The following is a 143,160-nucleotide window of genomic DNA, read 5'->3' on the forward strand; positions in this document are numbered from 1 at the left end:
AATAGTTTATAGGTCAAACCGTTTGGACACTACAGACATCCCAAAAATGTCTCATGGTCTGACAAAACAACTCTAGCTTTGCCACCTTTCACCATAGATGCGGAAGTGCAACGTTGCCGGATGTGGTGGATTAAGACGCATCCAATGCAAAAAATAAAAAAAATAAAAAAATCTCTTGCTTAAACTGACAGATTTTGACGGTGCATCAATCGACTCTAGTGGGTTTTAATCCAATAATCCTGAATTTGTGATTCAATGAATGTAAACTAGGACACTGTAGAAACAATCTAGTGCCTGAGCACAAGCCTTCCCTGAAACCACAATCGACTTGTGACAGGAGTCTACCTGGTAGTAACATTAGCATTTCACAGAACCCAAAATGTAACCGATGTTGAAACTCCTAATACCACACATCTATCAACTTGTTGCACTGCAATCTAGCCCCAACAATAAGGACTTATGTCTATAATGGTTGTTTATCTGGCATGTGGCAGAACGGAAACCTCAACAGGCGTCAACAAGCCCAAAAAACACATCACCAACTGGAATAGCCCACAAAGGCGGCATCCCTTTGATCCATCAGCACTGAACACTTGCAACAGTGGTACTAACACCACACAAATGGGAGCTGCAATGATAAACGCTACGATGGCATGCTGCCACTTTCTCCAAGCAAATCTGAGGCAAAATGTGCTGGTTTCTTTTTGCTTTGTTCTGTTTTAATCTAGCACACTTCAAATGACAGTCTTACATGCTGCAGTATCAGAAATGGATCAAACTAAAAACAGAGGTGGACACACACACATATCAGACATGCATGTAGAGCTGCAATAGGATCATTCAGCACAGCAAAAGCCACTGCCTGTGAGAACATTAGGTCAATGGCAAAGGGATCAGATATGACATATGGGTGCATAGAGATTGTCATCATCTGGCCAGACACAAGGAGTGATTTCAAGGAAAACATACATCTCTTCGTCTAAGCCACCACATTGAAGTCCTCTAACTAACCAATGTTTTCAGATGTTGTTTAATCTGGATGCAAACTTTAGGAAGGTGCTGAGGATAGGATTGAGATTGCATAGGATTAGATGTAATCCTTTCTATAATGTCAAGGAGATGTCACCAGTAGCCATAAATTGCAATCTGACATACTGTATCTCAAAGGAAAGCCGGTCAGATAAGTCTTTGATTAATGTTAAATCTTTAATTAAATTATCATTGTGCAGTCTGAATCTGAGGGTGACGATCAGTCTTATCAAAATCAAGTCACTGCTAATTATAATCATCTTTAATCACCATAATCTTCTTCTTCTTGAACCCCATCATCACAATAAATGCTTAATATGGAAATAGAGAGCACCTGATTTCATGGCATCATGCAGACATGCCCACTTAGAATGAATGCAAAGCATCAGTCATCACCCCTCCAATCTCATGTCTAAACTACAGGAGGCTGCGTTTAGACAGGCAGCCCAATTTTGATCTTTTTTCACTAATTGGTCTTTTGACCAATCAGATAAGCTCTGAAAATGTGAAAAGATCTGATCTAATTGGTCTTTTGACCAATCAGATCAGCTCTGAAAATGTGAAAAGATCTGATATTAGTCAAAAGATCAATTAGTGGAAAAAAGATCAGAATTGGGCTGCCTGTGTGAACGCAGCCAGAGTGTGTTGGTCAATCCACGATGTCAGCACCTTTTCAAAGATGGCCCTGGACTGGGGACCAGCCGCACTGGTGACACACATACATATACACATACAGTACCAGTCAAAAGTTTGGACACACCTACTCATTAAAGTTTTTCCTATTTTGGACATTGTAGAATAATAGTGAAGATGTTAAAACTATGAAATTACACATATGGAATCACGTAGTAACCAAAGTGTCAAACAAATCTAAATATATTTTAGATTTGAGATTCTTCAAAATAGCCACCCTTTGCCTTGATGACAGCTTTGCACACTCTTGGCATTCTCTCAACCTGCGTCATGAGGTAGTCAGCTAGAATGCATTTAAATTAAAATCAAAGTTTATTGATCACATACACATAGTAGATGTGTAGTGAAATACTTGTGCTTCTAATTCCGACAGTGCAGTAATATCTAACAAATACACAACTACCTTATACACACAAATGTAAAGGGATGAATAACAATATGTACATATAAATATATGGATGAGCGATGGTCGTGCGGCATAGGCAAGACGCAATAGATGGTATAGAATACAGTGTATACTGTGCATATGAGATGAGTAATATAGGATATGTAGACATTATTAAAGTGGCGTTATTTAAAGTGACTAGTGATACCTTTCTTTTTTTACATTTACATTTTAGTCATTTAGCAGACGCTCTTATCCAGAATGACTTACAGTAGTGAATGCATACATTTCATTTTTTCATTTCATGCATTTTTTTATTTTTTATTTATTAAATCCATTAATTAAAGTGGCCAGAGATGTGAGTCTGTATGTTGGCAGCAGCCACTCTATGTTAGTGATGGCTGTCTAATAGTCTGATGGCCTTGAGATAGAAGCTGTTTTTCAGTCTCTCGGTCCCAGCTTTGATGCACCTGTACTGAGCTCACCTTCTGGATGATAGCGGGGTGAACAGGCAGTGGCTCGGGTGGTTGTTGTCCTTGATGATCTTTTTGGCCTTCCTGTGACATCGGGTGCTGTAGGTGTCCTGGAGGGCAGGTAGTTTGCCCCCGGTGATGCATTGTACAGACCGCACTACCCTCTGGAGAGCCTTGCGGTTGTGGGCGGAGCAGTTGCCGTACCAGGCGGTGATACAGCCCGACAGGATGCTCTCGATTGTGCATCTGTAAAAGTGTGAGTGTTTTAGGTGGGGGGGGGGGGGGGGGGTAATCGTCGTTGTTGGTTATCAAGCCTACCACTGTAGTGTCGTCTGCAAACTTGATTGAGTTGGAGGCGTGCATGGCCACGCAGTCATGGGTGAACAGGGAGTACATGAGAGGGCTGAGAACGCACACTGGTGGGACCCAGTGTTGAGGATCAGCGGGGTGGAGATGTTTCCTACCTTCACCACCTGGGGGCGGCCCATCAGAATGTCCAGGACCCAGTTGCACAGGGCGGGGTCAAGACCCAGGGTCTCGAGCTTCATGATGAGCTTGGAGGGTACTATGGTGTTAAATGCTGAGCTATAGTCAATGAACAGCATTTTTACATACAGTTGAAGTCGGAAGTTTACATACACTTATGTTGGCGTCATTAAAACTCATTTTTCAACCACTCAACAAATGTCTTGTTAACAAACAACAGATTTGGCAGTCAGTTAGGACATCTATTATTATCATCATCTATTATTTCACTTACAATTTCACTGTATCACAAAACAACTCTGCCTTTAAACAGCTTGGACATTACAAAATATGATGTCATCACTTTAGAAGCTTCTGATAGGCTAATTGACATCCTTTGAGTCAATTGGAGGTGTACCTGTGGATGTATTTCAAGGCCTACCTTCAAACTCAGTGCCTCTTTGCTTGACATTATGGGAAAATCAAAAGAAATCAGCCAAGACCTCAGAAAAAAATTGTAGACCTCCACAAGTCTGGTTCATCCTTGGGAGCAATTTCCAAACGCCTGAAGGTACCACGTTTATCTGTACAAACAATAGTACGCAAGTATAAATACCATGGGACCACGCAGCCGTCATACCGCTCAGGAAGGAGACGCGTTCTGTCTCCTAGAGATGAATGTGTGAAAATTGCAAATCAATCCTAGATCAACAGCAAAGGACCTTGTGAAGATGCTGGGAGCTAACATGTACAAAAGTATCTATATCCACAGTAAAATGAGTCCTATATTGACATAACCTGAATGGCTGCTCAGCAAGGAAGAAGCCACTGCTCCAAAACCGCCATAAAAAAGTCAGACTACAGTTTGCAACTGCACATGGGGACAAAGATCGTACTTTTTGGAGAAATGTCCTCTGGTCTGAGGAAACCAAAATAGAACTGTTTGGCCATAATGACCATCGTTATGTTTTGAGGAAAAATGTGGAGGCTTGCAAGCCTAAAAACACTATCCCAACTGTGAAGCACGGGGGTGGCAGCATCATGTTGTGGGGGTGCATTGCTGCAGGAGGGACTGGTGCAGTTCACAAAATAGATGGCATCATGAGGGAGGAAAATTATGTGGATATATTGAAGCAACATCTCAAGACATCAGTCAGGAAGTTAAAGCTAGGTCGCAAATGGGTCTTCCAAATGGACAATGACCCCAAGCATACTTCCAAAGTTGTGGCAAAATGGCTTAAGGACAACAATGTCAAGGTATTGGAGAGGCCATCACAAAGCCCTGACCTCAATTCTGTAGAACATTTGTGGGCAGAACTGAAAAAGCGTTTGTGAGCAAGGAGGCCTACAAACCTGACTCAGTTACACCAGCTCTGTCAGGAGGAATGGGACAAAATTCCCCCAACTTATTGTGGGAAGCTTGTGGAAGGCTACCTGAAATGTTTGACCCAAGTTAAACAATTTAAAGGCAATGCTACCAAATACTAATTGAGTGTATGTAAACTTCTGACCCACTGGGAATGCGATGAAAGAAATAAAAGCTGAAATTAATCACTCTCTACTATTATTCTGACATTTCACATTCTTAAAATAAAGTGGTGATCCCAATTGACCTAAGACAGGGAATTGTTACTAGGATTAAATGTCAGGAATTGTGAAAAACTGAGTTTAAATGTATTTGGCTAAGGTGTATGTAAACTTCCGACTTCAACTGTAGGTAAGAGGTCAGTGTGCAGTGTGGTGGTGATTGCATCATCTGTGGACCTATTGGGGCGGTAAGCAAATTGGAGTGGGTCTAGGGTCAGGTAGGGTAGGGTGGAGGTAATATGATCCTTGACTAGTCTCTCAAAGCACTTCATGATGACTGAAGTGAGTGCTATGGGGCAATAGTCATTTAGTTCAGTTACCTTAGCTCTCTTGGGGACAGGAACAATGGTGGTCATCTTGTAGCATGTGGGCATAGCAGACTGGGATAGGGATTGATTGAATATGTCCGTAAACACACCAGCCAGCTGGTCTGCGCATGCTCTGAGGAAGTGGCTAGGGATGCCGTCTGGGCCAGCAGACTTGCAAGGGTTAACATGTTTAAATGTTTTACTCACGTTGGCCATGGAGAAGGAGAGCCCACAGTCTTTGGTAGCGGGCCGTGTCAGTGGCACTTTATTGTCCTCAAAGCGAGCAAAGAAGTTGTTTAATTTGTCTGGGAGCAAGACGTCGATGTCCGCGACGGGGCTGGTTTTCTTTTTGTAATCCATGATTGACTGTAGACTCTGACACATGACTCTCGTGTTTGAGCCGTTGAATTGCAACTCTACTTTGCAGAGTTACCTCTGCTGCAAAGTTCATTAGAGATAACTGTACCTCAGATTGCAGCCCAAATAAATGCTTCAGAGTTCAAGTAACAGACATCTCAACATCAACTGTTCGGAGGAGACTGAAAAATCATGCCTTCATGGTTGAATTGCTGCAAAGAAACCACTACTAAAAAGGACACCAATTAAAAGATACTTGCTAGGGCCAAGAAACACAAACAATTGACATTAGACCAGTGGAAATCTGTCCATTGGTTTGATGAGTCCAAAAATATTTGGTTCCAACCGCCATGTCTTTGTGAGATGCAGAGTTGGTGAACGGATGATCTCCACAGGTGTGGTTCCCATCGTGAAGCATGTAGGAGGTGGTGTGAAGTGGGGGAGCTTTGCTGGTGACACGGTCTGTGATTTATTTAGAGTTCCAGCATGGCTACCACAGCATTCTGCAGCGATCTGGTTTGCGCTTAGTGGGACTATAATTTGTTTTTCAACAGGACAATGACCTAAAACACACCTCCAGCCTATGTAAGGGCTATTTGACCAAGAAGGAGAGTGATGGGGTGCTGCATCAGATGACCTGGCCTCAACCCAATTGAGATGGTTTCTGATGAGTTGGACCACAGAGTGAAGGAAAAGCAGCCAACAAGTGCTCAACATATGTGGGAACTCATTCAAGACTGTTAGAAAAGCATTCCAGGTGAAGCTGGTTGAGAGAATGCCAAGCGTGTGCAAAGCAGTCATCAAGGCAAAGGGTGGCTACTTTGAAGAATCTCAAATATGTTTTCATTTGTTTAACACTTTTTTGGTTACCACATGATTCCATAGTTTTGATGTCTTCACTATTATTCTACAATGTAGAAAACAGTAAAAATAAAGAAAAACCCTTGAATTAGTAGGTGTGTCCAAACTTTACACTGGTACTGTATGTACATACAGGTCATTCTCCCTGTAAGCATTACCTAATCTCTCTGTCACTCCTCTAACCCACTAGAGATAACGCTGTGTTTAGTCTCTGTTATTCATGAGCAGTTTTGTCAGGGAGGACAGGGCTATTGCATGAGAGATGACATGAGCTAGGGTCAGGTTTACGGAGATTACCACAGGGATAGATCCAGGGTGATTTGTCAATTGTTCCTTCGCTAAATCCCGCTAATCTTATTTTTTCCCCCCGGTCCATTTAAAGGAAAGACACAGCTGGGTTGAGAGTCCTGTTGTTCTGCTGTTTGAGAGTGGCAGTTAAAGCATCAGCATGGCTGCAATGTTGAGTGGTGGTTTTATGATTAATCATGGGAAGACGTCACCGAGTGGATCTAACATGCATCTGTTGTTCTGCTGTTTGAGAGTGGCAGTTAAAGCATCAGCATGGCTGCAATGTTGAGTGGTGGTTTTATGATTAATCATGGGAAGACATCACCGAGTGGATCTAACATGCATCTGTTGTTCTGCTGTTTGAGAGTGGCAGTTAAAGCATCAGCATGGCTGCAATGTTGAGTGGTGGTTTTATGATTAATCATGGGAAGACGTCACCGAGTGGATCTAACATGCATCTGTTGTTCTGCTGTTTGAGAGTGGCAGTTAAAGCATCAGCATGGCTGCAATGTTGAGTGGTGGTTTTATGATTAATCATGGGAAGACGTCACCGAGTGGATCTAACATGCATCTGTTGTTCTGCTGTTTGAGAGTGGCAGTTAAAGCATCAGCATGGCTGCAATGTTGAGTGGTGGTTTTATGATTAATCATGGGAAGACGTCACCGAGTGGATCTAACATGCATCTGTTGTTCTGCTGTTTGAGAGTGGCAGTTAAAGCATCAGCATGGCTGCAATGTTGAGTGGTGGTTTTATGATTAATCATGGGAAGACATCACCGAGTGGATCTAACATGCATCTGTTGTTCTGCTGTTTGAGAGTGGCAGTTAAAGCATCAGCATGGCTGCAATGTTGAGTGGTGGTTTTATGATTAATCATGGGAAGACGTCACCGAGTGGATCTAACATGCATCTGTTGTTCTGCTGTTTGAGAGTGGCAGTTAAAGCATCAGCATGGCTGCAATGTTGAGTGGTGGTTTTATGATTAATCATGGGAAGACGTCACCGAGTGGATCTAACATGCATCTGTTGTTCTGCTGTTTGAGAGTGGCAGTTAAAGCATCAGCATGGCTGCAATGTTGAGTGGTGGTTTTATGATTAATCATGGGAAGACGTCACCGAGTGGATCTAACATGCATCTGTTGTTCTGCTGTTTGAGAGTGGCAGTTAAAGCATCAGCATGGCTGCAATGTTGAGTGGTGGTTTTATGATTAATCATGGGAAGACGTCACCGAGTGGATCTAACATGCATCTGTTGTTCTGCTGTTTGAGAGTGGCAGTTAAAGCATCAGCATGGCTGCAATGTTGAGTGGTGGTTTTATGATTAATCATGGGAAGACGTCACCGAGTGGATCTAACATGCATCTGTTGTTCTGCTGTTTGAGAGTGGCAGTTAAAGCATCAGCATGGCTGCAATGTTGAGTGGTGGTTTTATGATTAATCATGGGAAGACATCACCGAGTGGATCTAACATGCATCTGTTGTTCTGCTGTTTGAGAGTGGCAGTTAAAGCATCAGCATGGCTGCAATGTTGAGTGGTGGTTTTATGATTAATCATGGGAAGACGTCACCGAGTGGATCTAACATGCATCTGTTGTTCTGCTGTTTGAGAGTGGCAGTTAAAGCATCAGCATGGCTGCAATGTTGAGTGGTGGTTTTATGATTAATCATGGGAAGACGTCACCGAGTGGATCTAACATGCATCTGTTGTTCTGCTGTTTGAGAGTGGCAGTTAAAGCATCAGCATGGCTGCAATGTTGAGTGGTGGTTTTATGATTAATCATGGGAAGACGTCACCGAGTGGATCTAACATGCATCTGTTGTTCTGCTGTTTGAGAGTGGCAGTTAAAGCATCAGCATGGCTGCAATGTTGAGTGGTGGTTTTATGATTAATCATGGGAAGACGTCACCGAGTGGATCTAACATGCATCTGTTGTTCTGCTGTTTGAGAGTGGCAGTTAAAGCATCAGCATGGCTGCAATGTTGAGTGGTGGTTTTATGATTAATCATGGGAAGACGTCACCGAGTGGATCTAACATGCATCTGTTGTTCTGCTGTTTGAGAGTGGCAGTTAAAGCATCAGCATGGCTGCAATGTTGAGTGGTGGTTTTATGATTAATCATGGGAAGACGTCACCGAGTGGATCTAACATGCATCTGTTGTTCTGCTGTTTGAGAGTGGCAGTTAAAGCATCAGCATGGCTGCAATGTTGAGTGGTGGTTTTATGATTAATCATGGGAAGACGTCACCGAGTGGATCTAACATGCATCTTTGTATATTACTGCTCTCTGGAAAATATGAAACTACTTCAGTGTATTCAAGTCGCCTGTCTCCTACAGGCACAAATAGCATATCCCCAAGACATGATATTGATATGCCTCTAACTTTCATAATTCACAATTAATTCATAATCATGGTAGCATCCACATTAATGTAGAAGTGTTTCGAAACATTATATTCTTATTTATAATTAAAGGTGACTCCAAAATGACAATATTTCCGGCCTATTTGTTTTGCAGGGATTTGAATTGGATCCAAATGGACTCAAAATGATTCAAATCAGGAATCCAATTACAGTGTGGATGTGGGGGGTTAATTCTGAACAGCAAAATTGAAATTACATTCAGTACTGAGTGAAGAGTTATCCCCTCTCAGTCTCATGAGTCTATTACTGAACTGTCAAAACAGCCATCCGGCTAGAGAGGGACGGAGGCATGCAGCTGCAGAAGACTATCACATCCCAGACAGACATGACACCCACAGGCAGAGTGATGACAGGATGTCACATAAACACAGCCCTAACGTCAACTCTAACCACACCCTAACTCTCAATCCACATTAACTTCTGTTTGATAGCAGTCAGTGATTGAAAAGCAAGAAGAGTCATGCTCCATGTCAGGCATGTTGATGCTTGTATTCTCATCTCTGCATCTGAAGTGAAGATTTTCTGAAAGTTTTGTCTCAGAGATTGTGCCTCATAACATATGAAGCAAAACAATATTACATTTCTCTCTGGGAAACAGTAAAGAAGCTGGGCCAAGACTTCTAGATGAGTCATATGGAGCAAACAATGTCAAAGTGAAATTATGCTGATTTATGGTGCAGGAAGGCCCACATCAGTATGTATTGCGCAAACGGAACAAACATAGTCTGGTCTATAGAGCGCGGAGGAAACATTGCTGCAATCTTAGTGTTACCTTAGTGGGCATAATGTATTCCAAACTCACGTGTCAGACATCCTGGGGCAGCCATTGATAAATTCCTTTCAAGTAAGCTTAAAGACAGATGTGTTAACTCCTGGGGTTACTATCAAAGCTTTAGCTCATTGGGATAAGCCCCCAAAAACCTGACTAGACGTTCATTACTTCGCTCTCTAGTCGGAACGATGCTATGACATAATGTGGATACCGCAGAGACGACGTGAGATATGGCTCGAAAAACGTACTTCAAGCCTGTGATGGGAGATGGCGCTGTACCCCTAATTATCCCATAATGAGATAAATGATAAAAATCTTCTCGATTTAAATACTTTTATTAAACTGCCATTTTCGTCAGCATGCTAGACTAGCTAATGCTAAAACAACCCTTTGCGTTCCATGAAAATGCGACTCCTAGGGTTGGAGCGAGTGTTGTCGAATTCAATGGGTTGCTTTAGCATTAGCTCACCTAGCATTAGCTCACCTAGCATTAGCTCACCTAGCATTAGCTCACCCTCTCCGATTCTTACCCTTTACTATACAGCGGATGATACCAATCTGACCTCAGGCGCATGGACAACATCATCCTACTCTCGCAAAAATACCTGATGATCCACTGTGATCTTACTCCCGAACTGATGTAAACCAAAAGTCTACATGATAAAATAAATCATGTTATATCACCTTGTACCAATTAATCTGAATAGAGACCCACAGTGGAGATGTCATAATATACATAAAACCTAGCGGCCAAACAGGGAAATGGCTCCAATCGTTTTTCCACCATTAATTTTAGAAACACTTAAAATAAGGGCTTTGTTTCGTGGTGGCTTGCCCTGGTGTGACATTTAATAGCCATGTAAATCTCTCCCGGAAAAGGTTACTTTTATCAATACATTCAGCTCCATTTACTCTCAGATACAAATAAATGCTAATTAGCATCAAAATAGACATCATGCAAGACTACAAATCCCTTCAAGCTCCTGCACATCATCTCTAGCTGGCACCTTTGCTAACAGGTATTGTATCAATTTTAAGCTTGCACTAGACAGTTCACAGAATTGTCCATTTAAAGAAATGTAGCCATTTTCTTAGGTCATTAATCCAGAGATTATTTCCTTTGCCTCGATTCGGCAGTCTCGTCCAGATCATCATGGCATTTGTACTTCTTTATGATAGCCACATTAGCAGCTAATTAAAAATTTTCATTTTGGGGGGTAAATACAGGCGAATATATTGATAAGTCACCTTGTCTATAGGGACTTACACGGTTATCAAAACGTCATGCCAGGTTAAGCCTACACAAAACACAGCCATTATTTAAAGTGCCTCTAAAAACTCCTATGGGAAAAATGAATGGTGGAAAACAATTGGACTAATTCCCTTTTTGACAGCTAGGTTTTATGGGTATTATGACTCATACTGTGGTACTCTATAGCAAGAAACAGGTTTTTCAATATAAACTTGGGCTGTGTTTACACATGCAGCCCAATTCTGATCTTTTGCCAATAATTTGTCTTTTGACAGATCAGATCCGATTCTTTGCCAATAATTGGGCAAAAGATCAGAATTAGTCTGCCTGTGTAAACGCAGCCTTGGATGCTGTAGGTTATCAACACCTTACCTGGCTGAAAATCAGCACCCTGTAGATGTGAGTGTCGGCATGTCAGAGCTCCATATCATCCATATTTGTGACCAAATAATGTACAAAAAGGCATACACAAACAAACACTGAGAGGCTACATGAATCTACAATCCAGAGGAGGCTGGTTGGAGGTGCTATAGGACTGTGCCCGCCCTCCTACAGCTCCTCCCACCAGCCTCCTCTGCAATCACCTGCAGTCAATAATTACTTGCATCTGAGAGCAATCACTTTATCAGGCCTCACTGCTGCCACCTAGGGATGGGGTATGGTAGTGGAACATGGACTTTATAATTGTGACCTAAATATACATATTCCAACACAATAAACCCCAAAAAATCATATCACATTGTACCATTTCATCTGAATGGCAAGAGACAGGTAACTGAATAGCAACTTTAATGTATGAAAATCTTACCTGGCAGAAAATCAGTGTCCTCTGCAGATGTTGGTGTCAGAGCTCCATATGATCCATATTTGTGACCACAATGTATAAAGAGTCAAATGCAAAAGGCATATGCCTTGGAGGTGGTATAGGAGGACTGGTTGAGAGTCCCATAGGGCGGTGCACAATTTGTCCTATGGGTTTGGCCGGCGTAGGCTGTCATTGTAAATAAGAATTTGTTCTTAACTGATTTGCCTAGTTAAATTAAGGTACAATTTTTAAAAAGGTGTGTGTTGGTTGGTATGACACAGCTACATATTATCCAATAGGAGTGCCCTCTGGTGGTGATTCCACACAGCTTATCCAATGTGTGCCCTCTGGTGGTGAAACCCACAGCTACATATTATCCAATAGAAGGAGTGCCCTCAGGTGGTGAAACCCTCTGATATGGTGAGGAAAATGAAGACATCAATTATTTATATTCTATTTCACTTTCTCCAAGACAACCCCTAGTCCTGACCTTAGCTATGTTGTATGCAGCCTTTTGGGTCAAGCCAGGCATTATCACAACTGACACAATGTCAAGGTCTTGATGAATCAGCTGATAGTCCTGAACTGGAGCAAAAATCCACGCTTTATTTGATCCTCTCCTAAAACACTATGGCTGCACTTAGACAGGCAGCCCAATTCTGATCTTTTTTGCACTAATTGGTCTTTTGACCAATCACATCAGCTCTTAAGGTGAATGCACCGATTTGTAAGTCGCTTTGGATTTGTAAGTCGCTCTGGATAAGAGCGTCTGCTAAATGACTTAAATGTAAATGTTAAAAAGATCTGTGATTGGTCAACTTGTGTAAAAAAATATCAGAATTTGTCATTTCTTCTGTACCAAAGTCCCATTTATTGTGATGGAATAGTAGCCTGTGTTTACACAGGCAACCCAATTCTGTTCTTTCAATTAATGGTATTTTGACCAATCAGATTACTCTAAAAATGCAGCCCTACCATCATACTTCTGAACCTTGTGGTTGCTAGACTCATTAAACCAACGACAGATGTCAGTTACAGATTCATGGAAGTTCTTAGCGCTCCATACCAAAATGTTAGTACACATTTTTTTCTACAACAATCCATCCCATTACAGAGTTAAGAAGCTTGACACATCCATGATGGACAGATGAGGCTTAGCCTAATAGGCTGTCAGGACGATTCATTCATCATTAAACTGAGGGATAGACCTGAAGGGGGTATACTAGAAGTATTAAAAGAAAGCCCAATAACAGGTGGTGACAGCTGTGGAGCATGCTTTTTGATTGCTACTCATCATAATCATGCTAAAAGTCATTAAAGCAACATATGATTTGAAACATGTTTATTTTAATAGATCTTTTTGGGGGAACAACCAAGGATGTAAAAAAGAAAACCAACAGCGAAAGTAGTGCCTTTCACTGATCTTTTTTCTTTCTTTAAAAAAATAGTCTGCCTTTTCCCCCTTGTTCACAAACCGGAAAAAAAACAAAGAATAAAAAATAAAACAAAACCGAGACACTTGGAAGGCCATTACATTTCTTGACAATTATAAATATAGTGGTCGGAACAGGGGTTTGAAACAGCTTACATGTAAAGAGCGTACGGTTACGACAGTATCGACACTCGGCACTGCCTGTATCAAGTTTATTTGTAAAAAAAACAGGATCCTTCTGACCATTATCAATTCAAAGTGTTTATGACAAGTCTATATGTACATTCAGACAGCTCTACCAGTCTCTGAGTGTGGCATGTCCATTCTCCCCTCTAATCATGATTGTCTGTTCAGGGGGAGTAGTTGTGTGAGTATGTGTAATCTGAGTAGTAATCTTGTCCCCCTCCCCTCCCCTTCGGGTAACCCCAGGAGGGTCCGCAGGGTCCACCTCCATCCGGCCGTTCGGGTCCCATTCCCGGCCTGGGCCAGGGGCCTCTCTGTGGGCCTCCTCTCCCTCTGTACCCCCCTAACGACCCGGGACCCATACCCCCTCGTCCCATGCCGCCGCGTCCCATACCCATCTGTCCAGGCATGGCACCTAAACAGCCGTAGCCACCACCTCTGAGTGGCTGGACATTGGCCTCTCCACCTCGACTGCCTCCAGTCCCTCCATGGATGGGCAGCATGGGCCTAGCTATTGAGCCCCCCCTGGTGGCCACAGAGGGAACAGCCATACCCGCGCCAAGGCTTTCTACACTGTTCCCTGGAGTCCTGCCCCCCTGACTTCCAGGGGTACTGCCACCAGGAGTGCCTGTCCTCTCCCTCTCCCCACCTTGGGTGAGGCCGCTATGGGAGACAGAGCCAGGCCTGGCCCCTCCCTGGCTGTTAGGGGTTCCTCCTCCTAACCCCCATGGGCACTCCCCGGGCCCACTGAGTCTCCTGTCCCCCTGCTGGGTGGGGGTCCCGTTAGCGCTGGAGCTGACCGCTGCCGGGTAGCTAAGCTGGACCATGTCGCTCTGAGTGTAGTCCAGGCCTAAGGAGGCTGTGGTGGCAACAGTAGGGTCAGAGTATGTTAGTGCAGTAGAGAGAGAAGAGGAAGAGGCCACTATGGCTGTGCTAGGCAGAGTACTAGTGTTGCTGACTGTGGAGATAGATGCTCCAACACCAACCCCAGCCGCGCCACTAACAGAGCCAGGCAGGCTAAACGACTGGGTCAGAGTCCCACCCATCTTGAGATGTGGAGGAGGCGGGGGAGGCTGGGGGATGTCTGGTAGGGTGAGGGGAGCCTGGCTGGTCAGAGTGGACCCTGGGGCTGTAGTAGGTACTGCGGCTGGGTTTCTGTAGTCCTGTTCTTGGGTGGTGCTGCAGGGCGAGGCGGGGTAGGCTGGGGAGGCTGTGTAGCCGGAGGAGCCAGAGTAGGACACCCACTGTGTAGACGGACACAGGAAGCTCTGGTGGGGGTTGACAGAAAACCCTCCTGGCGATGTGCTGCCTATGTCCGCCCTACCAATCTGGTTGGAGGCTTTGAACTGGGAGATGGCAGATTTGAGAGCAGCGAAGTTGGACAGGTTGGGGGTTCTGCTGGAATAGGAGAGGGAGGAGGGGGTGTGTCGGCCAGGGGTGTTGAGCTGGTCGGGGAGAGGGGGGCGGAACTCGTCTGACTCTGGTAAGGGGGGCTGCTGGGTTGAGTCCCCCATACCCCCTGCTGCTACCCCCTCCTGGGATTGGGCAGGATGCTCTACGATCACCTGGTTGTGGGTGTCGTCATCAGAGTCCAGCGACATATCCTCCTCTTCTATACACTTATCATGCACTACTGAGAGAGGAAGAGACGAGGAGGAAAGGAAGAGACGAGCAAGCGAGGGAGTAGAGGGGAAGCGAGGAAGAGGAGAGGGAGAAGGAGAGGGGGGGAGAAGAGGAGAGTAGATAAAGAAGGGACAGGGGAAAAGATTGATGTATTCAAAACTGACAATTTGACCATAACATTTACATTTTTACATTGTCATTTAGCAGACGCTCTTATCCAGAGCGACTTACATTTCATTTCATGCATTTTTTTTTTGTACTGGCCCCCCGTGGGAATCGAACCCACAACCCTGGCGTTGCACACACCATGCTGGTGTTGCAAACACCATGCTCTACCAACTGAGCCACAGGGAAGACGTAAAACATTTGGACCTCACATCAAGGAAAGAGATCCAATTGATAGTACTTGAACAGGGCCAAAGAGCAATGTAATTGTGAAGTTGTTGTTGACATCACCCACCAGTGGAGGGCGGTGTGGGCAGCTGTTTCTGATCTCTGGAGCCAATCAGGCTGTGGAAACTGGTCATGATGTCATCAATGCTGGCGATCACTATGCCGTTCCTGGAGTACTGCATGAACATCTCAAAGCGCCTCTCTGGAGGGACAAACAAGACAGGGCGGTTCAGTTAATACACATACTGGCACATAATGTACCACCGAGGGTTAGGAGACGATGTGTCACGATAATGATGCTGTGGTACCTGTGAGGAAGATAAAGTGGCGGTGCTGGGTGTGGTTAGCCTGGAGCTTGACCAGGCAGTCCAGATCAGGGGCCTGGCGTGATTGGGCGTCACACTCATGGTAAGGCAAGAACTCCACCAGGTGCTTCTTCTGATAGGCTGTCAGCAGGTTGAGGAGAGCCACGGCATCACTGTTCAACCTATAAGAGGAGAGAGGAGGTGGGACTGTCTGTTACTAAAAGTCTGAATAGGTAAGACAAAAAGCACACAAAAAAAGTTTTGGATGAAAGCATGATAATATGATTATAATGTGTGTTTTGTTTTTCAGCCTTGACACCGCACTTCAAAAAGAAAGTTCTGCAGGCTCTAGTTTTGTCTAATCTTGATTATTGTCCAGTCGTGTGGTCCAGTGCTGCAAGGAAAGACCTAGTTAAGCTGCAGCTGGCCCACACTTATCCCACCAGGGGTGTTTTCACAGTCCCCAAATCCGGAACAAATTCAAGAAAGCGTACAGTATTATATAGAGCCCTTATTGCATGGAACTTCCTTCCATCTCATATTGCTCAAATAAACAGCAAACCTGGTTTCAAAAAACAGATAAAGCAACACCTCGCGGCACTACGCCTCTCCCCTATTTGACCTAGATAGTTTGTGTGTATGCATTGATATGTAGGCTACGTGTGCCTTTTTCAAAAATGTATGTAGTTCTGTCCTTGAGCCGTTCTTGTCGAATGATGTTCTTTCTGTATTACGTCATTCTGTATTATGTTTCATGTTTTGTGTAGACTCAAGGAAGAGTAGCTTCTGCAACAGCTGATGGAGATCCTTATAAAATACCAAACGTAAAACAGTCACTACTACTACTTTGGACTTCCCAGAGACCTTCCTAATTGGTTGACTTGGTAGTCCTATAGGATGGAGGTAGTTACTGAATGGATTGAGAGAGGTCAATGTCTCAGGTCATGCTGAATAGTAGTAGTAGAGATAGTTACTGACCTGCCCAGCTCTTTGAGTTTCTTCTGGGACTTATTGTGGATCTTCCACTGCCAGGGGTTCTCTGGAGAGCTCTGCTCCTCTAGGAACCGCAGGAACGCCTGCAACCGGTCTGCACAGGGAACACAATAACACAACACCAGTCTGTACAGGGAACACAACACACACTGATCCCATCAAATCAATGACCAGTCATGAGTTCAGTCTTTTCCCTTTCCATCTGTAGTCAATATATTACCACTTCCCTAACCAGAATGTAATGGCACAGCTACATGGTACATAAAACAATGATTGAATTGTAAGGGGAAAAAAACAATTGGCCAAATACTGTTTTCAATTAGAATATAGATGCATCTCATTAACAAACACAATCCCCAGTCACTGTGGAATTTATCCAACTGTATAGAAAGAAGGGTGACCGAAAAAAACTGCATAACTGGTAATATTCACATGTGGATCCCACACATCACAATGACTGTTGATGACAGGTGAGACTGCTTCAGCAGACTCACCGTGTGTTATGAAGTCTGGGTTGAGGACAAACTCGTCAGACACTATGAATCCTCCAGAGACAAAGAGCTCGTTGTAAGTGTGGTTCTTCACATCGTCCAGACTGTCAACTCCTGCAAAGCTCACCGTGGACAGCTTCTTCAATGACACCAGAGCTGGGATCTGACAGGGGGAACATGGTTCAGAATCAACCTTTAAATAAGACACATAGAGCATTAAATTCATCCTTAACATCGAAATTAACATTTGTGTGAGACAGAGGTGATGACTGTCTAGACTAGTTGCCATGAAGATCATGTCATCCAGCTCTGTCTATATATTCAATTAAAACGACACTTTACACTATATATACACAAAAGTAGATGGACACCCCTTCAAATATGTTGAATTGGCTATTTCAGCCACACACGTTGCTGACAGGTGTATAAAACTGAGCACACAGCCATGCCATCTCCATAGACGAGCTTTGGCAGTAGAATGGCCTTACTGAAGAGGTCAGTGACGTTCAACGTGGAACCGTCATAGGATGCCACCTTTCCAACAAGTCAGTTGATCAAATTTCTGCCCTGCTAGAGCTGCCCCGGTCAACTGTAAGTGCTGTTATTGTGAAGTGGAAACGTTTCAAAGCAACAACGGCTCACCCACGAATTGGTAGGCCACAGAAGCTCACAGAACGGGACCGCCAACTGCTGAAGCGCGTAAAAAAACCTGCCCTCGGTTGCAACACTCACCACCAAGTTCCAAACTGCCTCTGGATGCAATGTCAGAACAATAACTGTTCGTTGGGAGCTTCATGAAATGGGTTTCAATGGCCGAGCAGCCGCACACAAGCCTAAGATCACCAAGCTCAATGTCAAGCGTCGGCTGGAGTGGTGTAAAGCTCGCCGTCATTGGACTCTGGAGCAGTAGAAACGCGTTCTCTGGAGTGACGAATCACACTTCACTATCTGGCAGTCCGACGGGCTAATCTGAGAATGCTACGTGCCCGAATGCATAGTGCCAACTGTAAAGTTTGGTAGAGGAGGAATAATGGTCTGGGGCTGTTTTTCATGGTTCGGGCTAGGCCGCTTAGTTCCAGCGAAGGGAAATCTTAATGCTACAGTATACAATGACATTCTAGACGATTCTGTTTCCAACTTTGTGGCAGCAGTTTGTGAAGGCCCTTTCCTGTTTCAGCATGACAATACCCCCATGCACAAAGCGAGGTCCATATTGAAATGGTTTGCCAAGATCGATGTGGAAGAACTTGACTGGCCTGCACAGAGCCCTGACCTCAACCTTATTGAAGACTTTTGGGATGAATTGCAATGCCGACTGCGAGCCAGGCCTTATCGCCCAACGTCAGTGCCTGAACTCACTAATGCTCGTGGCTGAATGGAAGCAAGTCCCCGCATTAAAATGTTCTAACATCTAGTTGAAAGCCTTCCCAGAAGAGTGGAGGCTGTTATAGCAGCAAAGGGGGGACAAACTCCATATTAATGCCCATGATTTTGGGACGAGATGTTTGATGAGCAGCTGTCCACATACTTTCGGTCATGTAGTGTATCTGTGCACCATCCAGGTTTTTGGTGGATCTAAAAATCAACAGGTCCAATTAGAATTCCACTATTTCCCGGGGGCTGAGGAGAATTCTCCCTATGCAGACAACATTCTGTCTGGTGCCGTGGCGATATTGACTCATCCTAGCAGCCAGCCAGGATGGTAATGTTACCTTGTTGACGTGGGCTGAGATGTCCTCGTTCTGAATGACGATGAGCAACTTATCCAGACTGCTGTTATTCTCCAGGAACATCTGGGGGTTACACTCTGTGTTGCCCAGGCTCAGCAAGTACTCCTGTCACAGGGATGAGACAGAAAGAGGGAGTTTAAAAACAGGAGCAGAAGTCAGCAACACACCACACAAAACCAAATTAACAAGGAGCAGACAGATGAGGGGATGAGGAAGAGATAATAGTGGTGCAATATTATCTCAGTAGTGTACTACAATTTATTATGGCAGAGAATGCAGACAGCCATAAAGTGTTCTTGTTGCAGTAAAAAAAGTGTGAAGTGTGACTCTCCTCGTCCTCCAGAGGACAACGTCAGTTTAACATGTTTTCAGATCAACAACACGAGGGAACACTGATTGTCCCGTCACAGTGCAGATAATTACAGCTGATAATGCAGTGCCTGTGTCAGAGAAAGCTTGGATAGAGGTATTGGTGAAGTGTTAACGCAATCAGTAAGAATGAGTCTCTTCTTACGTGGGGCAAACATTGACATGAGTGTTGATCATAACTGATGCCTATAGTACCTTGATCTCCACACAGATGTCACTCTCCTCCTCCTCTCCAGAGTGGATGTAGAACCTGACCGTGTTCCTCTGCACGTCCTTGAAGATCTCCACCAGGCTGCTGAACACCTCAGGCTTCAGCTGGCCCATCAGTAGTCCAGCGGCTGACGCCGGAGTCAGGGGAGAGGGGGCTGTGATGGCATCTTGTTTAGGCCGTTTTGGGGTGGAGTCTGAGGAGTCCATTGAGGCCTGGGAGGGAGAGTAGACCCCTCTCTTTGAAGCAGATGGTTCTGACTTCCTCTCTGTGGAGGGCTTCTGTGCTGCAGAGGGGTTCTTGTGTGTCTGTTTGAACGGGACCGGTTTGGGCCGGTTCTGGGAAGAAGAGGAGCTCTTAGCCTGAGGGGGCTGTGCTTTGGTTTTGGGGACAGGCTTGGCGGTGGGGGACGTGATGAGGACAGGGGCAGGAGAGTGGACGAGGGCAGGCGGGGGTGGAAGGTGATGCATGGAAGGAAGGGGAGGGATGGAGGAGAGGGAATGGGGCGGGGGAGGGAAAGAGGAAATAGGATGGGTAGTGGCGGAGGGAGCATGGAGGGTAGAACGAGCCCCAGGTGTTTTAGCAGAGTCTGTGCGGCGAGGTTTGGGCACTAGTCGGCCCATTCTCTCACACAGGGTGTTGACGTGGCCCTGAACAGGGACAGACACAACATAGGGAGCCACAAAGTCTGAGAACGAGCTGTTGGGCTGCCAGGTGTTGCGTGGGGACAGCTGTGGGGGCAGCTGGGAGTTGTAGTAGATCTTCTGGTTGTCCATGAGGCCCTGGATGGAGTTGGAGAGGCAGTGGAGCTCCTGGCTTACGATAGTGTCCAGAGTGCTGGACGGCCTGGCTACCCTCTCCAGGGAAACACCCCTGGCTGGCTTCTCCACCTTGCTTTCCCCCTCTAGGGAGGTGTACCTGGTTCCCCCTTCCAGAAAAGCTCCCCTCAGAGCCATCTCCCTCTCCAAGGAAGCCCCCTTGGCTCCCCTCTCTATTGAGGCTTCCTTTGTTACCCTCTCCCGCTCCACAGAGACACCTCTCAGACCTCTCTCACCCCCCTCCAGACCTCCCCTCTGCTCAAAGTTGCCGTCGTTCTGAGATTCAAAGAAGGGGATAGGTTTGTCTGTGTGAGAGGCCAGTTCCCAGGTGAGTGATGGGTTGTCTGAGGTGTGTGGCTGTTGTCCTGGAGAGTCAGGGCTAAAGGGGCTGGTCAGACTGCACACAGTCTGCTCCTAAACACACAACAACATGGTCAGTCACATCACAAACACCAGTCCATACTTCATTTTTTTCTCCCACACACGCATCTCACCTCAAAGAAGTCCTGTCGGGCCTGCTCCACTCGCCCTTCAATCGGAGCTCCAGTCAGGGGGTTCTCCGTGGTGGCCGAGCCCGTGGAGGGCTCCACGTGGTCAGGTAGGTCAGCGGGGGCCGCGGCAGCGCCTTGAACCATGGCCTTGTTGAGGGTGGAGAGCAGGATCTTGAGCAGGCGCTGTGTCTCGTTGGCTGAGGAGGCTTGGGAAGTGTTTCCCCTGTCCCTCAGGTCAGTGTCATAGATCCCCATGCTCTCCATTACTGCTGCCAGGTTGTAGTTCTCTACCTCCTCCCCCTGGGCTACTGGGAGGACAGAGACAGTGGGGCTAAGAGGGATGTAGCCTTGCTTACCATGTTTATAAGGTAGGCTTTTACAAAACACACACCGTAAGGATATTATTTATGAAAAAGGCCTAGTTTTAAAATGGCAATATTCTCTTTGGTTGGCATTAACTTGCTCAGTCCATACTACTCCCTACCAAACTGTCTCCCTCCCACTTGCTCTTTCCCTTATTCTTCCAGTCTTTCCCACAGACTCACGCCTCTCCCACACAGAAACCAGTCTCACCTCTACTGGGCTCTCCATTGCTGAAGTGGGCTCCTCGTAGGTATTTAGACATGGCCCCTGATTCGTCCTCCTCTAGTTTCCTTTTCAGGCCGTGGGGGCCCTCCCAGGCCCCCTCGTCACCCCCATCGGCCCTCTCCTTCCCTCCTGGCTCCTTCACCAGGGCCTTATGCAGCTGGATCAGCTTCAGCAACTCTTTCATCTTGTCCTTATCGTACTCACTCTGGGCCAACCTGGACCTCTGGGGCGGGGCCCCTGTCCCTGCTGCGGCCCCGTTAGAATGGGTCTGGGACGGCCCCCCTCTCCTCCTGCTGCTCTCTGGTCTCTCTAGAGGTTGCCTCTCCACCCTCTCTGGTCTGTCTGACCCCCCTGACCCCCCCCAGTCTGACACAGGGCTGTAGTCCGGGACAGTTGGAGCTGGGGCAGGCGGGGGCTGGTTGATCCTGTCCATCATGTCCCTGGCCTTGACAATGGGAAGGACGTAGGCCGAGGAGAGGCCGTGGAGGTAGGAACGCAGCAGGCCCTCCATGTTGGATTTGGGGCGGGGCGCGGGGTGCACGTTGCCTCTCTCGTCCAGGTTCTGTTGGTACTCTGGGAGGAGGAAGGCCCGGCCGCTGTCCCTCCTGGTCAGGTAGTCTAGGGCCTGGCGCTCCACCACGGTGCTGAGGTGCTTGTTATCGGGGGTGGAGCGCATCTTGAGCAAGGCGTAGTGCAGGGCTGGAATGAAGGGGTCCATGGAGGCCAGGAGGGGGGGCAGGGGCTCAGCTGACAGGGGCTCCTGCTCTGACAGTCTGGGCGCTGGGGGAGGCAGACATAAGTATACATACTGCTCATAAAGGCTGTTCCTGACATTCAATATGTAACTGTGGTTTGAGGAAGGACATTTTAGAATACTTACTGAACTTGGCGACTCCCCTGGACTCCTGAAAGACAAATAGTGCCTGCAGGCTCTTCTCAACCCTCCCCCGACGTTCTAGAATACACAAAACAACTCCTCAGTATTAACCCACACGAAGAACATGTCAGATCAATGGAAAGAGTCAGAGAGACCTGAGATAAGGAGAGACAGAGGACGTACCGTTGGGATTGAACATCTGAGTAGATGACAAGAGGAAGAGAAAGCCTTTATCAACTAAAGGCTTCACCAGCACCTACACAGGAGGAGGAGACGTTAACATTCAATACATCTAAACAAACATTTTCATACAGTGCAGCTGTGCAACAACAGAAATTCACACTTAAAACAGGGACAATCATTTCATATGTGGCATGGGCATTAGCTCTACCTTTAAACAAATATGGAAACCAAATGACAACCAGTCTTCAAGACATGCCCATTTCTAGGGAACTCACCAGTTAGCTGACCTACATATCAAACATTATGGGGGACCATTATGACAACCCATGTGAAAGCCTGGGTGTGTAATATAATGATCCACGATACATCTCCTCCCTACCCCGTCTAGTGTTGCTGTGTAATCATTAAACACTATTCATTAAAACATCCTGCAGAGGGACGGTCAGGGAGTGACTCACCATCCGCTCTCTCTCCAGTTTATGTATGAGTCCTGAGAGAGTGCTGCTGGTCGCTTTACCCTTCCCATCCACCACCTCAAACAGGCTGCAGTAGATCCCACACTTCAGCACTGAAACACACAGCTCGGTCAGAACAAGTTCCACTCTAAAGTTTAAAAAATAACCACACAGTGATTCCGGGTGAAAGGTCCTACATTGTTGTTAGAGTAATATTATGCGAGGGCTTGCAAATCTGACCAATCACCGCATAAAACTCAAATCGTCGCAACATTACCGCATATAACTGTCCATTCGCCTCACTAGAAAAAGAGGGTTCGCAATTTTAAGCAATCACTGTACCTTTAGCACATAAAATGGCTCAATCAAAGAACAGGTCAACAAGCTTTTTTCCTCAGCAGCGCATGTGACAAATTGGACAAAATTATTGCAAATTGCCATTCAAGATGTCAGAATTAACACAGTAAAAGCAAGCATCACACAAACACTGCGAAATCTTGGAGGGACTGTTAAGTGTTGTCATGTAATTCTATAGCATCTATGGACTGTTGTCTTGGTCAGAGTATAGATTAACCAGACTAGAACTAAGGCTGGAGAGGAGGAGGATAGAGGAATATAGAATGAGGAGAGGATTAGAAGGAGAGGAGAATAGAGGAGAGGATTAGAAGGAGAGGAGAATAGAGGAGAGGATTAGAAGGAGAGGAGAATAGAGGAGAGGATTAGAAGGAGAGGAGAATAGAGGAGAGGATTAGAAGGAGAGGAGAATAGAGGAGAGGATTAGAAGGAGGAGAATAGAGGAGAGGATTAGAAGGAGAGGAGAATAGAGGAGAGGATTAGAAGGAGAGGAGAATAGAGGAGAGGATTAGAAGGAGAGGAGAATAGAGGAGAGGATTAGAAGGAGAGGAGAATAGAGGAGAGGATTGGAAGGAGAGGAGAATAGAGGAGAGGATTAGAAGGAGAGGAGAATAGAGGAGAGGATTAGAAGGAGAATAGAGGAGAGGATTAGAAGGAGAGGAGAATAGAGGAGAGGAGAATAGAGGAGAGGATTGGAAGGAGGAGAATAGAGGAGAGGATTAGAAGGAGAATAGAGGAGAGGATTAGAAGGAGAGGAGAATAGAGGAGAGGATTAGAAGGAGAGGAGAATAGAGGAGAGGATTAGAAGGAGAGGAGAATAGAGGAGAGGATTAGAAGGAGAGGAGAATAGAGGAGAGGATTGGAAGGAGAGGAGAATAGAGGAGAGGATTAGAAGGAGAGGAGAATAGAGGAGAGGATTAGGAGGAGAGGAGAATAGAGGAGAGGATTAGAAGGAGAGGAGAATAGAGGAGAGGATTAGAAGGAGAGGAGAATAGAGGAGAGGATTAGAAGGAGAGGAGAATAGAGGAGAGGATTGGAAGGAGAGGAGAATAGAGGAGAGGATTAGAAGGAGAATAGAGGAGAGGATTAGAAGGAGAGGAGAATAGAGGAGAGGATTAGGAGGAGAGGAGAATAGAGGAGAGGAGAATAGAGGAGAGGATTAGAAGGAGAGGAGAATAGAGGAGAGGATTGGAAGGAGAGGAGAATAGAGGAGAGGATTAGAAGGAGAATAGAGGAGAGGATTAGAAGGAGAATAGAGGAGAGGATTAGAAGGAGAATAGAGGAGAGGATTAGAAGGAGAGGAGAATAGAGGAGAGGATTAGAAGGAGAGGAGAATAGAGGAGAGGATTAGAAGGAGAGGAGAATAGAGGAGAGGATTAGAAGGAGAGGAGAATAGAGGAGAGGATTAGAAGGAGAGGAGAATAGAGGAGAGGATTAGAAGGAGAGGAGAATAGAGGAGAGGATTAGAAGGAGAGGAGAACAGAGGAGAGGATTAGAAGGAGAGGAGAATAGAGGAGAGGATTAGAAGGAGAGGAGAATAGAGGAGAGGATTAGAAGGAGAATAGAGGAGAGGATTAGAAGGAGAGGAGAACAGAGGAGAGGATTAGAAGGAGAGGAGAACAGAGGAGAGGATTAGAAGGAGAGGAGAATAGAGGAGAGGATTAGAAGGAGAGGAGAATAGAGGAGAGGATTAGAAGGAGAGGAGAATAGAGGAGAGGATTAGAAGGAGAACAGAACAGAGGAGAGGATTAGAAGGAGAGGAGAATAGAGGAGAGGATTAGAAGGAGAGGAGAATAGAGGAGAGGATTAGAAGGAGAGGAGAATAGAGGAGAGGATTAGAAGGAGAGGAGAATAGAGGAAGAGAGCAGAAGTAGAGTAGAGGAGTAGAGCGGTTCGGACCTTCTCGGGTTCTGCTGTAGGTGTCCCAGGAGAACAGAACAGAGGGGATCTTCCTCTTCACCTGGTCCAGCTGCATCCCCATACTCATCTCCAACTTCTCCGTTCTGCAGAGGGCACACACACACGTCAATCAACTTATTACAGTACTCATAACATCGTTATTAACTATGAATTACTGCTGATATCCATGTTTTAGGTATGGACAACAAATACGTGTTTTAGGTAGGTTTTAATTCCTTGGCGTACATATCCCTGACAAACTGAAATGGTCCACCCACACAGACACTGTGGTGAAGGCGGCGCAACAGCGCCTCTTCAACCTCAGGAGGCTGAAGAAATTTGTCTTGGCACCTAAAACTTTTACAGATGCACAATGTAGAGCATCCTGTCGGGTTGTATCACCGCCTGGTATGGCAACTGCACCGCCCGCAACTGCAGGGCTCTCCAGAGGGTGGTGCGGTCTGCCCAACGCATCACCGGGGACAAACTACCTGCCCTCCAGGACACCTACACCACCCGATGTCACAGGAAGGCCAAAAAGATAATCAAGGACAACAACCACCCAAGCCACAGCCTGCTCACCCCGCTATCATCCAGAAGACCAGGTCAGTACAGGTGCATCAAATTGGGACCAAGACTGAAAAACAGTTTCTATCACAAGGCCATCAAACTGTTAAATAGCCATCACTAGGCGGCTTCCACCCTGTTACGTAACCCTGCACCTTAGAGGCTGCTGCCCTATATACATAGACTTGGAATCACTGGCCACTTTAATAATGGATACACATTTCATTGCTTTACTCATCTCTTATGTATATACTGTATTCTATTCTACTCTATTTTAGTCTATGCCACTCCGACATGGCTCATCCTAATATTTATATATTACTTAATTCCATTATTTTACTTTTAGGTTTGTGTGTATTGTTAGATATTACTACACTGTTGGAGCTAGAAACACAAGCACTTCGCTACATCCGCAATAACATATGTGACCAATAAAATTAGATTTGATAACAAATACATGTGTTTTAGGTATGGACAACAAATACATGCGTTTTAGGTATGGAGAATAAAGAGGATTCTCACAGTTTGAACGGGAGGAAGTGGCGTGTAGAGGAGCGTAGAGACACCTGGCACAACTCCTGTCCCTTGTTCACCAGCGGCCCACTCCACACAGTGTAGCTACTCCTCCCTGACAGGCAAATCAATCGTTATTTAAAGTGCATTCAAAACACTTCACAATTGCAATAGGAACAATGGCCCCAGTCAACAGTCACAAGTCAAAAAAGGGCACAATATGCCAAACTTCCAAGGTAGCTATCAAACTACATTCTACAAATACTTTTGCCTCCATTTTTAATACAAATGTCCTTACAAATAGACTAAAGCAGAGCGATAAGGTGAAGAAGCAGAAACAGGAGTGTACCTTTGCTTCCTCCTTCACAGACAGTGCTGTTGAACCTGTGTGCAGCCATAGGTGCAGCAGCAGACTCCTTGCCTTTGTACTGGAAAGACACCACGGCGTAGGGACACACATGCCTGGGCCGCGGCTTGATCTCATCAAAAGCAAACTCATAGAAGTACTGCTGCGTGAGTTCAAAGGCTCTGTAGGACAGCAACGAGGTGACCCGCGTGGCGTTCTTGGAGATGTGACAGTCAAACTTGGGTGTGGGGTCCAGGACACTCTTAGGCATGTTCTCAAAGATGCTCTTCAGCCGGCCCTGAAGGGACAAACACACTCACTGGGTCAAAGATTATAGAAACTGGTGTTGCACTCAACGATGGTAATTCTAGGCTGTTGAAAAGTAAGCAACTACATTCTAGGTGTTCGTAATAAAATATATATATATATATATAGTTTAAGTTGGGTCCATAATGAGTGTGATAGATGCATTTACCCTCATGACTTTAAATATGACGATGTCTCCACAAGTGCCTGCTTCAAATGGGTTCATTTGAAGCAAATCAGAGAATTTGGACAGATAAACACCTGAAATGACAAAACAAAAAGGCAAGGCAAGTCAAGAACAAACTAAGGAGGCAAAAACCATGCATAGACAACTTTAACTTTTGACTAACAAAAATCAAAATAGCTATGTGTGGGTTTATAGTTTATGACTGAAGTTTGAGGGATTGTGATAAACATTTCCACCATACTCAGCTGTTGCTAGGCCATGTATTAGGTATCTTCTTATGTAATGGTATCTGGTAGACATTCTAAGCTGTCTGGCAGTGGATAAAGCTACTCTTACAGTAATGAGGCATACAGATTATCCTCTATTAGAGAGAGTCAATTAAACCTTAACGTTCAAAAGCAGATCCATTTCTAACAGGGTTGTCACAAAACCAGTAACGCGAAACTCAGAGGTATCATGGAAAGGAAACAAAACATTAAGTGGACTACAATTCCTGAGGAAAACAGTCCTAATGTTGGAAACAAAAACAGCCGCATGTTGACTTCCAGAATAACGTTTAGCACACAATATGTTACATACAGAAGGTTTTTAAAGGACCAACGAGTTTAGTCTGCTTTGTGTTTTCCTTTTTGCCATGGAAAAATAAGGTATGGTGACAACCACATGTCTAACTGACATACCCCCAACATCTAGAACAGTTAGACAAGTGCATTACAGAGAAAAGCCTTCCTTCTGGACATTTGCAAACTCTCCCTAAAAACAATATCATACATGACATTCAACTACACACACACACACTCACCCATAGCAGGATTTCCTAGTGTAGTGATCCTGGAGTGTCCCACAGACAGACCCTTCTCACATATCCATGGGAGCTGGAAAAAGAACATCACATCATCATACCAACAAAAAATAAAATACAACTGTGCTTTTCAAATGACAATCAGGAGCCCAGCAGCCAAACTCAAATTGTAGGCCGAATGCATAATCCAATTGTAAAGATCCAACATTAGATCAGAGTACTAGATCACGGCGCTATACCACACCCCCTGGTGAAGCAGGCAGGCCCTTAGGCTCACCTTGGACTTGTCTGGGAACAGGAAGCAGTAGGACTCCACCAGCTCTGGGTCTGTACGGCCCTCCTGCTTCAGCTCCCTCCTCTTCTCAATGAACTGGCACACACACAAACAGGAGAAAATATGGCATCATGAGAAACAATGCAAGCACAACAATATAAAGGGTGGGTCAATTTCAGTGAGGTATGAAGTGTGTATTTGTTGTTGGTCGTGAAAAACTATCAACTAGTGTTTTGTGCCAGTCTGGGGAGAATATCAGCAGTGGGTATGCGTTTTATTTTATTTTAACATTAGGAAGTGAAGATTTGATTTAAGTGATAGCAAATGGGAATTCTTATAACAGACCTCTGGGCCATGCTGTTGACAACAGCCTGAGGCGGACTGATCAGCTGATGGCCTGTCTTATTGTTTATTTTATTTATTTGTTGTGGCCCACTGGGCTTCTGTATAGTTTGGTGTACCATGTGGTTGGTTTGTGTTAAATATGATTGGGGGGGGGGGTCTCAAAAAAAAACTTTAAAAGTTGGGGGTATGATAATAATGTGGTTGAGCTTGGTGATGCTACCTCTTTCTCTAGTAGCTCATTGTGAATGAGCCTGGCCTTGCAGTAGGAGAATGTCCCTCTGGACGATGCATCCAGGTAGAAGGAGGAGAGGATCTTCACAAGGCCCTCAAATTCCCGGGAGTCAGGGGCCAGAAACTGGTACAGGCCTACCGAGGAGCAGGGATGACAAACAGAGAATTAGTATCATTCAGGGATGTGATTGGCACAAATTGGACTGCGTTCACACAGGCAGCCCAATTCCCCAATCACTAATTGGTCTTTTGACCAGTCAGATCAGCTCTAAAAAAATATCTGATGTGAAAAGATCTGGTATGACTGGTCAAAAGAACAATTAGAGGAAAAATTCTCAGAATTGTGTGCCTGTGTAAACACAGCCATAGAACAGGGGCTGGATTACATTGTTTATTTGTATGCACTGTTCATTTAAAAAACTCAACAGGCTACATGATGGGTATCTGATCAGTTTATTTCAAGATAAAAGGGGCAAAGTTCTCTGTACACTTTGTGCTAAATTATGATGATGCAATATGTCCAACCAAGTCTCATCCACCAGTCTATTTTCCAAATGCAGTGACATCACACTAAGGAACAGGAACATCTAAAAAAAATAATAATAATAGCACATGCATTCTGAAAATGTGTAGGCATACTATTTAGTCAGAATGCATGACACATATCCGTCAAGCCAAAGGCCAGAATCTAGAGACAATATTATCAAACTAAACTTGATGTAGCTATGCACATGATAGCAACTTGTATGATGGATTGTATTTTGCATGCAGGCTGTGCATCATAATTCGGCATCTCCCCAATTATGAAAACAAAACACACCAACCTGTGAATATAGTGGGCACCATTGGTATAGAATGGATGCGCTTTCTGATGACAATCCAAGCAAATCTTATGTAAGAGCCAAGACCAGCACAGCAAATATTCTAAAGAATGAACTAACCTAGCTAATACTAAAACAGCTCTTGGCAGCTTCTCCCAGTCTGGCTATTCCTGGATGACTGACCAATGGTTTCACTGTATAGCTAGTTACATGTATTCTACCCCCAAATACTCCAACTGGGGTCTGGACTTGTCTACTATAATCTGTATCAAATCAATGAAGATATGGGATGATGACTATCTCTGGAGCTTCATGGAAGGGCCATGGTAACCAGTCTAGGCCTAGATCCTAGAAGATGGGTGTGGTGTGTACAACCCAAGGGACTTTACTACTATGTTCATTTTCCACAAGCTTTCAAAATCGTCAGCTGAATACCATCATCAAAACTAATTTCACTCTCCACAATCCTCCATGTAGACCCAAGTAATATGGAGGCTTGATGGGCAGCATCTCTTCATGTGCTTCTTCTCTTCTCGCGCCTGAGCCAAAACTTACCTGCAATGCTGACCGAGATGAGTACGGGAACCGATTTTACCTTTACCAAGGCAATAGTTTATTTGTACGCAATAAACTAACGTTAACTATCCTCTGAAGATGGATCACATTAATCCATGTCAATAGCTAATCTAAATTCTGACGGTAGGGAACGCGGGTTTGCAACATGCAGCACTTGAATTATGAAACACAGGGCAGCCTCTGTTGGAAATAGCTAGCTAGTACTAGAGAAAGGGCACAACCTTTCCGTTCCTTGATCTTCCTCGGGATCTGAAAATTTCTCCTTGGCAACTCTTCAGCCTGTCTCTGGCCGGGTAAAGGTGAATTATCGGAGCTTCTCGCGGCCGTCTGCCCGCTCCTCCGCCGCTCAGAGGCTTCTTGTTCGGGCATTACACCGTCTTCACATCCAGTCTGATCGCCATTTTGGTTGGATGTGGCCGAGATGGCGGCTGACAACGAATTTGTCTTGCTATCGCAGCTCTCCAAGTCGAGCTCACCGGTCTTCAGACACTCTATGTCAGTTTTTCTCTCCACTTCAGGGTTCAGGGCCATTTTTCGGGCACCGTTAGCGTCTTTCGCGGGCAATGTAGTTGGTTACTGCGCCACTTAACTGACACACTCTACTCCTCACCCTGCCTCCGCCATTGTGAATATGACGTATGCCTTCTTCTCCACCACAGCAAAGCGCTGGCGTCAATCTGTTTACATTCAAGCAAAGCCGCGCCTCCTACAGGCCCTTGAGTCGAATAACTTCCTTTGAGACCGTTATTATACCTCAGTGTTTGAGACAGCAGCTGGCTGAACTGGTGTCTGTCTGTCTACCTCGGGGGGTTTTCCACTAAGGCCTGGCCTACTACAGAAATCTTGACAAAAGAAAATGTCAAATTAAACCGTTTCCGTCTCTAAAGTTATGATTTTATACCGTCTGTGACACATGATAACTTATTGGCATTTGTTTGAATCAGAGTAATATCCATAAATAGTATAGGCCCAATAACACCATGACCTATCCACTTTCAGTCAGACATTTGATATACAGACTGGTGGTATGACTGGGAAATGCTTATTGCGTTTTGGCTGGCCTATTTAATTGAGACCATGCATCCAGAATGACATCTGACAAATGAAAGTCTGCTATTAGAAAAAAATCTTATTTCCTCAGATTTGTATGCCTTCTCCAATGATGGCATAGGATGTGTGCACAACAGGTGACATGGATTTCAATGTTAGTAGATGAAAATAGAATAATGTTTCTGAACCCATTTCTAAGACTTCTGTTCAAATGTTTAATGACAAAATACAATTATTATAGATCACAGATAAAAATAGGACATTACAGATAATCCCTAAATGTGTAATTCCTTACAAATTCAATAATTATACAAAAATATCATTTTAACCTAACAAGCTTATCCCAGTTGGTTCAGTGACCCACAATGCTCAACCTAGGAGCAACACACATTGTGCTGCCTATGACATAACATGCATTCAGAGTAGGAAAAAAGGGAGAGAATATTGCTTGTTTGTTGATCCTCGAGTAGGAACTAAAGAGACACACACTTACAAAAGTAAACAAGGTCCAGACAAACTGATAAGGAACTGGAACTTTCTTAGAGAGTGCCATTATGTTATGATCAATCAGGGCTGCCCCTGCTGTAGATGTCGTACTCTTTGTATCGGAGGTAGTCCTTAAGCCTGGTGGGGAGAGGCATGAAGCTGATGAAGGCTGGGGATCGCAGACGCAGACGGCTCAGGCAGTCCCGGATACGCAGCCGACACAGGTGCTTCAGGCTGCGCACATTCTCTGAGGGGGCATTAGGGTCATGCTTTATTTACCTGGAATTTACTTAGATATTTGGTCAAATGGTAGTTACATAATAATTATTGTGAAAAGGAATCTGTGCAGTGCAGTTCCATTATAGTACCTTGGATATGGCATATCTCAGGCCACTGTTTCTGTGTCTTCAGGCATTCCTTGAGTTTGACACAGAGGGTGACGTGGTCTGTGTAGTCTAGCATGATGCGCACTACCTGTGCCGAGATGTGTTTCAGCCACTTGACTGTTATCACCTCACAGAACTACAGACAGAAAAAAGGAGACAGAGAGAGAGTTTGTAATAACCACATTTACAATGACCACATAATGTTTGTTTTCCTTCTTAGCACTAGTTGTCTAACCACCATGTCTTTGGTGACCGAGGTCGTCCAGGGTGCGTAGTCATGGGAACTGTCTCCATAGGGACAGTCAAAGCAGCGCTGTACGTCGTATCCATGGTTGAGAAGCATCCTCAGCATGACCTCATCTTTCAGCGCATACTGCAGTGCTGATGGGAAGTGTGTTGTGTTGACACGAGAATAGTAGCTGGCGTTAGCACCATACCTGATTGATTGACAAGACCAACAAAATCCATTAGGCCTACATTAACAGTACACAGTAATCAAAAATACATACTACAGGCTAATTCCTCTCACTCACATAACATATTTTACTGTAAAGTATACTGCTCAAAAAAATAAAGGGAACACTTAAACAACACATCCTAGATCTGAATGAAAGAAATAATCTTATTAAATACTTTTTTCTTTACATAGTTGAATGTGCTGACAACAAAATCACACAAAAATAATCAATGGAAATCCAATTTATCAACCCATGGAGGTCTGGATTTGGAGTCACACTCAAAAGTAAAGTGGAAAACCACACTACAGGCTGATCCAACTTTGATGTAATGTCCTTAAAACAAGTCAAAATGAGGCTCAGTAGTGTGTGTGGCCTCCACGTGCCTGTATGACCTCCCTACAACGCCTGGGCATGCTCCTGATGAGGTGGCGGATGGTCTCCTGAGGGATCTCCTCCCAGACCTGGACTAAAGCATCCGCCAACTCCTGGACAGTCTGTAGTGCAACGTGGCATGGTGGATGGAGCGAGACATGATGTCCCAGATGTGCTCAATTGGATTCAGGTCTGGGGAACGGGCGGGCCAGTCCATAGCATCAATGCCTTCCTCTTGCAGGAACTGCTGACACACTCCAGCCACATGAGGTCTAGCATTGTCTTGCATTAGGAGGAACCCAGGGCCAACCGCACCAGCATATGGTCTCACAAGGTTTCTGAGGATCTCATCTCGGTACCTAATGGCAGTCAGGCTACCTCTGGCGAGCACATGGAGTGCTGTGCGGCCCCCCAAAGAAATGCCACCCCACACCATGACTGACCCACCGCCAAACCGGTCATGCTGGAGGATGTTGCAGGCAGCAGAACGTTCTCCACGGCGTCTCCAGACTCTGTCACGTCTGTCACGTGCTCAGTGTGAACCTGCTTTCATCTGTGAAGAGCACAGGGCGCCAGTGGCGAATTTGCCAATCTTGGTGTTCTCTGGCAAATGCCAAACGTCCTGCACGGTGTTGGGCTGTAAGCACAACCCCCACCTGTGGACGTCGGGCCCTCATACCACCCTCATGGAGTCTGTTTCTGACCGTTTGAGCAGACACATGCACATTTCTGGCCTGCTGGAGGTCATTTTGCAGGGCTCTGGCAGTGCTTCTCCTGCTCCTCCTTGCACAAAGGCAGAGGTAGCGGTCCTGCTGCTGGGTTGTTGCCCTCCTACGGCCTCCTCCACATCTCCTGATGTACTGGCCTGTCTCCTGGTAGCGCCTCCATGCTCTGAACACTACGCTGACAGACACAGCAAACCTTCTTGCCACAGCTCGCATTGATGTGCCATCCTGGATGAGCTGCAGTACCTGAGCCACTTGTGTGGGTTGTAGACTCCGTCTCATGCTACCACTAGAGTGAAAGCACCGCCAGCATTCAAAAGTGACCAAAACATCAGCCAGGAAGCATAGGAACTGAGAAGTGGTCTGTGGTCCCCACCTGCAGAACCACTCCTTTATTGGGGGTGTCTTGCTAATTGCCTATAATTTCCACCTGTTGTCTATTCCATTTGCACAACAGCATGTGAAATGTATTGTCAATCAGTGTTGCTTCCTAAGTGGACAGTTTGATTTCACAGAAGTGTGATTGACTTGGAGTTACATTGTGTTGTTTAAGTGTTCCCTTTATTTTTTTGAGCAGTGTATATTGAGATTTTGAAATGCACTTTCTTTTCTAAAGTTTGATTTGACTTGAGTTTGATTCCTACCTCAGCAGAGTGTTTATAAGCTCATAGTTGCCCAGCCGCAGAGCCACCTGTAGACAGTTGGTAGGGTCCTGGTTGACCATGGCCTCAGCCTCCAGCAGCAGACGGGTGGACTGGACATCGTTGTTCCATACAGCAAAGTAAAGAGCCGACCTGCGTTCGTCATCGTATTTATTGCGCACGCGTGGGTGCAGCATGAAGTTGGGGTCGTAGCCTACATTGAGAAGGACCTCCAGGCACTGGGTGTGTCCCCCAGCAGCAGCAGAGTGGAGGGGACTCATACCACTCTTCTTCACTGCCTCCATCTTTGTTGCTGAGATCAACCGTTCCAACACCCTGAGGAGAGAGAGGAGAAGACCTTTGAAAATCTGTACCTCCTAACAGCAGAAAAATAAATAAATATAAAAGGGGTATATAAAGTAAAGATCTTTCTCCACTCACAACAGATGCCCGTGGTATGCAGCACGGTGGATGGGTAGGTGCCCACTGTGGTTGGGCATGTCGGGGTCTGCGCCATAGTCCAGCAGCAGAGAGATGATGTCAGGATTACCTGATGCAACCGCCTCAAACAGCACAGAGCCCTCTGTCTGAGACTGCACGCTGGCTCCTGACAGAGTGACAGAGAGAGCGAGAGAGGAGACAGAAAGTGAATCACTCCATATGGTCCAAACACACACACACAGACACACACACCTTGCTGTAGCAGGACCTCCACTACGTTAAGGTGCCCTGTCTCTGCAGCCAGTGCCAGTGGGGTCAGCTTGTCAACATCCCTTGCGTTTGGGTCGGCCCCGGACTGCAGTAGCAGGTTAACAAAATTGTCCAGACCCAGGAGGGATGCCTCATGGAGGGCAGTCCGCTCCAGATCTCCTGTTTGGTCCACCTTGGCATTGCAGCGAAGCAGGAGCGAGGCACAGTCATATTGGTCATTTACTATAGCTGTAGGAAATAGGTGACAGAGCAGGAAGAATGGCAGAAGGTTAAAGTTGTGCTCCATAAACAAAAATCAAAATCTACAAAAATCTAAGATATATTTTGAATACCTGCCACGAGTGGAGATTCCTCGTCATCGTTCTGGAGGTCTGGACAGCATCCGTTCTGAAGCAGGAACGTAGCGTTTTCCCTCAGGCCACACACTACAGCCAGGAAGAGAGGTGTCTCTCCTTTCAGAGTCCGGCACTGCTCTGCACCCTGGGAGGAAGCTGGACACATGGACCTGTATATTACTACCTAGATTTGACCAGGAAAGTCCCTTGAGATATGTCTCTAAACCAGTACCTGAGAAGATGATCTCCAGTATACTTTTCTTCTCCTGCACTGCGGCTTCATGTAACGGGATCCATCCTCTGTCGTCTACTCTGGACATGGCTCCTGGTTGCTCAGCTAGCCTTATTAGGGCCTCCTCATTACCTAACAGAACAGGAAGACAGGTACGGGGTAAATCTCAATAGTCTGACATGGCTACCTCTCCTGTCCTTTTCATTCGGTTGAACTGATATGTGAGAACTGGACAGGTGAAAGACATTTTCACTTTCTGAAATGAGATGAGGCAAGAAAAGGAATTATATTTAGACTATTGAGATGCATCCGAAGACCAGAACTGTTATTCATCGCTGGGCCCTCCAGTATCCTGCACTGGAACAGCGCCAAAGTCAATAGACTAGCTGTAACCTCTATGGCAGTGCTGTCATATCCCTCCATCTTATTCCACCTCTGACTCAACTCCACACACACCATACAGGGGCCAGACAATCTATGAGACCGGAAAAGAGATGATCGCACATAGCAGAAGTCATTAAGGAGTTAAGATAAGGAAAAAGCCATGCTCACCTTCCTTTATCACTGTAAAGATCTCATCAGGATCACCTTCAGGGCCTGCAGGATCACTGGGTGAAATATATGTATAAACACGGAATCACTTGGATATTCCACAGCTAACCCATGTGGTATACATTTTGCCATTTGAGAGGTCTTACTTAGGGAGTGAGCCTTTGTGCTTGTTGTATTTCAGAAGGCTCTGTTCAATCATGTACTGTGTGACCTCGTCCTCTTCTGGTTGGTCAAAAACATATCCTGCCTCTGTCTCTGAGTTCATCTGTCACTCCAGGAAGGGTCAACTCACCAGGAAACTACTAACTTGAGCTGGGGAGACATTATGTTAAGAACCTTCATTCTCATTCTCTGTTGAACTACTGTTATTTTAAATGGGCAACATGTTACCTACCAGGGCAGGGACCATACACATGAGCAGCCAGCAGCCTCAAATACCAACGGGACCTCGGCAGACATTTCATAGACAACAGTAAAACTGGAGAGCATTGCAGCCATGTTGCACACTGTAATTTCTGTGAGTTTGTGCTGACTAACATTTCACATACATAGAAAACAAGATAATACATTGATACATTACAGTATATTTACATGCTTAATGGTTGTGTTCTGCTTGAAATAGCTGGCCCAGTTCTCTGCAATGGCATAACTTTGATGATGACAGTATAGTATAATAAAGGCTAAACAAGGCATGGGTTGGTGTATTATATGTGTGGCTGTAGTGTTGGGTATTAAACATTGAAAACTACATCAGCCTTTATAGGGAATTGTGGATAAAACCTTCAGGATTAAAAAAGCTATTATTCAACAGTTATCAAGCCACTTACTGTAAGTTGAGCATGCAATGGCCACTCCAAGTTCAACAATTACATGGCACCATATCACACCATTTGAGATGAACAATGGCATTCAGGCACCACACCATTCCATCCTTAAACCTCCCAGAGGATTATGTCTTTTGTTTTCTGTTTACCTTCAGTCAACAGGCTGTTTCTCCAATGGCCTCACAATCTTCAGTGGGTCAATCACACTAAGCTTCCAAAGCATGTCTATGTATATCTCCCCAGCTATTTATGTCTGATCACGGGACCTTCCCACCCTGCACCTGGCTCTGACCCATTGAGCACACTGCAGCTCAACTGATTGACACAAACACACGCACGCCCACACACACACACCTCCCAGTAGCCATAGGCATGTATCACATACTGTAGGTCTGTTATGGTCCTAATCAGGTGTTGTGTGTATGTATTCCCACTCTACAGACCTAAACAAAACCAACAGCCACACAAGTTACATCAAAGATATTTTTTATATGGTTAAAGTGAATAGAGAATCCACCAGGGAGCGAAGTCTCGGTGTAATGACAAAGTTAAATAGTGTGTCCTTCCCTACTCCTCAGTGTCCTCAGTCATCCAGCTGGCAGAGCATGGCCACGCCTCTCTTGATCCAGTGCTGAGGGCGCTTGCTGGTGGGCAGCATCATGGTGATGACAAAGTTGGTAGAGTGGCCTGTGGTGGACAGGGTGCCCTTCCTCTCGCTGGTCTTATACAGCGGACACACATACAGGGTCTGGGGAAGATCACTGCCTTTCTTCTCCGCTGGAGAGAGAGAGGGAGAGAGAGAGAGAGAGAGAGAGAGAGAGAGAGAGAGAGAGAGAGAGAGAATATAACAGAGGGAAGTCAGAGAGAGAGAGAGAATAACAGAGGGGAGTCAGAGAGGAAGAGAAGTGCATAGAGAATGAGAGACAAACTTACTTGGTTTGATCCAGATGATGGGGACTGTATCAAAAAGAACCTTGGGATGCTGCTCAGCCAGGACTCCACTGTGAGTGGGAGAGATCAGTCTCAGTTCACTGCACTCTCTGGTATCATTTAAAAAATAGCCTTGTTTGAGAGAGTCTTCTACCTATTCTTGTCCCAGCGAGCGCCGTCTAGAAACAGACCGTGGATGTAGACCCCGTCCTCAGGAGAGGAGTTGGAGGTGTCGATGGGAAGAACCTGTTACCAATGAGAGGGAAGGAAAAGACTAATCAAAACAGACAAACAAGAGGAAGAGGGGCATTTTTAAGTAATAACTTGTTTACAACAATGCCTCCAAAAAACAAAGTCTCTTCTAATTCAGCTGTTTGCGTGACCTGGAAGTGGAAGCAGAGCAGGTCGATGGGGATGGAGTATTTCCTGGCGTAGTTCTGCATGGCCCCGGTCAGGAAGGCCTGGGTGAAGAAGAACCCAGACAGCCAGAAGACATGGGGCTTGTTGCTCTCATACCAGTCCTGCAGGGGGGGGCAAAGAGAACACATTAGTAAACAAAACCAAAGTATTTCCTCTTCATGAGAAAATGGAATACATGTCGATGATGGATTTAAAAACAATACTGAGGCTAATGGACTGACCTGCAGGAACTTGAGCTTGGCAAGGAAGTCTGTGATGTAGCTGCCCAGGGGTTTGAGGCTGGGGTAGGAGCGTTTAGCCCACTTCTCTGGCAGCTTGCCCACCATCAGGCTGCCTGACAGGGCCTCCAGCTCAGCATCCATCACCACCAGGCCCTTGATGGCCTTCAGCAGGTTCTGCAGGCTCACACGGATCGTAACTGCCAACCTGGAAGACAAGACAGTGATATGATCCTATTGTGGGTTTTGGTAATTTACATTAAGATCTACATCGGAATTGATTTGTTTTTCTGAGGTGTGTTTTTTGGGGTGTGTGATGAGATGACATACGTGTTGTAGCGCTCCATCTCCTGCACCAGTACAGTGTTCATGCTCTCTTCATACAGAACAGGGTACTTCAACAGAGCAGTCTCGATGTCAAAGTTAGCTGGAAGCTACAAGAAACAGGCAACAAGTGACCTAACTGACCACCTGCTCTGATTCTCAGTACCTTAGCACACATGCACTCACTCATGCACACACCCATACATATACAGTATATTCATGCTACACATACATCACAACTGCTGCTACAAGACTCTTGTTATACTGCTCAGTTTATACACTGCCCCCTCCCCTTCACCAATACACGTGGAAATATTGGGCTATAAATTGTGCATTCCTGTATTATACTTTTGCTAAAATGTTTATTCTATTCTACTGAGTCATTTACTTTATGTTTGTATTCTTTTATTTTATTATTTCTAATTGTTGTTGCATTGTCTAGAAGGAACCTGCAAATAAGCATTTCGTTGGACGATGTATACCATGCGTATCCCGTTCATACAACTAATAAAACTTGAAACAAACTTAAAATCATTGATTCAGATGACAAATATATCGGGGGGAAAAGGCAGTACATTTCAGCAGTACAAGGACTGGTTTGGCTTTACCTTGGTGAGGATGTCATTGGCTATGTCGAAGAGGGTGTTGTCTCCCCCGGAGCTGGCTCCTCCTTTGGCCCCTCCTCCCTGGGTGAGGAGCAGGGAGTCAAACAGCTGCTTGGTCTGCTGCAGGTCCTTGGAGATGTCCACGTTCTCATGCATCCCAAACACTTCCGGGTGCTGGAGGAACGGAAGGTTCTGAAGACATCAACACAAGATGGAAAACATGATGGAATGCATGAATGTGAGCCATGCGGCGTCCTGCAAGGTTCCATTCTGGGTCCAATTCTCTTCACTTTGAACATGGTAATGTTATCAGACAGAATGGTATTGATTCTGATAGCTATACTGACAACACACAGCTGTACACCTGATGAATTAATGTCTCATTCCTTCCCTGTCTAACTCCTGCTCACCCGTATGAACTCGATGTAGTCCTCGTAGTTGGACTTTGGCGGGGCGTAATACTTTCCGCTGGGGGAGAAGGTGTAGCGGGGGTTCTCGATGATGTCCTTGTTGTAGAAGTCAGCCAGGATGGTCATCAGGAGCCTCCTGTCCCAATCGTCAGTCACACGGCCCCCATAGTTACACTCCCCTGTCAGATAGGTGATGGCCTCCATCGGCACCTGATCGTACTCCCGAACAAACAGCTGGAGGAGGAGGAACACAAACAACAGGGTGAGAGAGGGGAACCACACAATCTGCAATCACATATATTTATATTCAACAACCACATTAAGACCACAGTCTTTTAAAAATTACAATCTCTCTCAAATACTCCAGTCCTGAGTTGATGTGTATTACTACCTGTAGTTGTCTGATACTGATGCGCAGATCAGACTCATTGAACCCATAGGGGATGTTCCAGCCCAGAGGACCAAACTTCTTCCTCTCCTGAACCAGAGCGTGGAAGAAGCAAACGCTATACAGCAGCTTCTCCCACACCTAGAAACAACCAGAGGAACAATCAGCGCAGCGTTTGTGTGTGTGTGTGTAATAAAATAAATAATAATAATAATAATATTTGTTATGTATAGGTGGCCCCGGGAATCAAAAACACTATCCTGGCATTACTCTACCAACTGAGCTACAAGAGGACTATGTGTGTGTGAACCATGTCACCACTCACCAGTTCTTTGTCCGTGCAGGCGTTGAAGAAGTCCTGGTCTGAGATGGGGTCTGACACGTAGGACTGCAGCAGGTTGAGCCTGAGACCTGTGGGCGGCTCGTTGGTCATCTTCACCCCATTCTGCAGGATGGTCACTGGGAACTGACACAGGGAAGAGGGTTATGAATCCACATCATGGATGCCGGTCATCCTATTGTATACTGGTTGACCAGGCTGGATGCAGTTTTGTACCCTACCTTGGGCGAGGGGTAGCTGGTGAGCCACAGTCGGAAGTCTGGGTGGCAGGTCTCTGGGCTAAAGTCCTCACAGATCTTCTCCAGGGTGGACATCCAGGAGACGGCCAAGTGGCAGTTCTGCAGGCACACCCAGGTGCCCTCTTTCATGGCCGAGCGGATCATCTTGGCAGCGATGGGGCCCTGGCCCTGGCCCAGGGAGATGGACTGGAACTTGGTGCCGCCCATGTTCTTGTCGTTGGCAAACTTCAGCAGGCCTGGAAGAGAGGGGCGGGGCGGAGCCATTTTCCGTATCAAACAAAAGCAGTAGCAGGTTTGAGGTCTGTGTATGAGATCAGTCGGGTACTACTTACTGGCCATGGGGTCAGCTCCAGGAGATAGCACAAACACCAGAGGGATGGTGGAGTTGGAGTCTGTGTAGCTCTTACTCAGGTCAAAGGGAGGCGGCTCCACAAACTTCTTCCCAAGTTTGTCAGTCACATAGTTTGTGATGGCCGGCACAATCTGGAAACATAAGGAGTAGCATACAACAGTAAGCATACATGCAAACATATGATATGTCCGCACACACACACCTATATCTACATTCAGCATCCTCTGTATTGATTTTCGAGTGTCCTCTTTGCATTGACTTTAGGTGGATAGCAAAAGTAAATAGGGATTGGCTAATTTCTCTCTCTAACCTTGTCTGGCCTGAGACAGCGGTAAATGATCATCTTCTGCAGGTCATTGAGGCAGTCACACCAGGGCTTAGGCAGATTGGTGTTATAGGGCTCTTTGCTATCATAGATGACCAAGAACTTATCTGGGATCTTGATGAAGCTCTCCCTATGAGAATCACAGAGAAGGGCCACATATTCCATATTTGAGTATTAGCAGAAACAAAATACTGAATAAATCTCTAATCCCCCAAAACAAAAAGAGGCAAGCTCAGCAGTTTGTCTATGTCATACTTGAGTCCCTGGAGGTTGGGCAGGTGGCTGGCCCGGCAGATCTCGTCCCAGCTTTTGTCCTGCAGCCAGTGGGGGTCTGGGTTGGGGACGTTGTTCTGCAGACCCACCCCTCCAGTCAGCAGGAACATAAAGTCACCATATTCTATTTCCTTCTTCGCTCTGAGAAACCCCCCTCCGAAAAACAGACACTTGTCAGACACAAACAATCACGTGTATCCCACCTTATCTTAAATAGCATGTTTAAAGACAATTTTATTTCAACAAATAAATGACTTCACTCATTTCACAAAAATCCATCTTAAATGTTTGACCTAGTACTGATCCTCAGTGTGTGGTATGGACTTACAGGAGGAGGTTGGAGCAGAGGAGGAATGAGAAGAGCAGTTTGTCCTTCTCAAACAGGGAGCGACACACGTTACAGTACAGGTTGAAGGTGAAGTGGTCGATGAGGTACCTCAGCCTTTTCTCCAGGATCTTGGACTTGTTACTGAAACACAGATGCCATGTGTTACCTCGGACACAAAGGAGCTTCGGTCTAACTGTACATCATATTCATTAACCAGTGACTCATGAGGTCTAAACCCTTGTTATCTGTGTAGGAGCATGTTTCTCACCTGTCCTGTATGGAGTTGATGTAGAGGTTAACGAACCAGCTGAGGGAGTACTGATACATGGGGTCTATGTTGGCCAGGTCAGCGATGCTGAAGAACAGGATGGAGGAGTGCTTGGCGATGGCTCTGTAGCCCTCCCTAGACTCTGCTATCTTGACCTCTGTCTTCTCAGCAATCTGTGGGTTGGGAGATGGGGTAGAAGTTAGACCATCTCATTCTAATTGGCTTTCAACACATTTTGACTGAGTTCTTCCAGTGTGGTCCAGACCTGCTGTTTCTTGGAGATCTCGTTGGACATGATCTTGGCTGAGTCGAGGACCTGGATGGCGCTCTCATCCTCCAGGATGTTCCCCTCGGATGACAGTGTCTCCAGGATCTTGTCCTCGATCTCCTTCAGGACCTTCTTATTGGATGCAGACTGCAGAATCAGGGCGTTCCGCTCCTCCTCCAACTCCGGCCTGCAGAGAGAGACATGATGAGGTCAGGGGTTAGTCGTCTAGATTTATATCTTCATCATATACAGTCACAGTACGATTGGTCATAAACAGATCAATGCTTTTTGTGCAGTCTGTGCTGTATCTGGTATCCTTGCACATGATATGATATTCATCAGAGCGTGCCGTCCTGTTCAGGTTAAGAGTTTATGTTATAACTTCATTACTGGAAAATGATCCACTATAAATAACAATAGATCTGCACAGCATAGCGAGTAGTGTAGTGTGTGTTGCTACACACACCTCTCCTTGGCGACCACAATGCCCAGCAGCTGGTCCTCAAGGCCCTCAGGGGTGATCATGAAGTTGAGCAGAGACACCTTGGTGGCCAGCTCCGGAAGGTAGTGGGGGTTCCGCAGCTTAGTTGTAATGTAGAACCGGAAGTCACATGAGTACTCGATTACACTCTCCCCCAGCCGGATACAGTCCATGCCCCCTGGATGACACAAACAAATAGTCTGTGATGAAATGACACCAGTATGTGACGATAAATCCTTGCATATGATATGATGTTCATCAGAGCGTGCCGTCCTGTTCGGTACCTTGTTTAAAGGTCTGTTTGAGCAGCAGGGGCTCCAGCGATGGGTCCAGCTCCTCCCCTACGTTCTCCAGCAGCAGAGGGGTCCCGAACTGGATGCAGTTCTCCAGGGTTCTCATGTAGTCTCCGTCCGTCAGCTTGATCACGCTCAGGTTGTTGTCCTTCTCAGAGTTCTTCACCCACTTGTTGGCCTGGCCCTGGGGGTCGATCATCAGGGGCCACCGGCGGGAGTTGCTGACGATGACCCCGTTGTCTATGGAGAAGCTGTCAGTGGGCAGGCCTGAGATGTTCCACGCCCGGATCTTTATGGGGTCTCCCAGGGTCTTACTCAGGGAGAAATCATCTGATGACGGAATGTTCTTAGACTGGAGGGTAGGAATAAATAACGAGATTAAGATTGGTGACAATAAATTGGTGTAGAGCTGAGGTGCTGCTGTATGTGCCTGTACCTTGCAGAGCTTGGTCCATATCTTGGCACAGTTCTGTCTGAAGGCAGCAGTGAAGGCTCCAAGGTAGGCGATGACGCCAGCTGAGATGAGCACATCACCGGTCAGGTTATCATAGGTGTTCTGAAGGTCATCTGCTGCTTTGGACCACCTGTAGAGGGAAAGCACACAGTGCCTCAGGACACAGCAAAGACCTCAAGTACTAATGGCCTACACAAACCATTTGAAACAATCAATTTATTTAATAATCTCTATCATCCAGAGCACCTGGTCTTCTCTCCTCCTAGGCCTCCGATGAGTTTCTCGGCTCTCTCCAGTTTTCGGGCACACAGGTCCACCTGGAACTCCAGCTGGGCCTTCTCCTCAGTCTTCTCCTCAAAGGTCTTCTGCAGCAGGGCCAGACGGTCCTCCACCTCCTTCAGCTCAGCTCTCTTCTGGTTCAGCAGGGACATGGTGGTGGCCAGAGACAGCTGAGCCTCGGCCAGGCCGGCCTTCTTAGGGGCCACTACCTTGGCCACTCTGTCGTAGATCTCCATGGCAGTGACCCACTTGCACAGGCCCTCGGCGGCAGAGGAGGCCTTGGCCACTTTGGTGGGATCAAAGTCAGGATTAGTCATGTACTCACTGCGGATCTTTTGCATCACAGGGACCTAGCCGGGAAAAGAGAAGAGAGTCAATTAAAAAGTATATAGATTTACATTGATACTTCAGTTTAAATGCAATTCAACACATGTGTTTTTTCACAGGGACTCACAGGGATGTTGTCCTTGTCGTACTCTTTCAGGTCTCGTAGGAAATTCATGTCTCCAAGAAGCTTTTTGCTCGGACCCCAGTAGTCAAGAATCTATTCAAATGGTAAGAAAACATAATTAAACATATAAGCAAACACATTTTATTTAATAAATGAAAAAAGAGGCAGAGCAGTTTCTGACCTTCTGTCCAGTCCCAGCAGGATCAACAATTTTATCAGGTTTCAGCTCTTTCATCACACACACGGCCGCCATCACCAGCTTTACCCCCGACGGAGGGCTCTTCATCGACTTCACGATGGTCACGTCAGAGGGCTGAGAGGGAAGAGAGATTAGATAAGATCATACTTTGTCTGTTTGCTTTGTGCAAGTCTCCTTTCAATCCCCTTTGGTAAGACTGTGCAGGGCAGGCTGATCTCTGCTTGATCAGAATCCCAAGAGTGTTGGACCAGTAACTGAAAGGTCAATGGTTCGAATCCTGAGCAGGCAAGGTGGAAAAATCTGCCGTTCTGCCCTTGAGCATGGCACTTAACCCCCAACAATAACTGTTCCCCGGACGCCGATGATGCTGATGTCGATTAAGACAAGCCCCCCCCCCCCCGCACTTCTCTGATTCAGAGGGGTTGGGTTAAATGCAGAAGACACATTTCGGTTGAATGCAATCAGTTGTGCAACTGACAAGGTATCCCCTTTCCCTTCCCTACCTTCAGGGTGTCCAGGGCTGAGAGGGCCATCTCCAGGGCAGGTATGGCCTCTGCCAGGTCGCTCTCACACTCGTTCTTCAGGGCCTGGGCCTCGTTGGCCTTCAGAGTGGCAGCCTCCTCGTCCACACGCACCACCTTACTCTTGGCCTCCACCTGCACTGACTCTACCGCTAACACCTTCATCATCTTGGTGTTGTCTATCTTGGCCTGCTCCAGTTTAGGCTGCAAGTCCACCAGCTCCTTCTTCATCTCACTCACCTACACAACAGATATGAGGGACAGAGCTAAGGCTGAGCAGAGTGTAATACAAAGGGGTGAATGCAGACACATCAAAGGTTCAAGAACACTTGATTCAAGTTGCCTTAGGTCTCAAGTCACAGTACATAATGAGGCAACAAACCATGACACACACAATCCACATAGATCCCTACATTCATGTTGTAGCAAGATAAAAACAATCGGTTTGATGTACCTGAGACTCAGCGAAGGCCAGTTTGTCCAGGCCGTTGGTGTACCTCTTCTTGGCCTTCATGACCATGTCTCTCTTCTGGGTGAGCAGCTGACGGAACGCAGCGATCAACTCCAGGTAGGAGGTGGGTGTCACGTAGTTATGGCGACCCAGCTCCGAAAGGAACCTGGGAACAACAACATCCTCAGCTATCGTGCGATAAATATGTAATAAATCTGTCCTTGATTTTAGTCTGTTTTGATAAAGTCATTCAAATGGAATTGCTGTGTTTCTTTTGTCATCAATAACTTCTGTAGCATGAGAAGAGAATATCTGATATCTGTGTTAAATTAGATGGAAAGGAAGAGCTGTATGTACTTGTGAGAGAGCTGGATGGCGGAGGTGTGGAAGGTCTTGCAGATGGGCATGACCTCCTGTCTCTCATGCTCACTCATCTCCAACGACTCCAGGAACTTGTTGGCTACGCGCTCCAGCGCCTCCTCTGGCCAGGGCTGGGAGATGCAATTCAGAGAGGAGGTGAGGGAAGTTGATAAGCAAAAGATTGTTGATATTACTTCATGGTTAGTATACAGTGTAAGCCATCAGATTCAGTAGGTTTTGTACTGCCTCTGTACCTGGAACCAGTTGATGGTGCAGCAGTTGATGAGGGAGGGGAACTGGCGTAGTCGGTTGCGGAAGGCCTCTCCTATAGGACTGAAGGCCACTATGATGTGCAAGTTTTCCCTGCAGCGCGACACAAAGTAGGCAAACAGGGCCAGGGGGCTGAACTCCACACTCTTATTGCCAGCCTGGGCGATAGGCCGCACCGCCTGGGGAGAGAGAGGGAGCAGGCAGAGGCTGCAATGATTATTCCTCTCAATCACAACACTCACTGTGAATGCTTCTGCTTAGATAATGTGATGATATAAAAAAAGGGCAGTAACCCCAGCAACTCCACCCCCAACCATAGCCTAACTCTAATAAGCCAAAGCCTATTATCCATCTTACTGGTCTGTGAAAACCTACCTCCATGATTTCCGCCTTCTCGTCTGTGGCGAACAGGTTGGGCACCTCTCCTGTGTTCAGGACACTGTCCACATCCTCCAGGAAGGCCTCCTCCTTGATCTGAGAGTCAGTTAGCAGGAATACCGTCTTCTGACCCTTCACCCCTGCACTCTTCAGCAGGAACTGCAGCACAGGAAAAAGCAAACAATCAGAAAAATGATATGGAACACACACAACAAATATACCAGCCCAAGTCCTCTAGTGACAACTCTTCAATTATCTGTAGACTGTTGCCATTACAGTCCAACCTGGCCTGGAATAATCTCTATGTTAATAGTCTAAAGTCTCACCTTGAGGTCGTCCCTCCACTCGTTCAGGCCGTAGCTCTTGGAGATCTCTGGCTGGAACAGGGTCATCTTGGCCATGGAGGTGGCAAGGCGGGTGATGGATTGGCGCCCGCTGCCCCCCACCCCCACCAGCAGGGCATTGCCCCCAGGCTGCTTCAGCACACGGCTGATACGAGACAGGTGCTCCAGCACGTAGCTAAACGCAAATGGACAAAAACAGAGTCATACTCAGTTTTCCAGTGAGTGTGGCTAACCTCTCATGCTGTGCTGCTTATAATAACCCAAACCCTGGAGCTTGACGTTAAAGGCCTTTACCGAAAGATGACAAGGTTCATGCGGTTCTTGTGTGTCTGGTTATACTCATCCAGACAGAGCTCCACCACCTGGCCGAAGCTCTCCATGGAGGGCACCTCAGAGTACAGACGATCATTGTCCTCCAGGTCAGGGTTCATGTAGTCCCCAAACAGCAGGTTACGCATGTCCTCCTCACGCGGCTAGCGACAGGGAACACAGGAACCTCATCACCACAACTAAACAACAGTAAACAAACCACCATCAAAAACAACATCTCCTGTACTTACTGCCTTGTTGCTTGGAGCCTTCAGGTGGTCAAACACCTGCTCAAAGTTCTCCTTGAAGTGGTCCCTGACGATGTCGTTCATTAGGAGGTAGAGCCAGGCGCGGTCCTGGTCATCCACCAGACGGTCGTAGTAGACGCGGAACACCTCGTGGACAAAGAGGCGGATCATGGTGCGTTTGTTCTCCAGGGACTCCTTCTTGAGGAGAAGGCAACCCTGCACCACGCGGCTAAAATCGCGCAGGTTGAATGTGTAGTGGGACTTGGCTGGTGTGGGGAGCAGGTTGTCCATGGCCTTCTTGTAGACCTTTTGAGAGACGTGGGCGAAGCATTAGGCAAGAAGAGAAACGGAAAGTGAAATAACTTGATTTTACATGATTTAAAAAGAGTCAGAATGAAGTGTAAAGAGCAACAATCACACCTTTTTACTCTCGTATATGATTAAATCTAGTGGGTTTTATGCTTGTGGAAATAAAATAACTATCAATGTAATCTCCTGAACCTTCTCACCTCCATAGTGGCGGCCACTATCTGATTGCCCACGGTGAAGTAGTCTGGGGGGAACTCGTTGTTGCGGAGGTAGAAGGCCACCACGTTGGAGAAGATGCGCACCATGGTGTCGTCACTGAAGGCGTTGATGCTGGTGATGTTGAAGTGCCGCAGGAAGCGAGGCGTCACCGCGTTCCTCCCGCCACCAGGAGGCCCCATAGCTGAGATCAGCTGCAGGTCCACCAGGGTGATCTTAGTGGTGTCCTTCAGGTCATACCTGGGAAGACAGTGAAAGTAAACTTTAGAGACATGATAAGTTCCAGGTATGTCACTGATCATTATAGATATGATGGCATTGTAATGTAGTAGTCTCTAACCAGTTGCCATGGTCAAAGTATTGGCGTAGGAGTTCCACGGGAGGCTGTGCCCCAAACTGCTCCAGGGCAGGCATGTTCATGTCATCTACAAATATGACACACTTCTTTCCCATGGGGGGGCCAAACACCCCCTTCCTCCTCTTGTCCAGCCTGGACATGATGATGTTCTACAAACAGTGGAAGAATATACTGTATAAACATTGAGCTCCAAAAGTATTGGGACAGTGCCACATATTATTATTTGGGGGATTTGAAATGACATAATGACTATGAGGTTAAATTGCAGACTGTCAGCTTTAATTTGAGGGTATTTTCATCCACATCGGGGGATTCAGAAGCATTGGGCCAAATTCACTGATATGTGTATTAAAGTAGTAAAAAGTTAAGTAGGTGGTCTCATATTCATAGCACCACTGCTAGATTAAGCTTGTGACTCTACAAATTTGTTGGATGGATTTGCTGTTTGTTTTGGTTGTGGTTCAGATAATGTTTTGTCCAGTAGAAATGAATGGTAAATAATGTATTGTGTTATTTTGGAGTCACTTTTACTGTAAATACGAGTAGAATATGTTTGTAAATGCTTCTACATTAATGTGGATGCAACCATTATTACAGATAATCCTGAATAAATTGTAAATAATAATGAGTGAGAAAGTTAGACGCACAAATATCATACCCCCTCCAAAATGCTAACTTCCCATTATTGTAATAGTGAGAGGTTAGCATGTCCTGGGGGTATGATAGGTGCGTCTGTAAAGTTCTCACTCATCATTATTCACGATTCATTCAGGATTATCTGTAATCATGACAGCGTCCACATTAATGTAGGACTAAATACTTAACTTTTACTACTTTAATACACAAGTATTTTAATACACATAATTTGTCCCAATAATTTGGGGTCCCTATACACAAAATGTGTGGTACTTTCTAAACGGTTCACCTGATATGGATGCAAATACCCTAAAATTATAGCTGACAGTCTGCACTTTAACCTTATACATACATACACACATACATACATACACACACACTACCGGTCAAAAGCTTTAGAACACCTAATCATTCAAGGGTATTTCTTTATTTTTACTATTTTCTACATTGTAGAATAATAGTGAAGACATCAAACCTATGAAATAACACATATGGAATCATTTAGTAACCAAAAAAGTGTTCAACAAATCAAAATATATTTTCTAATTTAGATTCTTCAAGTAGCCACCCTTTGCCTTGATGACAGCTTTGCACACTCTTGGCATTCTGTCAACCAGCTTCATGAGGTTGTCACCTGGAACAAATTTCAATTAAAGGTGTGCCTTCTTAAAAGTTAATATGTGGAATTTCTTTCCTTCTTAATGTGTTTGAGCCAATCAGTAGTGTTGTTAAGACGTTGGGGAAGTGTACAGAAGATGGCCCTATTTGGTAAAAGACCAAGTCTATATTATTTCAAGAACAGCTCAAATAAGCAAAAAGAAATGGCAGTCCATCATTACTTTAAGACATTAAGGTCAGTCAATGCGGAACATTTCTAGAACTTTTAAAGTGCAGTCGCAAAAACCCTTAAGCACTATGATGAAACTGGCTCTCATGAGGACCGCCACAGGAATGGAAGACCCAGAGTTACCTTTGCTGCAGAGGATAAGTTCATTAGAGTTACCAGTGTCAGAAATTGCAGCCCAAATAAATGCTTCACAGAGTTCAAGTAACAGACACATCTCAACATCAATTGTTCAGAGGAGACTGTGTGAATCAGGGCTTCGTGGTCAAATTGCTGCAAAGAAACCACTGCTAAAGGACACCAATAAGAAGAGACTTGCTTGGGCCAAGAAAAACGAGCAATGGACATTAGACCGGTGGAAATGTGTCCTTTGGTCTGGAGTCCAAATAGGAGATTTTTGATTCCAACCGCGATGTGTTTGAGAGACGTGGTGTGGGTGAATGGATGATCTCTACATGTGTATATCCCACCGTAAAGCATGGAGGAGGTGTTATGGTGTGGGGGTGCTTTGCTGGTGACACTGTCTGTGATTTATTTAGAATTCAAGGCACAATTAACCAGCATGACTACCACAGTATTCTGCAGCAACACGCCATCCCATCTGGTTGGGCTTAGTGGGACTATCATTTGTTTTTCAACAGGACAATGACCCAACACACCTCCAGGCTGTGGAAGGGCAATTTGACCAAGAAGGAGAGTGATGGAGTGTTACATCAGATGACCTGGCCTCCACAATCACCCAACCTCAACCAAATTGAGATGGTTTGGGATGAATTGGACCACAGAGTAAAGGAAAAGCAGCCAACAAGTGCTCAGCATATGTGGGAACTCCTTCAAGACTGTTGGAAAAGCCTTCTTCCTGAAGCTGGTTGACAGAATGCCAAGAGTGTGCAAAGTTGTCATCAAGGTAAAGGGTGGCTATTTGAAGAATCTCAAATATAAAATATATTTTCATTTGTTTAACACTTTTTTTGTTACTACATGATTACATAAGTGTTATTTCATAGTTGTGATGTCTTCACTATTGTTCTACAATGTAGAAAATAGTCAAAATAAAAAAAAATACTTGAATTAGTAGGTGTGTCCAAACCTTTGACTGGCACTGTATATACACACACTACCGGTCAAATGTTTTAGAATGCAGAATGCTGTTGTAGCCATGCTGGTTAAGTGTGCCTTGAATTCTAAAATACATCACAGACAGTGTCACCAGCAAAGCACCCCCACACCATCACACCTCCATGCTTTACGGTGGGAAATACACATGCGGAGATCAACCGTTCACCCACACCGCGTCTCACAAAGACACGGCGGTTAGAACCAAAAATCTCAAATTTGGACTCCAGACCAAAGGACACATTTCCACCGATCTAAAGAAGGCCAGCATCCCAGAGTCACCTCTTTACTGTTGACGTTGAGACTGGTGTTTTGCGGGTACAATTTAATTAAGCTGCCAGTTGAGGACTCGTGAGGCATCTGTTTCTCAAACTAGACACTCTAATGTACTTGTCTTCTTGCTCTGTTGTGCACCGGGGCCTCCCACTCCTCTTTCTATTCTGGTTAGAGCCAGTTTGCGCTGTTCTGTGAAGGGAGCAGTACACAGCGTTGTATGAGATCTTCAGTTTATTGGCAATTTCTTGCATGGAATAGCCTTCATTTCTCAGAACAAGAATAGACTGACGAGTTTCAAAAGAAAGTTATTTGTTTCTGGCCATATTGAGCCTGTAATCGAACCCACAAATGCTGATGCTCCAGATACTCAACTAGTCTAAAGAAGGCCAGTTTTATTGCATCTTTAATTAGCATAACAGTTTTCAGCTGTGCTAACATAATTGCAAAAGGGTTTTCTAATGATCAATTAGCCTTTTATGATAAATGATAAACTCGGATTAGCTAACACAATGTGCAATTGGAACACAGGAATGATGGTTGCTGATAATGGGCCTCTGTACGCCTATGTAAATATTCCATAAAAAAATCTGCCGTTTCCAGCTACAATAGTCATTTACAACATTAACAATGTCTACACTGTATTTCTGATCAATTTGATGTTATTTTAACGGACAAAAAAAATTGTTTTTCTGTGAAATGAATTGAGTATCCAGTGATCAGACGTGATCAACATACTGTATGACAGAGATCATGTTTCATACAGATCTGCTATCTTAATTTGATCACTCTGTTGTCGCAGACAATGTTCCTGCATAGCAGGAAATGCAAATTGTAGTGTATTCAATGTTTAAAAAGGCTTTTAAAGTTTGTAATTTCCACTTAAAAAAATGTCAGACTTGATTTGCCCTAACAAAAAATGTATCAAACCCTTAAAAAAAAAAAAAAAAATCCATTAATTATAATCCACATAATCATTCACATTGCCTGTTGCTGCAGGATTATTTTCCTGCTGCGAGAAACAGGGTCAAATTAAGATAGCGCATCTGTAGCTCTTCATTATTCACCTGGCTCTGGTTAGCGCTGGTGCGTGCTGAGAAGTTGATGAAGAAAGGCAGGTAGCGGTCCTTGTCCAGGTTGTTCATGAGTTTCTCCTTCACGTACACAGACTTCCCCGTCCCAGTGGGCCCCACAAACAGCAACGGCCTTCACAGAGACAGACATATGATCAGTGGCTGTTTTACAATATAACGCATCAACTGAATATTATGAACTTTGAAACCACAATGCAAGTGCTTAAACACAAATTATTCTGGGTGTGTTGATGCACGCTTACACTCTATATTCGATGCAGAGGTCCATGAGGTAGGTGTATCGGACCGTGTCTATGGTGGGGACGATGATATCCTGCACTTTGGTGTTCTTGTCCCCCAGATTGATGTTCTTGATCGAGTCAGTCCAGTGCACCCAGCGACCTTTCCCTTTAAACTGTGAAAAAAAATATATGTATTTTCATAGAAACTGAAAAATACTGTTTTACACTGCAGAAGCCTTATTGACCAGTGGAATGTTACAGACCTCGTAGTAATAGTCGTAGACCAGACCCTTCTCATCGTGGGGACATTCCCATTTGGACACAGAAGCGGGGATGGGGTGGTTGTCTGCCTTCCCTAAGATGATGTCTCTGAGGTACTCATCAAACCTCTTCCTGCTGTCCGTATCACAGCTGCCCCCCACCGACCACACCAGGGAGAAGGCAAAGGCTGCCTGCCACAGAAAGAGAGATGGAGTTGAGCTGAGTATGTTGATTTCTGTCATTTCAATTCAGTATAGCCACGCACAGCAGTACTTTGTTTAATCTCTTACCATGACCCACGTCCGTATGTTTTTGTTACCCGTGTCCTCCTTCAAAGGTTGGGTGAGCAGCATTTCAAAGAGCCGAATCAGGGACACCACTGTGTTGCTGTTGCTGGTGGGGACAACCTCCTAGAACATATGAAAGCAATCAGACATGTTATAGAGCTTGTAAACTATTTAAAAAAAATAATATATATATATATACAGTGGGGCGAACAAGTATTTGATACACTGCCGATTTTGCAGGTTTTCCTACTGACAAAGCATGTAGAGGTCTGTAATTTTTAACATAGGTACACTTCAACTGTGAGAGACGGAATCTAAAACAAAAATCCAGAAAATCACATTGTATGATTTTTAAGTAATTCATTTGCATTTTATTGCATGACATATGTATTTGATCACCTACCAACCAGTAAGAATTCCGGCTCTCACAGACCTGTTTGTTTTTCTTTAAGAAGCCCTCCTGTTCTCCACTCATTACCTGTATTAACTGCACCTGTTTGAACTCGTTACCTGTATAATAGACACCTGTCCACACACTCAATCAAACAGACTCCAACCTCTCCACAATGGCCAAGACCAGAGAGCTGTGTAAGGACATCAGGGATACAATTGTAGACCTGCACAAGGCTGGAATGGGCTTTCAGGACAATAGGCAAGCAGCTTGGTGAGAAGGCAACAACTGTTGGCGCAATTATTAGAAAATGGAAGAAGTTCAAGATGACGGTCAATCACCCTCGGTCTGGGGCTCCATGCAAGATCTCACCTCGTGAGGCATCAACGATCATGAGGAAGGTGAGGGATCAGCCCAGAACTACACAGCAGGACCTGGTCAATGACCTGAAGAGAGCTGGGACCACAGTCTCAAAGAAAACCATTAGTAACACACTACGCCGTCATGGATTAAAATCCTGCAGCGCACGCAAGGTCCCCCTGCTCAAGCCAGCGCATGTCCAGGCCCGTCTGAAGTTTGCCAATCTGGATGATCCAGAGGAGGAATGGGAGAAGGTCATGTGGTCTGATGAGACAAAAATAGAGCTTTTTGGTCTAAACTCCACTCGCCGTGTTTGGAGGAAGAAGAAGGATGAGTACAACCCCAAGAACACCATCCCAACCGTGAAGCATGGAGGTGGAAACATCATTCTTTGGGGATGCTTTTCTGCAAAGGGGACAGAACGACTGCACCGTATTGAGGGGAGGATGGATGGGGCCATGTATCGCGAGATCTTGGCCAACAACCTCCTTCCCTCAGTAAGAGCATTGAAGATGGGTCGTGGCTGGGTCTTCCAGCATGACAACGACCCTAAACACACAGCCAGGGCAACTAAGGAGTGGCTCCGTAAGAAGCATCTCAAGGTCCTGGAGTGGCCTAGCCAGTCTCCAGACCTGAACCCAATAGAAAATCTTTGGAGGGAGCTGAAAGTCCGTATTGCCCAGCGACAGCCCCGAAACCTGAAGGATCTGGAGAAGATCTGTATGGAGGAGTGGGCCAAAATCCCTGCTGCAGTGTGTGTAAACCTGGTCAAGAACTACAGGAAACGTATGATCTCTGTAATTGCAAACAAAGGTTTCTGTACCAAATATTAAGTTCTGCTTTTGTGATGTATCAAATACTTATGTCATGCAATAAAATGCAAATGAATTACTTAAAAATCATACAATGTGATTTTTCTGGATTTTTGTTTTAGATTCCGTCTCTCACAGTTGAAGTGTACCTATGATAAAATTACAGACCTCTACATGCTTTGTAAGTAGGAAAACCAGGAAAATCGGCAGTGTATCAAATACTTGTTCTCCCCACTGTATGTATGTGTGTGTGTGTATATATATATATATATATATATATATACACACACACTGTGGTGCAGGGCAATAGCCGATATACAGGATAACTCCAATTGATGCTTCTGGACTTAAAGCTTGTGGTCCACTCACCCTGCATTGTTTGCGTAGCATCCTGAGGGAGGGGGGCAGGAGCCAGTGGAAGAGCTCCATGAGCAGGCCTGTGTTTTCTGGAGCCTGCAGGGGCTCTGGCAGGGTGTTGATCCAGGAGGTCACCAGGGGTTCCCAGCCCAGCTGAGAAGGCTCCATGTAGATCATACCACACCTGCTCACTGTCGCCGGCTGGGGAGGGGAGGGATAGATATACAGATTACAGATTCGTGAAACATACTGTTGTTGGACAAGAGAAGAAGTCTACCTGTACCTGCAAGTGTGTTGATGGCTTGTTGACTTACAGAGGCCTGAGACAGGTCCATGGCTTCAAAGATTAGACTCATCTGATTGGACATCTGGATGATCTCTCCACTCATCAAGCACAGCTGTGGGAGAGAAGGAAGCATACAGCAAGTAGTTACAGCTGCTTTATGCATCCACCTGGTATGTCATTAAGGCATTATATTGGATGATATTTGTTGTGGACTCATATTCTTGCCTTCTTGTTGTCGTCGAGCACAGTGTTCATGCTCTCAATCCACAGTGTGTCTATAGGCCCGTCGAACACCACCCACTTACGGTCCGGGGTCTCCGACGACGCAAACTCACGAAACGTGTTGGCCACAATCCCATCTGCCCACTGAGCAACACCAACAGAGACAGGGAGAGAGAAAAGAAAAAACTCAAACACAATGTAAGATACAATCTAAAAAGCAAAACCATTGGTGTAAAGAAATAAAAATAACACGATTGATATTGAAAGATAGTCTGAATATATGATTGTAATGATGTTAGAGAGATATGAATATTCCAGGGTTGAGTCGCACCTCGTGGGAGACTGGGTCAAACTCTCCAAAAAGCTGTCCCATGGTGATGGCCTTGGGGTTGACCGTACGGTAGAGGACCCTCTCCTCCTCATTGTAACCCCTGTCGTTCATCAGGGTCAGGGTGTCGGCCAGAACGTGGAGGACTTTGGTCTTACCAGCAAACGGCTCTCCTACCAGCATAAATCTGAGATACACACCAGTAGGGGCAATGCAAAAATTATTCAAAACAATATTCCACTTAACATTATCTTCTATCATCATCGATCATTTAACATGTATTTATCATTCATATATCTTAAACTCTGCATTGTTGGAAAAGGACCCGTAAGTAAGCATTTCACTGTTTACGAAGCATGCTGTTTACGAAGCATGCTGTTTACGAAGCATGCTGTTTACGAAGCATGCTGTTTACCAAGCATGCTGTTTACCAAGCATGCTGTTTACCAAGCATGCTGATTACGAAGCATGCTGTTTACCAAGCATGCTGTTTACGAAGCATGCTGTTTACCAAGCATGCTGTTTACGAAGCATGCTGATTACGAAGCATGCTGTTTACGAAGCATGCTGTTTACGAAGCATGCTGTTTACCAAGCATGCTGTTTACCAAGCATGCTGTTTACCAAGCATGCTGTTTACCAAGCATGCTGATTACGAAGCATGCTGTTTACGAAGCATGCTGTTTACCAAGCATGCTGTTTACCAAGCATGCTGTTTACCAAGCATGCTGTTTACCAAGCATGCTGTTTACCAAGCATGCTGTTTACCAAGCATGCTGTTAACCAAGCATGCTGTTTACCAAGCATGCTGATTACCAAGCATGCTGATTACGAAGCATGCTGTTTACGAAGCATGCTGTTTACGAAGCATGCTGTTTACCAAGCATGCTGTTTACCAAGCATGCTGTTTACCAAGCATGCTGTTTACCAAGCATGCTGATTACGAAGCATGCTGTTTACGAAGCATGCTGTTTACCAAGCATGCTGTTTACCAAGCATGCTGTTTACCAAGCATGCTGTTTACCAAGCATGCTGTTTACCAAGCATGCTGATTACGAAGCATGCTGTTTACGAAGCATGCTGTTTACGAAGCATGCTGTTTACCAAGCATGCTGTTTACCAAGCATGCTGTTTACCAAGCATGCTGTTTACGAAGCATGCTGTTTACGAAGCATGCTGTTTACGAAGCATGCTGTTTACGAAGCATGCTGTTTACGAAGCATGCGACAAATAAAATGGGATTTGAACGTAGGTACCGGTGAAGCCATGTCAGTTCTTTAAAATGACAGTGAATCAGGAGGATGTCACTACTTGACACCAACAAACACCCCATAATATCTGGCCCCCTGCCCTTCCTAAATCATGGCATTGAACAGTTCAGCAGACTTTTAGCCCTCCATAACTGGCTACGAGACTATCGTAGCTCTGTGGGTGTAACAATTATTGACAATTTTCATACCTTCTGGAAACAAAGCTTGTTTTATAAGGACTATGGGATCCACCCAAATCATTTGGATCCTTTCACAGCATTATAATTCTGCGTTGAGACAATGACTTCTCAATGACCCAAGCCCAGCTCAGTTAATCCCTACCATTGTGTCGCTGAGTTGTGATAATGCTTCAGCAAATGTACATTTTACAAGGGGCGTTGGTAGACATAATGTAAGTAACCTAATTTATGTCCCTCTGCCCTGAATGCCTCTGCTGATCACACAGATAGGCACATGATTACTGCATACACTATGAACCAGTGATACTGTTAGCACTGAGGCGGTGTGCCCTAGTAGGAAGTCCACTGTGTGCAGCTCACCCTGCACTAACATAAGTAACATGAGCATGTCAACCTCTGCTAAGTTTCCCAGTAAAGCAATAAAAACGATCAAGTATTACAGAAAAGTGCTCAAAATAGCCCACATTAACATATGTAGCTTAAGAAACAAGGTTCATGAAATCCATAATTTGCTAGTAACAGATTACATTTATATTCAGACAATCTCTGAAACTCACTTAGATAATACATTTGATGATACAGTGGTAGCAATACATAAGATCTACAGAAAATACAGAAATGCCAAAGGTGGATGTGTGGCTGTTTATATTCAGAACCGCATTCCTGTAAAGCTTAGAGAGGATCTCATGTTAAATACTGTTGAAGTAATATGGCTACAGGTTCATCTGCCTCACCTAAAGCCCATTCTGGTGGGAAGCTGCTATAGACCACCAAGTGTTAACAATCAGTATCTGGATAATATGTGTGAAATGCATGTGATATCAACAGAGAGGTATATTTTCTGGGTGATTTAAATATCGACTGGCTTTCATCAGGCTGCCCACTCAAGAGAAAACTTTAAACTGTAACCAGTGCCTGCAACCTGGTTCAGGTTATCAGTCAACCTGCCAGGGTAGTTACAAACAGCACAGGAATGAAATCATCAACATGTATTGATCACATCTTTACTAATGCTGCAGAAATTTGCTTTAAAGCGGTATTCAAATCCATAGGACGTAGTGATCACAATATAGTAGCCATATCTAGGAAAACAAAAGTTCCAAAGGCTGGGCCTAATATAGTGTATAAGAGGTCATACAATAAGTTTTGCAGTGATTCCTATGTTGTTGATGTAAAGAATATTTGTTGGTCCGTGGGATGTAATGAGGAGCAACCAGACACTGCACTTGACACATTTATGAAATTGCTTCTCCCAGTTACCAATAAGTATGCACCCATTAAGAAAATCACTGTAAAAATGGTTAAATCCCTGTGGATTGAAGAGGAATTGAAAAATTGTATGGTTGAGAGGGATGAGACTAAAGGAATGGCAAAAAATTCTTGCTGCACAACCGATTGGCAAACGTACTGCAAATTGAGAAAGCATGTGACTATACTGAAAAAAAGAAGAAACGACACTATGAAACAAAGATAAATGACAAAGAATTATAGCTTTAGAGCACCTTAAATCCACAAGGTCTGCCATGAGAGGTGACTGTATAGTTCCCTTAAGGAAAAGCACCTTTAGTAAATCTGCTTTCTCTGTGAGAGCTTCCCATGTCTGGAATACACTGCCATCAGACACACATAACTGCACCACATATCACACTTTCACAAAATGCATGAAGACATGGCTAAAGGTCAATCAGATTTGTGAACATAATCCCTAGCTGTGTATTGCCGCTTTCCATGTTGTCTGTAGCTTGTGAGGTGTGGAACCACTCTGTTGCTTTTATGGATTTTGTCTTGTTGCTTTTTGTTCTATGTTGCTCTGTCTGTATGCTACATCTTGCTTCTCCTATGTTGCTCTGTTTGTATGCTATGTCTTGCTTGTCCTATGTTGCTCTACGTGTGCTCACTGTTCAATGATTGTCTATATTGTAATTGTTTTTAATAACCTGCCCAGGGACTGCGGTTGAAAATGAGCCGGCTGGCTAAAACCGGCACTTTTACTGAAACGTTGATTAATGTGCACTGTCCCGGTAAAAATAGAATAAACTCAAACTCAAATGAAATTTTGGTCAAAACGGCAAATTTAGCTCCATCATTCATTAAATCAGACGGCTCATTCATCACAAAATCCAGTGATATTGCCAACTACTTTAATGATTTTTTCATTGGCAAGATTATCAAACTTAGGCATGCCAGCAACAAACGCTGACACTGCACATCCCAAGTGGCGCAGCAGTCTAAGGCACTGCATCTCATTGCTAGAGGCGTCACTACAGACCCTGGTTCGATTCCAGGCTGTATCACAACCAGCTGTGATTGGGAGTCCCATAGGGCGGCGCACAATTGGCCCAGTGTCATCCAGGTTAGGTGTTTGGCCGGGTTAGACCGCCATTGTAAATAAGAATTTGTTCTTAACTGACTTGCCTAGTTAAATAAGGTTAAATAAAAATAAAATGTATATCTGACCAAATTATGAAAGACAAGCATTATGATGTAGAATTACATAAAGTGAGGGTGGAAGAGGTGAAAAATGACAAGCCACCAGGGTCTGACAACTTACTGAGTATAATAGCAGACGATATTGCCATATCTTCAATTTAAGCCTACTAGAAAGTGTGTGCCCTCAGGTCTGGAGGGAAGCAAAAGTCATTCCACTAGCTAAGAATAGTAAAGCCCCCTCTTACTAACCCTTAGTAAACTTTTGTAAAACATTTTGTTTGACCAGAAACAATGCTATTTTACAGTAAACAAATTGACAACAGAATTTCAGCATGCTTATAGGGAAGGACATTCAACAGGCACAGCACTTACACCAATGACTGATGATTGGCTGAGAGAAATTGATGATAAAAAGATTGTGGGGGCTGTTTTGTTAGACTTCAGTGCAGCTTTTAACATTATCGATCATAGTCTGCTGCTGGAAAAACGTATGTGTTATGGCTTTACACCCCCTGCTATAATGTGGATAAAGAGTTACTTGTCTAACAGAACACAGAGGGTTTCTTTAATGGAAGCCTCTCCAACATAATCCAGGTAGAATCAGGAATTCCCCAGGACAGCTGTCAAGGCCCCTTACTTTTTAAAATCTTTACTAATGACATGCCACTGGCGTGAGTAAAGCCAGTGTGTCTATGTATGCGGATGACTCAACACTATACACGTCAGTTACTATAGCGACTGAAATGACTGCAACACATAACAATGAGCTGCAGTTAGTTTCAGAATGGGTGGCAAGGAATAAGTTAGTCCTAAATATTAAAAAAATTAAATGCATTGTATTTGGGACAAATCATTCACTAAACCCTAAACCTCAACAAAATCTTGTAATGAATAATGTGGCAATTGAGCAAGTTGAGGAGACTAAACAGCTTGGAGTAACCCTGGATTGTAAATCGTCAAGGTCAAAACATAATGATACAACAGTAGCTAAGATGGGGAGAAGTCTGTGCATAATAAAGCGCGGCTCTGCCTTCTTAACAGCACTATCAACAAGGCAGGTCCTACAAGCCCTAGTTTTGTCGCAGAGAGCTAACATTAATCATATGCATGTTAATCTCTCCTGGCTCAAAGTTGAGGAGATATTGACTTTATCACTACTTGTATTTGTGAGAGGCATTGACATCTTAAATGCACCGAGCTGTCTGTTTGAACTACTGGCACACAGCTCGGACACCCATGCATACCCCACAAGCCATGCCACCAGAGGTCTCTTCACAGTCTCCAAGTCCAGAACAGACTATGGGAGGCGCACAGTACTACATAGAGTCATGACTACATGGAACTCTATTCCACATCAAGTAACTCATGCAAGCAGTAAAATTTGATTTAAAAACAGATAAAAATACGCCTTATGGAATAGCGGGGACTGTGAAACAACACAAACATAGGCAAAGACACCTGCATAGACACACATGATAACACACACTGCCTTGGCAGCAGCTAATGGGGATCCATAATAAATACAAATACCTATGAGATGCAACTTAGATTGAGTTTCAGTTCAGAAAGAAAATAAAAGGATGCTGCTTGAAAAAATGTACCCATGACGGACTATCATCATCTCATAGGTCTGTATGATCTTCTCCTTGAAGACCTCAGCTGGCTGAACGTTGTGGTTCTTACAGCACTCCTCAGCACAAGCCAGAAACAGCTGGGAAACACATGACAGACGGCAGACATTTAAATATGCAATGCACATACAGTATCAACATCTTCTATCAACACAGAGTACATAAAAACAAGCAAGGAAAATCTCAACCTGATAGTCTGCCACAGGGAGAGAGATACCGGGGAACAGGTCACTGGTGATTCCATTGAAAAGGGGGATGTCATGAGAGAGAAACTTGGGCTCATTCACATCCTTGATGGACCTCAGGAGCTGGTAGTGCCGAAAACATAGAACATTCAACGTAAGCGACTACCCTTACATAGCCCTTATTTTTTAACTATACCATGTACCATACACTGCTTAAAAAAATAAAGGGAACACTTAAACAACACAATGTAACTCCAAGTCAATCACACTTCTGTGAAATCAAACTGTCCACTTAGGAAGCAACACTGATTGACAATACATTTCACATGCTGTTGTGCAAATGGAATAGAAAACAGGTGGAAATTATAGGCAATTAGCAAGACACCCCCAATAAAGGAGTGGTTCTGCAGGTGGGGACCACAGACCACTTCTCAGTTCCTATGCTTCCTGGTTGATGTTTTGGTCACTTTTGAATGCTGGCGGTGCTTTCATTCTAGAGGTAGCATGAGACGGAGTCTACAACCCACACAAGTGGCTCAGGTAGTGCAGCTCATCCAGGATGGCACATCAATGTGAGCTGTGGCAAGAAGGTTTGCTGTGTCTGTCAGCGTAGTGTCCAGAGCATGGAGGCGCTACCAGGAGACAGGCCAGTACATCAGGAGACGTGGAGGAGGCCGTAGGAGGGCAACAACCCAGCAGCAGGACCGCTACCTCCGCCTTTGTGCAAGGAGGAGCAGGAGAAGCACTGCCAGAGCCCTGCAAAATGACCTCCAGCAGGCCACAAATGTGCATGTGTCTGCTCAAACAGTCAGAAACAGACTCCATGAGGGTGGTATGAGGGCCCAACGTCCACAGGTGGGGGTTGTGCTTACAGCCCATGCAGGACGTTTGGCATTTGCCAGAGAACACCAAGATTGGCAAAATCGCCACTGGCGCCCTGTGCTCTTCACAGATGAAAGCAGGTTCACACTGAGCACGTGACAGACGTGACAGAGTCTGGAGACGCCGTGGAGAACGTTCTGCTGCCTGTAACATCCTCCAGCATGACCGGTTTGGCGGTGGGTCAGTCATGGTGTGGGGTGGCATTTCTTTGGGGGGCCGCACAGCCCTCCATGTGCTCGCCAGAGGTAGCCTGACTGCCATTAGGTACCGAGATGAGATCCTCAGACCCCTTGTGAGACCATATGCTGGTGCGGTTGGCCCTGGGTTCCTCCTAATGCAAGACAATGCTAGACCTCATGTGGCTGGAGTGTGTCAGCAGTTCCTGCAAGAGGAAGGCATTGATGGACTGGCCTGCCCGTTCCCCAGACCTGAATCCAATTGAGCACATCTGGGACATAATGTCTCGCTCCATCCACTAACGCCACGTTGCACCACAGACTGTCCAGGAGTTGGCGGATGCTTTAGTCCAGGTCTGGGAGGAGATCCCTCAGGAGACCATCCGCCACCTCATCAAAAGCATGCCCAGGCGTTGTAGGGAGGTCATACAGGCACGTGGAGGCCACACACACTACTAAGCCTCATTTTGACTTGTTTTAAGGACATTACATCAAAGTTGGATCAGCCTGTAGTGTGGTTTTCCACTTTCATTTTGAGTGTGACTACATATCCAGACCTCCATGGGTTGATAAATTGGATTTCCATTGATTATTTTTGTGTGATTTTGTTGTCAGCACATTCAACTATGTAAAGAAAAAAGTATTTAATAAAATTATTTATTTCATTCAGATCTAGGATGTGTTGTTTAAGTGTTCCCTTTATTTTTTTGAGCAGTATATATATATGTTTATGTATGTATATGTATGTTTATATATATGTGGGTATGTGTATGTATGTATATAAATATATTTACCAAAATAATATATGGGGGATTGGAAGTGATGCAGACAATTACATTGATGGAAGCTACAATCTATCTGCAATATTAAAGCTGATCTACTCCGTTAAAATATATATATATTGCTTATATATATATATATATATTGCTTATATATATATATATATATATATATATATATATATATATAAGCAATAAGGCACGAGAGGGTGTGGTATATGGCCAATATACCACGGCTAAGGGCTGTTCTTACGCACGATGCATTGCGGAGTGCCTGGACACAGCCCTTAGCCGTGGTATATAGGCCATATACCACAAACCCCCGAGGTGCCTTATTGCTGTTATAAACTGGTTAGCAACGTAATTATAGCAGTAAAAATAAATGTTTGTCATACCCGTGCTATACAGTCTGATATACCACGGCTGTCAGCCAATCAGCATTCAGGCTCCAACCACCCAGTTTATAAATATATATAATTTATACATAATAACATATCAATATAAGCCAACTTTTCTAGACACACCAGTATGTCCTCATTCTCGTCTGGGAACTTGAGTTTGAGGTTCCCTGCGGCCACCAGTACAGCTTTGACGGCCCTCATGCCGTAGTCGTAGTGGAACTGGGAGGAAAGCTGCTCAGAGCAGAGTCTGTAGGTCATCACAATCTTTACTGACAGGGGCTTGGCGTTCAGGAAGCCATAGGAGTACAGGGAGATCTCTGCTATCAGGGCGTAGTTAGGCACCATCATGGCCACAGTTCTGAACAACACCTGTTGTGGATGAATAGGGGTGAAATACTGTTGAATCAACATGGAGAGTTTTTAAATCAATCTATTGCATAAGATAAAGAGTGTATCCTCCTCTGTACCTTGAGATTGTCTGGGAGCTCTGAGCGTCCAGCATAGCCCGGGTTCATGGTGATGGCCACGAAGCAGTTAGGGTTGAGTTTGAGCACGGTGCCCTCAAAATCAAAGTACTCCAGCTTCAACTCGATGGCCCTCTGGATGCACAGGACTTGCTGGGCCACCACAGACAGTACCTCTAGCTCAATGCGGTTAAATTCATCAAAACAGGCCCAGGCACCTGACGACGCAAGGCCTTTGAAGAACTGAGAGACAGGAAGACAGAGATGAAGGTGCACTATCGCCAGCTATAATAAAGACCACACGTGTAGTAAACAGGGATTGGACATTGATTGACATTCGCTGTTATTCCCAGCTTCAGTTACCTTCCCCATAGCCAGGTAGTCCAGGCCGTCAGAGCAGTTGAAGACCACACATTGCACGGCCAGGGCTTTGGCCAAGTCCTTGGTGGTCTCCGTCTTCCCCGTCCCTGCCGGACCCTCGGGTGCTCCCCCAAGACTCAGGTAGAACGCCCCAATCTAAGACATAAAGTAAAAATCTGAAATGTTAGTCTAAAGTTTGGGAGTGACCTGAGTGAGATATCTTTCAGACTACATGTTTCTCGGGGTGGTTTACCAGTGTGCGGTAGCATCTGTCTGTCAGTGGCGTGATGACCAGTCGAGGGGAGTTTCCCAGGTACTCGTAGGCGTACTTGACGTCACAGTTGATGATGCGTACACGCACATTCTCGTTGACCCAGTAGTAGCGCAGTTGAGCCAACCACTGGAAGTCTGTTTCGTGGGACACACCTGTCATAGAATAACAGGAAATTAGGGCCGGGACGACACCAATATCGCAACACTCGTTAGTATCGTGGCAAGGAAACAAAACACATTAGCGGATTTCATTTCTTTAGGAAAACAGCCCTAATGTTGGAAACAAACATTGTCATCCAGTCACATTTGTTTATTTTCCAAGCTATATCACACAAATTGTTACATACAGCAGGTTTTTGAAGGACCAAAGAGTTTGGTCTGCTTCGCAATAAATTTTTTTGGCATGGAAAAAATATTTCGATATTGGCATCTGTCTTCACAGCCCTAAGGAAAATATGACATCATATTTGTTCATTTATTTATTTGTTTGGATCCCCATTAGCTTTAGCAGAAGAAGCAGCTACTCTTCCTGGGGTCCACAAAAAACACAAAACATGACAAGTAACGAAACACTGATACACTGATAGACAGTCACACATTTAAAATACAATGAACGAACAATACAACAAAAATATATATATGTGTTAGAGTGTCTGTGTGTGCCCTCTCACAGTCCCCGATGTTTCATGAGTTGTTGTTTAATCAATTTTGTAAAGGTAATTTAGCTGTTTGCTTGAGTAATTGGAGATGGAAGGGAGTTCCATACGATCATGACTCTGTATAAAACTGTGTGTTGCCGTGAATTCGTTTTGGACTTGGAGACTGTGAAGAGACCCCTGGTGGCATGTCTTGTGAGGTATGTATGGGTGTCTGAGCTGAATGTTATTGATAATGCAGACAATCTGGAATTTGTCACAGTAATATTTATCATTAAAACTAGAAGATAAGCAGTTAATCTCTCGTCAACCCTCAACCAGGAAAGACTGGCATGCATGTTGTTGATGTTAGTTCTGTATGTGCAGTTAAGGGCAAGGCGTGCTGCTCTGTTTTGAGCAAGCTGTAGCTTTGCTAGGTCTTTCTTTAGCCCTATTCGCACAGGACTAGTATTACTAGAGAACGTTGGTTATGTATTTATTACCCCAGAATGTCCTTTATTCCAGAGGACGATTCGGACGGGATTAGTTTTTTCCCCAAACTGGCCCCTGTAATTCTTTCTTTTTTTTCTATAAATTGCCAGTTAAGACCGAAGCCTGGAGTTTTTTTCTAGGCATGAAGATACTGTATTTCAACAAGTCCAGGCGATGAGAGACTACACTGATAACTCGAGCTTGGTTCCCAAGTTTCTAAACCATACCAAACAATCTTTGGTATACTGTAGTGTTGCCATAATATTTGAATTGAAGAAGTGTGATCATAATCATTAGGATATTTTAGCGATCCGCAGTAGAAGAAATCCTAAATGCCCCCCAGCCTTCAGATGTGAACTAAACAGCTCACTTGCAGTTGATATGTGTTTTTAGGCTATGGATGAGAAAGTGAACTTGTCATTTCCAAACATTTAGCTCAGTTGTATGCTGCTTTGCGATCTATTAACGTCAAGGGTTTCATTAAATAAGAGCAATATTTTTTTATGATGCATTTGGCGATTTTTTTGTTCCGGATTCCAAATTGAGCAGCAGCTGCTGAAAAATTGAGCTCCTACAAATATTGAAATTTACATGGTTTTTAGAGTGAAGTACTTCGGGAAAAAGCAAAAGAAAACTGCAAGACTGAAAAGGAGAAAAAACAAGCAACAAACAAAGAAGATAGGCTTTTGAAAAAAGTTACTATTTTTCATAAAATTGTAGTTATCTTAGCTAGCTGAATTGTTTACCAGTTGCTAAGCAGTTGCTAGGGACTCTTTTGGAAGAAGCTAGCTAGCTAACGAAGAATAACAAAGAATATCTAGTTAACAGAAGAAAAGAAAGAGAAAATCAGGACAGAAGAAAAAGGATATCAAAGTGAAACAGTTCTCTAAAGACACAAGAGACAATAATACAAGAAACAACACTTCTGTAGCTTGTCAACTATGTGTCTGTCTATCCCTGTTCTCTCCCCTCTGCACAGGTCATACAAACGCTTCACACCGCGTGGCCGCTGCCACTCTAACCTGGTGGTCCCAGCGCGCACGACCCACGTGGAGTTCCAGGTCTCCGGCAGCCTCTGGAACTGCCGGTCTGCGGCCAACAAGGCTGAGTTCATCTCAGCCTATGCTACCCTCCAGTCCCTAGACTTCCTGGCGCTGACGGAAACATGGATTACCACAGATAACACTGCTACTCCTACTGCTCTCTCCTCGTCTGCTCACGTATTCTCGCATACCCCTAGAGCATCGAGCCAGCGGGGTGGTGGCACTGGAATCCTCATCTCTCCCAAGTGGACATTCTCTCTTTCTCCCCTGACCCATCTGTCTATCTCCTCATTTGAATTCCATGCTGTCACAGTTACCAGCCCTTTCAAGCTTAACATCCTTATCATTTATCGCCCTCCAGGTTCCCTTGGAGAGTTCATCAATGAGCTTGACGCCTTGATAAGATCCTTTCCTGAGGATGGCTCACCTCTCACAGTTCTGGGTGACTTTAACCTCCCCACGTCTACCTTTGACTCATTCCTCTCTGCCTCCTTCTTTCCACTCCTCTCCTCTTTTGACCTCACCCTCTCACCTTCCCCCCCTACTCACAAGGCAGGCAATACGCTTGACCTATCTTTACTAGATGCTGTTCTTCCACTAATCTCATTGCAACTCCCCTCCAAATCTCCGACCACTACCTTGTATCCTTTTCCCTCTCGCTCTCATCCAACACTTCTCACTCTGCCCCTACTCGGATGGTATTGCGCCGTCCCAACCTTCGCTCTCTCTCTCCCGCTACTCTCTCCTCTTCCATCCTATCATCTCTTCCCTCTGCTCAAACCTTCTCCAACCTATCTCCTGATTCTGCCTCCTCAACCCTCCTCTCCTCCCTTCTGCATCCTTTGATTTTCTCTGTCCCCTATCCTCCAGGCCGGCTCGGTCCTCCCCTCCTGCTCCGTGGCTCGACGACTCACTGCGAGCTCACAGAACAGGGCTCCGGGCAGCTGAGCGGAAATGGAGGAAAACTCGCCTCCCTGCGGACCTGGCATCCTTTCACTAACTCCTCTCTACATTCTCCTCTTCTGTCTCTGCTGCTAAAGCCACTTTCTACCACTCTAAATTCCAAGCATTCCAGCTGCCTCTAACCCTAGGAAGCTCTTTGCTACCTTCTCCTCCCTCCTGAATCCTCCTCCCCCTCCCCCCCCCTCCTCCCTCTCTGCGGATGACTTCGTCAACCATTTTGAAAAGAAGGTTGACGATATCCGATCCTCGTTTGCTAAGTCAAACGACACCGCTGGTCCTGCTCACACTGCCCTACCCTGTGCTTTGACCTCTTTCTCCCCTCTCTCTCCAGATGAAATCTCGCGTCTTGTGACGGCCGGCCGCCCAACAACCTGCCCACTTGACCCTATCCCCTCCTCTCTTCTCCAGACCATTTCCGGAGACCTTCTCCCCTACCTCACCTCGCTCATCAACTCATCCTTGACCGCTGGCTACGTCCCTTCCGTCTTCAAGAGAGCGAGAGTTGCACCCCTTCTGAAAAAACCTACACTCGATCCCTCCCATGTCAACAACTACAGACCAGTATCCCTTCTTTCTTTTCTCTCCAAAACTCTTGAATGTGCCGTCCTTGGCCAGCTCTCCTGCTATCTCTCTCAGAATTACCTTCTTGATCCTAATCAGTCAGGTTTCAAGACTGGGCATTCAACTGAGACTGCTCTTCTCTGTGTCACGGAGGCTCTCCGCACTGCTAAAGCTAACTCTCTCTCCTCTGCTCTCATCCTTCTAGACCTATCTGCTGCCTTTGATACTGTGAACCATCAGATCCTCCTCTCCACCCTCTCCGAGTTGGGCATCTCCGGCGCGGCCCACGCTTGGATTGCGTCCTACCTGACAGGTCGCTCCTACCAGGTGGCGTGGCGAGAATCTGTCTCCGCACCACACGCTCTCACCACTGGTGTCCCCCAGGGCTCTGTTCTAGGCCCTCTCCTATTCTCGCTATACACCAAGTCACTTGGCTCTGTCATATCCTCACATGGTCTCTCCTATCATTGCTATGCAGACGACACACAATTAATCTTCTCCTTTCCCCCTTCTGATAACCAGGCGGCGAATCGCATCTCTGCATGTCTGGCAGACATATCAGTGTGGATGACGGATCACCACCTCAAGCTGAACCTCGGCAAGACGGAGCTGCTCTTCCTCCCGGGGAAGGACTGCCCGTTCCATGATCTCGCCATCATGGTTGAAAACTCCCTTGTGTCCTCCTCCCAGAGTGCTAAGAACCTTGGCGTGATCCTGGACAACACCCTGTCGTTCTCCACTAACATCAAGGCGGTGACCCGATCCTGTAGGTTCATGCTCTACAACATTCGCAGAGTACGACCCTGCCTCACACAGGAAGCGACGCAGGTCCTAATCCAGGCACTTGTCATCTCCCGTCTGGATTACTGCAACTCGCTGTTGGCTGGGCTCCCTGCCTGTGCCATTAAACCCCTACAACTCATCCAGAACGCCGCAGCCCGTCTGGTGTTCAACCTTCCCAAGTTCTCTCACGTCACCCCGCTCCTCCGCTCTCTCCACTGGCTTCCAGTTGAAGCTCACATTCGCTACAAGACCATGGTGCTTGCCTACGGAGCTGTGAGGGGAACGGCACCTCCATACCTTCAGGCTCTGATCAGGCCCTACACCCAAACAAGGGCACTGCGTTCATCCACCTCTGGCCTGATGGCCCCCCTACCTCTGAGGAAGCACGGTTCCCGCTCAGCCCAGTCCAAACTGTTCGCTGCTCTGGCACCCCAATGGTGGAACAAGCTCCCTCACGACGCCAGGACAGCGGAGTCAATCACCACCTTCCGGAGACACCTGAAACCCCACCTCTTTAAGGAATACCTGGGATAGGATAAAGTAATCCTTCTAACCCCCCCCTTAAAAGATTTAGATGCACTATTGTAAAGTGGTTGTTCCACTGGATATCATAAGGTGAATGCACCAATTTGTAAGTCGCTCTGGATAAGAGCGTCTGCTAAATGACTTAAATGTAAATGTAATGTAATGTAAATGGCGATGTTCAATTAATTCACACAAAACTTATAAACAAAAGCATTCACTGTGAAAGTTGATACATCTAGGCCCTTCATATATAGGCTATGTGCAGCACTTTGTTAAATTTATCGAATCACTTATTGTTTTCTTGCTCAAACCGCGAGCAACACCTGTCAAACTCAGACATTTCTCTCAAAACACAGGGATTTCGATTAGCACGGGACTAGTATTATACGAGGAGTTTGCAAAAAACAGTAGGTTATTTCTAGCTGGAATTGTTACTCTCCTGCCATGTAAAAATGACTGACACGGCAGATTCAGATGGGGACTAAAATGTATTGGTGGTTTGTGCTCGTGCACATAATTACATCCCCAAGTAAAAGTAAAACTAATCCCGTCTGAATAGGGGATTTGCTGCACCTTATTACCGGACAGTAATCAAGATGGGAAAAGACCAGAGCCTGAACAATTAGTACAGTTGATTTTTGTGACAAAAACGCAGAACAAAATCTTCACAACAACTTTATCAATATGAGTTGACAATGATAATTGACCATCCAATGTTATACGTAGGAGTTTCGCTTCCTCAACATGCTCAGTGGTCACACCTATCATGTAACAACAAGTAAAGGTTTAGGTTTTAGAGAATGTTTTGAACCAAATACAATGCTTTTAGTTTTAGATATATTTAAGACCAGTTTATTATTAATAACCCATTCTGACACTGACTGAAACTCCTTATTTAGAATTTCAGTGAGCTCTCTGGCTTTGGGTGCTGACATGTAGAGTGGGGATTAACCGCATACATAGTCATTCTAGCTTCTTGTAAAAACAATGATAAAAGTAACGGCCTAAGGCAACTGCTCTGAGGGACACCGCACTGTACATATCTGATATCAGTTCCATTTCCTTTCATGGTGTATATTATAACAGCATTGTACCATATAAAAATTTACTAAAGCCTACTGAACATTACCTTTGTCTATCAGGTCCATCACCACATCCCTGGCGTGGACATCGATGGTGACCAGAGCCCCTAGCGTGGTGCGAGTCTGCTTGGGCAGCTTGCCTCTTACCAGCTCCACTATGTCTTTCAGCTGGCTCTGTAACTGCTGGTAGTAATTCTTCAGACCCTAAAGAGAAATGCATTTCTTAGTGTGTTGACTATCACACAAATCTCCTCAACTAAGTGGCAGTGTTTCCCTAGGATTTCTTTCAGCAGTGAAGGCAAGGGGGGGGGGGGGTTGCATTGTTACTAGCGTTAGCGCATTGACATGCTAGCTGTTTTCATAGACTTCCAGTCATTGAGCCAATGACTATGCATTTAAAAGCGCATCTCGGCAGAAATATATATATTAGGTCACCACTGCTAAATGAATATAGAGGAAACACTGAAGTGGCCGTTTGAATTTCATGAGCGTATGACATAGATACAGTTGAAGTCGGAAGTTTACATACACCTAAGCCACATACATTTAAACTCAGGTTTTTCACAATTCCTGACATTTAATCCTAGTAAAAATTCCCTGTCTTAGGTCAGTTAGGATCCACAAGCTTCCCACAATAAGTTGGGTGAACTTTGGCCCATTCCTCCTGACAGAGCTGGTGCAACTGAGTCAGGTTTGTAGGCCTCTTTGCTCGCACACACTTTTTCAGTTCTGCCCACAGATTTTCTATAGGATTGAGGTCAGGGCTTTGTGATGGCCACTCCAATACCTTGACTTTGTTGTCCTTAAGCCATTTTGCCACAACTTTGGATGTATGCTTGGGGTCATGGTCCATTTGGAAGACCCATTTGCGATCAAGCTTTAACTTCCTGACTGTCTTGAGATGTTGCTTCAATATATCCACATAACTTTCCTCCCTCATGATGCCATCTATTTTGTGAAGTGCACCAGTCCATCCCGCAGTAAAGCAACCCCACAACATGATGCTGCAATTCCCGTGCTTCACGGTTGGGATAGTGTTCTTCGACTTGCAAGCCTCCCCCTTTTTCCTCCAAACATAACGATGGTCATTATGGCCAAACAGTTCTATTTTTGTTTCATCAGACCAGAGGACATTTCTCCAAAAAGTACGATCTTTGTCCCCATGTGCAGTTGCAAACTGTAGTCTGGCTTTTTTTCAGCGGTTTTGGAGCAGTGGCTTCTTCCTTGCTGAGCGGCCTTTCAGGTTATGTCAATATAGGACTCGTTTTACTGTGGATATAGATACTTTTGTACTTGTTTCCTCCAGCATCTTCACAAGGTCCTTTGCTGTTGTTCTGGGATTGATTTGTACTTTTTGCACCAATATACTTACGTACTATTGTTTGTACAGATGAACGTGGTACCTTCAGGCATTTGGAAATTGCTCCCAAGGATGAACCAGACTTGTGGAGGTCTACAATGTATTTTCTGAGGTCTTGGCTGATTTCTTTTGATTTTCCCATGATGTCAAGCAAAGAGGCACTGAGTTTGAAGGTAGGCCTTGAAATACATCCACAGGTACATCTCCAATTGACTCAAATGATGACAATTAGCCTATTACAAGCTTTTAAAGCCATGACATCATTTTCTGGAATGTTTTAAGCTGTTTAAAGGCATTGGAATTGTGATACAGTGAATTATAAGTGAAGAAATCTGTCTGTAAACAATTGTTAGAAAAATTACTTGTGTCATTTAGCGGAACTCCTGTCCATAACATGTTTTAACAAGAAATTTGTGGAGTGGTTGAAAAACGAGTTTCAATGACTCCAACCTAAGTATATGTAAACTTCCGACTTCAACTGTATATTTGGTAATGGTCATCATGGTAGAGATGACAGTGATGCGTGTCCTGGTGCCCCTACCTGAGCTCCTCCTCCGATGGCCTCATGGACCTCCAGGGTCCAGAAGATCTGAGAGGTGCAGAGCACCACCTGGCCAGGCCAATCCCTGACCCACTGACTCCTAGAGGTCTCACCGTAGGCCTACACACACAGGAGGGAGGATGTAATCTCTCTTGGTAAGAACATCTTAGTTTGGCATCATATTGTTTTCTAGCAAATATACAGTAATAGTAGAATATCCGATTACACTATACGCTTTTGTACTGTGTCCCATCATACCATAGTTTATATACATATGGTAGTGGTGGAGTAATCTCACCACTCTGGAGCGGGCAACCACGTCCCTGACGGAGCGCAGCATGATGTCCTCCACCTGCACCAGCCACTTCTCCACGGCTCCCCGTGCCTCTGAGGTGGAGATCAGTTGGATGAGCTGCACACGCTCCGCCTCACTGCTGTACATGGCCTGGAGGGATGGGTGGATGAATAGATAAATTGATTAATGGATGGAGAAAAACTTCACTGCTTTTCTAGTAAATTAAGTTAACATGATCTGCTTCCACTGATCGATCTACTTGCCTGGATGTCCAGGTTAGGGAGGAAGTCCAGCTTGGCGATGCCCTCAAAACACTTCTTCAGATGGGGCTGCACGCGCAACGGGTCCTTGGTCTCTGACAGAATCTCCAGCATCTCATCATTGGACAGGAAGAAAAAGCTGGAGGTGGAGGAATGGGAGGGAGATGGAGGAATGGGAGAGAGGTGGAGGAATGGGAGAGAGGTGGAGGAATGGGAGAGAGGTGGAGGAATGGGAGAGAGGTGGAGGAATGGGAGGAATGGGAGGGAGGTGGAGGAATGGGAGAGAGGTGGAGGAATGGGAGAGAGGTGGAGGAATGGGAGGAATGGGAGGGAGGTGGAGGAATGGGAGAGAGGTGGAGGAATGGGAGAGAGGTGGAGGAATGGGAGGAATGGGAGGGAGGTGGAGGAATGGGAGAGAGGTAGAGGAATGGGAGAGAGGTGGAGGAATGGGAGAGAGGTGGAGGAATGGGAGGAATGGGAGGGAGGTGGAGGAATGGGAGAGAGGTGGAGGAATGGGAGAGAGGTGGAGGAATGGGAGGAATGGGAGGGAGGTGGAGGAATGGGAGAGAGGTAGAGGAATGGGAGAGAGGTGGAGGAATGGGAGAGAGGTGGAGGAATGGGAGGGAGGTGAAGGAATGGGAGAGAGGTGGAGGAATGGGAGGAATGGGAGGGAGGTGAAGGAATGGGAGAGAGGTGGAGGAATGGGAGAGAGGTGGAGGAATGGGAGGAATGGGAGGGAGGTGGAGGAATGGGAGAGAGGTGGAGTAATGGAAGGGAGGTGAAGGAATGGGAGGGAGGTGAAGGAATTAAATCTGAATTCTTGCACAACTAGAGACAAACATTTCAAAATACTGTACATTTCATTACCGAGGGAAGAAGAGTCGCTTCTTCTCCAGGTAGGCGTTCAGTCCCTTCATGATTTTATCCAGAAGGTTGTTGGAATCTTGGAGTCGTTCAAGCAGGCCAGGCAACGAGGTCGCTGACAATATCTGCACAAATTCAAAATAGCTATGTACATTCAAAGACATCCCTTATAAAGACCCGTTTATCCTCCCCATACTGGCACCTGTGAGGCCACCTAAAAGCTGTCCTACCTTGGGGTCCTTGACGCAGTGCCTCATGACCTCCTTCCAGTGCTTGTCGACGGTCTGGAAGAGCCGCCCCTCCTCAGGCATCTGCTGCATGATGTCCTCGGAGGAGAAGATGGGCTCCAGATAGAGCCACTGGGCCTGCACTTTCAGCCACTCGTCTATGGTTTCCTGAATACGGATCAGACGCTCCTCCCACACCTGACACACAAAGAGGATCAGAGTAGGACCAAATCGCCCTTGGATGCTGTTCTTGGGTCAGCTTAGCGTTTTCTCCAATAATGGTTAAGGTTAGGATTTGGGGAAGAGCACCTACAGGAAGCATTTATCCAGGGTGAGAAAGAGAGAGGGAGGACAAGAAGTGTTGCTTTGACATAAAGCCCACCTTGATCTCACTCTCGAAGGGCTTGATGAAGGGTGAGCCCCTCATGGTCTGGGTCTTCACAATCTGGTCGTCCAGCATGGTCTGGATCTCGTCCACAGCGGTGAGGATGGACACCCCAGACTCCCTGTAGGGGTGGTGGTGGAAGGAGACTCCATCCCAAACCTCCACCATGGTCTGCATGGCCTTCTCCAGAGAGAATTCCTGTAGGAGAAATTAAGATATTCATCAGCCCTTTAAGTAGGCTTTTCACACTAGAGCTTTTCAGTTCAGAGCATCCTTAGCTGTGGGCTATCCCATGTCACACAAGTCTATCTCATTAAATGATCCCCATTTTCTCACCTTGCTGGCAGCAGCACTGATGGTCTCAAACTGCTCAAGGTACGGGGTGAGGTTCTGCTTGAGCACTTTCCGCAGGGTGGTGCCAGAGTCAGGTGTGAGGTCATAGTCCACAATGTCAGATATCTGAACCCAGTGGCGAGCCCTGATACCTGGGTTACACAGAATGGACACCGTGGGGATGTGCTCCTGGGAACAAAAACACATTAGCAGTAGAAGTCAAGTCATTAGGTCATACATCTACAGTATATCTATGGTCTATAACAGTGATATTCAAACTTTTTCAGCAGGGACCCAATTTCTTCCGGCAGAATTTCTGGGGACCTCATTTTTGGCCAAATAATTTCTTGCGACACCACCCCAAATCTAATGATACAACCTTAAAAATCTGTAAATTTCCATTTTTGCATCAATAAATAACCTTAAATTCATTGCACTTATATCTCATCAAAATGAAAAGAAACCAATAAATACATTTACTCAACATTTTTTTTCTTTTTTCTTATTCAAATTATCATTCTCAAAAACGTTTGTACATTGCAACATACAATAATCTATACTCTTAATTTTAGTTCTTAGAAAATGTAGTTTTAATTTTGGCGACCCCACCGCAGTGACGCCGACTTTGAATACCACTGATCTATAGTCTAAAAATCCATTATAACCCCACAAACAACTGACCAACACTAAACAAAAGTTCTCACAGGGTAATTGTTTCCACGTAGTTACCTTGAAGTCCTTGACCTGCTCCATGACTGTGGAGCAGATGAGTGCAGTGGGGCGCTCCTGCTTCCCCGGGTCCTCCTCCCCGGGCCTCCTCTTTACCCCTCCTCCCGCCATCTGCTCTGCCTTCTTCTGCTTTTGCTGGAAGAACTTGAGCATCTTGTATATCTCCCTGAAGAACTCGTCCACCTCCACCTCCATGCTCTCTCCATTCAGGTCCAAGAAGGAGCCGTCCATCCACCTGAACATGTCAGACAGGGACATGAAGCAGCCAAACATTGTTTTCGGACCTACGGCATATTACATGACATAGAGATGGTGACAACAACCTAAACAGCCCACAGACCTCTTCTCAGTGCGCTGCCACTTCAGCACCAGGCCAAAGAGCTTCTGGTAGGGCTCGATGCTCTCCTTGATGACTTCCACCACGGGATAAGATGACAGGTCCCATTTGTACAGGGTCTCTTCTTTGTTGATGAAGTCGATGGCCTCCTCGGCATCCTGAAGCCTTTTCTGGACTGTCCTTACATCAGTCACATACTGATCAAAAGGTAAAGATCAGTCTAAATGGGCTGATATGTTAATCAACTTAACAAACACTTTCCAGAGCGCTTGTGCTGTTACCTGCTGCATCATGTCCAGCTCGGAGCACTCTGCAAACTCCTCCATTCTGCGTCCTAGCTTCTCTAGCTCCAGCATCAGCCTCTCTCTACGGCTCAGCAGCTCCTGCTCTCCTTTCTGCTTGGCCTTCAACATCACCTGGAGAAGGACACAGCACAAGATTGGTCTTTCTTCATAAAGCAATAATGGTAGTGGAAGGGCTTAATTACCCCCTTCACTGACATGCAACATGTTTTTGCTTTATCCAGAATGAAGGAGTATGTTACCTCATCATTGAGATCGAACACAGGGTATATATTTTGTGGCCAGATGAGGACTGTAGAGTTCAACTCAAGGTCTTCTGGGTCAAAGATGTGGACGTCCAACAGGTAGTTCAGTCTGTGGTGGGTCTCCTGCCAGAAGATAAAAGGGTACAGAGGCTCATGATGAGTCTCACACATTTACACAGTAGTTGCACAGTAGTTACACAGTAGTTATTGCAAGTCAATTAGCCTAGTGGTTAGAGCGTTGGGCCTAGTAACCGGAAGGTTGCTGGATCAAATCCCAAAGCTGACAAGGTAAAAATCTATCGTTCTGCCCCTGAGCAAGGCAGTTAACCCACTGTTCCCCAGGCGCCGATGACGTGGATGCTGATTAAGGTAGCCCCTCGCATCTCTCTGATTCAGTGGGGTTGGGTTAAATGCAGAAGACACATTTCAGTTGAATGCATTCAGTTGGACAACTGACTATCCCCCTTTCCCAATGATGCACTACATGAGTATTAAGACAGGATTAGGCCCTTGTTCATCAACTACTTACCATTATTTTGGCATTGAGCTCCTCAATGCCCTTTGTCTTGGCATGACCAATGTAAGCTATCATGTCAGTCATGTCCTCCGTGGTCTCAGGAACCTTCAGGGCTTTCTCCTTGATGTTCTCAAACTCCTGGCAGATCCTTGGCAGAGGCACAGAGGAGGAAGATTTGCACTGAATATGACAATTATTTACTGTATTTATAAATGGTGGATCAATCTGTGATCTTACTGCAGACTGTGCTCTCTGTGGTTGGTGATTAGTTTCTCCAGGAGTATCTGAGCAAAGGTCTTAGCCGTCTTGGCCAGCCCTTGTTTCAGCTCCTCACAGTCCAGACGCACCATGGCAAAGTGGGCTATCGCCGGCAGACTGACAATCTCCTTAGACAGGACACAGAACTCTTCCACTTTCTGTGGAACAAGACACAGACACACATATTACATTCATACCATATACTACTCCAGATACAAAATGTGTAGCTATCAAACCTGACCTCTGTCTTGCTCTCCCTTACCTCAGTATACTCATCAAAAGAGTGTTCCTCCTCAACGAACCTGTCCACTATACCCTGTGCTGTCCCATTGACCAGCCAATCATAGTTGTCAACTGTAAAGAAGCAACGAGGGTTTAGGACAGATAAATCTTCACAATATTCACTTTCATTCAACCAAGTAGCTGGGCTATTCAGTTCTCTTGAATTGATATATATTAGAATGTTAGTTTCTCACCATAGTTCTGGAAGTGTTTATAAGGCTCCTCCAGGTTCTTACGTATGGCAGACCGTATGGTGGTCTGAGCCCATAGCAGGACATGGTCCGCCAGTCTGGCATCAATTACAGAGCTGTTGGCCTCAGCCAGCCAAGACTGGACCGTCTGGACTTTCTGTGAAGCCACATCAGAGATAGGAGTGACTTGTCACCAACAAGATGAAAAGCCAAATATGGACTATGATCAAATATGTATTTATTCACACTGATTATGAAGCATATTAATTTGTGTGACAAAAAATATCCTGACACACACGTGAGATTCATACCTGCATGGTGTTGGTGATCAGGTTCAGAATTTCTAAAACAGATTCCTCAAGGTCCTGGAAGCTGGGATAGAATTCCATCTTCTCATCATCAAAAGTCAGATCCATGCGGAAGAGAGGCAACTGGTAGACATTGCACGGATCGAATAAGCTGACAAAGTCTTCCACGCTTCTCTCCACTAAGGATCTTAACTGTGGGAAAACGCAACCAAAAACAGAACATCAAGATATGCTGGACTTGCTCCTAAAAACACCAGCACTGATCAAAACCTCACCTTCTCACCTGGTTGGAGATAAGTGTGGAAACACAGTTGTAGAAAGAGTCCAGTTTCTCGGGTCTGACCCCCTGCAGCATGTCCCTGCTGGTCAGCAGGTGGATGACCTTGGGAAACCAGGTGTTCATGATGCGCTCCTCAATCCTCTCACACTCCACTGCCAATTTGTGCTTCAGGCTCTCGCAGGCTACAGGTCCCGTGGACCTTACCACAACACAAAAGAAAAATACATAATAAAAACATACGTGAAGACAGAAATGTAAGAAAATCAGGTGTTTATTCTTATACTTGTGGTGCTGTGATAGAACAATTTTACCTGCAGTCAGTAAGATCAACCAATAGCAGATGTGAAAATGCACCATAGCCGATGTCCAGGATTATCCTCATCACTGGATGAAGAATGTGTAAATTCTCCTTTATCTCCTTGCGACTTCTCACAAAGCTGTCATGCCATGGTCTGGAGAAATCAAGAGCTCTGCAAACAAATATTAAGTATAATTGACAAAATATGATTAATCAAAAATTCAATCAATAAATGGCACATTATTTGCCACAATATGCCAATCCGTCTCTGTGGTGTATTGATTAGTTATGAACATGCTGGGTGTGTATTGTTGAGACACTCACTTTGCTGATGGAGTTCTATGTCTTGCCAGAACTGTCCCTTTCATCTGTGGCTTCTGGAGCACAGTATTCACTAAAGGGGACAGATTGTAAATACTGATGTGAGACACAATCTACGACATGATATGGCTAAAAACAAAATAATATAACGCTGCTATTCAAGGCGATATGGGCTACAAAACTCTATGGCATCACCAGTGGCTCGGTGTTTGTAAAAAAAATGGCAGAGACCACACCAAATGAATGTCTATGTAAACATATTTTTTGGGGCTAGTGATCTTGCAATTGCAAAGACATTTTTCCATGTCAATGCCTTTTTTCATCTTCATCCATATGACTCAGCTCACTGATACAGAGTGTATTCTAGAAATGACCGAAATGCTTTTAAATCAACACTTTTGGAGAGCAATGAACTAAAATGGTACCAACTGATAAACAAACCCGAAAGGAACAAACTACGCACCTACTGCTTTTTAAAAACTTTAGGGACATAACCCCAGGGCTGGCTCTAGCCTTTTGGGGGCTTTAAGCGAGATCTGGTTGGGGGGCCCCTTCACCAAGCGGAAAAACATTTTAGTGGCCCCCCTCGTGACGGAAGAGAGAAAAATGTACATTTTCAAGTGAATGTCCTGCAATTCTACACATTTTGCCATGGGGCGTAGATAAGATATTGCAGTTTTAATGCAGGTTTTCTACAGTTCTACACATTTTTCCAAGGGGCAGAGAGAAATTTTTGCTATTTTAAAGCAAATTTCCTGCAATTCTACACATTTTGCCATTGGGTGGAAATACATTTTTGCAGTTTTAAAGGTAATTTCCTGCAATTCCAATATTGAAGCTCTTTTGCAAAATGTAGATGTGGCCCCTCTCACTATTGAGACACAAACACTCCCTTAGATAAATGTGTACAGTATGTACTTTTTGTAACCATGGTTCCATTGAAACAGAAGTTCATGTCTTGCTTTACTGTGGGCTATACAGTGACATTAGGGATGATCTGTTATGTCAGCTATCCAGCCAAAATTATCATTTTAACAGTCTAGATGAAAATAATAAATTGTGTCCACTTTTATCAGGTAACAATGTAAATGCCTGCGCCAAAGCCTGCAACCTTATCCTTCAACTGAGATGTTTCTATATAAGTGCCTAACTGTCCCTTTATTCTACTGTATTTTTTGTTTTTTTGGTTTATGCATACATGTGTATGTATAGATGATGTAATGTAATATAGATTACGCCTGTACCATGTTTGACAATGAATTGTCTTTTAGTGTTTCAAAACTCAATTAGATTGATCCACAATGTAGTTAAAAAAATATCTGTATTTGGAATTATTATATAATTATGGAGTGGCACTTCAAAAAAAAATGTCTCAAGTGTAAACACACAGAGATAGACATGAATACACACACCTGTGTGTTTGACCATCCCGCTGAGGAAGTTTTCGCTGACCTCCCTACATAGGTCCTGCAGCAGCTCATCTCTCCCGGGGCCCACACGCAGCTGGGGAGGAATGCGGGTCAGCATGGCATCTAGCCACTGCTGCTGGATGGGCACCACAGGACTGCCCTCCACACACTCCTTCAGGAACATGTAGTTCAACTGCAGGTGTGGCCACAATGGAGCGACAATGCGGAAATAGGAAAATTGGTTGATACTTTTGATTTTTAACACAAATAACTAGGAGCATAGTATTTTGTTGGCATCTCACAAAAAACAAAAGACCCAATTTTCAGAGACCAGAAGGGACTTAACAAAACAAAAAGCAGCCAACTTACTCTACGCCTTCGGTCTTCACTGCTCATCTGTGAAATAAAGAGGTGACAACTGAGAAATTCTGACACGTGAATTACCTGCAGCGAAACTTAAAATGTATGCAGTAAATTGACATGCATTAGCATAACAGGTGTCTGTAAGAGACCCGCCTGAGAAACTCAATAAGAAAGCATTATATCTCACAGAAGGGGGGAACTCTGGCTCAGGGGATGTGGGAGCCACTGGTCTTAAATCCTTAGCGTTCTTGTATGCCTGCATTGCACTAGCAACCCTACAAGAGTAAAGAACACAATATGAATACTACAGCAACCAAAAACAACTTGCATTTGACTCATTGTACTTGAAAGAGGGGATGACAATCATGTGTATTGTCATCCTAAATATCTCAGAACTATAGCAGTTAAGTGACTTTATGGCTTGACATTTAATAACAAAAAGTTCAAGGGACATACAGGATCTTATGCAGCTGCTGTTGCTGCTGTTTACTTCTCCTGTGCTTCAGCAGCTTCCTCTGCACAGTCATCTCGTCCTCTGCAGCCCCCTCCTGCAAACGTGTGCTTGGGATGGGTGGCAGGACAGAGTACTGGTTCAGGCCATCTCCCATGGGGGGCTTGAACACCCCTGCGGAGGTAGGCATCTCAGGTACTACTGAAGGAAGACACTAACAACATTGCAAAATCTTTAGCCTGTTGAACCATCAGTTAACATTGCATTTTAGTTGCAAACACAGCCAATGCATTTCTTCTGCCATAATCGTTTTATATATATAAAAAAAAGTCTAAAGTAATTTATTAAGTCAATAAGCACTTGCCTTGCTTGCTTATGCTAATGTTAACTGTGTACCTTCGAAGTTTAAGTCGTTGGTGTGGCTAGCTAGCCATGCTAGTTTGAAGTATCGATGAGTCATTCGTTAAATGTACATTCATAACTATAGTCGAGAGATTATTTCAAGTGAAATGTAAAAAAATTGCAAGGTTTGCATGCAATGTGTATAACTTACCTCTGCTCTCTTTTGTTAATACTTGTTTGCAACTCCTGTCTATGCAGAATTCAGTTGCTTGAAAGTGGAGGAAAACAAGTATGTTGCTATAGAAACTGTAAACAACCATATGGATACCCCTGCTGGAGGCACAGCACACTGCTGCTGATTGCAGAATGCACATTTTCTCAATGTGTGGCATTATCTATCATGCATTTCAATTTATGCATGTGGAGACATTTAGGTGCATAAAGAATACTTTGCAACAGTACCATTATCCCACCATGTGTTTGTTTTGTATGACTGTTTTCTTTTTGATGTGTGCATTTCTGTAATTCTGGGCTGATCTGTAAAAGACCTTGGTCTCATTATGACTCCCTGATAAAATAAAGGTTCAATAATTAGATATTTTTTAAATCACAAATTTAACCACGCAATTAGTGTCTATCCAGTTCAGCTTCCTTTATATGTGTCTACTCAATTTGATGCAAAACTATAAAGCCTATAGAATATATTAAAGTCTAAGGCATATCATTTTTTTTGTATTCATATCCCCATAAACACCTAGAAAAATGGACAGACACATCAAAACTCATTTTCCACTTTTTATTGTTTGAGTGTATACATTCTATGATCGAGGTCTTTCTTTCTTGCCTTTGTAAAGGGCCAGTAGTGAGACATTAGCTACTTTGACCACCTTGAAGCGGACACCAGGAATATCACCAACGGCGTGCCCCTTCCGACCAAATCCTGCCACCAACACCTCATCGTTTTCCTGATGAGAGGGGAAGAGGATTTGAAAACAGTGGTTATGATGAAATGCCTGACAATTAACAATTATGAGCAGGTAGTCCAAAGATGACAGAATCCAAAGATCAGATGACAAATTTATAATAAAACTAAATCAAAAGTATATATGGATGATCTTGAGTAAATAAAATGTACCTTTGATGAGTCATGTGAAATAGAGAGCTGTGGTTAGAAATAGAAAAGTCTATGCAGGTAGACATCTTACCTCAATGAAGTTCAAACAGCCATCATTGGGGACGAAAGCTGTGATCTTCTTGCCATTTTTGATGAGTTGCACCCTGACACACTTCCTGATGGCAGAGTTGGGCTGCTTAGCTTCAACACCCCTAGGGAGAAGGAGAGATGGTTTTGAGCTAGCTAATTGTGGAAGCCAAAACATACAGTATGTGGTAATAGGCTAAATTACAGTGTTGTCTTACACTTTCTCAAGCACAATGCCTTTGGCATGAGATGCCCCTCCGAATGGGTTGGCCTTCAGGGCAGTGCCCAGGTGAGCCTTCTTATACTGCTTGTCATGCCATCTCTGCTCCCTGCGATGGTTACGCAGTTTCCTGGCTGTACGCAGACCCCGGCACTTGCCTGGAGAAAGAGGAAAGGCAAAATGGACAGTATGAAGTATTATGCCAAATGACTACCCTAGACTGACTGACAGCTAATAAAATGATCAATGCATGCTTCTTCTACAGGTCATGTCAGCGCCAGTGTGGGAATTGGCTATGTAGAACAGCAGTGGTAGGTAGTGACTAGAATGGCCATGGATTCCAACAACCGGCTTGAGTTTAAAGATAGCAGGTGCTAGTATCAATATAATACATCATAAGTATACAATTGAACCATATTTCTTCAGTCATGCACAATAAGTAAGGACGGGAATATCTAGTGGTCTGTGAATGTAAGGACTGCATCATTATCTGGCGTGCTCACAGCATCGCAGAGGTGAGGAGAGAAAGCAGCTGCCAAGAAGAGGCCAGATAAGCCAACGAACACCCTGCAACATTATGTATCCTACATGGACACTGAAGGGGAGTTTTGTTAAGGTAGCTAGCTAGTTGACATCTCTAACCCACTAGATATCAATTTTCATATCAGAAATGTATTTCTCACATGTGGCAGCTAGCTACATGTGGCTGGTGCTGCCGACTTTTCGTATGGTATAATACACGACAATCATCTCTACATGGTGTGATGACATACTATCATATTGTGACTACTGTCAATACAGTTTTTGTGTGTTAGATCAATCAAATAAACGTATTATTCCAATTATTGGGGACTCACCCATTGCTTCAGTGTCCGAGCACTGAAAAAAAGCCGCACGCACGATTCTTACCACGTGACCTTAGCGTCATCGCAGTCTCTAACCAATCATTTTGGGGGAATCAATGAAATCCCGTGAGTCTCGTGAGCTTTCCTGTGTGACGCTGTTGATTGCTACCGCTGAATAGTAGCAGCAAAATATCAGGTACAGTATTTAAAATAATATATTTGCTTTTCCAAAATACAGTTGACTCGTACGAATAGATATTCACGTTACTAAACTAACCCTGTACATATTTCTATCTTGTACAATTTCTGTGAGGGCAAATAGACGGCGTTGTTTTGCTTGATAGCGGCTGAGTTTAAGGCTTCAATGTTGTGGTTTTCATCGAAGGCCGCAGTAATTGAGCTTCCGGCTTATACCAAATGACACTCACATAGCTATCCCCTACGTTATTTACGAATACTTTATTTGCGTTAAGATGACGTCCATGGCAATCTCATACAACAATTTTACAGCATGGTCGTTATTCTACATTTTCTAACCATGCTTTCATGTGCTATATGATAAGGCATGTTGAACCTATAATAATTAAGTGTACTGTACAACTGACACACCCACTATTTCAATCCATAGTAGTTAACTGCAGTGTTCAACATTCAGCCTTTAGTTTTAGCCAAATTACAATAAACATGGCAATCATGGGGGGGACATGTTTTTTGTAGAACAATTCATGATGAGTTATAGTGAAAAGCCGGAGGACATAACGAGAGAAGAGTGGATGGAGAAGCTCAACAATGTCCACATTCAGAGGGCCGACATGAACAGGCTCATCATGAACTACTTGGTGACAGGTATAGAAACCATACACACAGACATACAATGAAAAACCTGGTAACAGAAAGATGTTAGTTTTCCTGATCTAAACAGAGAATTGTATATCTTTGGTTTGAACAGAGGGGTTTAAGGAGGCAGCTGAGAAGTTCCGTATGGAGTCTGGGATCGAGCCCAGTGTGGACCTGGATTCTCTGGACGAGAGGATAAAGATCCGGGAGATGATCCTGAAGGGACAGATACAGGAGGCCATCGCACTCATCAACAGCATGCACCCAGAACTGCTCGATACAAACCGCTACCTGTACTTTCACCTACAGGTAAAAAGCAGATTGCCTCTACTGTTATAATTCTTCTGTCAGTCTTATTTTGTTTGCTGTTTTCTTCATTCATTGCCGTCTGTTCCTCTCTATCCTTTTTGTCTCCTTATTCCCCCCCACTGTTTTTTGTCCATATTCCTTTTCCTCCCCTGACCGTCCCTGCATACTGCTCTTACCCTCTGCAGCAGCAGCACCTGATTGAGCTGATCCGTCTGAGAGAGACTGAGGCAGCACTAGAGTTTGCTCAGTCCCAGCTGGCAGAGCAGGGGGAGGAGAGTAGAGAGTGTCTGACAGAGATGGAGAGAACCTTGGCCCTGCTGGCCTTCGACAACCCTGAGGAGTCACCCTTCGGAGACCTCCTCAACACAATGCAGAGGCAGAAGGTGTGTTTATTCTCACTTATCATAATCCAGAAATAGATAATAATGTGCATATTGCAAGTTTCTACTACTATTTCAGTATTTGGTCAGTACATGAACTTTGGTTTTGACTAGATGGGATAGTGTTTTTTTCTGATTTGACTTTTCGTAGTAGCTTAGGAGAATTAAGTTAAGGTTAGGAAAAGAGTTAGGGTTAGCTAAAATGCTCAAAAATTAAACATTTGACATTACTTTGACAAAAGCTGTATCCCTTCTAGCCATAACTTTTGACCTATAACTGATGCTGATTTAATATACCTCCTGTCCACTGTGTGCTTCCTGAAGGTGTGGAGTGAAGTGAACCAGTCTGTGCTGGACTACGAAAACAGAGAGTCTACGCCCAAACTGGCCAAGCTCCTCAAACTGCTCCTGTGGGCTCAGAACGAACTTGACCAAAAGAAAGTCAAGTACCCCAAAATGACAGACCTCAGCAAGGGCACAATCGAGGACCCAAAGTGAGAGGACACCAGGCTGTGTATGCTGGTGTAAACTAATTGGACTCCCCTCCTACCTATTTATACTCTGACAGAGACTGACTGAAACAATATTTTTTCTTTCTTTTTGTGGGTTGCTTTTTGCGAGACTTTGATAACATGGACTGTACACACTGCATAGTTTGTATTTTAAAGTGACTTGCTGCCTGAAACGTCAATGTCTGAAATATAAATCCTTGTATTTTAATGAAGTAAAATTATAAGACATGTCTGCAGTAGATAGTTGTATATGAACATTTCCTTTTTGCAGATTTCACAGTTACACTATTTTTTTCTGTCTACTGGCAGGGAAAGTTAGCCATCTTTGCATATGGATGGTGTGTTAAAGCCTAAATTAGGCTCTTGGGACTATAACGTGTTAACTAATAAACAAATGAATGAGGTTGTGCTGTTGGGGTAGAACAATTGGTTCCCATTGCTGTGGTCCGCTGTCTCAATTACAGTACATTTTGTTTAAAGTCGCTCTGGATAAGAGCGTCTGCTAAATGACGTAAATGTATTGTAAATGTAAATGTTTTTCTCAACAACAAAAAACATTTCAGTTTCTCATGAATTGTAGAGTAGGGGCCAAAGCTGGGTACTGACTGAATGCTTCTAAGCTGCCAGTACCCTATAATGTCAGGGTTTTGTTGCAACCTTAGCTTTCATCCTGTGTTATCTTGAACCAACAAGATTATAATGTGAATACATTCAGAGACATAAATTCATTTAATGTTGACAGTTTTGCAACTGGATTATTTACATTATGGAATAAAATACTATTTTGGAACACTTGATATGCTTTGGTTGTTCATTATGTTTGCACCAAAAAATACGTGATGATATTGTTTGTGTTAGTCAGTCTCGTCAGTATGCCATTTAACCGATAGCTTACTTTCTCAGAGGGTGGAAAATGTTTAGACACCAACGTGTGCAGGAATCTCACTTTTTTCATCTGATTGCAGGTTATTATATAACCGTGGCGACTGCCGATGCTTGGTAGTTGATACCTCATCCAGCCTAGGGCAGAGGAACCAACTCTGTGAATACGTTATGCAGCATCACTGGCTGTCCTATGAGCAAGGATGACAACGTCAAACATGAGTTGAGAAATTCAAGATTATTTGGCCATTATAGACTAACATTCTGTGGTATCCTAGGCCTGGGACATTAGTTGTTTTTTCTCCTTTTTTTGCTGTGCAATCCGATCGGGTATCATTCAGGGTAGAATATAATGTCAAGAATATTGCACAGTCATGATGAAGCGCTAGAACCGGATGGCCATGCCGCGGGTAAAGACTGGGAATTTTCACTCTGACCAAATTCATGCTGTTTTTTGAAAAAGACTGAGTCGCTTCTTTAATGCTGCTTCCGATGTAACCTACTGTTGGCAGGAAGAACTGCGTGGCTGAAAAAAATACTGACACGTGGATTTATCGTCAAACTCAAGGCGATCCGTCTCTAATCACCCGTGGACTTTTTATCATACGGCAGTAACATTATGGATTGGCCTACACGGTAATCGAAAGGAAATGATACATCGGTATCATCGCGAACATCGAACAAGCGTTTATTTGTCGACTTTCTTCACTCATTCCATAGCCTACTGCGCTGAATTGTGAAGTGAAGGAGACAGTAAATCAAATCGTATACCTCTTTCGTTGAATGGCAATTCTGCAAAAACATGGAAAGAACTCTAGTCCAGATTTGGTCTGCCTCAAAGAAAAAACCCCAGACAAAACCGGGGTCGCTGGAGGTCATCAGAAGAAGTGGAGTGAACCGAATACGTACTGGCCAAGGTGAGTTTACGAAGATTTTTCAGTATCCAATCTCACGTTTCCCCCCACAGTCTAGAAGTGTTATTTTCAACGTAAAACTGCCATAATGAAATGACAGAGCCTTTCTTATATGTTTTTAACCACACATAATAGAATAATATGAGAGATTGTTAGTTCCTTATTTTGCAAATGCCATACAAGTTTACAATGATTCGTGCTCCTCTGTAGTTTACTGAAATGTGTTGGCATTGGCAAATTTACATTTTCAGAAAATGTTTCTCTCCATTGATTTCAGCAAACATAAAAACTACCACTCATACACATGTAGCTTTGTTTTTGATACTCTGTTGCTACTTTTGAGTCCAAATGTAACACTTCTACGAGGGACATTCCCAAATAAATACTTTACTTTCTTATTAATCGGATGCCTGTCAACTGGTGGTCTCAATATTATTTTAAAGCTAACGTTACTGAGCTGCACACACACACAGCTTTGTGGAATTTAAAAGCTTCTAGGTCTAGGAAGTATGATAGTCAGGCATTCATAGAATTTGAATAAAGGCATGATAGCCTAATCTTTGCTTTGGCTTGCCAACTAAGAATTCAGTCAGATTCACTCTAATAATTATCATATCATGAGATTTAGGCCTAACCTATCTAGTTAACACAATTTAGCGCAGTCAAATGTAGACGTTTAAAGTTCTGTGAAAACGCGTAGTTGGTTTAGTTTAAGTTCCAATTTGCCATGGTTTTACTGAGAATATCACACCTACTCTTGCTCACACCCACACATATTGTCACTTACACACACCAAACACATTAATGTACCCCTCACACACATCCCTGTCCTCTGCTAGTCACACTTATGTCCTCTGTCCCCGCTATGCAGACCCCTGGCGCGGGTATGGACGGTGGTGCTACTGCTGGGGACCTGTCTGCTGTACTGTGCCCGGGTGGCCATGCCCATCTGTGCCGTCAGCATGGCGGAGAAGTTCAACTGGACCAAGAGGGATCAGGGCATGGTGCTGGGTAGCTTCTTCTGGGGCTACTGCTTCACACAGGTCCTCGGAGGCTACGTCAGCGACAGGTGGGCAACAAGAGGAGAGGAGATGATTATACTGTATTACCTGTTTGCACAACCCGCAGCTGCTCTCACTACATACAATATCTACAATAAAAAGTGTTCATTGCATTACATTTATTCACTTTTAAACACAGATGGACAATGGGGTCCTATGAGACCTGCAATCTGAGAATTAAATAGCCTAATACTTTGTCTGTTACACATCTGTTTGGGATTTTCGAGTGAACAAAAATTAGAGCAGATGTTGGTAATATCAATTAAAAGTCTATTTGCTTCATTACAATAATTCAGGGAGAACCCCTCCAGAGCAGAAGCAACAAAAACATAATGTAGCAGGCCTCTTGGAGACAGGCCCTTTATATTCTAATCAGCCGGTACCAAATGTTCTCTAAACATCAAGCTGAGAGGCTGGTACGAAGTCAAAGCAATATACAGTGACTTTGCCATCTACTACAGAGTCACAGTGTTCATAATGTCATCAATACAATAATAATCAGTGTGTCCTGGGTCCTTGTACCTTCAGTAGCTCTGGCGTCAATCACTATCAAACAACATGAGAACAATCCAGAACATTTAGTATCAAGTCGAGTGACCATCAACCTGTAAACGAATGTGTCACAAATAGAAAACTGAAATAATTTGTATTCCAGAAAGGGAAAACATAAATATGCTAAGCATTGTGTTAATCTTAACTGAAAATGAACTTTATTCATCTTAAAGGAGCATCATATAATATCTTTGCATTCCAAGTTCAGAAATGCCCTTTATATAATGTATATGCAGTAATAATGGAATGATAGTGTTTCACAATAAATAAAATAAAAATATATATATTTAGTGCATTTTGCAAGTATTCAGGCCCCTTGATATTTTCCACATTTTGTTACATTACAGCCTTATTCTAAAATTAAATCGTTTTTTTCCCTCATCAATCTACACACAATAACCCATAATGACAAAGCAAAAACAGGTTTAGACATTTTTGCACATTTATAATAAAAAAATATAACATTTACATAAGTATTCAGACCCTTTACTCAGTACTTTGTTGAAGCACATTTGGCAGCGATTACAGCCTTGAGTCTTCTTGGGTATGATGCTACAAGCTTGGCACACCTGTATTTGGATAGTTTCTCCCATTCTTCTCTGCAGATCCTCTCAAGCTCTGGCAGGTTGGATGGGGAGCTTCACTGCACAGCTATTTTCAGGTCCCTCCAGAGATGTTTGATCGGGTTCAAGTCCGGGCTCTCGCTGGGCCGCTCAAGGACATTCAGAGACTTGTCCAGAATCCGCTCTTGGCTGTGTGCTTAGGGTCATTGTCCTGTTGTAAGGTGAACTTTCACCCCAGTCTGAGGTACTGAGTGCTCTGCAGCAAGTTTTCATCAAGGATCTCTGTACTTTGCTCCGTTCATCTTTGCCTCGACCATGACTAGTCTCCCAGTCCCTGCCACTGAAAAACATCCCCACAGCATGATGCTGCCACCACCATGCTTCACCGTAAAGATGGTGCCAGCTTTCATGCATACGTGATGCTTGGCATTCAGACCAAAGAGCAATCTTGGTTTCATCAGACCAGACAAATCTTGTTTCTCATGGTCTGAGAGTCCTTTAGGTGCCTTTTGGCAAACTCCAATTAGGCTGTCTGTGCCTTTTACTGAGGAATGGCTTCCGTCTGGCTGTTCTACCATAAAAGCCTGATTGGTGGAGTGCTGCAGAGATGGTTGTCCTTCTGGAATGTTCTTCCATCTCCACAGAGGACCTCTGGAGCTCTGTCCGTGACCATCTGGTTCTTGGTCACATCCCTGACCAAGGCCCTTCTCCCCCGATTGCTCAGTTTGGCCAGCTCAAGAAAGAGTAGTTGTCGTTGCAAACATCATTCTTAAATGGAAGGAGGCCACTGTGTTCTTGGGGACCTTCAATGCTGCAGACATTTTTTGGTACCCTTCCCCATATCTGTGCCTCAACACAATCCTGTCTCAGAGCTCTACGGACAATTCCTTTGACCTCATGGCTTGGTTTTTTCTCTAACATGCATTTTCAGCTGTTGGACCTTTTTATATAGACAGGTGTGTGCCATTCCAAATCATGTCTAATCATTTCAATTTACCACAGGTGGACTCCATTCAAGTTGTAGAAACATCTCAAGGATCAATGGAAACAGGATGCACCTCATAGCACAGGGTCTGAATACTTATGTAAATAAGGTGTTTTTGTTTTTAAAAATACATTTGCAAAAATTTCAAAACCTTTTTTGATTTCATTATGTGTTATTGTGTGTAGATTGAGAATTTTTAATTAATTTTAGAATAAGGCTGTAACGTAACAAAGTGGAAAAAGGGAAGGAGTCTGAATACTTTCCAAATGCACTTTATGTATGTTATGTATGTATATTTATATGTAGCTCCTTTAAATATTCCTATTACAATTTACATCTTACAGCTGCTCCATCAGGACAATACAGCCAATAAAACAAGGCATTTTATATGAATCATATTCACTTTAAAAAACACCCTATTACAATGCTATTACCCATTAGCCTTAAAAGCAAAAGAACAGAGGGATGGTGATAGACTGTCATGGTACAGAGATTCTACTGCACAAGCTATAAGGCCCTCAAACTCTTTTCATTTTCATTGTTCCTCTCCTAATAAGGGACTGATTTAGACCTGAGACACCAGGTGGGTGCAATTCAGGTAGAACAGAACCAGCAGGCTCCGGACCTCGTAGGGTAAGAGTTGAATACCCCTGCTGTAGAGTATGAACGGAATGTCGTTTGGCAATATTTGAGGTTGAGTGGAATTTGAAGGGCAGTATGTGACTGTTAGTATGATAGTGTCTCTGTTGTTTGAGGAGGACCCAGCACTTGTGCCGATGACTAGGTGGTGAAAAGGGTGCGGTTCTCTTGGTTACAGGAATGACGTTACTGGTTAGTTGTGTTTTCTTTGTATGCCGCTCCCATTCAAAGCGGATCAAGTCATCCAGTCAGTACTTTCTTAATTACCCTGCCTAACAGTTGTTTCCTGGTTAGAAATATTAGTACCAAGACATGTAAATGGACTACAGACTGAATTATCAGTGTAAAACGTGTTTGTTAAATCATTCTCTCCATCTCTTCACATGGCAGGAGAAGCTCAATGTCATGTCACATGTCAACAGAAATAAGTCATCGGAGAGTTCCAAGTTCAGAAGCCTCTGCTTTCAACCCCCCAAAATCAATGAAGTGAAACAGTATTTTGACTAAACTCTACTAGAGCAGTGCATATTTGGTCTAAACACCTTTGGCAGAAACCTGATGCTATTATCAAATCACTACTTTCAGATGTTAGAGGAAGGAACCAGGAAATGTGGAGCTATTAATTGGAATTATGAACTGGGTTCTGGGTTTGAGGCCTGAATTCTGATTGGCTGAAAGCCATGGTATATCAGACCGTATACCACGGGTATGACAAAACATTTATTTTTACTGCTCTAATTACGTTGGTAACCAGTTTGTAATAGCAGTAAGGCACCTCGGGGGTTTGTGGTATATTGGTCATATACCACAACCCTTTGCCTTGTTGCTTAAAAGTAGCCTCCTTTTTCTTGTCTTTTCCTCAACTGCATTGTTCTGACAACACAGGAGAGGTGAAAGCCTCTTGTTGGAAACAACTGGATAACCTGGTTTCATATACACTGAACCAAAATATAAACACAACATGTGTAGTGTTGTTCCCATGTTTCATGAGCTGAAATAAAAGATTCCAGAAATTTTCAATACGCACAAAAAGCTAATTTTTCTCAGATTTTGTGCACAAATGTGTTTATATCCCTGTTAGTGAGCATTTCTCCGTTGCCAAGATAATCAATCCATCTGACAGGTGTGGCATATCAAGAAGCTGATTAAACATCATGATCATTACACAGGTGCACCTTGTGCTGGTGACAATAAAAGGCTACTCTAAAACGTGCAGTTTTGTCATACAGCACGATGCCACAGATGTCTCAAGTTTTGAGGGAGTGTGCAATTGGCATGCTGACAGCAGGAAGGTTCACCAGAGCTGTTGCAGGAGAAGTACATTTCTCTACCATAAGCCACCTCCAACGTCGTTTTAGAGAATTTGGCAGTACGTCCAACCGGCCTCACAACCGCAGACCACGTTTATGGTGCCGTATGGGTGAGCGGTTTGTTGATGTCAACGTTTTGAAAAGAGTGTCCTATGGTGGGGTTATGTTATGGGCAGGCATAAGCTACGGACAAGGAACACAATTGAACTTTATCTATGGCAATTTGAATGCTCAAAAATACCGTAACGAGATCCTGAGGCCCATTGTTTTTAAGGTATCTGTGACCAACAGATGTATATCTGTATTTCCAGTCATGTAAAATCCATAGATTAGGGCCTAATTAATTTATTTCAATTGACTGATTTCCTCATATGAACTGTAACTCAATAAATTCATGAAATTGTTGCATGTTGTGTTTTTTATATTTTTGTTTAGTGTATATCCATGTTTTTAAGAATAGTTGAAATGAAAAAAGGTGGATGAGGAAATACATGTTGAGATGCATAGGCCTATACATATCTTCCCTCAAGGTTGAATTGTTATCATGGGGTTATAGTACTGTGTCTGTCCCTCAGAGTAACTGTCAACATTATCTTTGTTTCATCATTCTCTTCCCCTCAGGGTTGAAGGAGGGGGTTAGTAGTGCAGTAGTAATGTTTTAGAACTCCATCTCTTCCCCTCAGGGTTGAAGGAGGGGGTTAGTAGTGCAGTAGTAATGTTTTATAACTCCATCTCTTCCCCTCAGGGTTGAAGGAGGGGGTTAGTAGTGCAGTAGTAATGTTTTATAACTCCATCTCTTCCCCTCAGGGTTGAAGGAGGGGGTTAGTAGTGCAGTAGTAATGTTTTAGAACTCCATCTCTTCCCCTCAGGGTTGAAGGAGGGGGTTAGTAGTGCAGTAGTAATGTTTTAGAACTCCATCTCTTCCCCTCAGGGTTGAAGGAGGGGGTTAGTAGTGCAGTAGTAATGTTTTAGAACTCCATCTCTTCCCCTCAGGGTTGAAGGAGGGGGTTAGTAGTGCAGTAGTAATGTTTTATAACTCCATCTCTTCCCCTCAGGGTTGAAGGAGGGGGTTAGTAGTGCAGTAGTAATGATAATGTTTTATAACTCCATCTCTTCCACTCAGGGTTGAAGTAGTGCAGTAGTAATGATAATGTTTTATAACTCCATCTCTTCCCCTCAGGGTTGAAGGAGGGGGTTAGTAGTGCAGTAGTAATGTTTTAGAACTCCATCTCTTCCCCTCAGGGTTGAAGGAGGGGGTTAGTAGTGCAGTAGTAATGATAATGTTTTATAACTCCATCTCGTCCCCTCAGGGTTGAAGTAGTGCAGTAGTAATGATAATGTTTTATAACTCCATCTTGTCCCCTCAGGGTTGAAGTAGTGCAGTAGTAATGATAATGTTTTATAACTCCATCTTGTCCCCTCAGGGTTGAAGTAGTGCAGTAGTAATGATAATGTTTTATAACTCCATCTTGTCCCCTCAGGGTTGAAGTAGTGCAGTAGTAATGATAATGTTTTATAACTCCATCTTGTCCCCTCAGGGTTGAAGTAGTGCAGTAGTAATGATAATGTTTTATAACTCCATCTTGTCCCCTCAGGGTTGGAAACGTATTGTAATACTGTAGTAATAACCATGTTATGACTTTCTTTCAGGGCTAGAGGTGAGACTGTATAATTGTAACAGTAACAATAGTGTTATATTACTGGAGTGTGTCTATAGTAACAGTATTATTCCATCTGTGTCCCTCAGGGTTGGAGGTGAGAAGGTGCTCCTCCTCTCTGCGGCGGCCTGGGGGGCGATGACAGCCTTCACGCCCGTCCTGGCCCACTTCTGCTCTCAGCCCATCTTCTCCATGACGCTGGCCCGCTTCCTTATGGGGCTGCTGCAAGGTCAGGGGTCACTGGGCACTGGGGGCTAATGAAAAGCTAGGCTGCATCTCAAATCACTCCTTTATGTATTCCTAAATAGCGCACTAATTATGACTAGAGACACATAGGGAAACTAGGATTATGACTGGAGACACATAGGGAAACTGGGGTTATGACTGGAGACACATAGGGAAACTGGGATTATGACTGGAGACACATAGGGAAACTGGGAATATGACTGGAGACACATAGGGAAACTGGGAATATGACTGGAGACACATAGGGAAACTGGGAATATGACTGGAGACACATAGGGAAACTGGGATTTTGACTGGTGACACATAGGGAAACTAGGATTATGACTGGAGACACATAGGGAAACTGGGATTATGACTGGAGACACATAGGGAAACTGGGGTTATGACTGGAGACACATAGGGAAACTGGGATTATGACTGGAGACACATAGGGAAACTGGGATTATGACTGGAGACACATAGGGAAACTGGGATTATGACTGGAGACACATAGGGAAACTGGGATTATGACTGGAGACACATAGGGAAACTGGGATTATGACTGGAGACACATAGGGAAACTGGGATTATGACTGGAGACACATAGGGAAACTGGGATTATGACTGGAGACACATAGGGGAACTGGGAATATGACTTGAGACACATAGGGAAACTGGGATTATGACTTGAGACACATAGGGAAACTGGGAATATGATTTGAGACACATAGGGAAACTGGGAATATGACTTGAGACACATAGGGAAACTGGGAATATGACTGGAGACCCACAGGGAAACTGGGAATATAACTGGAGACACATAGGGAAACTGGGTAAATATGACTGGAGACACATAGGGAAACTGGGATTATGACTAGAGACACATAGGGAAACTGGGAATATGACTTGAGACACATAGGGAAACTGGGATTATGATTTGAGACACATAGGGAAACTGGGAATATGACTGGAGACACATAGGGAAACTGGGACTATGACTGGAGACACATAGGGAAACTGGGAATATGACTGGAGACACATAGGGAAACTGGGATTATGACTTGAGACACATAGGGAAACTGGGATTATGACTTGAGACACATAGGGAAACTGGGAATATGACTTGAGACACATAGGGAAACTGGGAATATGATTTGAGACACATAGGGAAACTGGGAATATGACTTGAGACACATAGGGAAACTGGGAATATGACTTGAGACACATAGGGAAACTGGGAATATGACTTGAGACACATAGGGAAACTGGGAATATGACTTGAGACACATAGGGAAACTGGGAATATGACTTGAGACACATAGGGAAACTGGGAATATGACTTGAGACACATAGGGAAACTGGGAATATGACTTGAGACACATAGGGAAACTGGGAATATGACTTGAGACACATAGGGAAACTGGGAATATGACTTGAGACACATAGGGAAACTGGGAATATGACTTGAGACACATAGGGAAACTGGGTATATGACTTGAGACACATAGGGAAACTGGGAATATGACTTGAGACACATAGGGAAACTGGGAATATGACTGGAGACACATAGGGAAACTGGGAATATGACTGGAGACACATAGGGAAACTGGGAATATGACTTGAGACACATAGGGAAACTGGGAATATGACTTGAGACACATAGGGAAACTGGGAATATGACTTGAGACACATAGGGAAACTGGGAATATGACTTGAGACACAGGGAAACTGGGAATATGACTTGAGACACATAATGAAACTGGGAATATGACTTGAGACACATAATGAAACTGGGAATATGACTTGAGACACATAATGAAACTGGGAATATGACTTGAGACACATAGGGAAACTGGGATTATGACTTGAGACACATAGGGAAACTGGGATTATGACTTGAGACACATAGGGAAACTGGGATTATGACTTGAGACACATAGGGAAACTGGGAATATGACTTGAGACACATAGGGAAACTGGGAATATGACTTGAGACACATAGGGAAACTGGGAATATGACTTGAGACACATAGGGAAACTGGGTATATGACTTGAGACACATAGGGAAACTGGGAATATGACTTGAGACACATAGGGAAACTGGGAATATGACTTGAGACACATAGGGAAACTGGGAATATGACTTGAGACACATAGGGAAACTGGGAATATGACTTGAGACACATAGGGAAACTGGGAATATGACTTGAGACACATAGGGAAACTGGGTATATGACTTGAGACACATAGGGAAACTGGGAATATGACTTGAGACACATAGGGAAACTGGGAATATGACTGGAGACACATAGGGAAACTGGGAATATGACTGGAGACACATAGGGAAACTGGGAATATGACTTGAGACACATAGGGAAACTGGGAATATGACTTGAGACACATAGGGAAACTGGGAATATGACTTGAGACACATAGGGAAACTGGGAATATGACTTGAGACACAGGGAAACTGGGAATATGACTTGAGACACATAATGAAACTGGGAATATGACTTGAGACACATAATGAAACTGGGAATATGACTTGAGACACATAGGGAAACTGGGATTATGACTTGAGACACATAGGGAAACTGGGATTATGACTTGAGACACATAGGGAAACTGGGATTATGACTTGAGACACATAGGGAAACTGGGAATATGACTTGAGACACATAGGGAAACTGGGAATATGACTTGAGACACATAGGGAAACTGGGAATATGACTTGAGACACATAGGGAAACTGGGAATATGACTTGAGACACATAGGGAGACTGGGAATATGACTTGAGACACATAGGGAGACTGGGAATATGACTTTAGACACATAGGGAAACTGGGTATATGACTTGAGACACATAGGGAAACTGGGAATATGACTTGAGACACATAGGGAAACTGGGAATATGACTGGAGACACATAGGGAAACTGGGATTATGACTGGAGACACATAGGGAAACTGGGAATATGACTTGAGACACATAGGGAAACTGGGAATATGACTTGAGACACATAGGGAAACTGGGAATATGACTTGAGACACATAGGGAAACTGGGAATATGACTTGAGACACATAGGGAAACTGGGTATATGACTTGAGACACATAGGGAAACTGGGAATATGACTTGAGACACATAGGGAAACTGGGATTATGACTGGAGACACATAGGGAAAGCCTGACTAACCGGTGTCTATATGTAGCCTCGCTACTTTTATAGTTTCGCTACTGTATATAGCCTGTCTTTTTACTGTTGTTTTATTTCTTTACTTACCTATTGTTCACCTAACACCTTTTTTGCACTATTGGTTAGAGCCTGTGAGTAAACATTTCACTGCGCACGTGACAAATAAACTTTGATTTGATTTGAAACTGGCATTATGACTAGGGACACATAGGGAAACTGGGATTATGACTAGGGACACATAGGGAAACTGGGATTATGACTAGGGACACATAGGGAAACTGGGATTATGACTAGGCACACATAGGGAAACTGGGATTATGACTAGGCACACATAGGGAAACTGGGATTGTAACTGGTGAACAGAGTCATTGAATGTGTGTATGTGTACCTCTAGGTGTCCACTACCCGTCTCTGGCCAGCCTGTGTTCTCAGAAGGTGGTGGAGAGTGAGAGAGGATTCCTCATGAGCACTGTGGGCAGTGGCTCCTACCTGGGGTGAGTCTAGCTCTGCAGCTCTTCCTGTTTAGACGCTGATCTAAGGTCTGTTTTGCGTTTCCCCCACTAAGGGTTTAGGATGGGTTTGGGGGAAGGTAAACTTGTCCTAGATCTGTGCCTTTGGGCAGATTCTACTGCTGTTGTTAAGGTCATGTGCTATGGATGCCAGGGTCAGACATTTATCATTGGAGTTGGGGAGGGATGACAACATGTCATTTTGGGCTGCTCATAAACAGCTCATCAGGGGGCCACAGACGTCTCCAGTCAGGAGTTCTCCACAGATGTTCTTGTTTTGCAATTGTAGTAGTAAACCATAAATGCACAATGAGGTGTGCAGCTAAAGCTCTTTGAACAACCTTCAGTGTGTGTGACCATGCTGTTGTCTCCTGCAGAACACTGGTGATTGGGGGGGCTGGTTCCCTCATGCTGGACCTGTATGGTTGGGAGAGCGTGTTCTATGTGTCAGGCATGCTCTCTGTCCTCTGGGCGTACTGCATGTGGAAATACCTGCTCAAAGGGGAAGGTAAGGTGTGTGTGTGTGTGTGTATGTGTGTGTGTGCTTTATTTATTTCACCTTTATTTAACCAGGTAGGCCAGTTGAGAACAACAACTCATTTACAACTGCGACCTGGCCAAGATAAAGCAAAGCAGTGCGACAAAAAACAACAACACAGAGTTACACATAAACAAACGTACAGTCAATAACACAATAGAAAAATCTATGTACAGTGTGTGCAAATGGAGTAAGGAGGTAAGGCAATAAATAGGCCAATAGTAGTGAAGTAATTACAATTTAGCAAATTAACACTGGAGTGATAGATGTGCAGATGATGATGTGCAAGTAGAAATACTGGTGTGCAAAAAAAGTAAATAAAAACTATGGGGATGAGGTAGTTGGATGGGGTATCTACAGATGGGCTGTGTACAGCTGCAGCGATCGGTAAGCTGCTCAGATAGCTGATACTTAAAGTTAGTGAGGGAGATATAAGTCTCCAACATCAGCGATTTTTGCAATTCGTTCCAGTCATTGGCAGCAGAGACCTGGAAGGAAAGGCGGCGGAAGAAGGTGTTGGCTTTGGGGATGACCAGTGAGCTATACCTGCTGGAGCGCGTGCTACGGGTGGGTGTTGTTATGGTGACCAGTGAGCTGAGATAAGGCAGAGCTTTACCTAGCAAAGACATACAGTCGTGGCCAAAAGCTTTTAATAATGACACATATTAATTTTCACAAAGTCTGCTGCCTTAGTTTGTATGATGGCAATTTGCATATAATCCAGAATGTTATGAAGAGTGATCAGATGAATTGCAATTAATTGCAAAGTCCCTCTTTGCCATTCAAAGGCACTGAATCCCCCAAAAACATTTACACTGCATTTCAGCCCTGCCACAAAAAGACCAGCTGACATCCTGTCAGTGATTCTTTCGTTAACACAGGTGTGAGTGTTGACGAGGACAAGGCTGGAGATCACTCTGTCATGCTGGTTGAGTTCGAATAACAGACTGGAAGCTTCAAAAGGAGGGTGGTGCTTGGAATCATTGTTCTTCCTCTGTCAACCATGGTTACCTGCAAGGAAACACGTGCAGTCATCATTGCCTTGCACAAAAAGGGCTTCACAGGCAAGGATATTGCTGCCAGTAAGATTGCACCTAAATCAACCATTTATTGGATCATCAAGAACTTCAAGGAGAGCGGTTCAATTGTTGTGAAGAAGGCTTCAGGGCGCCCAAGAAAGTCCAGCAAGCGCCAGGACCATCTCCTAAAGTTGATTTGGCTGCGGGATCGGGGCACCACCAGTACAGAGCTTGCTCAGGAATGGCAGCAGGCAGGTGTGAGTGCATCGGCACGCACAGTGAGGCGAAGACTTTTGGAGGATGGCCTGGTGTCAAGAAGGGCAGCAAAGAAGCCGCTTCTCTCCAGGAAAAACATCAGGGACAGACTGATATTCTGCAAAAGGTACAGGGATTGGACTGCTGAGGACTGGGGTAAAGTCATTTTCTCTGCTGAATCCCCTTTCCGATTGTTTGGGGCATCCGGAAAAAAGCATGCCCGGAGAAGACAAGGTGAGCGCTACCATCAGTCCTGTGTCATGCCAACAGTAAAGCATCCTGAGACCATTCATGTGTGGGGTTGCTTCTCAGCGAAGGGAGTGGGCTCACTCACAATTCTGCCTAAGAACACAGCCATGAATAAAGAATGGTATCAACACATCCTCCAAGAGCAACTTCTCCCAACCATCCAGGAACAGTTTGGTGACGAACAATGCCTTTTCCAGCATGATGGAGCACCTTGCCATAAGGCAAAAGTGATAACTAAGTGTCTCGGGGAACAAAACATCGACAAATTCTGACAAACTCCAAGCATTGATTATGCAAGAATGTGCTGTCATCAGTCAGGATGTGGCCCAGAAGTTAATTGACAGCATGCCAGGATGGATTGCAGAGGTCTTGAAAAAGAAGGGTCAACACTGCAAATATTGACTCTTTGCATCAACTTCATGTAATTGTCAATAAAAGCCTTTGACACTTATGAAATGCTTGTAATTATACTTCAGAATTCCATAGTAACATCTGCCAAAAATATCTAAAGACACTGAGGCAGCAGACTTTGTGAAAATTAATATTTGTGTCATTCTCAAAACTATTGGCCACGACTGTAGATGACCTGGAGCCAGTGGGTCTGGCGATGAATATGTAGCGAGGGCCAGCCGACGAGAGCATACATGTCGCAGTGGTGGGTGGTATATGGGGCTTTGGTGACAAAACGGATGGCTCTGTGATAGACTGCATCCAGTTTGCTGAGTAGAGTGTTGGAGGCTATTTTGTAAATGGCATAACCGTCCAGAGTAGTGAGGCTAGTCGTGCGGGCGGGGGCGAGCAGCAATCGGTTGAAGTGCATGCATTTAGTTTTACTAGCATTTAAGAGCAGTTGGAGGCCACAGAAGGAGTGTTGTATGGGATTGAAGCTCGTTTGGAGGTTTGTTAACAGTGTCCAAAGAAGGGCCAGATGTATACAGAATTGTGTCGTCTGTGTAGAGGTGGATCAAGGAATCACCCGCAGCAAGAGCGACATCATTGATATATACAGAGAAAAGAGTCGGCCCGAGAATTGAACCCTGTGGTACCCCCATAGAGACTGCCAGAGGTCCGGACAACAGGCCCTCCGATTTGACATACTGAACTCTGTCTGAGAAGTAGTTGGTGAACCAGGCGAGGCAGTCATTTGAGAAACCAAGGCTGTTGAGTCTGCTGATAAGAATGTGGTGATTGACAGAGTCGAAAGCCTTGGCCAGGTTGATGAAGACGGCTGCACAGTACTGTCTTTTATCAATGGTGGTTATGATATCGTTTAGTACCTTGAGCGTGGCTGAGGTGCGCCCGTGACCAGCTCGGAAACCGGATTGCACAGCGGAGAAGGTACGGTGGGATTTGAAATGGTCAGTGATCTGTTTGTTAACTTGGCCTTTGAAGACTTTAGAAAGGCAGGGCAGGATGGATATAGGTCTGTAACAGTTTGGGTCTAGAGTGTCACCCCCTTTGAAGAGGGGGATGACCGCGGCAGCTTTCCAATCTTTAGGAATCTCAGACGATACAAAAAAGAGGTTGAACAGACTAGTAATAGGGGTTGCAACAATTTCAGTGGATAATTTTCGAAAGAGAGGGTCCAGATTGTCTAGCCCAGCTGGTTTGTACGGGTCCAGGTTTTGCAGCTCTTTCTGAACATCTGCTACCTGTATTTGGGTGAAGCTGGGGAGGCTTGGGCAAGTCGCTGCGGGGGGTGCGGAGCTGTTTTCTGGGGTTGGGGTTGCCAGGAGGAAAGCATGGCCAGCCGTAGAGACATGCTTATTGAAATGATCGGGGATTTATTGGTGGTGACCGTGTTTCCTTGCCTCAGTGCAGTGGGCAGCTAGGAGGTGGTGCTCTTATTCTCCATGGACTTTCCAGTGTCCCAGAACATTTTGGAGTTAGAGCTACAGGATGCACATTTCTGTTTGATAAAGCTAGCCTTTGCTTTCCTAACTGACTGTGTGTATTGGTTCCTGACTTCGCTGAAAAGTTGCATATCGCGGGGACAGTTCGATGCTAGTGCAGTACCCCACAGGATGTTTTTTGTGCTGGTCGAGGGCAGTCAGGTCTGGAGTGAACCAAGGGCTACATCTTTTCTGAGTTCTGCATTTTCTGAAAGGGGCATGTTTATTTAAGATGGTGAGGAAATTAGAACAACTAGGCATCCTCTACTGACAGGATGAGGTCAATATCCTTCCAGAATTCCTGGGCCAGGTCGATTAGAAAGGCCTGCTCGCATTAGTGTTTTAGGGAGCGTTTGACAGTGATGAGGGGTGGTCGTTTGACCGCGGACCCATAACGGATGCAGGCAGTGATCGCTGAGATCCTGATTGAAAACAGCGGAGGTGTATTTGGAGGGCAAGTTGGTCAGGATAATATCTATAAGGGTGCCCATGTTTACAGATTTAGGGTTGTACCTGGTGGGTTCCTTGATAATTTGTGTGAGATTGAGGGCATCTAGTTTACATTGTAGGACGGCCGGGGTGTTAAGCATATCCCAGTTTAGGTCACCTAACAGAACGAACTCTGAAGATAGATGGGGGCAATCAATTCACATATGGTGTCCAGGGCACAGCTGGGAGCTAAGGGGGGTCTATAACAGGCGGTAATAGTGAGAGATTTATTTCTGGAGAGATTAATTTTTAAAATTAGAAGCTTGAACTGTTTGGGCATAGACCTGGGAAGTATGACAGAACTTTGCAGGCTATCTCTGCAGTAGATTGCAACTCCTCCCCCTTTGGTAGTTCTATCTTGACAGAAAATGTTGTAGTTGGGGATGGAAGCCAGGATTCAGACACAGCAAGGACATCAGGGTTGGCCGAGTGTGCTGAAGCAGTGAGTAAAACAAACTTCGGGAGGAGGCTTCTGATGTTAACATTCATGAAACCAAGGCTTTTACAGTTACAGAAGTCAATAAATGAGAGCACCTGGGGAGACACAGGGCCTGGGTTAACCTCTACATCACCCGAGGAGGAGTAAGATGAGGGTACGGCTATAGGCTATCAAAACTGGTCATCTAGTGCGTTGGGGACAGAGAATAAAAGGAGCAGATTTCGGGGCATGATAGAATAGATTCAGGGCATAATGTACAGATGGGTATGGTAGGGTGCGGGTACAGTGGAGGTAAACCTAGGCATTGGGTGACGATAAGAGAGGTTGCATCTCTGGTGGCACTAGTTATGCTGGGTGAGGTCACTGCATGTGTGGGAGGTGGAACAAAAGAGGTATCTGAGGCATGTTGAGTGGGGCTAAAGGTTCTGCAGTAAAATAAAACAACAGTATACAAGGCATATTGACATTAGAGAGACATAAAGCGAGGCATAAAGCAATCACAGGTGTGAATTGGGAGAGCTAGCTAAGACAACAACGGGTAAGACAAGAACAGCTAAGACAACAACAACAACCGGTAAAATGGCGATGAATGGGCAGAGAGGGTCAGTTAACTGCTCACAGGGCCTGAGTTTGAGGCTGGGGACAAGTAGTGGTGAAGTAGTGGAGAAAAGCAGTCCAATAAGCTCAGGGTTGATATATCGCGCTGTGCAGACTGGCGGGTATTATCCAGGCTAAAAGCGGCTGGTGTCTGAGCTAATGGTAAAGACCGCTAGCAGTGGCTAACAATGACTAAATAGCTAGTAGCTAATTAGCTGGTTAGCATCTGATGGCTAGCTTCTGATGGAGGTTCTAGCTATGAGGTCTAAAGATAGCAGATCCGTATCACAATTGGGTGAGGCGGGTTGCCGGAAGGTATGTTTAATTTAAAAATGGAAAAAGAGATTGAAAAATATTGAAATGTATACAAAAAAGACAGACAAATTTACACGGGACAATGATAAAACACATCTGCCCTGCTACGCCGTCTTGGATTAACCAAGATGGCGTGTGTGTGTGTGTGTGTGTGGGGTGTGTGTTTATGTATCTGTGTGATGATGAGAATATGCAAATCTAACTGAAAGTTAACAAATGCTCAATTTCACAGCTAGACTATTTTCTGCAAGTGGTGATATTTGATGTCACTCAAATCAAATTGTATTTGTCACATGCTTTGTAAACAACATATGTAGAACAACACTGAAATGCATATGGTCCCTTCCCAACAATGCAGAGGAAAAATATAGAAAAAAATCATAACACATGGATAAATACACAATGAATAAAGATGCTATATACAGGGTTAGCCATCTGACCTAATCACTGTTATGAACTACCTCTAAGTATCACATTGAGCTCAGAATTTCCTCTTTCTCGCTCTCTCTTTGTGTGTCTCTTTCTCTCTCGCTCTCTCTCTCTTTCTCTCGCTTTCTCTGTCTGTTTTTGTCTGTTTGTTTGTTCCAGGTCCTATCATCACATTGGAGTCACTGGGTAGTGGAGGGCCCCAGTCCAAACTGTCCAGGAGACACTGGCTGCGCCTCTTCAAACAACCTGCTGTCTGGTGAGATAAGGCCCACACTCAATGGGCCATCTGTGTGTGTCCCAGGCCCTGTGGTTCTGGGTGAGGGTGTGTAATGTGTGTGTGTGACCCAGGACCTGTGGTTCTGGGTGAGGGTGTGTAATGTGTGTGTGTGTGTGTGTGACCCAGGCCCTGTGGTTCTGGGTGAGGGTGTGTAATGTGTGTGTGTGACCCAGGCCCTGTGGTTCTGGGTGAGGGTGTGTAATGTGTGTGTGTGTGTGACCCAGGCCCTGTGGTTCTGGGTGAGGGTGTGTAATGTGTGTGTGTGACCCAGGCCCTGTGGTTCTGGGTGAGGGTGTGTAATGTGTGTGTGTGACCCAGGCCCTGTGGTTCTGGGTGAGGGTGAGTAAAGTGTGTGTGTGTGTGTGTGTGTGTGAATGGACAGTCTAAACAGCTGACTGCCTGCAGTCTTGAATGAGGTGGAGATATAATAACATCCAAGCCTGTACCTAACTGACTGAAATAGAGGTCAAGTCCATTGATTCAGTTCTGTAGTCTCTCTCCTCTCTGATCAGCTCAGTTCCCTGCAGATGTTCCCATCTCAAAGGCTTCATTCATATCCTCTGTGCCTCTCTATTGGCTGTTATTTATAGAACCATATAGCAGGCCATGCAACTGATCCGCCCTGTGTACAATGACAGGAATTGTCAGGCTCATTGGTTTCATTTCCTGTAATGGCTCAAAGTTAAACGAACAACTAAACAGAAGAGCAAATGTCGCTGACTATGTGGGTGAGGGTTGGTGTGAGTGTGGATTAATATCACGGACCGACACTGTTAAGTTCATGAATGAGTAAAGGTCAGTGGAGAGAGCCATTTAATAGATTTTTTTATTTTATTTTATTTAACCTTTATTTAGCTAGGCAAGTCAGTTAAGAACAAATTATTATTTACAATGACGGCCTACCCTGGCCAAACCCTCCTCTAACCCGGACGACGCCCGGCCAATTGTGCTCCGCCCTATGGGACTTCCGATCACGGCCCGTTGTGATACAGCCCGGGATCGAACCCGGGTCTGTAGTGATGCCTCTAGCACTACGATGCTGTGCCTTATACCGTTGCGGCACTCAGGATGCCATTTTAACAGTCTGATAAAATATATAATATCAACAGTCTGATTAAATATATATAATATCAACAGTCTGATAAAATATATAATATCAACAGCCTGATAAAATATATATAATATCAACAGTCTGATAAAATATATAATATCAACAGCCTGATAAAATATATAATATCAACAGTCTGATAAAATATACTGCTCAAAAAAATAAAGGGAACACTTAAACAACACATCCTAGACCTGAATGAAATAAATAATCTTATTAAATACTTTTTTCTTTACATAGTTGAATGTGCTGACAACAAAATCACACAAAAATAATCAATGGAAATCGAAAAAAAAAATGTATGAAATGTATTCACTACTGTAAGTCGCTCTGGATAAGAGCGTCTGCTAAATGACTCAAATGTAAAATGAAATCCAATTTATCAACCCATGGAGGTCTGGATTTGGAGTCACACTCAAAATGAAAGTGGAAAACCACACTACAGGCTGATCCAACTTTGATGTAATGTCCTTAAAACAAGTCAAAATGAGGCTTAGTAGTGTGTGTGGCCTCCACGTGCCTGTATGACCTCCCTACAACGCCTGGGCATGCTCCTGATGAGGTGGCGGATGGTCTCCTGAGGGATCTCCTCCCAGACCTGGACTAAAGCATCCGCCAACTCCTGGACAGTCTGTGGTGCAACGTGGCGTTGGTGGATGGAGCGAGACATGATGTCCCAGATGTGCTCAATTGGATTCAGGTCTGGGGAACGGGCGGGCCAGTCCATAGCATCAATGCCTTCCTCTTGCAGGAACTGCTGACACACTCCAGCCACATGAGGTCTAGCATTGTCTTGCATTAGGAGGAACCCAGGGCCAACCGCACCAGCATATGGTCTCACAAGGGGTCTGAGGATCTCATCTCAGTACCTAATGGCAGTCAGGCTACCTCTGGCGAGCACATGGAGGGCTGTGCGGCCCCCCAAAGAAATGCCACCCCACACCATGACTGACCCACCGCCAAACCGGTCATGCTGGAGGATGTTGCAGGCAGCAGAACGTTCTCCACGGCGTCTCCAGACTCTGTCACGTCTGTCACGTGCTCAGTGTGAACCTGCTTTCATCTGTGAAGAGCACAGGGCGCCAGTGGCAAATTTGCCAATCTTGGTGTTCTCTGGCAAATGCCAAACGTCCTGCACGGTGTTGGGCTGTAAGCACAACCCCCACCTGTGGACGTCGGGCCCTCATACCACCCTCATGGAGTCTGTTTCTGACCGTTTGAGCAGACACATGCACATTTGTGGCCTGCTGGAGGTCATTTTGCAGGGCTCTGACAGTGCTTCTCCTGCTCCTCCTTGCACAAAGGCAGAGGTAGCGGTCCTGCTGCTGGGTTGTTGCCCTCCTACGGCCTTCTCCACATCTCCTGATGTACTGGCCTGTCTCCTGGTAGCGCCTCCATGCTCTGGACACTACGCTGACAGACACAGCAAACCTTCTTGCCACAGCTCGCATTGATGTGCCATCCTGGATGAGCTGCACTACCTGAGCCACTTGTGTGGGTTGTAGACTCCGTCTCATGCTACCACTAGAGTGAAAGCACAGCCAGCATTCAAAAGTGACCAAAACATCAGCCAGGAAGCATAGGAACTGAGAAGTGGTCTGTGGTCCCCACCTGCAGAACCACTCCTTTATTGGGGGTGTCCTGCTAATTGCCTATAATTTCCACCTGTTGTCTATTCCATTTGCACAACAGCATGTGAAATGTATTGTCAATCAGTGTTGCTTCCTAAGTGGACAGTTTGATTTCGCAGAAGTGTGATTGACTTGGAGTTACATTGTGTTGTTTAAGTGTTCCCTTTATTTTTTTGAGCAGTGTATATAATATCAACAGCCTGATAAAATATATAATATCAACAGTCTGATAAAATATATAATATCAACAGTCTGATAAAATATATATAATATCAACAGTCTGATAAAATATATATAATATCAACAGTCTGATAAAATATATATAATATCAACAGTCTGATAATATATATAATATCAACAGCCTGATAAAATATATAATATCAACAGCCTGATAAAATATATAATATCAACAGTCTGATAAAATATATAATATCAACAGCCTGATAATATATATGTAATATCAACAGCCTGATAATATATATGTAATATCAACAGCCTGATAAAATATATGTAATATCAACATCCTGATAAAATATATAATATCAACAGCCTGATAAAATATATAATATCAACAGCCTGATAAAATATATATAATATCAACAGCCTGATAAAATATATATAATATCAACAGCCTGATAAAATATATATAATATCAACAGCCTGATAAAATATATATAATATCAACAGCCTGATAAAATATATATAATATCAACAGTCTGATAAAATATATAATATCAACAGTCTGATAAAATATATAATATCAACAGTCTGATAAAATATATAATATCAACAGTCTGATAAAATATATATAATATCAACAGTCTGATAAAATATATAATATCAACAGTCTGATAAAATATATATATATATCAACATTCTGATAAAATATATAATATCAACAGTCTGATAAAATATATATATATATATATATATATATATATATATATATATATATATATATATATATAATATCAACAGTCTGATAAAATATATAATATCAACAGTCTGATAAAATATATATAATATCAACAGTCTGATAAAATATATATAATATCAACAGCCTGATAATATATATAATATCAACAGTCTGATAAAATATATAATATCAACAGCCTGATAAAATATATGTAATATCAACAGCCTGATAAAATATATATCAACAGCCTGATAAAATATATATAATATCAACAGCCTGATAAAATATATATAATATCAACAGCCTGATAAAATATATAATATCAACAGCCTGATAAAATATATATAATATCAACAGCCTGATAAAATATATATATATAATATCAACAGCCTGATAAAATATATATATATATATAATATCAACAGCCTGATAAAATATATAATATGAACAGTCTGATATTGCTTGATTTTATGTTGAACAGGCACATTAATTAAACTGTGGTGGGGGCCTATACATGAGTCATTATAGCCTGTAATGACTCATGTATACACTGAGTGTACAAAACATTAGGAACACCTTCCTAATGAATTGTAGCCCCTTTTGCCCTCAGAACAGCCTCAATTTGTTGGGGCATGGACTCTACAAGGTGTCAAGCATTCCACAGGGATGCTGGCCCATGTTGACTCCAATGCTTCCCGCAGTTGTATCAAGTTGGCTGGATGTCTTTTGGGTGGTGGACCATTCTTGATACAAACAGGAAACTGTTCAGTGTGAAAAACTCAGCAGCGTTGCAGTTCTTGACACAAACCGGATGCACCTACTACCATACCCTGTTCAAAGGCACTTCAAAATGTTGTCTTGCCCATTCCCTCTCTAAATGGCACACATACACAATCCATGTCTCAATTGTCTCAAGGCTTAAAAATCCTTCTTTAACCCGTCTCCTCCCCTTCATCTACACTGATTGAAGTGGATTTAACAAGAGACATCATTAAGGGATCATAGAGTTCACCTGGATTCACCTGGTCAGTCTATGTAATGGAAAGATTGTACACTCAATGTAGCACCTTGTATATTGGGGCTTTAAAATGGTGTAGCCTATGAGTCATAGAAGTGGTACACTAACTTATTTATATATTTTAGTTCTCTTTCTCTTTTGTGATTATCCTCCCTTCAGTGCTGTGATTATTACGCACCTTTGCACGGCGAGCACCTTCTTCACCTTGTTATCATGGCTACCAACGTACTTCAAGGACACCTTCCCTGACGCCAAGGTAACTTAACAACCCCCTATCCTACCCCTCTCACTCCTCTCCCAATCCAACCCCTCAGAAGACAAAACACAACTTGAAATTCCATATTTCAGTTCAAGGCTGGAATGACAGAGAACAAACATGCTTAAGTGTACATAGAAAATGACTCGAAGCTCGTCCGACCCTGCATCTGACAGACCTGTGTAATACCAATAGAGGGTGCTGTAGACATGAAGATGTGAAACCCTGCTAGCGAAGGAACTAAGATATTCCCTCATGTCATCAACACCATCAAGTAATTACAAGAAAACCATTTCAAAAGAAATTGTAGAAAAAAAATATGTAAACCAAGTTGGGCCTTTTGTCTCTAAATATTATTGATATTCCTATAATAACTTAAACCAATTGTCTTAATGTCATTCTCTGAGCTGTTATCAATGTTGTTGGTGTTAAATGTGATGGTGTTCTCCCCTCAGGGTTGGGTGTTTAACGTTATCCCGTGGTTTGTGGCCATCCCCTCTTCACTCTTCAGTGGCTGTCTCTCTGACCACCTCATCAGCAAAGGTACAGATCGGAATGCTGGTCTGACATCAGGAAACAAAATAAAAGCTTCATTGTTTTGGTACCCTTATATGATGGTCAAGGGTTTTATCTACATCTTTGTCCCATGTCATTGATTCTGTCTCTCTCTAGGTTATGACACTGCTGCTGTGAGGAAGCTTATGCAGGTACTGTAGTAGTTTGTTCCAGATTCAGTGCACAAATTACCATTGCAAGTTAACTTCGGATTTGCCTGAAGGACCCGTTTAATGAAATTGGTGTGTGTGTGTCCTGGTCAGTTCTTCTCCATGGGTGTGTCCAGTGTGTTTACCCTCCTACTGTGTGGCACCACCACCTTCCCCATGGCTGTGGCCTTTGTCTCTGTCACAATGGGTCTCACCACCTTCAGCCACAGGTACTGATGCCCGTCCCCAAATACACCCCTAGCCTCTAGACCGCTACCCCCCTAGGCCTAGGGCCTGACTACAGTGAATTCGGAAAGTGTTAAGACCCCTTGACTTTTTCCACAGCCTTATTCTAAAAAAAAAAATATTCATCAATCTACACACAATAACCCATAATGACAAAGCAAAAACAGATTTAGAGACATTTTAAGTTTATTAAAAATAAAAATGGAAATGTCACATTTACATATGTATTCAGACCCTTTACTCAGTACTTTGTTGAAGCACCTTTGGCAGCGATTACAGCCTCGAGTCTTCTTGGGTATGACGCTACAAGCTTGGCACACCTGTATTTGGGGGAGTTTCTCCCATTTCTTCTCTGCAGATCCTCTCAAGCTCTGTCAGGTTGGATGGGGAGCGTTGCTGCACAGCTACTTTCAGGTCTCTCCAGAGATGTTTGATCGGGTTCAAATCCAGGCTCTGGCTTGTCCACTCAAGGACTTTCAAAGACTTGCCCCGAAGCCACTCCTGTGTTGTCTTCGCTGTGTGCTTAGGGTCGTTGTCCTGTTGGAAGTTGAACCTCAGCCCCAGTCTGAGGTCCTGAGCGTTCTGGAGCAGGTTTTCATCAAGGATCTTTCTGTACTTTGCTCCGTTCATCTTTCCCTCGAACCTGACTAGTCTCCCATTCCCTGCTGCTGAAAAACAGGGATGGTGCCAGGTTTCCTCCAGACGTGACGCTTGGCGTTCAGGCCAAAGAGTTCAAGCTTGGTTTCTCATGGTCTGAGAGTCTTTAGGTGCCTTTTGGCTAACTTCAAGCGGGCTATCATGTGCCTTTTACTAAGGAGTGGCTTCCGTCTGGCCACTCTACCATAAAGCTGCAGAGATGGTTGTCCTTCTGGAAGGTTCTCCCATCACCAACTCTGGAGGTCTGTCAGAGTGACCATCAGGTTCTTGGTCACCTCCCTGACAAAGACCCTTCTCCCCTGATTGCTCAGTTTGGCCGGGCGCCCAGCTCTAGGGAGAGTCTTGGTGGTTCCGAACATCTTACATTTAAGAATGATGGAGGCCACTGTGTTTTTGGGGATCTTCAATGTCGGCAGAAATGTTTTGGTACACTTCCCCAGATCTATGCCTCGACACAATCCTGTCTCAGAGCTCTATGGACAATTCATTCGACCTCATGGCTTGGTTTTTGCTCTGACATGCACTGTCAACTTTGGGACCTTATATAGACAGGTGTGTGTCTTTCCAAATCATGTCCAAGCAATTGAATTTACTACAGATGGACTCCATTCAAGTTGTAGAAATATATCAAGGATGATCAATGGAAACAGGATGCACCTGAGCTCATTTTCGAGTCTCGTAGTTAAGGGTCTGAATACTAATGTAAATAAGGTATTTCTGGGTTGTTTTTTTAATACATTTGCAAAATGTTCTAAAAACCTGTTTTCACTTTGTCATTGGGTTATTGTGTGTAGATTTGAGGGGGGGGAATAATTTAATCCATTTTAGAATAAGTCTGTAATGTAACAAAATGTGGAAAAGTCTGAATACTTTCTGAATGCACTGTATATATTAACCCTTAAAGATGCAATATGCAGACACCACTCTGCAATTTTCTGGTTAAAATTCTAATAGTTTACATAATTTCAGTTTGTGTGACAAAAAAAGCAGTCATGTAGAGAATTATTGTACCATCTCAACTGCTGTGAAATATATTTTCCATAACCAAAAATATGGTATTTTCAGCTGTTTGAAGCTGGTGTACAAAACCAAAAGTAAAAGACACAAAAATGTTACTTCAGAATGGGCGGCATAGAAATACCGCACATAGAACATATCTACCGCTTCTTATACTTGCTTTCAATGCGAATGACAGATCTATAACTCACATTTCTATGTGAATTTGGTCAGGTTGCCCAAAAAGTGACACAATGCCGTTTTAAGGATGTGACTGATAAATCTAGGATGTAGATAATAACACGGGATAGATCATATGAACATAAACATCCCTGTGGTTTAACAGCCACTATGTAGTTCCACTTATCTTTTTATGACTCTGGTCTGTCACATTTATAAGTTATGACTCAATATGAAGCGATACCTGAAGTAATTCATGTAACATACAGATTGGTAGTCTGTATAGCACCTTATATAGCCCCTTATCGACTGTTGTGTCTGGATTCCAGCGGTGTGTCTGTGAACGTTCAGGACCTGGCTCCGTCCTGTGCTGGGGCTCTGTTTGGTATGATACACCAGTAACTACTTCATCAACCTCTCAACAGATTTCACATTTCTGTATTCCTTGTAATGAATATTACAGTCCTGTCAGATATTACAAATTTGTCATCTATTTTTCATTGCAGGTGTTATGAATACCTGCGGAGCTTTTTCAGGTAAGCATCTGTACCGAGGGACTATAAACTAAAGCTGAAGCCTCTGATGAATCTTTCACCAGCAGTTACAGAACTAGTTAGTTTACCCTTTCATTAACTTCTGATACAAATAATTAATCTGGTTGTTCTGAAGGCAAAACCTTGGGTTGTGTCTCTAACCAGTCGCATTGCCTCTGCATATTTCATACTGGAATGAAAAGAGTTTGTCAGAACTCATTGAGGGAATAGAGCATGACAGTTATGGCTTCAGTTAGGTTTTTGACATTTCAATCGATTTACTTCTACCTCATACAGCTGGGAATGGGAGGCTGAACTCTTTGTACCTGACTGCGGTTTAATGTGCTAAGTTGGTATGCCTTTGTCAGAAATTGCTCAGTGTGTCTGTGTGTATTGTGTTTGTTGTATTTTCCCTGCGTATCTAAGTGTGTGTGTGTATGTGTGTGTGTGTGTGTGGGTTTCTCCAGGTGTGCTGATGGTTTATTTCTCGGGGTATCTGATCGAGGCTACAGGGTCGTGGGCATCTGTCTTTGCCCTCATCACTGTGGTGAACCTGGTGGGCCTGGTCACCTTCCTGGCCTTCGCTGAGGCTCGCCGGGTCGACATCGACTCTTCCAAGGGCCGCTACCACAACATCCACATCTAAGTACAAACGTTGGGATATGGGAACCACAGCTTGCTACCACAACAACCACCTATGAAACTGAGGGGCCAAAACGGGACCAGGGTCCGCACTATCCACATCTGAGTCCCTAAGATAGGACCAGAAACCATATCTGTCTACCACAGAATGCACACCGGAGTCTTAACTATGGGATGAGAGGAGAGAGAACCTTGGCCTATTAAACGTCTCCAAACATCCACATCAGAATTTGAGGAAGCGATAACAGAATGAGTCAGCCCCAGAACTGTTTGAAAGGCAGCATGTCAGGTCACCGTGCTACAACATTTTATTCATATTGTTTAAATAACCTTTCTAGTCAAGTGTTTGAATGTTTGATCTTCAGCCGTCGTTGGGCTAGGATTGTGGAGTAGTAGTCATGGAAACTGGTTCCACACCCAGGTCTGTGTCTATGTTGGAGGAACACAAGGAGAATGACAGATGTTTGAGTTGGTTTAGTCAGTTTGACAGTTTTAGACGGAGCAGGATGTGTGTTTGTGGTTGAGGAGAGAGGCTTTGCTTTGGTGAGACTATGGGGAATGTAGACTGACAAGAAAAGGTTGTTGGGGGGGGGGGGGGGGGTGTATTAGTAGGTGAGACTCAGTCCCTCCCCCAGCCTCAGACATGACTGTGTGAGTGACATCTAATTAGAAGGGGACTAATCACCCATAATCCCACTCTGATGTACTGTACAATTGACCTGCCATTGTCTTCATATCCATGGTTACATGCTCGTCATCTTGTCAGCGTGCCTCACTGCATTATGTTTAATCTCAAGCTTTACAGAGAGACTGTAGCCTCAACATACACTTAGCTAGAAGGATTTGTTTTTATTAAATTAAGAAGACCTAAGGTTATTATTCTTATGAACATAATTGCATGACATGTTCAAATGCGAATACCTCAATCATATAGAATTTTTTTTTTCTTTAATTTATATTATGACTTACAGTATATATCAATTATGTTGTCAATGAAGAATGTATGTAGAAAGAGACTCAGTTGAGATTTTGTAATATTTGCGGTGAGTTTGGGCACTTAAAGGAGACTTGGTTGTTGCAGTTCCCCACAGCTGATGAGGCAATCAACTGTCATGCAGTAGACGGTTCCCTGTTTGTTATGGTTACTTCATAGTCTAGGCAGGATGTGACGTCATTGGTGAGGAAATCCAACTGTAACAAGAAGTGAATGTATTACCGTGTATAGCTTTCTCAGCCACGGGGATACTGACACAGTAGGCTTCTAGTAGCTACTCAGTCTGAATCAAAATACATGTACAGTTGAAGTCGAAATTTTACATACGCCTTAGCCAACTACATTTAAACTCAATTTTTCACAATTCCTGACGTTTAATCCTAGTAAAAAATTCCCCGTCTTAGGTCGGTTAGGATCACCACTTTATTTTAAGAATGTGAAATGTCAGAATAATAGTGTAGAGTGATTTATTTCAGCTTTTATTTCTTTCATCGCATTCCCAGTGGGTCAGAAGTTTACATACACTGAATTAGTATTTGGTAGCATTGCCTTTAAATTGTTTAATTTGGGTCAAACATTTTGGGTAGCCTTCCTCAAGCTTCCCACAACAGGTTGGGTGAATTTTGTCCCATTCCTCCTGACAGAGCTGGTGTAACGGAGTCAGGTTTGTAGGCCTCCTTGCTCACACACGCTTTTTCAGTTCTGCCCACAAATGTTCTATATGATTGAGGTCAGGGCTTTGTGATGGCCACTCCAATATCTTGACTTCATTGTCCTTAAGCCATTTTGCCACAACTTTGGATGTATGCTTGGGGTCATTGTCCATTTGGAAGACCTATTTGCGACCAAGCTTTAACTTCCTGACTGATGTCTTGATGTTGCTTCAATATATCCACATCATTTTCCTTTCCTCATGATGCCATCTATTTTGTGAAGTACACCAGTCCCTCCTGCAGCAATGCACCCCCACAACATGATGCTGCAATCCCCGTGCTCCACGGTTGGGATGGTGTTCTTCAGCCCCTTTTCCTCCAAACATAACGATGGTCATTATGGCCAAACAGTTCTATTTTTGTTTCATCAGACCAGAGGACATTTCTCCAAAAAGTACGATCTTTGTCCCCATGTGCAGTTGCAAACCGTAGTCTGGCTTTTTAATGGTGGTTTTGGAGCAGTGGCTTCTTCCTTGCTGAGTGGTCTTTCAGGTTATGTCGAAATAGGACTCGTTTTACTGTAGATATAGATAATTTTGTACCTGTTTCCCCCAGCACCTTCACAAGGTCCTTTGCTGTTGTTCTGGGATTGATTTGCCCTTTTCGCACCAAAGTACGTTCATCTCTAGGAGACCTGTATGATGGCTGTGTGGTCCCATGGTGTTTATACTTGTGTACTATTGTTTGTACAGATGAATGTGGTACCTTCAGGCATTTGGAAATAGCTTCCAAGGATGAACCAGACTTGTGGAGGTCTACAATTTATTTTCTGAAGTCTTGGCTGATTTCTTTTGATTTTCCCATGATGTCAAGTAAAGAGGCACTGAGTTTGAAGGTAGGCCTTGAAATACACCCACAGGTACACCTCCAATAGGCTAATTGACATCATTTGAGTCAATCAGAAGCTTCTAAAGCCATGACATTTTCTGGAATTTTCCAAGCTGTTTAAAGGCACAGTCAACTTAGTGTATGTAAACTTTTGACCCACTGGAATTGTGATATAAGTGAAATAATCTGTCTGTAAACAATTGTTGGAAAATGTACTTGTGTCATGCACAAAGTAGATGTCCTAACCGACTTGCCAAAACTATAGTTTGTTAACAAGAAATGTGTGAAGTGGTTGAAAAACGAGTTTTAATGACTCCAACCTAAGTGTATGTAAACTTCTGATTTCAACTGTATTTATGATTCAAGATGGAGGAATTTGTGGTTAGTACATGGGGACCATCTTTATGCACCTTTGCATTTGTTTCAAAGTCACTTATCAATTGTTGTAATGTAAGTGAAGGCAATTATTTCACTGATATTGTTTCATATCACAAAATGTTTTACCAATTGCTGATCATTCGCTGAATGAATAAGAAAAAGTCTTAAGTTCATCTACTCTTTTCTTACCCAATCCAGTATAATGATTTGAATCATCTGTCTTCTTCTTCTTCTAGTTGATTATGAGTGGGCACATAGGCTCTAAAACTAAACCCATACACAGTTGTCTGAAGGCAGAATGTCTTTAAAAAGTCATGTGTACAACGCCTGGGTGATGTTGGCATTGACCTCAGTGGGATTTGTAGTCTGGGGTATACTTGGAGATCCGATCAGTAAAGTCCACTGATGCCAGAATAAAGGATCCTGGGCAGCTGAATTCTGGGAAACTACGGCCTTGATTACAGTCCGGTCACGATAAGGTCAAACAGGATGGCGTCAAATCAGAGTTCTGTTTTAGAACTTTTGATAGAAATGTTCTTGTTACTGAAAGCATAATCAGTGTTTACCTGTAGATGCATATATGAAGTAAACTTACATGTATAACTTTATACCTTCGGGCTTAGCATACAAAAGGTAACGCCCATATTAGTGACAGGTTACTGTACAAAAGCTCTGCCATTCTTTCTCTGTCTGACCAATTTGTGGTCTGTTGGTTGACTTTTTGGTAGACTAAATACCCAACATTTTAGAGTACAGAAGCTGGCTGAGACAACCTTATTCTAAAGCTCTTTTCATTTAAAATGCCTTAGCTGATGATTGTTTTTTAATGCCTTCATTGCTTGTCTGATTTTTGTAAAATCAGAATTGATGTCCATCCAGTAGGAATTCAGTAAAATCAGTGAGTGAATTGAAATTCTAATACAAAAACAGAAAAATGGCATCTCGATCAGGATTTTTTATTTTCTTGAAATGGATTTTAGATAGTGAAATGATCCCAACCCACTCTCATATGCCGTACTTTGTTTTGCTTCTGTGTCATTTTCTAAAATCCAGTAACACAACGCAGCTGTGTAGTTCTGCCCAGAGACTTAGAATTAGAACCATAGATTTCTGACTTCATGCTTCCGCCTACCAACATGTCACCAAGCTCTATGGCTTCCTGCAAAAGCGAGCTAACGATTATTTTTGATAAGATAATGTAAGATATGTATTTTAATTATATATTTAAAAAAAGATTGCAACATGTTTATGCAAAAGAAATGCAGTATTCTATTGCTTCAAAAATCTGTATTTGTAAGCTTATTTTATTGAACTTGAAATAAATAACTATTTTGTCAACTGTAGTGAGTTGTTTGACCATTCTTTCCTTTAGTTGAGTGATGTGGTTTGTTTGACATGTACTTTCACCTGCTACCACACAGGGGCAGCACTGTGCTTAGAATCAGACACAAAGTAGCTCATTGGAAAAAGGCAGCACAGTTATTGTTTTGCTTTACTTTAGAAAGAAGAAATACCAGTGTGTGTGTTTATGTATTTCTTTAAGATTGCACAGACTCGTTCCTCCCCAATCAGATTTTTCTTTCCTTTTTGTTGTATCATGGCCACTCCAAAGATGTTTCAGAAGGATTCTACTTTCTTTTCTGTTTTTTGTACTTTCTTACTTACCATACTTGTTGTAGAAACTGTACATGCACACAACGTTGTGATAACTGATGAGCAATAATAAAACAACAGGAAAGCAACATGTACCTTATAGTGGGCACCATGTGCTCTCAAACAACCATCACCAGATCTCTGTGCCTCAGCTGTGGAGTGGCTACTGGTGCAGGCAGGTCTCTCCCATTCACACTCCCCTTCCCTCTCTTCAGGCCCAGCCTCAGCCAGGCTGGCGGTATGTATGGGGTGGCACCATATGGCAGGACGCTGTGTGCCATGTTGGTTAGCTGGCACAGCCCCACGTGTGAACGGCCAGACGCCAGTCAACCCAACCCAACAACACCACTCTCAAGGGACCAAAGGCTCAGGTTACTATGGAGACCGGTGGCTTGTGGCCGTCACAGGGGCAATGGATGGTGGGGTGGTGTGGGGGGAGGAGTCAGAGACCAAGGATTGGATGGTTGTGGATGAAGCCATTGAGTTCTGTAGTTAGAAGTCGATAGGCAACATAGAATTCATCATTTTATGATGGCTGGAGCAGGGAGTTGCAGGTTTTTAGGCAATGTAGTTGTTATAAATGTATAAAAATATTACACTGTTGATGATTTGATTTTCTTTTACACCTACAACACAATCTGAAGACTGTAGACTACAGGTGCCATATGGAAGGCAAACAGGAAATGCACTTTACACCATGCCTCAAATAGTCTAAAGACAGTTACCTTTTCTTGTCTCCTTTCCTCTGAGACCTCTGATCTAACTGGACTTGACAGTCTGTAGTTATGAAGGGTGGGGACAGGGGAGGGCGAAACACAGTCGTCAATTTAATATGGATAGACTCAAATTGTCTCGAAATGGCAGAGGTCAAGCAGCTTACTCAGATATAATCATGACAAGTGGCCCACAAGAGGATCCTCCCCCACATCTTCTGGCCTTCAGTGGGCCCTGTTAAAGTACTTACTAGCCTATAGGAGGGTCTCGCTAGAGTAACCTATTATAGGAGGGTCTCGCTAGAGTAACCTATTATAGGAGGGTCTCGCTAGAGTAACCTACTATAGGAGGGTCTCGCTAGAGTAACCTACTATAGGAGGGTCTCGCTAGAGTAACCTACTATAGGAGGGTCTCGCTAGAGTAACCTACTATTGGAGGGTCTCGCTAGAGTAACCTATTATAGGAGGGTCTCGCTAGAGTAACCTATTATAGGAGGGTCTCGCTAGAGTAACCTATTATAGGAGGGTCTCGCTAGAGTAACCTATTATAGGAGGGTCTCGCTAGAGTAACCTATTATAGGAGGGTCTCGCTAGAGTAACCTATTATAGGAGGGTCTCGCTAGAGTAACCTATTATAGGAGGGTCTCGCTAGAGTAACCTACTATAGGAGGGTCTCGCTAGAGTAACCTATTATAGGAGGGTCTCGCTAGAGTAACCTATTATAGGAGGGTCTCGCTAGAGTAACCTACTATAGGAGGGTCTCTCTAGAGTAACCTATTATAGGAGGGTCTCGCTAGAGTAACCTACTATAGGAGGGTCTCGCTAGAGTAACCTACTATAGGAGGGTCTCGCTAGAGTAACCTACTATAGGAGGGTCTCGCTAGAGTAACCTATTATAGGAGGGTCTCGCTAGAGTAACCTACTATAGGAGGGTCTCGCTAGAGTAACCTACTATAGGAGGGTCTCTATAGAGTAACCTATTATAGGAGGGTCTCGCTAGAGTAACCTATTATAGGAGGGTCTCGCTAGTGTAACCTATTATAGGAGGGTCTCGCTAGAGTAACCTATTATAGGAGGGTCTCGCTAGAGTAACCTACTATAGGAGGGTCTCGCTAGTGTAACCTATTATAGGAGGGTCTCGCTAGAGTAACCTACTATAGGAGGGTCTCTATAGAGTAACCTAGTATAGGAGGGTCTCGCTAGAGTAACCTATTATAGGAGGGTCTCGCTAGAGTAACCTATTATAGGAGGGTCTCGCTAGTGTAACCTATTATAGGAGGGTCTCGCTAGAGTAACCTACTATAGGAGGGTCTCTATAGAGTAACCTATTATAGGAGGGTCTCGCTAGTGTAACCTATTATAGGAGGGTCTCGCTAGAGTAACCTATTATAGGAGGGTCTCGCTAGAGTAACCTATTATAGGAGGGTCTCTATAGAGTAACCTATTATAGGAGGGTCTCGCTAGAGTAACCTATTATAGGAGGGTCTCGCTAGAGTAACCTATTATAGGAGGGTCTCGCTAGAGTAACCTATTATAGGAGGGTCTCGCTAGTGTAACCTATTATAGGAGGGTCTCGCTAGAGTAACCTACTATAGGAGGGTCTCTATAGAGTAACCTATTATAGGAGGGTCTCGCTAGTGTAACCTATTATAGGAGGGTCTCGCTAGAGTAACCTATTATAGGAGGGTCTCGCTAGAGTAACCTATTATAGGAGGGTCTCGCTAGAGTAACCTACTATAGGAGGGTCTCGCTAGAGTAACCTACTATAGGAGGGTCTCGCTAGAGTAACCTACTATAGGAGGGTCTCGCTAGAGTAACCTATTATAGGAGGGTCTCGCTAGAGTAACCTATTATAGGAGGGTCTCGCTAGTGTAACCTATTATAGGAGGGTCTCGCTAGAGTAACCTATTATAGGAGGGTCTCGCTAGAGTAACCTACTATAGGAGGGTCTCGCTAGTGTAACCTATTATAGGAGGGTCTCGCTAGAGTAACCTACTATAGGAGGGTCTCTATAGAGTAACCTAGTATAGGAGGGTCTCGCTAGAGTAACCTATTATAGGAGGGTCTCGCTAGAGTAACCTATTATAGGAGGGTCTCGCTAGTGTAACCTATTATAGGAGGGTCTCGCTAGAGTAACCTACTATAGGAGGGTCTCTATAGAGTAACCTATTATAGGAGGGTCTCGCTAGTGTAACCTATTATAGGAGGGTCTCGCTAGAGTAACCTATTATAGGAGGGTCTCGCTAGAGTAACCTATTATAGGAGGGTCTCTATAGAGTAACCTATTATAGGAGGGTCTCGCTAGAGTAACCTATTATAGGAGGGTCTCGCTAGAGTAACCTATTATAGGAGGGTCTCGCTAGAGTAACCTATTATAGGAGGGTCTCGCTAGTGTAACCTATTATAGGAGGGTCTCGCTAGAGTAACCTATTATAGGAGGGTCTCGCTAGAGTAACCTATTATTGGAGGGTCTCGCTAGAGTAACCTATTATAGGAGGGTCTCGCTAGAGTAACCTATTATAGGAGGGTCTCGCTAGAGTAACCTATTATAGGAGGGCCTCGCTAGTGTAACCTACTATTGGAGGGTCTCGCTAGTGTAACCTATTATTGGAGGGTCTCGCTAGAGTAACCTATTATAGGAGGGTCTCGCTAGAGTAACCTACTATAGGAGGGTCTCGCTAGAGTAACCTACTATAGGAGGGTCTCGCTAGAGTAACCTACTATAGGAGGGTCTCGCTAGTGTAACCTATTATAGGAGGGTCTCTATAGAGTAACCTATTATAGGAGGGTCTCGCTAGAGTAACCTATTATAGGAGGGTCTCGCTAGAGTAACCTATTATAGGAGGGTCTCGCTAGAGTAACCTATTATAGGAGGGTCTCGCTAGAGTAACCTATTATAGGAGGGTCTCGCTAGTGTAACCTATTATAGGAGGGTCTCGCTAGAGTAACCTACTATAGGAGGGTCTCGCTAGAGTAACCTACTATAGGAGGGTCTCACTAGAGTAACCTATTATAGGAGGGTCTCGCTAGTGTAACCTACTATTGGAGGGTCTCGCTAGAGTAACCTATTATAGGAGGGTCTCGCTAGAGTAACCTATTATAGGAGGGTCTCGCTAGAGTAACCTACTAAAGGAAGGCCTCATCACAGAGCCAGAGATACTTGTAAATGAAATAGCCCCATTAATTCGTAATTAACATCAAGTTAATGACAATGTCACCGTGTCGCCGTTTCATCGGATGTCCTGCCTTCGTGGTGGAGGGCCTATTCTACTGTATCCCCCTCTCTACCAATCTCTCTCACTCTCACTCCCTCTCCTGATCCCCTGTTTGGAATGCTAATTAGCAGAAGGCCAGTTAGCATCTTTGAAAGGAATAGGGAGTATATTAGGACTAACTAATGACATAAAGACCTAGTTAATGACCGAGCACTGTGTTGTGGAGGATTACTCATTCACTGGTAACAGAGCAGAAGGTCTTCGACGTCCAGAAGTCATCTGAGGCTCTTTGTTTTGGAAGGCCATTGACATGGTTTAACACTAATTGCGTTGCGCCTGTTAGCCTGGAGTTAGGGATTTCCTTCATTTTAGACATTGCAGCCTGATAGAACAGAAACATTACCGGGATAGCCTATGTCAGAAATAATGTGCTTTCAGCACAGCGAGAAAGGGTTTATGAAGTGATACCTAGTCAAATGTCTTCTTGGTTGGCACAGTAGGCTATGCATTGTGTTGGTGAGTACATGAATAGGCTACAAAGATGCACAGCAAGATGTTTTACGTATCCTCTTGATCTCGTTACTGGGTTATTTGATTGAATAAGGCCTTTAATTTACTCTCTACTGTCCCTGTGAAGGGAGATGAAACATGAAGTTCACACTGAACACAGTGGTGTCTCTCTCTCTCTCTCTCTCTCTCTCTCTCTCTCTCTCTCTCTCGCTCCCTCTCTGAACACAGTGGTGTCCCTCTCTCTCTCGCTCTTTCTCTCTTTCTCTCGCTCTCTCTCTGAACACAGTGGTGTCCCTCTCTCTCTTTCGCTCTCTCTCTCTGAACACAGTGGTGTCCCTCTCTCTCTCTCTCACTCTCTCTGAACACAGTGGTGTCCCTCTCTCTTTCGCTCTCTCTCTCTGAACACAGTGGTGTCCCTCTCTCTCTCTCTCTCTCTCTGAACACAGTGGTGTCCCTCTCTCTCTCTCTCTCTCTCTCTCTCTCTCTCTGAACACAGTGGTGTCCCTCTCTCTCTCTCTCTCTCTCTCTCTGAACACAGTGGTGTCCCTCTCTCTCTCTCTCTCTCTCTCTCGCTCAACACAGTGGTGTCCCTCTCTCTCTCTCTCTCTGAACACAGTGGTGTCCCTCTCTCTCTCTCTCTCTCTCTCTCTCTCTCTCTCTCTCTCTCTCTCTCTCTCTGAACACAGGGGTCTCTCTCTCTCTCTCTCTCTCTCTCTCTCTCTGAACACAGGGGTGTCCCTGTCCCTTTCTCTCCCTCTCCCTCTCTCTCCCTCTCCCTCTCTCTCTCTCTCTCTCTCAGTGGTGGTCGATGTCGTTTAAGATTAGGGAGGACAATTAATTTGTATGAGCATTGCCTTATTTCTATAACAGCATATTGGATGACTGTCATTCATATGCCATTCACCCAGCTCAATATAACTTTGATAGGTTTAGGCTACTACATGATATTCAAATTGTCCCAATACCCATCATAAGGTTACTACAACGTATGTACACAGGTTCGAGAGACAAATTGATGTAATCACGGTGACAGACAGTGACACATTCAATACCGCCTTGCACACTTTTCCCTGATCTAGGGTGTAATCATTAGCTCAAACAGTTGCAAACGAGAGTTTCTATTTGACAAATGAATGTATGTTTAGCCCCATTTCGTTCCGTTTGAGAAATGTTTTTAACAGAATCGGCTAAATGAATACACCCCTGATCACATGCACACACAGTTCACTTTCAAAGCAGCTACATACGAACAGCATGATCACTTTGCTCGTTGTATAATTCCCTCTTGTATCTACGTGCACTCCTTTTCCCTTTTCCCTACAACAGCTACAATCATAACCGCTAACCGCTACACACAGCCTACATCGTTGTCACCATATTAGCTAACGTCATAGTCAACATATCTACTAGAACTAATGCATTAGTAAACCCGCTACAGTCATGCAGTACAGTATACAGCAAGCAGCTTAGCTGTTACACCGGCAGGCCAAGGTGGCAATAAAGTAATAAAACCAAAAGCTTGACTTGGAAGAGTTCCAGTGTTGGATAGCCTTAGCCAGCTAGCTAACATAGCATCACTCTGTTTGAGTAGGCTAAACTAGCTAGCTGCATTAGCTAGCTAAGTAAAAGTGAAAGTGAAAAAAATGCAACAAAATTTAGCTTTCTCTCTCTCTCTTGCTTCTCCTTCATTTATTTGAGTCAACTACTCACCACATGTTAAGCACTGCAGTGCTAGCTAGCTGTAGCTTATGCTTTCAGTACTAGATTAATTATCTGATCCTTTAATTGGGTGAACAACATCTCAGTTCATGCTGCAAGAGCTCTGATAGGTTGGAGGACTGAAAGTCATCATAATTACTGTGTAAGTCTATGAAAGGGGGTGACAACCATGAGCCTCCTAGGTTCTGTATTGAAGTCAATGTACTCAGAGGAGGACGGAAACTAGCTGACCTCTGGCAACACCATGGTGCTTGCTACCCAAGAGATTGCTGTTGAGGCTCCTGTAGACCTTCATTGCAAAACAGTGTGTTTTAATCAATTATTTGGGGACGTGAATATATTTAGTATAGCTTTATCTAAAAAGGATACCTTTTATGTTTCACGATTTACATTTTTCTGAAATTGGATGGTCCTCCCCTTCCTCCTCTGAGGAGCCTCCACTGCTCTGAACACAGTGTCCCTGTCCCTTTGTCCAACTCTGTCTCTCTTTCTCTCTCTCCCTCTCTCTCTATCTCTAATTCATTCTTGACCCCTCAGAGTGATTCCCTGATGCCCAAACAAAATCCCTTTGCCACTCTCTCTCCCTCATCCCTTCTCTTTCCCTCTTACACACACGCCGCCAGATATGTATATTTCTTTCAATTAAACCCTGTCAGCTGTTTGCATCCTGCTAGACATATGGCCTCTGTTAAATATAAAGAGCAAATGGTACTGGCATTGAGAGGGGCACCATTTTAATGGAACCCTTTGGGACAGGTCCCACACCTGCCCATTAATAACATACACCACTGTCAGCTCTGTGGCCAGATGAGGACAGTGTGTGTGCGTGTGTGAAATAATCTACCCTGCTCTAACTCTTTACATTTCAGTGAAAGCCTTCCCACCCAGGGGTTGGTTTCCTGCTACCATCAGGGGCCCTATTATCATCTACCCACCTGGCTAGTGGCTAGAGTTCCTGGGCCCGACTCAACTGTTCAAATGCCAGGATGTAAATGGGGCTGAAATATAGGTGAATGGAAATTGATTAATTGATTTTAATATTGATGATGATACTGTATATGCAATGTATATTGTCCATATATATATATATATATGTCTCTTTCACTGTATCTATCTGTTTGGTCATCCCACACACCCAAGAGCCAGAGGCTGCATGACTTCAGGTTGTTGTTCACTCACTATTCAATGGGCTTTGTCTGAGATGGAACAACAAAGACAGAAACACACCCTATCATCACCACATTCCCTGCAGAAAGAGAGAGAGGGAGAGGGGGAGAGAGATGGGGGGACAGAGAGAAGGGAAGAGAGAGGGGGGATAGGGAGATGGAGAGGTAGAGAGGGAGGGAGATAGAGAGAGCTAGAGAGAGAAAGAGAGAGAAGGGGGGTGATAGAGAGCAGCTTTTGTCATTTTTGCCAAGTGAATGGTCAAAGTCTTTGTTCTGTAACGGAGTGAAACTCATCATAACAAATGTTGATGAAATCTAATTTTATAAAACAATATGGTGTGTTGCCTTGGGCAGTGGGTTGTCATATGCTCAGTTTTGCAATGACAGAAAATCAGAAATACTCACGGAACAATGTTTAAAGAGTGAAAGTATTAGACCACTGTCAGTCATACTCAAGTGATTGTTCATGTGTTCTTACTGCCACTACTGATTAGACATGTTTGCTTATAAAGCTCATGAAAGTTTATAAATGCTGAAACAATCATTTATTAATAGTATGTGCACTTATTATGAATAGTTTATTAAGCCTTGCTTCCATTTGTTTATTGTTTCCAGAGTTACTAATAAACTCACTGATTCTGTTTGCATATGCACACGAGGAGGTTAAATAGCCCACTCCATCCCTCTCTTCCACCCCTCCATCCCTCTCTTCCACCTCTCCATCCCTCTCTTCCACCCTTCCATCCCTGTTCCACCCCTCCATCCCTCTCTTCCACCCTTCCATCCCTGTTCCACCCCTCCATCCCTCTCTTCCACCCCTCCATCCCTCTCTTCCACCCTTCCATCCCTGTTCCACCCCTCCATCCCTCTCTTCCACCCCTCCATCCCTCTCTTCCACCCCTCCATCCCTCTCTTCCACCCCTCCATCCCTCTCTTCCACCCCTCCATCCCTCTCTTCCACCCTTCCATCCCTGTTCCACCCCTCCATCCCTCTCTTCCACCCCTCCATCCCTCTCTTCTACCCCTCCATCCCTCTCTTCCACCTCTCCATCCCTCTCTTCCACCTCTCCATCCCTCTCTTCTACCCCTCCATCCCTGATCCACCTCTCCATCCCTCTCTTCCACCCTTCCATCCCTGTTCCACCTCTCCATCCCTCTCTTCCACCCTTCCATCCCTGTTCCACCTCTCCATCCCTCTCTTCCACCCTTCCATCCCTGTTCCACCTCTCCATCCCTCTCTTCCACCCCTCCATCCCTGTTCCACCCCTCCATCCCTCTCTTCCACCTCTCCATCCCTCTCTTCCACCTCTCCATCTCTCTCTTCTACCCCTCCATCCCTCCCTTCCACCTCTCCATCCCTCTCTTCCACCCCTCCATCCCTGTTCCACCTCTCCATCCCTCTCTTCCACCCTTCCATCCCTGTTCCACCTCTCCATCCCTCTCTTCCACCCTTCCATCCCTATTCCACCCCTCCATCCCTCTCTTCCACCTCTCCATCCCTGTTCCACCCCTCCATCCCTCTCTTCCACCTCTCCATCCCTGTTCCACCCCTCCATCCCTCTCCTCCACCCCTCCATCCCTGTTCCACCTCTCCATCCCTCTCTTCCACCCTTCCATCCCTGTTCCACCCCTCCATCCCTCTCTTCTACCTCTCCATCCCTGTTCCACCCCTCCATCCCTCTCTTCCACCTCTCCATCCCTGTTCCACCCCTCCATCCCTCTCTACCACCCCTCCATCCCTCTCTTCCACCTCTCCACTCATGTCTTTTTCAGCCCTCCCTGGCTTCACACAGCAGCCCACTCTGCTCACATCTCCAGCAGCCCCAGACTCCCCTCTCTTTTCCCTCCTCTCTCTTTACTAACGTTTGGCTGTCAACCAGCAGTGGCCTCAGGCAACAGGTACTGTTGAAAAGACCCCTGAGACAAGGAGACCCAAATTAGATTTAAATAAGGACATTGAATATTTATATCGGGGAAACATCTAAAGGTAAATGCTTTTTGATCTCCGCGCACAAATATCACTTGTGTGTATTCCCATGTCTGGGTGCTCCGCTTCCAAGTGTGTGTGTGTGTGTGTGTGTGTGTGTGTGTGTGTGTGTGTGTGTGTGTGTGTGTGTGTGTGTGTGTGTGTGTGTGTGTGTGTGTGTGTGTGTGTGTGTGTGTGTGTGTGTGTGTGTGTGTTTTACATCCCGGTCCAGCCCCGGCCTCAGCTCCCCCTCTCCTCAAGGGGATGTGGTGGAATAATGATGATGAAGCTACAAAGGAGGAAACGAGCCATAATGAATGTTTATACTAAAGGGACTCAATAGAAAGGGCATCCGCACTAGTAATTCATATTTAGCAGAAGTTGATCACTCCAGTAAATGCACACATGCACACATACACACGCACACACATACTAGGCAGGGCCAACAGGGCAACCAGTTACTTACTCTTAAAATGTTAAAGAGATGGAGAAGTCAACCTCCCCTGACAGCCACAGTCAAAACACAGTTTTATTTCTCCTGTCAACCTGTTTACTTCATTTTTTTAATTGACTCCAGTTTCTAACGTTTGTGGAAATGACAGCATAATACATGATAGTATTGTTCCATTTTCACCAACACTTAGTTATCTAGCTCATAAAAAACTAGACTATCAATATAGCACATTTTGTATGAAATATTTATCTATTAGCTGACCTTTTGCACTTGGAGATAATAAGTACACACGTCTAAATAATACTCTTATTATAGACACAATACGGTCTTATTAGTCTTAAAAGAAAACGTTGTAAATATATGTTAATATGACAGAAATGAATGAAAATAAGAACAATGTGAATCTTTCAAGCTTAAGTAAATGGGAGTGGGAGAACTATGACTGGACTAACTGTCAGTGGATGCTGCTTCGCATCTGAGATACAAATGAATCACTCTGTAGCGATCATCGTTACAGCAATGAATGTCTCTTTCTCCAATAGGCCCATATCACCTTTATTCCCTTGCTCTGCCATCTCAAAGGAAGGGACGCGCGTGGGGATGGGGAGCGGCACTGCCTGAGGCATTCTCTCCACAGAGAGTTCACCCTTGGGCACACACACTGAGGATCTCCCTTGACGAGATGAAGGTACCGACTGATGGAGACAGCGAGAATCCATTTAATAGTACTGATCAGTCCTCACATCCATAGTCGGTGTGTGTGTTTCAATGCTCTTTTCTTCTGAATACCCACAATGAATGCAATAAAACGGACTTTTCACATTTTGGTACGCTACAGCCTTCTTCTAAAATGGATAAAACTGTTCCTCACGAAACTACACACAATATTCCATAATGACAACGCATATACAGGTTTTTAAAAATTGTTGCAAATTTGTGCAGCAAAACTGAAATATCACATTTACAAGTATTCAGACCCTTTACTCAGTACTTTGTTTACGCACCATTGGCAGTGATTACAGCCTCGCGTCTTCTTGGGTATGACCCCACAAGCTTGGCACACCTGTATTTGGGGAGTTTCTCCCATTCTTCTCTGCATATCCTCTCAAGCTCTGTCAGGTTGGATGGAGGAGTGACACTGCACAGCTATTTCAGGTTTCTCCAGAGATGTTAGATCGGGTTCAAGTCCGGGCTCTGGCTGGGCCACTCAAGGACATTCAGAGACTTGTCCCGAAGCCACTCCTGTGTTGTCTTACCTGTGCGCTTAGGGTCGTTGTCCTGTTGGATGGCAAATCTTCACCCCAGTTTGAGGTCGCTCTGGAACAGGTTTTCATCAAGGATCTTTCTGTACTTTGCTCTATTCATCTTTCCCTCGAACCTGACTAGTCTCCCAGTCCCTGCCACTGAAAAACACCCCTACGGCATGATGCTGCCACCACCATGCTTCACCGTAGTGATGGTGCCAGGTTTCCTCCATAGGTGACGCTTGGCATTCAGGCCAAAGAGTTCAAACTTGGTTTCATCAGACCAGAGAATCTTGTTTTTCATGGTCTGAGAGTCTTTAACTTTTGTAGAATAGGGGGCAGCATTCGGACTTTTGGATGAAAAACGTGCCCAAAGTAAACTGCCTGCTACTCAAGCCCAGAAGCTAGGATATGCATATAATTAGATTTGGATATAAAACACTCTAAAGTTTCTAAAACTGTTAAAAGTATGTCTATGAGTATAACAGAACTTATTTGGCAGGTGAAACCCCGAGGACAAACCATCCAGGATTTTTTTTTGAGGTGACAGTGTTTTCAATGGGTTTTCTGTGTGGATCTAGATTTTTAAGGCACTTGCCTGCAGTTCCTATCGCTTCCACTGGATGTCAACAGTCTAGAAATTGGTTGATGTTTTTCTTTTGAGTAATGAAGAAGTATTGCTATTCAGAACGAGGGTCGAGTCTAGTGTACTGTTGTGGTTGGGGCGCGCAACCTGAAAGCTCGCTCCACTTTGTTTTCATCCTGTATTGAACACAGTTTATCATGTCTTAAATTTGATTGATTATTTACGTAAAAAATTACCTAAAGTTGTATTAGGAAAGTTGTTTGGTAACTTATTAGATATTTTGTAGTCATATTGCGCGTGTTGGAACCCGTGTTTTTCTGAATAAAACGCGCCAAATAAATGGACATTTTGGAGATATAATGACGGGATTTAACGAACAAAAAGACCATTTATGATGTTTATGGGACATATCGGAGTGCCAACAGGAGAAGATCTTCAAAGGTAAGGCATGAATTATTTCGTTATTTCTGAGTTTTGTGTCACACCTGGCGGGTTGAATTATGATTGTCATGTGTTTGTTTGATGGGGTGCTGTCCTCAGATAATAGCATGGTTTGCTTTCGCCATAAAGCCTTTTTGAAATCTGACATGGTGGCTAGATTAACAAGAAATTAGGCTTTAATTTGGTGTATTGCACTTGTGAATGTATGAAAGTTAAATATTTGTAATAATTTTTTGGGAATTTCGCGCTCTGCAGTTTCACCGGATGTTGTCGAAAGGTTCCGCTAGCGGAACCCCTATCCCAAACAGGTGTAAGTGCCTGTCATGTGCCTTTTACTGAGGAGTGGCTTCCGTCTGGCCACTCTACCATTAAGGCCTGATTGGTAGAGTGCTGCGGAGATGGTTGTTCTTCTGGAAGGTTCTCCCATCTCCACAGAGGAACTCTGGAGCTCTGTTAGAATGACCATCTTGGTCACCTCCCTGACCAAGGCACTTCTCCCTCGATTGCTCAGTTTGGCCAGGACGGACAGCTCTCTAGGAGTCTTAGTGGTTCCAAACATCTTCCATTTAAGAATGATGGAGGCAACTGTGTTCTTGGGGACCTTCAATGATGCAGAAATGTTTTGGATCTGTGCCTCGACACAATCGTGTCTTGGAGCTCTACGGACTATTTATTTGACCTCATGGCTTGGTTTTTGCTTTGACATGAACTGTCAACTGTGGGGCCTTATATAGACAGGTGTGTGCCATTCCAAATCATGTCCAATCAATTTCAAGGATGATCAATGGAAACAGGATGCACCTGAGCTGAATTTCGTGTCTCATAGCAAAGGGTCTGAATACTTATGTAAATAAGGTTTCTGTGTTTTATTTGTAATACATTTGCAAACATTTCTAAAAACCTGTTTTCGCTTTGTCATTATGGGGTATTGTGTATAGATTGAGGAAGAAAACATTTCATTTTATCAATTTTAGAATAAGGATGTAAAGTAGCAAAATGTGGAACAATTCAAGAGGTCTGAATACTTTCTAAATGCACTGTATAATAATATTAACTTTATTTATGTTTCATATTTCTCCTTTGCTCACGCTTGTGTCTCACTCTTCTTGTGTTTCTCACTCTCTTCTTCAAGATGATAGTCCTTCCATTGCCATGCCATCTGTTCTGTCCTGTTCACATGTGTGTTTACCCACATATTTTGGTGGATGTTTTTGGTTTTCTGACAAGAACCATGGTAATCCAGACCTCCATGTCTACTACCTCTCCAGTAGGTGCAATGGGTTTTATGTACAGTATGTGTGTGTGTGTTTGGTGTGTGTGTGCATGTGCGTGTGTGTAAGCTGTCCGTGCCAGCAGAGAGAGTGGACGGTGACAGAGGCCATGTAGCATCCATAGAGGAGAGATGACAGTCACAAGGATGGCAGGGGGTTATGGAGGCTTGGTTTCAGCCTACAAGGCGACACCCAGATGCAGACACGGGAGGCAGATGGTTTGAGTCTTTGATATTTATTAATAATCCAAAAAGGGATAGGCATGATAATGGTCGTGGACAGGCAAAAGGTCAAAACGAGTTCAGAGTCCAGGAGGTACAGTGTGGCAGGCAGGCTTGAGGTCAGGGCAGGCAGAATGGTCAGGCAGGCGGGTACAGAGTCCAGAAAACAGGCAAGGGTCAAAACCGTGAGGACTAGCAAAAGAGTGAGAAATGGTAGGAGCACGGGAAAAACACACTGGTCGACTTGGAGACGAACTGGCACAGACAGACAGACAACATAGGTTTAAATACCCAGGGGATAATGGGGAAGATAGGTGACACCTGGAGGGGGTGGAGACAAGCACAAGAACAGGTGAAACAGATCAGGATGTGACAATGCCTAGGGAAGGGGGAAGATCCAGGTGTGTGTGTAAAGAGAAAGGGAAGGGCCTTAGCTACCAATGTTGTCATGGGTGTGTTATGTCTTCATTTTGTGGGGAGAGTGGGGGGTCAGTGTGGAGAAGGGAGGGGACGTAGTGGTGCCTCACTGTGATAGGTGGAAAGGGATAGGGCCAGGAGAAGGTGTCTTTGGACCTCAGGCCAATGCGCTCTATTTTTGCATACATCTGTGTGTGTGTCTGTGTGTGTTGGGACCCCAGGCCCTGTGGTGTGGTGCTGTGATTCTGGGTGTCACACTGCTCCAGTCAGAGCCCTGCAGCCACAGAGAGAACCAGCTGTGGCACTGACAGGTATGTCTGCCACACTCCCCCTCGCTCTCTTTCTCACACACACACACACACACACACACACACACACACACACACACACACACACACACACACACACACACACACACACACACACACACACACACACACACACACCGTCTAACCTGCAGGCAGTCTCTCTCTCTCCGGCCAACAACAAACACAAAGTGAGAGGGATATGTTTTTCTGAGAGGTGCTGGTGAGAGGCTGGTCACAACGTAATCCCACCTTGTTCATAGAAAACCAGGAGAGAGACTGTAAAAATTCCTTATAGTAAGCTTTTATTTATGTTCTGGTATGGTCTCTTCTGTCTTTTCTCAGTAATGACCCTTTACACAAAGGCAGGGGAATACCTATGTAAGAATGCTGTTCGTTGACTAACACCATAGTACCCTCCAAGCTCATCATTAAGCTTGAGGCCCTGGGTCTCAACCCTGCCCTGTGCAATTGGGTCCTGGACTTTCTGACGGGCCGCCCCCAGGTGGTGAAGGTAGGAAACAACACCTTCACTTCGCTGATCCTCAACGCTGGGGCCCCACAAGGGTGCGTGCTCAGCACCCTACTGTACTCTCTGTTCACCCATGACTGCGTGGCCAAGCATGCCTCCAACTCAATCACCAAGTTTGCAGATGACACAACAGTAGTGCAATTGATTACCAACAACGACAAGACAGCCTACAGGGAGGAGGTTATGGCACTCGGAGTGTGGTGTCAGGAAAACAACCTCTCACTCAATATCAACAAAACAAAGGAGATCATCATGGACTTCAGGAAACAGCAGACAGAGCACCCCCCTATCCACATCGACGGGACAGCAGTGGAGAAGCTGGAAATGTTTAAGTTCCGTGGCGTACACATCACGGACAAACTGAAATGGTCCACCCACACCTAAACCTCAGGATGCTGAATAAATTTGGCTTGTCACCTAAAACCCTCACAAACTTTTACAGATTGAGAGCCTCGTGTCGGGCTGTATCACCGCCTGGTACAGCAACTGCACTGCACACAACCACAAGGCTCTCCAGAGGGTGGTGCGGTCTGCACAACGCATCACCGGGGCAAACTACCTTCCCTCCAGGACACCTACAGCATCCGATGTCACTGGAAGGCCAAAAAGATCATCAAGGACAACAACCACCCAAGCCAATGCCTGTTCACCCTGCTACCATCCAGAAGGGATGGTCAGCACAGGTGCATCAAAGCTGGGACCGAGAGACTAAAAAGCAGCTTCTATCTTAAGGCCATCAGACTGTGAAACAGCCATCACTAACTCAGAGAGGCTGCTGGCCACTTTAATAAATGGATCACTAATCACTTTAATAATGTTTACACACCTTCCTTCACTCATCTCATATGTATTTACTGTATTTTATACCATCTATTGCATCTTGCCTATGCCGGTTTGTCATTGCTCATCCATATATTTATATGTATACACTACCGGTGAAAAGTTTTAGAACTTCTCATTCAAGGGTTTTTCTTTATTTTTACTATTTTCTACATTGTAGATTAATAGTGAAGACATCGTAGGTGTTTTTAAAACCTTTGACCAGTAGTGTATATTCTTATTCCATTCCTTTACTTGGAATTGTGTGTATTAGGTCGTTGTTGTGGAATTGTTAGATTACATGTTACATATTGCTGCACTGTCAGAACGAGAAGCACAATAATTTCGCTACACTTGCAATAACATCTGCTAACCATTTATTTTTTATTTGATTTGGGTTCCCAAACTTCCAGCAGGTAACATGTAATCTAACAATTCCACAACAACGACCTAATACACACAATTCCAAGTAAAGGAATGGACTAAGAATATACACTACCGGTCAAAAGTTTTAGAAACACCTACTCATTCAAGGGTCTTTCTTTATTTTTTATATTTTCCAGCAATTTCCAGAAATTTCTAAATGTCACCTTTATATTTTGGGGGGGACCCCCGCACCCCTCCTGCTGACCTCTCTCCAACAGTTTGGGAACCACTCCACTAAGGTACCATCTGTACGGATTATAAAATGTGGTCTTGAGTATTTAATGATATACATGTATATAGATCGATGTGGAGATATTTGATAAATAATTTATAAACAAGGTAATGATCATGGCAGGAATGTAGAGTATCAGTATGACATACATGATCACATTTCCCCATGTTTCCATTTCTGTTCCCATATCATCTAGGCCAGGTATTCCCAAACTGGGGTAAGCGATGCCGTCAGGGGTACACACCAAAAAATATCATCACATTTTCAAATAGTCCATTTATATTTTCCAATGGGGCTATACATTTGAGTTTTTTTTCTTGCCTGAGTAGCCTCGTTTCACTGCCAAAAATAAAATTAAACCATCTAGTGTTCAGCGAAATAACAACACAATGTCAAATACAGGTAGCCTAGTCAAATAATTAACATCCAATCACATTAACCGTTACTCTCACGCAGGAATTCCACTCACGGTCCGTATGTAGCCAAACGTAGCTGCTGCTCATTCCAATTGCTCTAAAATTGATAAATGGTTAAAAAAAGTGAGGCCCGCGTCCATAGAAACACATATCAGCTCTACTGGTAGTACTGCTACTACCAGCAGTACTACACCTGCACATGTCGGCAACACAATTTGTTCTGCTTCCACGAGCACATCCAATGCTAGTATCAGCAATTTTACATTTGTTGTTAGCCCAGCTAGCATCGACACTGCCAGTTGTGAATATGATGCAGCCGAAGAGCTACTGCCCCCTTACCCGGGAAAGCACTGAACAACAGACAGGGACGTTGGACCATCGAAGAGGCGCAAATATGATGAGAACTACATTGATTTGGGGTTCACTTATATTGGGAGTAGTGCCTTTCCTCAGCCACAGTGTGTTATATGTGAAAAAGTACTATCTCACAACTCGATGAAACCTTTACTCTTGCGCAGACATTTAGAAACAAAACATGCCAATTTGAAAAATAATCTACGGGAGTTTTTTGAGTGAGAATTAAGACTACTTTCGAGTAGTAAGACGTATAAAAGCAACAGATACTACTAATAAGAAGGGGCTAGAAGCGTCTCATATGATGAGCTACCGAGTGGCTAGGACTGGCAAGCCCCATACTATTGTGGAGGACTCAATTCTTCCTGCTGCCGCGGATATGGCTGGGACAATGCTGGGAAAAAAGGCCAAAAAAACTATACAGACAATGCCTTCATCAAACAACACAGTTTCACGACCCAGCAGTGACATGGCAGGAGATGAAACGATTACTGCTTTACATACAAGCCAGTGAATTATATGCGTAAAAGCTGGATGAGTCAACAGACATGGCGGCTGTGGCACAGCTCCTGGTATATGTCCGTTACCTTTATGGGCGGGTCAATTAAGGAAGACATCCTCTTCTGCAAACCACTGGAAACCAGGACAACAAGAGAATATATTTTTAAAGTACTGGACAGCTTTGTGACATCAAATGGAATCTATCTATACTGATGGCGCAAAAGCCATGACAGGGATACATAGTGGAGTGGTAACGCGCGTGCAAGCAGTTGCTCCCGACGCCACTTGGGTATACTGCAGCATCCACCGAGAGGCTCTTGCTGCCAAAGGAATGCCTGACAGCTTGAAAGACATTTTGGAAACTTCAGTGAAAAATGTTAACTTTGTTTAAAGCAAGGCCTCTGAACTCTTGTGTATTTTCTGCACTATGCAATGATATTGGCTGCGACCATGTAAGCTTTTACAACATACAGAAGTGTGCTGGTTATCAAGGGGCACAGTATTGACACGTTTTTTTAAAATTGAGAGATGAGCTTCAAGTTTTCTTTACCGACCATAATTTTCACTTGTCTGACCGCTTGCATGATGATGAGTTTCTCACATGACTGGCCTATCTGGGTGATGTTTTTTCTTGCAACTATATTCAATGTGCGGGACGAAATTGAAGCTATGATTAAGAAGTTGGAGCTCTTCTCTGTTTGCATTAACAAGGACAACACACAGGTCTTTCCATCATTGTATGATTTTTTGTGTGCAAATGAACTCAAGCTTACAGACAATGTCAAATGTGATATAGCGAAGCACCTGAGTGAGTTGGGTGCCCAATTACGCAGGTACTTTCCCGAAACAGATGACACAAACAACTGGCCCCGCCTCCAGTCCACTTACCGATATCTGAACAAGAGAGCCTCATGGAAATTGCAACAAGCGGTTCTGTGAAAATGTAAATCAATCAGAAGCCACTGCCATATTTCTGGATTGGGCTGCGCTCAGAGTATCTTGCCCTGGCAAATTTCGCTGTTAAGACACCGATTCCCTTTGCAACCACATGCCTATGTGAGAGTGGATTCTCGGCCCTCACTAGCATGAAAACTAAATACAAGCGCAGACTGTGTGTGGAAAATTATTTAAGACTGAGACTGTCTCCAATACAACCCAACATTGCAGAGTTATGTTCATCCTTTCAAGCACACCCTTCTCATTAACCTGTGGTGAGTTATTCACAATTTTCGATGAACAAATAAAGTTTTATATGTAAGATGGCTAAATAAACAGCAAAATTATTTATTATTATTATATTATTTGTGCCCTGGTCCTCTTGTCACTTCCCACGCGCCAGTCGTATAGTGTGTGTGTGGCAGACTTACAATGATGGCAAAAAACAACATTTGAGAATGTGCTGACCCTGGTGCTAGAGGGGGTACGCAGCTGGAGGTTGAATGTTTGAAGTGGTACGGGACTATAAAAAGTTTGGGAACCACTGATCTAGGCCAATGAGAACATGCAGCGTTGCCAAGAGCAACTGAACCTGTGGTCCTGGAAACCCTGATGATCTATAGCCTCAGTCAGGAGAGACGGCACCTTCCCTCACACCTAGCTCACATATACACACGTGTGTTGAGGTGGCATGAGTATCCAGGTGTCTGGCTAGGCAGTAGCACCCTTCAGATGTCACAACGAAGAAAATCAATCGTCTGAACAGGCAGAGTAGGCTACAGACTGTGTGTGTGTGTGTGTGTGTGTGTGTGTGTGTGTGTGTGTGTGTGTGTGTGTGTGTGTGTGTGTGTGTGTGTGTGTGTGTGTGTGTGCGCGCGTGTGTGTGTGTGTGTGTGTGTGTGTGTGTGTGTGTGTGTGTGTGTGTGTGTGTCTGCTATATGTTCTTGGAGGGTGGGAAAAAGAACTTCAGAAATCACAACACACATTGAAAGAGACAAAATATAGAGAGAGGATAGATAGTGTGATGTCATCCTCCGAATATAAACATTTTGTAATGTAGCACCACCCCCCCCCCCCCCCACCCCACCCACACATACACCAACACACACAGTCACAGACCAGAACACTTTTTGGGGTTCAGTCGTGAGGCCAGATGTCCAAGTTGACATAGCGCTTAAGGCGTTTGACTGGATGAAAGGCGTTGCTGGCTGTGGGTAAAGAGGGATTAAAACAGGGCCTGAGGCGCTCGTGTTATATTGAAAACATCCTGGGCTGCTTTGGATGGAGATTTGCATACATTGGGTCTGTGCGGGGCCTACCCATCTGCTGGAGTGCATTGTCCCCAAACAACAAAGTGTGTTTAAATATTTCACATCTCCATCTATTGGGAGGGATGGAGGGAGAGATACAGGGATGGAGGGAGAGATACAGGGATGGAGGGAGAGATACAGGGATGGAGGGAGAGATACAGGGATGGAGGGAGAGATACAGGGATGGAGGGATGGAGGGAGAGATACAGGGATGGAGGGAGAGATACAGATGGAGGGAGAGAGATGGAGGGAGAGATACAGAAAGATGGAGAGATACAGATAGATGGAGGGAGAGAGAGAGATGGAGGGAGAGATACAGAAAGATGGATGGAGAGAGCGAGAGAGAGAGAAAGAAAAAGGGGATTGGCACAGTTGTGAATTTGAACTGATCCCAAATGTGATTCAGTCCTTCAGTAAATAACACATTCAGCAGCCTGGTTTCTGCACAACGTGGAGAAACTAAATATGGTTATTCACATTTCTGCTGGTACAAACTGAGGATATGAGATGAAAAGAGAGAAGACGTAAAATGTTCACATTACATACACCCTCCACGGTTACCATTGGCATGCAGTATTACTAACCAGTTGACACTGTGGAAGACTTCTCTCGTCCAACCATGTCTGCTTTTCAGTTGGGAAAACTGAATGAATCGAACAGCAAGCAAGTATAATTGCATTACTTGATCTTCATAGTATAGACTAAATATCACTATTGACTTCCTGCATTTTTGCAAAGGCCCACAACCAACTTAAATATTTGACTTTATTCTTCAATGAATGTCAAGTCCATAATACGCTACATAGACACCAGAACGATAAGACAAGGAAGAGCTTCACTGCAGATATTAAGTCATCACTCCTCTGCCCCAACCCTCTTTATAGTATTAATACCATAACTCTGCTTCTATGGGACGTTTAAAGGCACAGTAAAATTAGATAATTACAGTAATATATCTGTGTATATCCTGACTCCCTGGGTCAGAGACATTAAACTTAATAAGGAATGAGAGGGAGGGAGGGTGGTGGAAAGATGGGTTGTGTGAAAAAGAGAAAAAGACAGAGAGTGAAATACATGCAGGGAAATGACAGACAGAAGGACAGGTGTCCAATTTCTAACTGGTGGGATGTCTTACCAGATGAGCTGTGTGTAGGTTGGGGTAACACAGACACACGTCTTAACGTAGGTTGGCCATGGGTCGGTTTGTGTATGGGCCGAATAGCCTGGCACAGCCTCCATCCTGCAACACCCCACACACACACACACACACACACACACACACACACACACACACACACACACACACACACACACACACACACACACACACACACACACACACACACACACACACACACACACACACACACACACACACACACACACACACACACACAGCCAAGATGGACGTGACGAATGTGTTGGCTAGACGGGGGAGGATTTTGGAATTGAGAGTATGGTCAATCTGTTTGTTCCTCTGCCACGTCCAAGAGGAAAGTGATATTTCTCCTTTTATTTAATTATTTGCAAATTTTTGCTTCAAGTGGCTTTCAGGAGTTTAAATTGATGCTCAATAAAACGATTTTGAGCATGAACAAACTGACTTATTGTTCAAAAATATTGATACATTGAATATGTACACATGTGCACTCATTCACGCACACATGCACATCTATAGACATCATATACTCCCATCATATATTCCTATCATATACTCACCAGGGGTGGAAAGAGTACTGTAAAATCCTACTCAAGTAGAAGTACAATTACTTTAATGAAATTGTAATCAAGTAGAAGTAAAAGTACTGGTGTAAAAAACTACTCAAGTAAAAGTAAAAAGTAGCACATTTAAAAAGTACTCAGAGTAAAAGTTACTAAGTTACTTCTAAAATAATTTTCTATTTCAATTTTGATGGTTATTTTTATTCTCCTTTTACAAGAATGGAAGTTCATGTGAAAAGTGTATAGCAATGGAATGCAAGCTTCACAAACAAATGAATATAAAAAAGGTACTTTTCTATATACTACTGTTTATGTAATATTGTTTACATGTAACACTTGACAGGCTAAAGGTTCCATACAACACCAGAAAATAACCAACAAGATCCAGCACAGCTGATTTTAATATTAAATCTTCAACTTCACATCTACAAATGTTCAAAGGAATGTTCAAAAGGCATATATTTTGTGAAACTACCTATCGAACACTTAACTTACTTCACTTCTCGCTGAATTTGCCATTCAGTTTCAAAAGGAGCTGATTTTCTAAGTTAATTGAGTCTATCCTGGCTCGCTTTTCAGTGAATAGTCCAGCACAGCTAAAAAGACGCTCACAGGCAGCAGATACAGGCAGGCCTGTGTTGAGTTTGAGGGACAATTTCTTTATGTACGGAAACAAATGAAGTAAATCCATTTTGTCCGATGGACTAGCAAGATACCCATCCAGCTCCGCTGTACCTTCTGACCATTTGGTTGTTAGTGATGAAAAGAAATCCTCTTCATCAGATGAATGCTGCCTTAGATGCTCAGTCTCATCCTGTGTGATTGTGTCAAGATGATTCTTCAGGTACGCCAAACCTGTACATTGGAAACAACACAACATTCACATGTTTCAGCAAACTCTGTTGTATGTGGCTGGCAACACAATCATATTACTGGCATTGCAATAGCTCTAACACAGACTTCCACACTTGTTATTCTCAGATACTGAGATTGATTTGAGTTGTTCAAATACATTCAGACCTAACAAATTCTCTAATGTTGAGGTGTGTCCATGTCTGGCAGTACCCAAACTCAGACCTAACAAATTCTCTAATGTTGAGGTGAGTCCATGTCTGGCTGTACCCAAACATAGTTATATGCAAAGGTTATTGTCCAGCACCTGTAATGCAAATTAAATAATGAAAAAAAGAAAAACATAAAAAATATTAATTTTTTTTATTAAAAAATTTAAGAAAAGACTCAAAGACCAAAATATATCATCATATGGACAATGAGGTTAAAACCTTTTGGAGTAAAGAAATCATACCGGCTGTGATGACATCAGCTTTGTCAGTCCAAGACATCTTGAACTTTGGCAGAAGGATTGCAGCAGCAATAAGCTGTGGCTCCTCCATCATTTCTCCAAAGCACTTTTGGAGACCGTTCTGAATGGCTCTGATAAGTGGTAGGCACATTTGGCAAGATGCTTCCAGCCTTTGAAGTTTTGTTTTTAGTAAGAAGATCACTGGCAGCAGCCACCCCATATGCGTGTTGGTCTCAGACTGTAGAATTTTCAAAGCTGAGATCAAAGGTTTCATCACTTTGCAGTACTCGTTCAAGAAGGACATTTTTGCCGGCTCAGCCTGAAAGACAAGGTAAGGTAAATGTAATACCTCTTAGAATTCTAACATTTCATGGACAATAAATATTACTGTAATAGGAAAACATTACATTCCTTCAAAGAATTACTAGTCACATTTTCACTTTTAATTCATCATAAACATTTCTTATGGCATCCTCCCCCTTCTCTTGTATGATACGTGTGATCCTCTCCACAGCCAGGTAAGTTGAGTTCCAACGTGTTTGATTTGGACGGATCAACTGCAGTTTGCACTCATTCTCTACAACCGCAGCAGCTAAGGTTGACCGCCATGTTTTATTCCACATGGCATTTGGCAAAAGACCACCTGGACAACCTTTTGTAGCCATCACTATTTGTTTCTGCCAACGCAGAATCTGTTGTTGCAATGAGGTTCATCAGGTGACATGGACACCGTTGAGGCTGAGGGAGTTGATATTCTAGGCCACTGTCATTTTCCAGGATGGAATAGATGGTCTTGGTATTCAACCTGCTCTGCTGGCTCTTCAGCATCTGAGTCTCGGTCTGCTGACTTGACTGCCTGGCTCTGCTCCCAAAAAACACTGAATGCTTTGATGAAGTTTGATCCACTGTCTGTTATGGTTCTTATCACTTTCCCCCTGATCCTGTACGCACAATGGATGTCATCGAGGGCACCTGCAATCACATCAAATGTGTGGGAACCTCTCAATCTCTTGCAAGCGAGTGCAGCAGAACGTCTCACCAGAGATTCTTCATCTATCCAGTGACATGTGACCCCTATGTAACTCCTTTGATGAGCTGTCCAACAATCAGTGGTGGTGGCAACATCATTTACCCTGCCAAGATGTGCCATAACTGTCTTCTTCATGTGATTGGCAGCTCCATGTATTCTTGAACGAACAGTGGAGATGACTTTGCATTGAGGATGCAGGGTGGTTACCAACTGTTTAAAAGCTGGTTGACCGACCACAGAGAATGGCTGTTGGCCCTCACAGATCAGATTAATGACAAGCTTGTCAACGGTTGTCTGTGAGACGCACCTGGCTCCTCCCACTGCCATCATTTCAGACATCTTTGCTTGCTTGCAAGTTGAAGAGGTGTTTGATAGTTCCTTGATTTGTTTGTTTGTGGTTGCAGAGGTGAGCATATTGTAGTTTGTCATCTCTAATGGATGTTTCCTCTGTGGACAAAACGATTGCATCAATCTGGGCAAAATGTATATAGCCTGACCAGTTTGGTTTTATACAAATAAACGTAAACCAGCACATAAAGTGCAATCTGTAAGTAGTTGGGCAATGACAACATTTTTGTTTAGGCTCTGTTGTCCAGCACATTGGATTTTAAAAGATACAATGACAATGTGGTTAAAGTGCAGACTGTCAGCTATAAGAAGGTGTT

General features: G+C 44.1%; 6 protein-coding genes and 1 long non-coding RNA gene across 14 annotated transcripts; 2 read left to right on the top strand and 5 right to left on the bottom strand.

The window, feature by feature from the left end:
- Positions 1-13,023: 13,023 nt before the first annotated feature.
- tasorb (transcription activation suppressor b) lies at positions 13,024-30,724 on the bottom strand. Of its 3 annotated transcripts, none has more exons than XM_029723832.1 (20): positions 30,279-30,724; positions 28,650-28,795; positions 28,088-28,180; positions 27,811-27,883; positions 26,991-27,082; positions 26,519-26,813; positions 26,179-26,284; positions 25,090-25,193; positions 22,840-22,949; positions 22,382-22,454; positions 22,202-22,276; positions 21,307-22,101; positions 20,737-21,041; positions 19,412-20,656; positions 18,830-18,952; positions 17,121-17,280; positions 16,612-16,720; positions 15,637-15,815; positions 15,396-15,530; positions 13,024-14,942 (listed from the first exon to the last, which is right to left on the bottom strand). In XM_029723832.1, exons 1-20 carry the CDS (start codon positions 30,586-30,588, stop codon positions 13,480-13,482), a joined length of 5,991 nt encoding a protein of 1,996 aa, XP_029579692.1. In that variant the 5' UTR covers positions 30,589-30,724; the 3' UTR covers positions 13,024-13,479. The 3 variants fall into 3 exon arrangements, with proteins under 3 accessions (XP_029579692.1, XP_029579691.1, XP_029579690.1); XM_029723831.1 differs by having other exon boundaries at positions 13,024-14,945; positions 20,737-21,038; positions 30,279-30,723; XM_029723830.1 differs by having other exon boundaries at positions 13,024-14,945; positions 30,279-30,723.
- Positions 30,725-31,298: 574 nt separating this feature from the next.
- asb14b (ankyrin repeat and SOCS box containing 14b) lies at positions 31,299-37,220 on the bottom strand. 4 transcript variants are annotated; one of them, XM_029723836.1, is made up of 11 exons: positions 36,979-37,220; positions 36,152-36,317; positions 36,006-36,061; positions 35,454-35,585; positions 35,219-35,377; positions 34,869-35,114; positions 34,617-34,782; positions 34,179-34,511; positions 32,215-32,416; positions 31,962-32,115; positions 31,299-31,840 (listed from the first exon to the last, which is right to left on the bottom strand). In XM_029723836.1, exons 2-11 carry the CDS (start codon positions 36,268-36,270, stop codon positions 31,671-31,673), a joined length of 1,737 nt encoding a protein of 578 aa, XP_029579696.1. In that variant the 5' UTR covers positions 36,271-36,317; positions 36,979-37,220; the 3' UTR covers positions 31,299-31,670. The 4 variants fall into 4 exon arrangements, with proteins under 4 accessions (XP_029579696.1, XP_029579697.1, XP_029579695.1 ...); XM_029723837.1 differs by having other exon boundaries at positions 36,833-37,220; XM_029723835.1 differs by having other exon boundaries at positions 36,400-37,220.
- Positions 37,221-37,298: 78 nt separating this feature from the next.
- Positions 37,299-82,238, bottom strand: dnah12 (dynein, axonemal, heavy chain 12). Of its 2 annotated transcripts, XM_029723833.1 has the most exons (72): positions 82,150-82,237; positions 81,602-81,810; positions 81,333-81,420; positions 81,152-81,178; positions 80,786-80,975; positions 79,377-79,446; positions 79,066-79,224; positions 78,758-78,953; positions 78,478-78,666; positions 78,170-78,323; positions 77,956-78,047; positions 77,673-77,851; positions 77,448-77,583; positions 76,916-77,041; positions 76,653-76,787; positions 76,375-76,568; positions 76,035-76,269; positions 75,309-75,494; positions 74,970-75,170; positions 74,591-74,785; positions 74,364-74,485; positions 73,500-73,635; positions 73,240-73,386; positions 72,942-73,061; positions 71,088-71,244; positions 64,937-65,109; positions 64,687-64,839; positions 64,327-64,566; positions 63,983-64,228; positions 61,625-61,744; positions 61,407-61,516; positions 55,930-56,113; positions 55,602-55,742; positions 55,405-55,488; positions 55,103-55,291; positions 53,174-53,293; positions 52,886-53,074; positions 52,644-52,795; positions 52,375-52,513; positions 48,421-48,587; positions 48,065-48,320; positions 47,559-47,861; positions 47,293-47,471; positions 46,981-47,173; positions 46,652-46,813; positions 46,261-46,455; positions 46,004-46,137; positions 45,650-45,812; positions 45,178-45,435; positions 44,657-44,788; positions 44,479-44,568; positions 43,992-44,374; positions 43,728-43,875; positions 43,283-43,643; positions 42,984-43,176; positions 42,515-42,704; positions 42,250-42,422; positions 41,982-42,122; positions 41,636-41,794; positions 41,366-41,510; positions 41,036-41,186; positions 40,686-40,939; positions 40,450-40,590; positions 40,128-40,265; positions 39,737-39,970; positions 39,330-39,518; positions 38,728-38,831; positions 38,401-38,605; positions 38,143-38,280; positions 37,914-38,005; positions 37,763-37,830; positions 37,299-37,606 (listed from the first exon to the last, which is right to left on the bottom strand). In XM_029723833.1, exons 2-72 carry the CDS (start codon positions 81,784-81,786, stop codon positions 37,413-37,415), a joined length of 11,892 nt encoding a protein of 3,963 aa, XP_029579693.1. In that variant the 5' UTR covers positions 81,787-81,810; positions 82,150-82,237; the 3' UTR covers positions 37,299-37,412. The 2 variants fall into 2 exon arrangements, with proteins under 2 accessions (XP_029579693.1, XP_029579694.1); XM_029723834.1 differs by lacking the exons at positions 37,299-37,606; positions 37,763-37,830; positions 37,914-38,005; ... (8 more) ...; positions 41,036-41,186; positions 41,366-41,510 and having other exon boundaries at positions 41,641-41,807; positions 82,150-82,238.
- A 482-nt stretch (positions 82,239-82,720) lies between these two features.
- LOC115168497 (40S ribosomal protein S23) lies at positions 82,721-84,300 on the bottom strand. Its single transcript, XM_029723843.1, has 4 exons — positions 84,217-84,300; positions 83,358-83,517; positions 83,144-83,264; positions 82,721-82,903 (listed from the first exon to the last, which is right to left on the bottom strand). Exons 1-4 carry the CDS (start codon positions 84,218-84,220, stop codon positions 82,757-82,759), a joined length of 432 nt encoding a protein of 143 aa, XP_029579703.1. The 5' UTR covers positions 84,221-84,300; the 3' UTR covers positions 82,721-82,756.
- A 35-nt stretch (positions 84,301-84,335) lies between these two features.
- Positions 84,336-87,039, top strand: LOC115168496 (glucose-induced degradation protein 8-B homolog). Of its 2 annotated transcripts, XM_029723842.1 has the most exons (5): positions 84,336-84,400; positions 84,922-85,050; positions 85,154-85,350; positions 85,536-85,733; positions 86,055-87,039. In XM_029723842.1, exons 2-5 carry the CDS (start codon positions 84,930-84,932, stop codon positions 86,226-86,228), a joined length of 690 nt encoding a protein of 229 aa, XP_029579702.1. In that variant the 5' UTR covers positions 84,336-84,400; positions 84,922-84,929; the 3' UTR covers positions 86,229-87,039. The 2 variants fall into 2 exon arrangements, with proteins under 2 accessions (XP_029579702.1, XP_029579701.1); XM_029723841.1 differs by lacking the exon at positions 84,336-84,400 and having other exon boundaries at positions 84,410-85,050.
- Positions 87,040-87,289: 250 nt separating this feature from the next.
- On the top strand, positions 87,290-114,956 carry LOC115168495 (solute carrier family 17 member 9). The gene is made up of 13 exons (XM_029723839.1): positions 87,290-88,041; positions 88,910-89,107; positions 94,896-95,035; positions 98,620-98,719; positions 99,112-99,242; positions 105,116-105,212; positions 110,066-110,162; positions 110,618-110,705; positions 110,835-110,869; positions 110,981-111,096; positions 113,275-113,330; positions 113,452-113,481; positions 113,946-114,956. The coding sequence occupies exons 1-13, from the start codon at positions 87,908-87,910 to the stop codon at positions 114,122-114,124; spliced, it is 1,401 nt and encodes a 466-aa protein (XP_029579699.1). The 5' UTR covers positions 87,290-87,907; the 3' UTR covers positions 114,125-114,956.
- Positions 114,957-140,452: 25,496 nt separating this feature from the next.
- On the bottom strand, positions 140,453-141,778 carry LOC115168834 (uncharacterized). Its single transcript, XR_003870762.1, has 2 exons — positions 141,469-141,778; positions 140,453-141,017 (listed from the first exon to the last, which is right to left on the bottom strand). It is a non-coding gene; the product is annotated as an uncharacterized LOC115168834 (long non-coding RNA).
- Between the last annotated feature and the right edge of the window lie 1,382 nt (positions 141,779-143,160).

Source organism: Salmo trutta, chromosome 30 (genome assembly GCF_901001165.1).
Source record: "Salmo trutta chromosome 30, fSalTru1.1, whole genome shotgun sequence".
Taxonomy (NCBI): Eukaryota; Metazoa; Chordata; class Actinopteri; order Salmoniformes; family Salmonidae; genus Salmo; species Salmo trutta.

Coding starts and splice junctions, on each gene's coding strand:
- tasorb (XM_029723830.1), bottom strand. CDS start 30,588: ATGGCCCTGAACCCTGAAGTGGAGAGAAAAACTGACATAGAGTGTCTG. Junction 22,102..22,201: donor CAGGGGAGTCGCCAAGTTCA/GTAAGTATTCTA, acceptor TGCCTCCCCCAG/CGCCCAGACTGTCAGAGCAG. Junction 20,657..20,736: donor CCCGACAGGACTTCTTTGAG/GTGAGATGCGTG, acceptor TTGTGTGTTTAG/GAGCAGACTGTGTGCAGTCT.
- asb14b (XM_029723836.1), bottom strand. CDS start 36,270: ATGAACTCAGAGACAGAGGCAGGATATGTTTTTGACCAACCAGAAGAG. Junction 36,062..36,151: donor CACAAAGGCTCACTCCCTAA/GTAAGACCTCTC, acceptor TATTTCACCCAG/TGATCCTGCAGGCCCTGAAG. Junction 34,512..34,616: donor GCATACCACGGGCATCTGTT/GTGAGTGGAGAA, acceptor CTCTCTCCTCAG/GGTGTTGGAACGGTTGATCT.
- dnah12 (XM_029723833.1), bottom strand. CDS start 81,786: ATGCCTACCTCCGCAGGGGTGTTCAAGCCCCCCATGGGAGATGGCCTG. Junction 46,456..46,651: donor AGAAGGCGGAAATCATGGAG/GTAGGTTTTCAC, acceptor CTCTCTCCCCAG/GCGGTGCGGCCTATCGCCCA. Junction 39,971..40,127: donor TCAGTATCAGACAACTACAG/GTAGTAATACAC, acceptor CTCCTCCTCCAG/CTGTTTGTTCGGGAGTACGA.
- LOC115168497 (XM_029723843.1), bottom strand. Junction 83,265..83,357: donor GGCATTGTGCTTGAGAAAGT/GTAAGACAACAC, acceptor CCTTCTCCCTAG/GGGTGTTGAAGCTAAGCAGC. Junction 82,904..83,143: donor GCTGTTTGAACTTCATTGAG/GTAAGATGTCTA, acceptor CCCTCTCATCAG/GAAAACGATGAGGTGTTGGT.
- LOC115168496 (XM_029723841.1), top strand. CDS start 84,909: ATGTTTTTTGTAGAACAATTCATGATGAGTTATAGTGAAAAGCCGGAG. Junction 85,351..85,535: donor ACCTGTACTTTCACCTACAG/GTAAAAAGCAGA, acceptor TACCCTCTGCAG/CAGCAGCACCTGATTGAGCT. Junction 85,734..86,054: donor ACACAATGCAGAGGCAGAAG/GTGTGTTTATTC, acceptor TGCTTCCTGAAG/GTGTGGAGTGAAGTGAACCA.
- LOC115168495 (XM_029723839.1), top strand. CDS start 87,908: ATGGCAATTCTGCAAAAACATGGAAAGAACTCTAGTCCAGATTTGGTC. Junction 89,108..94,895: donor GGAGGCTACGTCAGCGACAG/GTGGGCAACAAG, acceptor TGTGTCCCTCAG/GGTTGGAGGTGAGAAGGTGC. Junction 110,163..110,617: donor ACACCTTCCCTGACGCCAAG/GTAACTTAACAA, acceptor TTCTCCCCTCAG/GGTTGGGTGTTTAACGTTAT.